This window comes from Poromitra crassiceps (genome assembly GCF_964638095.1).
Source record: "Poromitra crassiceps genome assembly, chromosome: 13".
Classification (NCBI taxonomy): Eukaryota; Metazoa; Chordata; class Actinopteri; order Beryciformes; family Melamphaidae; genus Poromitra; species Poromitra crassiceps.
This window is the reverse complement of record NC_139644.1, coordinates 41,677,376-41,789,875: the sequence shown is the minus strand read 5'-3', so window position 1 is coordinate 41,789,875 and position 112,500 is coordinate 41,677,376. Positions and strand designations below refer to the sequence as shown.

General features: G+C 44.1%; 5 protein-coding genes and 1 pseudogene across 8 annotated transcripts in view; 3 read left to right on the top strand and 3 right to left on the bottom strand.

Moving 5' to 3' along the window:
* The first annotated feature begins 10,945 nt into the window (after positions 1-10,945).
* naa60 (N-alpha-acetyltransferase 60, NatF catalytic subunit) lies at positions 10,946-45,768 on the top strand. Its single transcript, XM_083650250.1, has 7 exons — positions 10,946-11,101; positions 11,863-11,978; positions 13,266-13,395; positions 16,566-16,662; positions 37,624-37,880; positions 41,493-41,645; positions 43,454-45,768. The coding sequence occupies exons 2-6, from the start codon at positions 11,869-11,871 to the stop codon at positions 41,634-41,636; spliced, it is 738 nt and encodes a 245-aa protein (XP_083506376.1). The 5' UTR covers positions 10,946-11,101; positions 11,863-11,868; the 3' UTR covers positions 41,637-41,645; positions 43,454-45,768.
* On the bottom strand, positions 45,509-66,374 carry LOC310788568 (growth hormone secretagogue receptor type 1; the record flags this gene model as incomplete). Its single annotated transcript, XM_083650101.1, has 7 exons — positions 45,509-45,582; positions 58,303-58,414; positions 60,773-60,864; positions 63,226-63,436; positions 63,806-64,057; positions 64,800-64,975; positions 66,293-66,374. The coding sequence occupies 7 exons, from the start codon at positions 66,372-66,374 to the stop codon at positions 45,509-45,511; spliced, it is 999 nt and encodes a 332-aa protein (XP_083506227.1).
* Positions 66,375-67,866: 1,492 nt separating this feature from the next.
* eci1 (enoyl-CoA delta isomerase 1) lies at positions 67,867-80,688 on the top strand. Of its 2 annotated transcripts, none has more exons than XM_083648693.1 (7): positions 67,867-67,950; positions 68,690-68,821; positions 69,318-69,445; positions 75,167-75,313; positions 76,601-76,722; positions 77,446-77,624; positions 79,731-80,688. In XM_083648693.1, the coding sequence occupies exons 1-7, from the start codon at positions 67,902-67,904 to the stop codon at positions 79,895-79,897; spliced, it is 924 nt and encodes a 307-aa protein (XP_083504819.1). In that variant the 5' UTR covers positions 67,867-67,901; the 3' UTR covers positions 79,898-80,688. The 2 variants fall into 2 exon arrangements, with proteins under 2 accessions (XP_083504819.1, XP_083504818.1); XM_083648692.1 differs by having other exon boundaries at positions 67,882-67,950; positions 68,687-68,821.
* A 1,315-nt stretch (positions 80,689-82,003) lies between these two features.
* dnase1 (deoxyribonuclease I) lies at positions 82,004-88,245 on the bottom strand (the record flags this gene model as incomplete). The annotated part of the gene is made up of 8 exons (XM_083650100.1): positions 82,004-82,054; positions 82,695-82,788; positions 83,483-83,637; positions 85,035-85,147; positions 86,416-86,531; positions 87,585-87,671; positions 87,860-87,948; positions 88,105-88,245. 8 exons carry the CDS (start codon positions 88,243-88,245, stop codon positions 82,004-82,006), a joined length of 846 nt encoding a protein of 281 aa, XP_083506226.1.
* A 9,204-nt stretch (positions 88,246-97,449) lies between these two features.
* Positions 97,450-112,500, bottom strand: part of arhgdig (Rho GDP dissociation inhibitor (GDI) gamma) — a gene marked incomplete at its 5' end in the record, with an annotated part of 59,131 nt that continues 44,080 nt past the window's right edge. For both annotated transcript variants that reach the window (XM_083649263.1, XM_083649262.1), the window contains 3 exons: positions 97,450-101,744; positions 103,611-103,674; positions 109,234-109,310. In XM_083649263.1, the coding sequence (XP_083505389.1) occupies positions 101,545-101,744; positions 103,611-103,674; positions 109,234-109,310 (341 nt within the window). In that variant the 3' untranslated portion in view covers positions 97,450-101,544. The remainder of the gene's footprint in view (positions 101,745-103,610; positions 103,675-109,233; positions 109,311-112,500) is intronic.
* LOC310787833 (phosphatidylinositol-binding clathrin assembly protein pseudogene) lies at positions 103,738-106,982 on the top strand (annotated as a pseudogene). Its single transcript has 2 exons — positions 103,738-103,812; positions 105,314-106,982. The product of its transcript is annotated as a phosphatidylinositol-binding clathrin assembly protein pseudogene (transcript).

The following is a 112,500-nucleotide window of genomic DNA, read 5'->3' as shown; positions in this document are numbered from 1 at the left end:
TGGACAAACTGGCTGCAGATCGGCTAGGTAACACACACAAACTGGCTGCAGATCAGCTGGGTAACACACACAAACTGGCTGCAGATCAGCTGGGTAACACACACAAACTGGCTGCAGATCGGCTAGGTAACACACACAAACTGGCTGCAGATCAGCTAGGTAACAAACACACACAAACTGGCTGCAGATCAGCTGGGTAACACACACAAACTGGCTGCAGATCGGCTAGGTAACACACACAAACTGGCTGCAGATCAGCTAGGTAACACACAAACTTGCTGCAGATCAGCTAGGTAACACACACAAACTGGCTGCAGATCAGCTAGGTAACACACACACTGGCTGCAGATCAGCGTAATACACACAGACAAACTGGCTGCAAATCAGCTAGGTAACACACACAAACTGGCTGCAGATCAGCTAGGTAACACACACACTGGCTGCAGATCAGCTAGGTAACACACACACTGGCTGCAGATCAGCTAGGTAACACACACACTGGCTGCAGATCAGCTAGGTAACACACACAAAGACAGAGTGGGGAGGAGAATAGATGGGGACAGGTCACGACAACATAACTCCCTTCTTTCTGTCCAAGTTTTTAATCGCAATATTTGCAGAATATCACGATATTTCCAAAATATTGTGATTTCGCAAATTAAAGCTAGAGTGAAGCTACAGGTATTAAATGAAACTAGAAGATCTACGGCATCCTTTGGTACCAACCATGTCGTGCTAGTGGATTTTTGCCACGGCTGGACCACCCACACACACACACACACACACACACACACACACACACACACACACACACACACACACACACACACACACACACACACACACACACACACACACACACACACACACGTTTCCTTTGCTCTTTGTGTTCCGTTTGTTATTGTTTCCACCAGAGAGCGTTTATCAGAGCGAGACGGCCAAACTGCTCCTGTATCTCTGTGGGGTTTCACTGTCTGCCACACCCCTCTAAGAGACAGCAGGTCCTGAGTCTATTCACAGTCACATGACGTCTCCAGCCCCGGAAGAGAGTTCCCCATTAATTTTCCCCATAGACATTTAAGCCTGGAACCAAGCCAACCCATGACCTACTGAATCGTGAGTGACCATAAAATATTTCACTTGAGCAAAAACAAAAAAACAGTAGAAGATTTGAAAATATTCCCGCTTTTCACCAAACCACGAAACACAACGGTCCCTATTCTCCCACAGGCCTTCGGCGCTAAAACGGGCCTTAAACGCAAAAAAACGTGCCTTGCGCCTGTTTCGGGAAAATATCAATAGGCTTTAGGCTGCCAAATGCGCTTTAGGCCGAATGGGCGTGGCGGAGTCCCTGAATGCGCCAAAGTGGGCGTGTCGGCCTTAAATCTCGGCGTACTGATATCTTGGCACCTGCCTTAAATTTAGCGCTTTGCGCCTTTGAAAACCAGGCCTATTCACTGCGCCAGTGCACTTGTGCCTCTCCCCTGTCACCCTTCTCTGTCTCTCTCTGAAACCAGGCCTATTCAGTGCGCCAGTGCTCTTCTGCCTCTGAGTCACCCTTCTCTCTCTCTCTCTGACTCCCTCGCTCAAACAGACACAACACATAGCAGCACCCAGCTTCCCATAGGAAATAGCAGTTGTAAGTTTACTGCCTGTGAATGTCCACTCCCAGCATGCAATTGGGTCCTCCATTTCGCTACTAAATAGCAACTAAATGAGCCGAAATAGATATAAAAGGTAGATCTAAAATAATGTGTAATGGTAAGACAACCTGCAATTGTCGAACATTTCAATATTGGACCAAATAAAACATGAAATGAAACACCACCCTATGTGAAACATATATGTCCTCTTGAGCCTATATATACCCTGTGTGGATTTAACGTGATTTAGGTAAGTGACAGCGGAACGCGCTTCGGAAGCTTCTACTGTCATCTGCTATACTGTGATGTGCGCTCCAATAACTTCGCCCTACTCCACATTTAGTTTTACAATAAAAACACATTTATGCAATGACTTTACATAATGTAGGGTATATTTATGTGCATCATTCTACCTGCAGCAGGGGAGAGAAAACGATATCTTTCTGGACAAACTTTCACCAATCTAATAGGCTATATTTTTCTAGCTGATGCGTTTAGTACATTATTTTCACTTTGATCTTGCTATAGTGTAGCGTATTTACATGCTTGCAGTATTGAAACTGCAGTTAGATTGGTTTGAGAAGCATAATAATATGGAATAATAGCCTATAATGCAGACAGACAGGCTGGATGAAGGGAGGGGGGGGGGGGGGGCAGAGCGTTTGGCTTTCGTCTGGTTTTGCGGGATCACTGGAATTGGAGCTAAAAAGGCAAGCGTGCGATTCGTTTATTGCACTTATCCAATGAGCATGACGGTGCATAATTTTACGCCTAAAAGGCGTGGTTGTAATGCTTTGGGCTGCATCTAGCGCCAGCACGACGATATCAAGTGCGCCTTTCCACGCCCACTGCTTTGATCTGCGCCTGCCGCTCGGCCTAGAAACTGCGCCGATGCAACGATAGAGCCCCACATGTCTGTCTGGACTAGTGCTGCACGATTTGGGGGAAAGGTGTGATTAGCGATTATGGTGGACAATATTGCGATTTGCGATTGCGATATAATAAACAAAATGGTATCTAGGGATGTGCCGGTATGAGTTTTTGACGGTATGATAACCTTGGACAAAAATACCACGGTTTCACGGTATCACAGACTAAAATACGTGAAATATATTAAAATATATTAAAACGAAATAAATAAAACTATTTGAAATAAATGTATCTTTCAAAAAAAGAAAACATTTTAAGAACAGAATACAGCAGCATATATATTTTTTTTTTATAATAAAATATTGACAAATTATATAGCCGTGTACTCTTCACAACCTCCTGTGATATCAGTCTAGGTTTGAGACATTTGCCTGTCCCAAACATGTGAAAAAGACACACCAGAAAAAAGGAAACTGCAGCACTGTGTTACAGCACATAGAAGATGGCTCAGACTGCAAGTTAGTTACATGTCTGTCCAGTAATACAATGATACACCCCGTTGATTTCTTTTGTAGCGACAGATTAAACTCCATACTTCCGTGACTCTTCTTTCTTTTGAGAGGTGAGGTAACGTGCATCTGCAGACTTTATCGAGGGACCATGAAGGCGTCATGTGACTGGCTAGCTAGGTGCTGCTGCTGACAGCTGCGACAGTGTTTTCTCTACTATCAACCTCATTAATCTCGTTAAATTCCTTATCAACCAAAGTTGGCAACCGTCTCCCAGATGCAGACAAATGATTTCAGCGAGTGTATATCAATCCTTTTCATGGTCTGGGTTTTCAATATAAAACTTGGTGAAATGATTTCTGTGAGTGTATTAGTACTTTTTGAACATTTTCAAAATGTCAACACATTTTAACAAACCGTGATAATACTGATAACCGTGATCATTTTGGTCACTATAATCGTGATATGAAATGTTCATATGGTTCCATGTCTACACCTCTCCCAGGGCCATATCTTATGCCCAAGAAGTGCAAGTGCAGGGCAAAATCTTTGCTAGTTTCTAGCACTCAAAATCTCCCTTTTTTTCTTTTAATTACAACTTGGGTCGCTGAAACACATCCTTTGATGTACTGACCCAGTGCTCATTGAAAGGGGGGGAAAGGGAGATTTTGAGCGCTAGAAACTAGCAACCGTTTTGCTCGTGCACTGGGCTGGGCTCAAGATATGGACCCCAGTCTTACACTTCATATACATATACAGATCATATATATATATACACAGGTCATATATATATATACAGATCATATATATACTGTATACAGGTCATATATATATACAGATCATATATACAGTATATATACAGATCATATATATATACAGATCATATACATATACAGATCATATATATATAGATCATATATATATACAGATCATATATATATACAGATCATATATATACAGATCATATATATATACAGATCATATATATCCAGATCATATATATACAGATCATATATACAGTATATATACAGATCATATACATATACAGATCATATATATCCAGATCATATATATACAGATCATATATATACAGATCATATATACAGTATATATACAGATCATATATATATACAGATCATATATATACAGATCATATATATACAGATCATATATACAGTATATATACAGATCATATACATATACAGATCATATATATCCAGATCATATATATACAGATCATATATATACAGATCATATATATATATACAGATCATATATATATACAGATCATACATATATATATACAGATCATATATATACTGTATACAGGTCATATACAGATCATATATACAGTATATATACAGATCATATATATATACAGATCATATATATATATATACAGATCATATATATATACAGATCATATATATACAGATCATATATACATGTATATACAGATCATATATATATACAGATCATATATATATAGATCATATATATATACAGATCATATATATACAGATCATATATATATATACAGATCATATATATACAGATCATATATATATAGATCATATATACAGATCATATATATACAGATCATATATATATATATGATCTGTATATATATATACAGATCATATATATACAGATCATATATATATATATACAGATCATATATATATATACAGATCATATATATATACAGATCATATATATATAGATCATATATATATACAGATCAAATATATACAGATCATATATATATATACAGATCATATATATATAGATCATATATATATACAGATCATATATATATAGATCATATATATATACAGATCATATATATACAGATCATATATATATATACAGATCATATATATATACAGATCATATACATATAGATCATATATATACAGATCATATATATACAGATCATATATATATATACAGATCATATATATATAGATCATATATATATACAGATCATATATATACAGATCATATATATATATACACAGATCATATACATATACAGATCATATATATATAGATCATATATATATACAGATCATATATATACAGATCATATATATATATACAGATCATATATATATATATATATATACAGATCATATATATATATATACAGATCATATATATATATATATATATACAGATCATATATATATATATATATACAGATCATATATATATATATACAGATCATATATATATATATACAGATCATATATATATATATATATATATATACAGATCATATATATATACAGATCATATATATATACAGATCATATATATACAGTATATACAGATCATATTGCACAACAGCCTGTAACGCCTTCAGAACAAGCTCTATCTCTAAGACACATGGCCCTAAAAGCATGGTGAGAGTGCAGGAAGCTAGCTACTTTATTCATCCCGAGGGAATTTAGACATGACAGACAGACACAAATAAATCAATAACAGCAGTCAACATCACATATAATAACGATGAACACTCAATATAATAATAAATCAATATTATTGTTTCTTTCAGTGGAGTCGTATCGAGGTGTTTCAGTGTTTTGTTTGACAACATCGCACCTAACATTACCATGCCAGTTCAATGCCTTGTAGCCTACATCAATTTGACCCAGTTTACTGTGTTCACTTGACTTAGCACAGCACAGATACATCCTGACAGACCCAGTTTACTGTGTTCACTTGACTTAGCACAGATACATCCTGACAGACCCAGTTTACTGTGTTCACTTGACTTAACACAGATACATCCTGACAGACCCAGTTTACTGTGTTCACTTGACTTAGCACAGATACATCCTGACAGACTCAGTTTACTGTGTTCACTTGACTTAGCACAGATACATCCTGACAGACCCAGTTTACTGTGTTCACTTGACTTAGCACAGATACATCCTGACAGACTCAGTTTACTGTGTTGACTTGACTTAACACAGATACATCCTGACAGACTCAGTTTACTGTGTTGACTTGACTTAGCACAGATACATCCTGACAGACTCAGTTTACTGTGTTCACTTGACTTAACACATGTACATCCTGACAGACTCAGTTTACTGTGTTCACTTGACTTAACACAGATACATCCTGACAGACTCAGTTTACTGTGTTCACTTGACTTAACACAGATACATCCTGACAGACTCAGTTTACTGTGTTCACTTGACTTAACACAGATACATCCTGACAGACCCAGTTTACTGTGTTCACTTGACTTAACACAGATACATCCTGACAGACCCAGTTTACTGTGTTCACTTGACTTAGCACAGATACATCCTGACAGACTCAGTTTACTGTGTTCACTTGACTTAGCACAGATACATCCTGACAGACTCAGTTTACTGTGTTCACTTGACTTAGCACAGATACATCCTGACAGACCCAGTTTACTGTGTTCACTTGACTTAGCACAGATACATCCTGACAGACCCAGTTTACTGTGTTCACTTGACTTAGCACAGCCAGATACATCCTGACAGACCCAGTTTACTGTGTTCACTTGACTTAGCACAGATACATCCTGACAGACTCAGTTTACTGTGTTCACTTGACTTAGCACAGATACATCCTGACAGACTCAGTTTACTGTGTTCACTTGACTTAGCACAGCCAGATACATCCTGACATACAATGTGCTACAAGGTACCATAAACGCTTTTAGAGTGGACGTTAGTTGCGCACGCATCGCGGCATCCAAAACTCTGAGGAACTCAAGCCGAAGCGAGAGAAATCCCCGGAATACAGGAAAAAGACATCTTGTGCCGTATGCGTATAGACGCTGGACATTCCCACTTGGAATATGACGATGTGCGGCTCTGCAACTTTGCGATGTAGTTGGCTCCTAGACCCATCCTGACAGTGAGTACGGGTCAGGAAACCTCACTCCATTGAAAGAGTTATAGCTTATTTGTGTAAGGTAACCTGTCTGTTGCTGGCAAAGCTTTAAAATACGTGGAGGAGGCGTCCGGATCTTCCATATTTCTACGACAGCTGAACCGCTAGTTGTAACTTTCTGCAACAAGTTCGGCTCCGCCCACAAAATACATCATCGCTGTTTACAAACTGTGAAAGGGTCTATACAGTCCTTTACAAATCCAGACTTTTTAATCTCTCTCTCACACACACACACACACACACACACACACACACACACACACACACACACACACACACACACACACACACACACACACACACACACACACACACACACACACACCTTGCCCATCATATCAGATGATGTTTTCTATTTCAACCAACAACAGGCCTGAACCAGCTCAAATCACCCAGGTCTTTCTCCACACCTCTCCTCTGTGCTTCTCTCACACACACACACACACACAGTAAAACTGGGATAACCTTTCAGGCACCACTAGTGATGGTCACTGGACATGTCAGGGACAGTTGAGTGAAACCAGCTCTGTGGCAACACACACACACCAAGCGCACACACACACACACACACACACACACACACACACACACACACACACACACACACACACTTCTGTGAAGAGGTAATTGGATCACACAGCCCGTGTACTCTCTCCCTATCTCTCTGCCTTTGAATTCAATTGGGCTTTATTGGCATGAGAAACATAATGTAGACAAAGCAAGTGCAAAATCGCTCTGTGTGTGTGTGTGTGTGTGTGCAGAAGCGTCATGCCCATTGAAACTGAGGGGGCAGTTGCCCCCTCAGATTTTTTGAAAAAAAGAAATGAAGGGGGAAGTAAAATTCATGCTGTTAGTTATTATAGGTATAGTTTGCATAGCAAGTTAGTTGGCTATATTTGTACTACCATGCAGCTAAAGTTAGCATTGTAATGTTAGCCAGAGCTGTTATGGCAGTGAGCTGTTTTTACCACTACCACCACTGTCACAGGTAAATCCATTTGATGTCTCCAGGTCAAGATGCAGTTTTTTTAAATAATTTGCATTGTGGATACTGGATATAGTCTTTTTATGTGAATAACATTTTGGGTGAAGCAAGATTGAGCTATTTCAAGAAAAGTGGCAGCAGTGTAGAAGCTAGTGTGGAAGTGACTAAGCTAATAACCATAAAAGCACAATCACCGAAATCTCTAAATAAATATACAGTATTTACCGTAATGAGAAAAGGAGCAAAATATTGATGGTTAAAACTTAATCATGATATCACAACACTCTAATCCCAATGATAATTTAAAATGAGATATTATAAATCTGGCCAACATTTTAGAAATAGCTAAATGGACGATTGATAGATAAATCAATCAATCATGAGTGGATTCAGCACACTTTATCTGGGCAGACTGATTGAATCATTGCAGATCTATTCAGACCTTAGCTCGCCACCAAAACTTTTCTGCTGGGGACCTTTGGTCGCTGCCGAATGTTTATCTCTAAATACATATACAGTATTTACCCTAATGAGAAAAGGAGCAAAATATTGATGGTTAAAACCGAATAATGATATCACAACACTCTAATCCCTCTAAACTCTAATAAAAAAATTATAATTTAAAATGAGATCTTCCTCTAAATCTGGCTTCAAATGGCAAACATTTTAGAAATAGCTAAATGGACTGATTCAATCATGAGTGGATTCAGCACACTTTATCTGGGCAGACTGATTGAATCATTGCAGATCTATTCAGACCTTCGGTCGCCACTGACATTTTTTAGCTGGGGACCTTTGGTCGCCACCGAATGTCGCCCCCTCAGAATTTTGGTTTGCATGACGCCCCTGTGTGTGTGTGTGTCTCTCTCTCTCTCTCTCTCTCTCTCTCTCGTCTGACCCCACCTCCTCCTTGGAAATGATGAACGCCAACTTGTGCCCGGAAAACAGTCGGTAATGGAAAGGAAATAGTTACCGGTAGTCTACCTACTTTCCTCAACGCAGGAAGCCAGTCGACTGTAACACTATAACTTAAGCCTGGCCTGTTGTGGTTATGAGCAACCTTTTGACTTGAAAAAAGATATGGACTTAACATGAATAAAACATGATGCCACACAAGTGATGATGACCAGTTAGACAAACGTTCAAACTCATCTGTCCTGTATTATTTGGTATTTCGAATACATTGGAATTGAACTGTATTTTACTGCGGCTCCACAACCTACAAAACAGTGAACAAACAGCTGTGACGTGCTGGCGTTGGCTGTGTGTTGATTTTGTTATTGTGTAACGCTAAATAAAACTTTAAACGTGCGGTGGCTCAAGTAGGCTAGATGGATGGATGGTGTTTGCGTGCAGGCTTTGCAGTGTGCACAGTGCGCACGACACTCACCTTTCCCCCGAAGTTGAAGAGAAAATGTTCCTCTCGAGCCGAACAACAAAGCGGTCAAATACACGCAAATAAAAAACTATCTCTTGTGTCTTTGGGTAGAGTTTGGTTCAGTTGTTCCTCCTCAAGTAGATGTGAGCGGCATTCAGTATCCATTCAGTGTCTGTCTCTCTCACTCGCTCTGAATGGGCGTGACCACGGCTCATTAAGGGATGACGTCACGCGGCGGGGAGGGGGGGGGGCTCCTTTACCGTAACTGACTCTGCGGTGCGCCCTCCCGCCTCGAAGCACATAATTTAATTTTAATTTAATTTAATTTACAAAAGACTCACTCCGCAAAGGGATTTCCCTCACTTTTCAATTCAAATTTGGCTAAAGCACATCATACGTCGTTTTAACGAAGCATCAGCTAAATGACAAAATGTAGGATATAACATTATAGCCTACACAGTGGTAGAAATGGCCAGGTTTTACTCTGGGAACTCTACTTACGCAGGATGATATTTCATTATTAATTTGTAATAATGTATAATAATAATAGCCTAATAATAATAATAGCCTAATAATAATAATAATAATAATAATAATAATAATAATAATAATAATAATAATAATAATAATAATAATAAAATTGTGTTGTCACATGCCTCAGGAAAAACAGATGTCACAATACGTAGGCTATGTATTGTGACACTACACATACAAGGACAAATAGCATGTCATGAAAAAACACTTCAGATCGTAGGCTACATAACAGACATAATAGAATTGTGTTCGGCCACAGCCATTACATGCCATCATCTGAATCTTCCAGGAAGCGTAAACAGAACTCCTGCGGTTGATGTAACAGAGCCAGCTTTTTTAATTAGGTAGTTATGGCTCACTGAATGGGCAAAAATGGCTAATTAGTGGCCAAAGTGCCTCAACACAGGTTCAGCACCATGGAGAGCTCCAGAGCGGAGCAGCACACAGGTGAGTGAGCTGAGTTGTAATCAGCCACTGAAGAGGACTGCTGCATTCCAGTAGAGAGAAAATCAATGAAGGAGCTGTTGAAAGAGAATGGCAGGTTTTATGGGAAAGGGAGACCAAATGAAAACATTACTTTTGCTTGCAGACTCAGGTTAAACAAAAAGTCACTTACAGGTAGGCTATGGTTCCAGGACAGATTGTGTAAAAATGTGCAGACTGAGGCTCGAGCATTGTGGCTTGAATCAGTGTTTGCACATTGTGGGAAAACATCCTAGTGGATTATGTGAGTGTGGATGTCCTGAAAATGTTTTCCTAGAATGTGCCACATATCGGACAGAAAGGGAAACCTTGCTTGTCAGGTCTAGGAGTAGTATCGTTTTCTCTTAAATCTTTCTTTGGCCATAATAAGAACCACCAGCTGATCACAAAAGCAGTTTTACAGTTTTTGCACGAGTCAGATCTGTATCCGAGAATTATGTGAAGTGTTTGAGTTAGACCCTTGTCCTGCGGAGGGCAGTAATACGCTCAGTAGCGTCTACACTGCCGGAAATCGGAAAAGAAGAAGAAGACTGACGTAATTTCCGTAATGTAACTGCTGTCACAATAAACAGGAAGAAAACATCCAGCTGTCAAAGCTTCTGTTAGCCGGGTGTCTAGTAGCACTATAATGAAATGGTTTGTGAGTAGAGAGTAAGCGTGTGTCTTATCATGGTGTGTCCGGAGGAGTGACTGTATCAATCGATACGCAAGGAATATCATTTCCTCGTCGTTCCACTGGTCCGAGTGCTGAAACGAGGTACGCTAGCTTAGCAACAGAACATTAGCTAACGTTAACGCTAGCCACCAGCCAATTAGCTACCATTCATGCTAGCTAGCATAAGCTAAACGTACAGCACTCACAAGCAGCTACTGTACCAAAGCCCTGTATTTTCTCAAGCAAACTGTGTCAGCATTGTTTGTGATTAAAAGTACGTGCTTACACCTACGGATAAGTCGTTGAGCAAAAAACAACAACAGTTAAACAGAAGAGCAAACAATAAAGTTTGTGTTTAAGGTGCAGTTTAAATTGTACAGCGTTAATTGGCGATTTTAATGATTCGATAGATCTGGCTGAATGAACATTTGCATTGTTGTTTATCAACAATGATAAATGTGTGCTCATCGATTAATATAACAGCTTGTTAGCTAGAGAAACACAACAGTTGTAGCTACATAATACATGATGGTGCACTTTCATTTCGTTGTGAAATCATTTTACAGCAATAGGAAACTCACACAGGAGATCACATTCACTTCCCTACATTACTCAGCAAGCATTCATGTGGTAACCTTTATCTACTTTACTACTTGGCTATTACATATTTATGAATGAAGCTGTTGCCATTCAACAGTTAAAATACAAATTTGATCTCCAATTGATTCCTGTGGGTGTGAATGACAGACAGGATCCCTTGACTCATATGTATTTATATAAGAATGACTGATGTGCCCTAAGAGTGTGTAGACACCATCCGTCACTTGATAGAAACCTGTGTGAGCTCTCTGTTGGTTCTGCAGGTGTGAATGACTGACGTGGTGCCTCCCACTGCTCTCAGCGAAGTCCAGCTCCGCCTCCTCTGCCACGATGACATAGAGAGCGTCAAGCTGCTCTGCGGCGATTGGTTCCCAATCGAGTGAGCATCACACCCCCCCCCCCCCCCCCCCTCCACTTCAACTTGCAATTGAATCTTCCTCGTGCCGTTAATGAGGTTCTTCTGGTTCAATCAGCGTGGCTCAAATCATAGAGAGTGCCACCTTTGGGGTTTCCCACTGGGACATAATAAAAATATACGCACTTGGGGATGAAATGGTTATCTCAGTACAATTTGATATGTGATGGCGTTTATCATTTGATACAACTGTGACACAAACAACGTATTGAATGACGGTTCAATGACAAGTTGACAACAAAGTGTGACTGTTTATTGACGAGCCACACATCCGTCTAGCAACGCCATTGGCGTGTGACAATTTAAACAATTTGCAGATGACGTTGAATTTAAATCATATCATTTGGATGGAGAGCGTGAGAAATTGTGATGGCCAAGCCGCCTCATTTGTGATCACCTAATACAGTGCACTCCTCTTTTAGTGATCCCCTTGGGACGGGTCAAATTGATCACTATAAGCGGATGATCATTATAATTGGGATCACCATAAGCGGATTCCACTGTATTGTGATTTTCATTCTTGTCATTCATTTTTCTGCCTCATGATACGCATTGTCACAGATTATATATACCGTAAATTCCGGACTATAAGGCGCACCGGTGTATAAGCCGCACCTTCAAAGTTGACTATTTTTTTCTTATATAAGCCGCACCGGACTATAAGCCGCGGGTGTTTTAATGGTATTTTTTTTTTTTTTTGTGTTTTAATGTTTAATTACCATATGTAATGCTCCCATTTATTAACATTTCAACAAAACAACATAACACAACACCACCTGTGTTGTTATTTACAGTGCACACAGTGTCATACAGTGTCATACAGTGTCATACAGTGTGGTGAAAAGATAGCCTGGGTAAACCCATCCCCCACGTGACCTGCTCTCAGACCTGTTCTCAGCTGGGTTTACCTAGGCTAGTGAAAAGAGGGCAAGAGAGGAAATTAAAACAGAAGTGGATTTATAGTTAGAAAGAGTGCTAAAAAAGAGAGATTTTTTTTTTTTTTTTTTTTTTTGGGGGGAAAAAATCCATAGATAAGCCGCAGGGGCCAAAAAAGCCCAAAAAACGGGAAAAAAGGTGCGGCTTATAGTCCGGAATTTACGTTATATAGAATATATAGAATATCGATATATGGTCCCATCCCTAATATGCAGTGATAGTGCTGCAAGTTTCTTTGGATAAACAGAGTATCTCGATCATCTGTATTAGTGATGGTATACTCCATACACTGACATCTCTGACCTTTGGCTCCAGGTACCCAGACTCATGGTATCTGGACATCACCTCCAACAAGAAGTTCTTCTCCCTGGCTGCCACCTTCAAAGGAGGCATCGTGGGAATGATTGTGGCTGAGATCAAAGGCCGGACCAAAGTACACAAAGAGGTATGTAGACGTTGAGATTGTACCCATGACCGTGTGTGTATGCCAGAAATGCACTCACGCCGCTGGAAAAGGTGAGGCCATTTTGATAGCCATCACTCAATTATTGTCGTAAAGTTGAGAGTTTGTTCAAGGCAGGCTGTGTTTGCCATACTGTATGTCGCTGACTGTGCTTTAGTATAGTCTATCTCTGCTCACTCCGCTATGTGAGAAATGGAAGGAGATGTACAGATTGAAATAGTGTAGGGGAGGAGGATGGAGAGTCGACAGACCGCTAAGTGACTTGTAGACGAGTAGCAAAATATTTTGAAAGGCGATTTTGAAGTGTTTAAGCACAATGCTTAAGCACGTTATACTTCAATACTTGAAGCATAGGCTTTTGGGACATCAAATGTTTCTGTGTATGGGATGGATTGATAACTAAATTGGCATTTTCTATCTGTTAATTCTTTGGAAAATTGTCTGCTTACATTGGGACCTTTTCTTGGAAGAGAACGATGACTAGTAGTAGCACATCTAAAGGCCTGTATTTTGAACAGTGTTGGGGGTAACTCATTACAAAAGTAACATATTACATGTAATATATTACTTTTAGCAGTAACTCAGTAATATAACTTATTACTTATAGGATTTCAGTAATATTATACCAGTTACTTTGTCAAGTAACTCAAGTTACAAATTGAGTTGCATTTTATTCAATCAAAGCACATATTTAAAAAAGATACAATCATTTCCTAATCAAACTGTGTGTTTTTATGCAAATAACGACTATAGATGACAATAACAAAGGAAAAGAATAACATTTAGAATTTTGGATTGTTTACACTGACTTCAAGGCGGTTGAAATTATTTTTTGGGATGGTTCCAGGGCGGCGATGTCATTTTGCTGTTTTGGTAAAAGTAATGCAAAAGTAGTGTAATAAGTAACGAGTTACTCTACACAGAAAGTAATATTGTAAAGTACTGTATTACTTTCAAATGAAAGTAACTAGTAATATGTAGTATATTACATTTTGAAAGTAACTTGCCCAGCACTGATTTTGAATGCTTACCATTTTCAAACCTGCGCCGCATTGGTTAGTTACTGTAGTGGGAACATTGGTTAGTTACTGTAGTGGGAACGAGCCAACTTGAAAAATGGTGTGAAAACTGCAATTTTAGAAACAAATGGCTTGAATGTGGTCAGTGTTGAGAACACCTGGTGGCCTGTGATCACTCAATGATTACCTGCTCCCACTGAGGGAGCTATAGATTGTGATTGTCGTAAGAGGTGTGCGTTCACACCAACCATGTTTGTAGTGGTTTATTCAAACTCTGGAGTGTTTTTTTTTGTGTGCATGTTTTTAGTGTGGGGTTTCTATCTGGAGGAAACCCCAGGGCTCCATCCGAATAGTCACTCCTCCTAACTCCTTTTCCAACCTTTTCCTTGACCTCGCCGGAAGTAAAACACCCAGTGTTCCTCCCCTCCCCCACGTAGGCTACATTAAGCTCCTCCTACTTGCTAACAAATTCATGTTTGGGTCACCAGTGGCGTATTGACCCCCGAGAAGCTTAATAATGTAGCCTACATGGGGCAAAAACAAAACAAACAAACGAAACACTGCGGGCCCTATTCTCCCACAGGCCTTAGGCGCAAAAACTGGCCTTAAACGCAAAAAAACGTGCCTTGCGCCTGCCTCGGGAAGATAGCAACATGGCTTTAGGCCCCGAAATGCGCTTTACGCCAAACAGGCGTGGCGCAGTGCCAGAATAGGCCAGAATAGCCCAGTAAAAATGTCACTTGACCTCACACTAATTGCAACAAAACCAAACTCAACTGATTTTGTATCCTCAATATGTCCTCAATGAAGGAAAAAAAGTGTTAAGGAAATGTATGAAGGGAAATTTTTGAAAATTACCCATGTGATGCTACCAAAAACGTTTTTTTATTTATTTTTTAACATTTTTTTTTTTTTTTTTTTCTCCTTGAAGTGATGAGATTTATGGCACGTAAAAAAAAAAAAAAAAATAGGCTACCATCATATTTAGGTCATTTTCAAAACTTTCCCTTCATACATTTCCTTAACACTTTTTTTCCTTCATTGAGGACATATTGAGGATACAAAATCAGTTGAGTTTGGTTTTGTTGCAATTAGTGTGAGGTTGACCCACATATTTGCGTAAAATGCCTGGACTAGAATGGGCGTTTCGGCCTTAAATACCGGCCTAACGATATCTTCCCCCCTGGCGTTAATTTAGTGCTTTGCGCTTTTGAAAACCAGGCATTATTCAGTGCGCCGCGGATATTCCACGCACAGCTTCTCCTCTGCTGATCTCACACTTTGTCCCCCTCTAGCTCTCTCGCTCCCTCCCTCGTGCGCTCAGACAGGCACCGGTCCGATGAAAAAAAAAGTAGTTATACCGTACGTAGTATAACAACATGACAGTTTTAACAACATGACAGTTTTTATAACATGACAGTTTTGAGCCCATCATTCAGAGGCTGTTCTCTCCCCCTCTCTCTCTCTCTCACACTCCCTGCGCAGCACAAATGGAAAAAAAGCTGTTCTCTCCCCCTCTCTCTCTCTCTCTCTCACTCCTTCAAATCTCCCAGCATGCATTGAGACATACATTTCGAGAATAAATATCAACCAAATCAGCATAAATTGCCTAAAGTGGTAAATAGAAATACTGTTTCTGTTCACACAACATGCAATTCTCGAACATTTCAATATTGGCCAAAATAAAACATAGAAATCCAAACACAACCCTATGTGAAACATATATGTCATCCTGGGGCTATATATATCCCTCGCAGATTTAACGTGATTTAGATGAGTGACAGCGTACCAACAAACTGTTGGTATGATCACAGCCATCTGACACCTCTCTGCCATTACCGAGCTCACTTTATTCCTGTTGGCTTGTACAAAAATAATCTATTGTAAGTTCCTAGAAAACATCATAATGAAGAATGCATAATTGTCTGTCTCTCTCCCTCTCTCTGTCTGACTGGTGTGTCTGTCTGATTATCTGACTATCTGACTGACTGTCTCTCTCTCTGCCTCTGTCTGTCTGTCTGACTATCTGACTGACTGTCTCTCTCTCTGCCTCTGTCTGTCTGTCTGTCTGTCTGTCTGTCTGTCTGTCTGTCTGTCTGTCTGTCTGTCTGTCTGTCTGTCTGGCCGTGTTAGGATGGAGACATCCTGGCCTCCAGTTTCCCTGTGGACACACAGGTAGCCTACATCCTCAGCCTGGGAGTGGTCAAAGACTTCAGGAAACATGGCATAGGTACTGCTCGACACACGCACACACACACACACACACACACACACACACACGCACACGCACACACGCACACACACACACACACTAGGGATGGGCATTTCTAGCAAAAACACTATTCGAAATTCGCTGGCCAAATTCGAATTTAATTCGAATTTCGAAAAAAAAAAAAAAAATGTAAAAAAAGATTTTTTTTTTTTTTTTTTATTTATTTACATTTTTAATTTTTTTTACATTGACATTTTCGAAAATAAAAAACAGTTTTGACAATCATGAGTGGTTGTGGTTCATTAAATATTTAGTAGGCTCAGGTCTGAGTGCCAAAGGGGTGCCAAAGTCACCCCCTCTCCCTCTTCATGGGATTTCATCCGCCATTCATTTTTCCATAAACCTTGCTTAAAATGCTTATAGCGATTTGACTATACTTAGAATCAGGGGAGACAATGCAACATTTCACTCAAAATTTTTTTTTTTTTTTTTTTTTTTTCCTCGAATTTCGAATTTCAATAATAAAAGTCGACCTTGATAATAACAACGATTATTCGAAAATTCGAAATTCGATGCCCATCCCTAACACACACACGCACACACACACACACACACACACACACACACACACACGCACACACGCACACACACACACACACACACACACACACACACACACACACACACACACACACACACACACACACCTTCTGTCATCCTATAACAATGGCTTTCAGGAAGCCTCCACTTGATGTGATGTTGTTGTTCCTCTCTGTGCCTGATGCTATTTTTAACAGACGTTTTCTCTTTGTTTCTTTGTCATTCTTCCCTCTCTTTCTGCTCATGTGGAGACAGTTTGACTCCCTGACCCACTCGTCCATAACTAAATGGACTCTTTTAGTTATGGACTCTCTGATAAGTCTTTTATTGAGAGTATTCTTTGTTATTTTATTGTATGCTGGTACGGACATTCCAAAGTGATTTACAAAAACAAATTGGGAAAGTTTGTTAAGATCTGTGGAAAAAATCACGGGGCAACAGCAGGCCGAGCTGTACCACCTGTACTTGACTAGGCTGAACCTGAAGGTCTGCTCAGACACATCCCCTCCACTGTCAGCAGAGCTTCAGCTACTCCCCTTCTGGTCGGAGGTACACATACCCCAAGATCACAACCAACAGCAAAACATTTATCCCCATGTCAATCATCCAGCTTAATAAGATGTGAGATTCAGGGAATCTGACGTTTTTATTTGTTTTTATTATTAGTAGTACGGTTATTGCTGTTTAATTATGATTATGAGATTGAAAACGTAGCTGGTCATCAGCAATGGGCAGTCATAGATATGCACTTTAAATGTGGCGGGCTGATGATGTTATGATTTGTGTATGTCAGTTGAATGTGTCTGTGTCCTCATGTACTGTGTTGTGCAACACATTGCCTCCTTGGAGGACATTCAAGTTTTCTACTACTAATACTACTACACACACAAAAGAGACAGAGAGGGAGAGAGAGGGGGAGAGACTGAGGGGGAGAGACTGAGGGAGAGAGAGAGAGAGAGAGAGTGGGAGAGACTGCGGGAGAGAGAGAGAGGGGGAGAGAGAGGGGGAGAGACAGAGAGAGAGAGGCAAGGGAGAGAGAGAGGGGGAGAGACTGAGGGAGAGAGAGACTGAGAGAGAGGGAGACATTGCACATGCGCCAATAGGGCAGGCGAGGCCACGCAGCAGCCGAGCTGCGGGCATGTATATACAAGCTGCAGGGCGGGCGAGGCCGCGCAGTAGGCGAGCCTAGGAAACGAGCGTGCGAGATGGCTAGTTTAATAAAAGGCCAATATCAGCCAGCTATATCTGCGAACCTAAATATCGGCCCACCCCTAGTAAATATCTAAATAAGAGCCATTCTTAACCTGCAGAACCAGGCTACTCGAACTGATCCTGAAATCGGATCTGGGGCGAACCTACCCATACACACAGAGCCTTCTGTCCTCTGAACCTACCCATACACACAGAGCCTTCTGTCCTCTGAACCTACCCATACACACAGAGCATTCTGTCCTCTGAACCTACCCATACACACAGAGCATTCTGTCCTCTGAACCTACCCATACACACAGAGCTTTCTGTCCTGTGAACCTACCCATACACACAGAGCTTTCTGTCCTGTGAACCTACCCATACACACAGAGCATTCTGTCCTCTGAACCTACCCATACACACAGAGCATTCTGTCCTCTGAACCTACCCATACACACAGAGCATTCTGTCCTGTGAACCTACCCATACACACAGAGCGGTCTGTCCTCTGAACCTACCCATACACACAGAGCCTTCTGTCCTCTGAACCTACCCATACACACAGAGCTTTCTGTCCTCTGAACCTACCCATACACACAGAGCATTCTGTCCTCTGAACCTACCCATACACACAGAGCATTCTGTCCTCTGAACCTACCCATACACACAGAGCATTCTGTCCTCTGAACCTACCCATACACACAGAGCGGTCTGTCCTCTGAACCTACCCATACACACAGAGCGGTCTGTCCTCTGAACCTACCCATACACACAGAGCAGTCTGTCCTCTGAACCTACCCATACACACAGAGCTTTCTGTCCTCTGAACCTACCCATACACACAGAGCTTTCTGTCCTCTGAACCTACCCATACACACAGAGCTTTCTGTCCTCTGAACCTACCCATACACACAGAGCATTCTGTCCTCTGAACCTACCCATACACACAGAGCGGTCTGTCCTGTGAACCTACCCATACACACAGAGCTTTCTGTCCTGTGAACCTACCCATACACACAGAGCCTTCTGTCCTCTGAACCTACCCATACACACAGAGCGGTCTGTCCTCTGAACCTACCCATACACACAGAGCGGTCTGTCCTCTGAACCTACCCATACACACGTAGCTTTCTGTCCTCTGAACCTACCCATACACACAGAGCTTTCTGTCCTCTGAACCTACCCATACACACAGAGCTGTCTGTCCTCTGAACCTACCCATACACACAGAGCTGTCTGTCCTCTGAACCTACCCATACACACAGAGCTGTCTGTCCTCTGAACCTACCCATACACACATAGCTTTCTGTCCTCTGAACCTACCCATACACACATAGCTTTCTGTCCTCTGAACCTACCCATACACACAGAGCTTTCTGTCCTCTGAACCTACCCATACACACAGAGCTTTCTGTCCTGTGAACCTACCCATACACACAGAGCTTTCTGTCCTCTGAACCTACCCATACACACAGAGCTGTCTGTCCTCTGAACCTACCCATACACACAGAGCTGTCTGTCCTCTGAACCTACCCATACACACAGAGCTTTCTGTCCTCTGAACCTACCCATACACACAGAGCTTTCTGTCCTCTGAACCTACCCATACACACAGAGCTTTCTGTCCTCTGAACCTACCCATACACACAGAGCTTTCTGTCCTGTGAACCTACCCATACACACAGAGCTTTCTGTCCTCTGAACCTACCCATACACACAGAGCTTTCTGTCCTCTGAACCTACCCATACACACAGAGCGGTCTGTCCTGTGAACCTACCCATACACACAGAGCTTTCTGTCCTGTGAACCTACCCATACACACAGAGCCTTCTGTCCTCTGAACCTACCCATACACACAGAGCGGTCTGTCCTCTGAACCTACCCATACACACAGAGCGGTCTGTCCTCTGAACCTACCCATACACACGTAGCTTTCTGTCCTCTGAACCTACCCATACACACAGAGCTTTCTGTCCTCTGAACCTACCCATACACACAGAGCTGTCTGTCCTCTGAACCTACCCATACACACAGAGCTGTCTGTCCTCTGAACCTACCCATACACACAGAGCTGTCTGTCCTCTGAACCTACCCATACACACATAGCTTTCTGTCCTCTGAACCTACCCATACACACATAGCTTTCTGTCCTCTGAACCTACCCATACACACAGAGCTTTCTGTCCTCTGAACCTACCCATACACACAGAGCTTTCTGTCCTGTGAACCTACCCATACACACAGAGCTTTCTGTCCTCTGAACCTACCCATACACACAGAGCTGTCTGTCCTCTGAACCTACCCATACACACAGAGCTGTCTGTCCTCTGAACCTACCCATACACACAGAGCTTTCTGTCCTCTGAACCTACCCATACACACAGAGCTTTCTGTCCTCTGAACCTACCCATACACACAGAGCTTTCTGTCCTCTGAACCTACCCATACACACAGAGCTTTCTGTCCTGTGAACCTACCCATACACACAGAGCTTTCTGTCCTCTGAACCTACCCATACACACAGAGCTTTCTGTCCTCTGAACCTACCCATACACACAGAGCTTTCTGTCCTCTGAACCTACCCATACACACAGAGCTGTCTGTCCTCTGAACCTACCCATACACACAGAGCTGTCTGTCCTCTGAACCTACCCATACACACAGAGCTGTCTGTCCTCTGAACCTACCCATACACACTAGGGCTGTCACTTTTCATTCGAAATTCGAATGCAACTTCGAATGTGGGGGAGGGGGTTCGTTTTCGAAATGTAATTTGAATGTTCAAATTTTATTTTTATTTTTTATTATTATTACCGTAAATTCCGGACTATAAGCCGCGGCTTTTTTCCCGTTTTTTGGGCTTTTTTGGCCCCTGCGGCTTATATAACGGTGCGGCTTATCTATGGATTTTTTCAGCAAACGGCCACTCGGGAACCTCCAAAATCTATGGATGTTGGTATGAGGCAGAACGAGAGCAAGACAGACATTACGAGAGCGAGACCCTGATTGGATGATGTTGCAAAAAATGTGCCTCGCGACCTGATTGGAGCACTGTGCCACTACGCTCTCTCAGCCACTACGGTAAAACACCCTCCCTCGCTCCGGGGGGAAAATGGCAGGGATTGAGCCTGAAAGACAGTCTGAATGAAATTGAATGTAACATTCCCAATTCTATGTATTACATTCTAAAAAACTAACGGCAACATTTTGGAAGGCTAAGCCACACAACTAGCTCGTTGTAATCTAACATCATGCTTCAAAAGATGGCTGTGTTACGACGATGGCGGCGAGAAGAAGGAAAGAAGGAAATCGAGCAGCAGCACGTAACCTTGGCATCAGGGTGTTGACACAGAGAGCAGACGGCCGAGGTGCCGTTCAGATCCGACTGAAGGCTCAAGTTTGCCAGTGGATCCTGACAGCGTGGAGGAGTGTCAAAACATCCACGATCACCAACGGTTCCGAAAGGCTGGACTGCTGCGTGATGAAGAGGAGGACGCCGCCACAGCTGAGGGCCTTCAGAGGCTGTTCGATTCCGACAGTGACGAAGAGGAGTTCGTTGGTTTTGAGAGCGACAACGAAGGAGAGAGGAGAGTGGCTGACGAAGCCACCCTGAGCCTGTTCGTTTCCGACACTGAAGATGAGGACTTTGGTGGTTTTAGTACGCAGGAAGAAGACGAAGATGAGGATTAATGACTTGACTTTTCTGGTTACAGCCGTGTACTGCACCTTAGCCTAAAAGATGAAGACGAGGATTAATGACTTTTCTGGTAGGCTGATTACCGTATATTTTAAGCAGCCGTGTTACTGCAACTTTAGGCTTACGCGCTTACTGTCGTGTTACAGGCACTTTATTTTGCACTTTAAAAAAAACACATTTAATTTAGCCATTGATATTGCCTCGTCAAGCGCTGTAAGCTTTGTTTTTTGTTATGGTACTACTGTAGGCTATAATGTAGATCAGTGGTTTTCAACCTTTTTCATGCCAAGGACCCCTAAATTTACACAGCACAGTACATGTTCTGTAGCTACTATTGCACTAAATGGTAACACTTGAATACGTTATGCAAATATGCAACTTGTTTTGTTGAAATGTTAATAAATGGGAGCTTCCCCAAACAGCCATCTCTTTCCCGACAATCCCCTCTGTGCACGAACCGTTTCATATGGTAATTAAACATCAAAACACCCGCGGCTTATAGTCCGGTGCGGCTTATATATGTAAAAAACAGTCAACTCTGCAGGTGCGGCTTATACACCGGTGCGCCTTATAGTCCGGAATTTACGGTATTATTATTATTATTTTTTATTTTTTTTATGAACCAAAATTAACCAACTGCTGCTTGCTGGTAATGTTAATCCCATGTCAGAAAAAGTCTCCAGATTTGTCGCGTTAGTCTCTTCTGAGAAAGATTGTCTCCAGGGACTGCCGATCTACTATGAATCACCTCATTCAATGGAAAGGAATTGCTTCAAAATGTCCCCATTCGATGGGGTGGAGTTGTACAATCTCTACAACCCAGTTTCTCTGGGTTGTAGAGATTACTTGCAAAACCCCATTCAATGGACAGCTCTACAACCCAGTTTCTCTGGGTTGTAGAGATTACTTGCAAAACCCCATTCAATGGACAGCTCTACAACCCAGTTTCTCTGGGTTGTAGAGATTACTTGCAAAACCCCATTCAATGGATAAACCTGGGGTCTCCGAGGCCTGGGTGGGCCGCAGGACCCTGTGGAGGTCCTGGGGTCGCTTCGGGGGGTCTGCGGGCCGAACGGAAGGTCTGGGGGCCGAATGGAGGGTTCGAGACCCTCGGGGGTCGTCTCTGGAGACCCCTCCAAGCCTCTCCCATGCCCCATGCCTAATCCTAACCCAGACCCTAACCTCTCCCACCCCCATGCCTAAACCTAACCTCTCCCACCCCCATACCTAAACCTAACCTCTCCCACCCCTAACCCTGAACCTAACCTCTCCCACCCCCCATGCCTAACCCTAACCCTAACCCTAACCCACCCCCCATGCCTAAACCTAACCTCTCCCACCCCCATGCCTAAACCTAACCTCTCCCACCCCTAACCCTAACCCACCCCCCATGCCTAAACCTAACCTCTCCCACCCCTAACCCTAAACCTAACCTCTCCCACCCCCATGCCTAAACCTAACCTCTCCCACCCCCATGCCTAAACCTAACCTCTCCCACCCCTAACCCTAACCTCTCCCATCCCCCATGCCTAAACCTAAGGACACAGGGGTCCAAGCAGACCCTCCCCATGCCTGCAGAGGTGGGCAGGGTGGTTGAGAGAAGAGCCAATGGAGAATCCTATCCATTAAATGAGGTTTTGCAAGTAATCTGTACAACCCCTGAATCCTACCCATTAAATGGGGTTTTGCAAGTAATCTCTACAACCCCAGGGAAACTGGGTTGTAGAGATTGTACAACTCCTCTCCATTCGATGGGGGCATTTGAATGCAATTCCTTTCCATTGAATGAGGTGATTCATAGTAGATCGGGTGCAAAAGTTGTCTCGAGTTGGATGCAGCCAAGTTTGTGAGGCAGTGTTGTGACTGTGAGCGTCCAAGCTAACACGTCGGGCTGATGCCCGGTGGCCTGCAGTGGGTTGCACCAGCTGTGCGTAAGTTGAAACGTAAGCTAGTTTGAATGTAAAGTCTCACTAAGTCCGAGTTTACGCACTACTAAAAATATTTGGGTTGCACCAAGTGAAATAGTTACAACGTAGGCATAAGTTAGAACTTAAAATTTACACCTACGTCTTACTAGGTGTAAAGTCCTCCGTAAAATAGCAGTTGGCACGGATTGCAACTTGGCACCGTGGCGCATCGTTGTTTTGCGTCCGCAACGCGCTCTCCGTGATAAATTACACCCTTTGATATTTATGACTCACGCTTTTGTTTCCCACAAGCTGCAGCACTGCATACAAATTAAAATAACCGCAACAATTTAGTGAGGCAGGATGGTGGTATAGCCTACAATACTGATGAAGAGCTCACAGATAAACGTTAACAGTAATATGAACCTAAACGAACGTTACTCAATAACGTTCTCATTTGATTAGTGTTGATGAAATATGAAAGCACTAATTTGCGGTGGGCAACATGTCCTGTTTCACTCCACTTAAACAACCGTAAATAAACACCGTTTCCACCGTGCTTTTCACTGATTGGTCACAGATACTGTACACGTCATTGTCTGCGACACTATTTTGGTTAGTATGGACTTTAGGGTCTACTAGTTAAGATGTACCTTACGTCTCCGTGGTGCAACCAAACAAAGACACAACTTTAGTGTCAAACTAACTACCGTAAATTCCGGACTATAAGACGCACCGGTGTATAAGCCGCGGGACCAAAATTGACTATTTTTTTCTTCTATAAGCCGCACCGGTCTATAAGCCGCGGGTGTTTTGATGTTTAATTACCATATGAAAGGGTTCGTGCACAGAGAGGAATGTCGGGAAAGCGATGGCTGTTTGGGGAAGCTCCCATTTATTAACATTTCAACAAAACAAAACAAAAGTCAGGTCACTAATCCCCAGACAAAATCACACAACAATAGGCTATATGTGCAGCAAACCTGTAACCAGAGAAGTCAAGTCACTAATGCTCGTCTTCCTCTTCTTCCTGCGTACTGAAACCACCAAAGTCCTTATCTTCAGTGTCGGAAACGAACAGGTTCAGGGTGGCTTCGTCAACCACTCTCCTCTCTCCTTCATTGTCACTCAAAACCAACGAACTCCTCTTCATCTATAGCTGTGTTTCCATTACAGTTTTTCGCAAAAGAATTGCGATATTTGACAATGTACAATTGCGACTTGTAGGCGTTTCCATTGAAGTTGCGTTTGAGTGATTCCCCGTTGCAGCAGCTGCCACAGTGATTACGCACGGGGATCTGCCCCATATCCCGTCCCCTGCATGCTCAAATCCAACCAATGGTCAATGGAAATCCCAACATGAAGTTACAATGCATATAAACGAGCCTGATTATCAATTCAAAAGAAAATGAGTCGCAAAATGTTGCTGGCTGCGTGAATGCAGTCAGCGCGACAGGCAGAGGAAAAAAGGTAGCCTAATAATAGCCTACAACTGGTCCGATTTAGAGATGGAGGGGGGAAAAGGCTGATTTGGTTCTATAATTGCACCTGAAACGTGTGCAATGTATTAGCCTACTCACAGTCACTGTATTCACTTCAGACAGCACCACCGCACCAGTGTGTGCTTTTCATCCTCTCATCTCGCCGCTGTGCCAAATGCGCGCACACAGGCAGCCTGCTGTCACCATGGACCGATTTCTGCCATTAAACATTATCTAATTTGCCCGGCTACGCTTTTGCACAACACTCGTCTTTCTGCTAGGTAGCGTTGCTTCAAAGTTTTCCACTTGCTGCGGAGGTTTTGACACGGCTATCGAACCTTACTTACCAAACTTATTTTCCGCTCCTTTTCCAAGGGATAATATGGGTCACATGACGTGCAAATGCGAAAAATGTGTTTCCATTACACTTTTGCGATAAACTGCTATATCGACACGTCTGAAAAACCACCTCATGATCATCTACTGCTCGTTCTCATGCTGTCGAGAACGAGCAAAGCTTTTTTTTGGTGAAAGAATCCTCCAGGGCGCTTCTTGTTAACAGTCCGAGTGAGTGGCAGGTCGAACGTCAAAGGCACTTCATCCATATTTATGATCTGCTCCGGTTCGATGGAATATTCCTTGATCTTCCTTTGTGTGAATTCGCCGAAGTTTGTGATTTTCTCCTGGTAGTCGGGGGAGGGAGTTGATGGGCTTGTGGCCGTTTGCTTACCGTAATTACCATATGTAAGTGGTCACGCACAGAGGGGATTGTTGGGAAAGAGATGGCTGTTTGAGGAAGCTCCCATTTACCGTATTACCGTAACATTTCAACAAAACAACATAACACAACACCACCGTTGTTTATTTTTACAGTGCACACAGTGTCCGCGGTGTGGTGAAAAGAGGGCAAGAGAAGAAATTAAAACAGAAGTGGATTTATAGTTAGAAAGAGTGCTAAAAAAGAGAGATTTTTTTTTTTTTTTTTTTTTTTTTCTGAAAAAATCCATAGATAAGACGCACCGTTATATAAGCCGCAGGGGCCAAAAAACGGGAAAAAAGCCGCGGCTTATAGTCCGGAATTTACGGTAGTTTGAACGTAGCAGTTAGTGTGGACTTTACACCCTAACTTAAGACAGAACTTACGTTCAGCTGGTGCAACAGGCTGGACTGAAAAAAAAAAAAAAAAAATTAATTAACCAAAAAACTTCGAATATATTCGAACGAATTTCGGGCAATTAAAGTTCGTTCGAATTTTATTTTGGGAAAAAGTGACAGCCCTAATACACACAGAGCTTTCTGTCCTCTGAACCTACCCATACACACAGAGCTGTCTGTCCTCTGAACCTACCCATACACACAGAGCCTTCTGTCCTCTGAACCTACCCATACACACAGAGCTTTCTGTCCTCTGAACCTACCCATACACACAGAGCTTTCTGTCCTGTGAACCTACCCATACACACAGAGCCTTCTGTCCTCTGAACCTACCCATACACACAGAGCCTTCTGTCCTCTGAACCTACCCATACACACAGAGCTTTCTGTCCTGTGAACCTACCCATACACACAGAGCTGTCTGTCCTCTGAACCTACCCATACACACAGAGCCTTCTGTCCTCTGAACCTACCCATACACACAGAGCTTTCTGTCCTCTGAACCTACCCATACACACAGAGCTGTCTGTCCTCTGAACCTACCCATACACACAGAGCTTTCTGTCCTCTGAACCTACCCATACACACAGAGCTTTCTGTCCTCTGAACCTACCCATACACACAGAGCTTTCTGTCCTCTGAACCTACCCATACACACAGAGCTGTCTGTCCTCTGAACCTACCCATACACACAGAGCTGTCTGTCCTCTGAACCTACCCATACACACAGAGCTGTCTGTCCTCTGAACCTACCCATACACACTAGGGCTGTCACTTTTCATTCGAAATTCGAATGCAACTTCGAATGTGGGGGAGGGGGTTCGTTTTCGAAATGTAATTTGAATGTTCAAATTTTATTTTTATTTTTTATTATTATTACCGTAAATTCCGGACTATAAGCCGCGGCTTTTTTCCCGTTTTTTGGGCTTTTTTGGCCCCTGCGGCTTATATAACGGTGCGGCTTATCTATGGATTTTTTCAGCAAACGGCCACTCGGGAACCTCCAAAATCTATGGATGTTGGTATGAGGCAGAACGAGAGCAAGACAGACATTACGAGAGCGAGACCCTGATTGGATGATGTTGCAAAAAATGTGCCTCGCGACCTGATTGGAGCACTGTGCCACTACGCTCTCTCAGCCACTACGGTAAAACACCCTCCCTCGCTCCGGGGGGAAAATGGCAGGGATTGAGCCTGAAAGACAGTCTGAATGAAATTGAATGTAACATTCCCAATTCTATGTATTACATTCTAAAAAACTAACGGCAACATTTTGGAAGGCTAAGCCACACAATTAGCTCGTTGTAATCTAACATCATGCTTCAAAAGATGGCTGTGTTACGACGATGGCGGCGAGAAGAAGAAGGAAAGAAGGAAATCGAGCAGCAGCACGTAACCTTGGCATCAGGGTGTTGACACAGAGAGCAGACGGCCGAGGTGCCGTTCAGATCCGACTGAAGGCTCAAGTTTGCCAGTGGATCCTGACAGCGTGGAGGAGTGTCAAAACATCCACGATCACCAACGGTTCCGAAAGGCTGGACTGCTGCGTGATGAAGAGGAGGACGCCGCCACAGCTGAGGGCCTTCAGAGGCTGTTCGATTCCGACAGTGACGAAGAGGAGTTCGTTGGTTTTGAGAGCGACAACGAAGGAGAGAGGAGAGTGGCTGACGAAGCCACCCTGAGCCTGTTCGTTTCCGACACTGAAGATGAGGACTTTGGTGGTTTTAGTACGCAGGAAGAAGACGAAGATGAGGATTAATGACTTGACTTTTCTGGTTACAGCCGTGTACTGCACCTTAGCCTAAAAGATGAAGACGAGGATTAATGACTTTTCTGGTAGGCTGATTACCGTATATTTTAAGCAGCCGTGTTACTGCAACTTTAGGCTTACGCGCTTACTGTCGTGTTACAGGCACTTTATTTTGCACTTTAAAAAAAACACATTTAATTTAGCCATTGATATTGCCTCGTCAAGCGCTGTAAGCTTTGTTTTTTGTTATGGTACTACTGTAGGCTATAATGTAGATCAGTGGTTTTCAACCTTTTTCATGCCAAGGACCCCTAAATTTACACAGCACAGTACATGTTCTGTAGCTACTATTGCACTAAATGGTAACACTTGAATACGTTATGCAAATATGCAACTTGTTTTGTTGAAATGTTAATAAATGGGAGCTTCCCCAAACAGCCATCTCTTTCCCGACAATCCCCTCTGTGCACGAACCGTTTCATATGGTAATTAAACATCAAAACACCCGCGGCTTATAGTCCGGTGCGGCTTATATATGTAAAAAACAGTCAACTCTGCAGGTGCGGCTTATACACCGGTGCGCCTTATAGTCCGGAATTTACGGTATTATTATTTTTTTTTATTATTTTTTTTATGAACCAAAATTAACCAACTGCTGCTTGCTGGTAATGTTAATCCCATGTCAGAAAAAGTCTCCAGATTTGTCGCGTTAGTCTCTTCTGAGAAAGATTGTCTCCAGGGACTGCCGATCTACTATGAATCACCTCATTCAATGGAAAGGAATTGCTTCAAAATGTCCCCATTCGATGGGGTGGAGTTGTACAATCTCTACAACCCAGTTTCTCTGGGTTGTAGAGATTACTTGCAAAACCCCATTCAATGGACAGCTCTACAACCCAGTTTCTCTGGGTTGTAGAGATTACTTGCAAAACCCCATTCAATGGACAGCTCTACAACCCAGTTTCTCTGGGTTGTAGAGATTACTTGCAAAACCCCATTCAATGGATAAACCTGGGGTCTCCGAGGCCTGGGTGGGCCGCAGGACCCTGTGGAGGTCCTGGGGTCGCTTCGGGGGGTCTGCGGGCCGAACGGAAGGTCTGGGGGCCGAATGGAGGGTTCGAGACCCTCGGGGGTCGTCTCTGGAGACCCCTCCAAGCCTCTCCCATGCCCCATGCCTAATCCTAACCCAGACCCTAACCTCTCCCACCCCCATGCCTAAACCTAACCTCTCCCACCCCCATACCTAAACCTAACCTCTCCCACCCCTAACCCTGAACCTAACCTCTCCCACCCCCCATGCCTAACCCTAACCCTAACCCACCCCCCATGCCTAAACCTAACCTCTCCCACCCCCATGCCTAAACCTAACCTCTCCCACCCCTAACCCTAACCCACCCCCCATGCCTAAACCTAACCTCTCCCACCCCTAACCCTAAACCTAACCTCTCCCACCCCCCATGCCTAAACCTAACCTCTCCCACCCCCATGCCTAAACCTAACCTCTCCCACCCCTAACCCTAACCTCTCCCATCCCCCATGCCTAAACCTAAGGACACAGGGGTCCAAGCAGACCCTCCCCATGCCTGCAGAGGTGGGCAGGGTGGTTGAGAGAAGAGCCAATGGAGAATCCTATCCATTAAATGAGGTTTTGCAAGTAATCTGTACAACCCCTGAATCCTACCCATTAAATGGGGTTTTGCAAGTAATCTCTACAACCCCAGGGAAACTGGGTTGTAGAGATTGTACAACTCCTCTCCATTCGATGGGGGCATTTGAAAGAAATTCCTTTCCATTGAATGAGGTGATTCATAGTAGATCGGGTGCAAAAGTTGTCTCGAGTTGGATGCAGCCAAGTTTGTGAGGCAGTGTTGTGACTGTGAGCGTCCAAGCTAACACGTCGGGCTGATGCCCGGTGGCCTGCAGTGGGTTGCACCAGCTGTGCGTAAGTTGAAACGTAAGCTAGTTTGAACGTAAAGTCTCACTAAGTCCGAGTTTACGCACTACTAAAAATATTTGGGTTGCACCAAGTGAAATAGTTACAACGTAGGCATAAGTTAGAACTTAAAATTTACACCTACGTCTTACTAGGTGTAAAGTCCTCCGTAAAATAGCAGTTGGCACGGATTGCAACTTGGCACCGTGGCGCATCGTTGTTTTGCGTCCGCAACGCGCTCTCCGTGATAAATTACACCCTTTGATATTTATGACTCACGCTTTTGTTTCCCACAAGCTGCAGCACTGCATACAAATTAAAATAACCGCAACAATTTAGTGAGGCAGGATGGTGGTATAGCCTACAATACTGATGAAGAGCTCACAGATAAACGTTAACAGTAATATGAACCTAAACGAACGTTACTCAATAACGTTCTCATTTGATTAGTGTTGATGAAATATGAAAGCACTAATTTGCGGTGGGCAACATGTCCTGTTTCACTCCACTTAAACAACCGTAAATAAACACCGTTTCCACCGTGCTTTTCACTGATTGGTCACAGATACTGTACACGTCATTGTCTGCGACACTATTTTGGTTAGTATGGACTTTAGGGTCTACTAGTTAAGATGTACCTTACGTCTCCGTGGTGCAACCAAACAAAGACACAACTTTAGTGTCAAACTAACTAGTTTGAACGTAGCAGTTAGTGTGGACTTTACACCCTAACTTAAGACAGAACTTACGTTCAGCTGGTGCAACAGGCTGGACTGAAAAAAAAAAAAAAAAATTTAATTAACCAAAAAACTTCGAATATATTCGAACGAATTTCGGGCAATTAAAGTTCGTTCGAATTTTATTTTGGGAAAAAGTGACAGCCCTAATACACACAGAGCTTTCTGTCCTCTGAACCTACCCATACACACAGAGCTGTCTGTCCTCTGAACCTACCCATACACACAGAGCCTTCTGTCCTCTGAACCTACCCATACACACAGAGCTTTCTGTCCTCTGAACCTACCCATACACACAGAGCTTTCTGTCCTGTGAACCTACCCATACACACAGAGCCTTCTGTCCTCTGAACCTACCCATACACACAGAGCCTTCTGTCCTCTGAACCTACCCATACACACAGAGCTTTCTGTCCTGTGAACCTACCCATACACACAGAGCTGTCTGTCCTCTGAACCTACCCATACACACAGAGCCTTCTGTCCTCTGAACCTACCCATACACACAGAGCTTTCTGTCCTCTGAACCTACCCATACACACAGAGCTGTCTGTCCTCTGAACCTACCCATACACACAGAGCTTTCTGTCCTCTGAACCTACCCATACACACAGAGCTTTCTGTCCTCTGAACCTACCCATACACACAGAGCTTTCTGTCCTCTGAACCTACCCATACACACAGAGCTGTCTGTCCTCTGAACCTACCCATACACACAGAGCTGTCTGTCCTCTGAACCTACCCATACACACAGAGCTGTCTGTCCTCTGAACCTACCCATACACACTAGGGCTGTCACTTTTCATTCGAAATTCGAATGCAACTTCGAATGTGGGGGAGGGGGTTCGTTTTCGAAATGTAATTTGAATGTTCAAATTTTATTTTTATTTTTTATTATTATTACCGTAAATTCCGGACTATAAGCCGCGGCTTTTTTCCCGTTTTTTGGGCTTTTTTGGCCCCTGCGGCTTATATAACGGTGCGGCTTATCTATGGATTTTTTCAGCAAACGGCCACTCGGGAACCTCCAAAATCTATGGATGTTGGTATGAGGCAGAACGAGAGCAAGACAGACATTACGAGAGCGAGACCCTGATTGGATGATGTTGCAAAAAATGTGCCTCGCGACCTGATTGGAGCACTGTGCCACTACGCTCTCTCAGCCACTACGGTAAAACACCCTCCCTCGCTCCGGGCGGAAAATGGCAGGGATTGAGCCTGAAAGACAGTCTGAATGAAATTGAATGTAACATTCCCAATTCTATGTATTACATTCTAAAAAACTAACGGCAACATTTTGGAAGGCTAAGCCACACAATTAGCTCGTTGTAATCTAACATCATGCTTCAAAAGATGGCTGTGTTACGACGATGGCGGCGAGAAGAAGAAGGAAAGAAGGAAATCGAGCAGCAGCACGTAACCTTGGCATCAGGGTGTTGACACAGAGAGCAGACGGCCGAGGTGCCGTTCAGATCCGACTGAAGGCTCAAGTTTGCCAGTGGATCCTGACAGCGTGGAGGAGTGTCAAAACATCCACGATCACCAACGGTTCCGAAAGGCTGGACTGCTGCGTGATGAAGAGGAGGACGCCGCCACAGCTGAGGGCCTTCAGAGGCTGTTCGATTCCGACAGTGACGAAGAGGAGTTCGTTGGTTTTGAGAGCGACAACGAAGGAGAGAGGAGAGTGGCTGACGAAGCCACCCTGAGCCTGTTCGTTTCCGACACTGAAGATGAGGACTTTGGTGGTTTTAGTACGCAGGAAGAAGACGAAGATGAGGATTAATGACTTGACTTTTCTGGTTACAGCCGTGTACTGCACCTTAGCCTAAAAGATGAAGACGAGGATTAATGACTTTTCTGGTAGGCTGATTACCGTATATTTTAAGCAGCCGTGTTACTGCAACTTTAGGCTTACGCGCTTACTGTCGTGTTACAGGCACTTTATTTTGCACTTTAAAAAAAACACATTTAATTTAGCCATTGATATTGCCTCGTCAAGCGCTGTAAGCTTTGTTTTTTGTTATGGTACTACTGTAGGCTATAATGTAGATCAGTGGTTTTCAACCTTTTTCATGCCAAGGACCCCTAAATTTACACAGCACAGTACATGTTCTGTAGCTACTATTGCACTAAATGGTAACACTTGAATACGTTATGCAAATATGCAACTTGTTTTGTTGAAATGTTAATAAATGGGAGCTTCCCCAAACAGCCATCTCTTTCCCGACAATCCCCTCTGTGCACGAACCGTTTCATATGGTAATTAAACATCAAAACACCCGCGGCTTATAGTCCGGTGCGGCTTATATATGTAAAAAACAGTCAACTCTGCAGGTGCGGCTTATACACCGGTGCGCCTTATAGTCCGGAATTTACGGTATTATTATTTTTTATTTTTATTTTTTTTATGAACCAAAATTAACCAACTGCTGCTTGCTGGTAATGTTAATCCCATGTCAGAAAAAGTCTCCAGATTTGTCGCGTTAGTCTCTTCTGAGAAAGATTGTCTCCAGGGACTGCCGATCTACTATGAATCACCTCATTCAATGGAAAGGAATTGCTTCAAAATGTCCCCATTCGATGGGGTGGAGTTGTACAATCTCTACAACCCAGTTTCTCTGGGTTGTAGAGATTACTTGCAAAACCCCATTCAATGGACAGCTCTACAACCCAGTTTCTCTGGGTTGTAGAGATTACTTGCAAAACCCCATTCAATGGACAGCTCTACAACCCAGTTTCTCTGGGTTGTAGAGATTACTTGCAAAACCCCATTCAATGGATAAACCTGGGGTCTCCGAGGCCTGGGTGGGCCGCAGGACCCTGTGGAGGTCCTGGGGTCGCTTCGGGGGGTCTGCGGGCCGAACGGAAGGTCTGGGGGCCGAATGGAGGGTTCGAGACCCTCGGGGGTCGTCTCTGGAGACCCCTCCAAGCCTCTCCCATGCCCCATGCCTAATCCTAACCCAGACCCTAACCTCTCCCACCCCCATGCCTAAACCTAACCTCTCCCACCCCCATACCTAAACCTAACCTCTCCCACCCCTAACCCTGAACCTAACCTCTCCCACCCCCCATGCCTAACCCTAACCCTAACCCACCCCCCATGCCTAAACCTAACCTCTCCCACCCCCATGCCTAAACCTAACCTCTCCCACCCCTAACCCTAACCCACCCCCCATGCCTAAACCTAACCTCTCCCACCCCTAACCCTAAACCTAACCTCTCCCACCCCCCATGCCTAAACCTAACCTCTCCCACCCCCATGCCTAAACCTAACCTCTCCCACCCCTAACCCTAACCTCTCCCATCCCCCATGCCTAAACCTAAGGACACAGGGGTCCAAGCAGACCCTCCCCATGCCTGCAGAGGTGGGCAGGGTGGTTGAGAGAAGAGCCAATGGAGAATCCTATCCATTAAATGAGGTTTTGCAAGTAATCTGTACAACCCCTGAATCCTACCCATTAAATGGGGTTTTGCAAGTAATCTCTACAACCCCAGGGAAACTGGGTTGTAGAGATTGTACAACTCCTCTCCATTCGATGGGGGCATTTGAATGCAATTCCTTTCCATTGAATTGGATGCAGCCAAGTTTGTGAGGCAGTGTTGTGACTGTGAGCGTCCAAGCTAACACGTCGGGCTGATGCCCGGTGGCCTGCAGTGGGTTGCACCAGCTGTGCGTAAGTTGAAACGTAAGCTAGTTTGAACGTAAAGTCTCACTAAGTCCGAGTTTACGCACTACTAAAAATATTTGGGTTGCACCAAGTGAAATAGTTACAACGTAGGCATAAGTTAGAACTTAAAATTTACACCTACGTCTTACTAGGTGTAAAGTCCTCCGTAAAATAGCAGTTGGCACGGATTGCAACTTGGCACCGTGGCGCATCGTTGTTTTGCGTCCGCAACGCGCTCTCCGTGATAAATTACACCCTTTGATATTTATGACTCACGCTTTTGTTTCCCACAAGCTGCAGCACTGCATACAAATTAAAATAACCGCAACAATTTAGTGAGGCAGGATGGTGGTATAGCCTACAATACTGATGAAGAGCTCACAGATAAACGTTAACAGTAATATGAACCTAAACGAACGTTACTCAATAACGTTCTCATTTGATTAGTGTTGATGAAATATGAAAGCACTAATTTGCGGTGGGCAACATGTCCTGTTTCACTCCACTTAAACAACCGTAAATAAACACCGTTTCCACCGTGCTTTTCACTGATTGGTCACAGATACTGTACACGTCATTGTCTGCGACACTATTTTGGTTAGTATGGACTTTAGGGTCTACTAGTTAAGATGTACCTTACGTCTCCGTGGTGCAACCAAACAAAGACACAACTTTAGTGTCAAACTAACTAGTTTGAACGTAGCAGTTAGTGTGGACTTTACACCCTAACTTAAGACAGAACTTACGTTCAGCTGGTGCAACAGGCTGGACTGAAAAAAAAAAAAAAAAATTTAATTAACCAAAAAACTTCGAATATATTCGAACGAATTTCGGGCAATTAAAGTTCGTTCGAATTTTATTTTGGGAAAAAGTGACAGCCCTAATACACACAGAGCTTTCTGTCCTCTGAACCTACCCATACACACAGAGCTGTCTGTCCTCTGAACCTACCCATACACACAGAGCCTTCTGTCCTCTGAACCTACCCATACACACAGAGCTTTCTGTCCTCTGAACCTACCCATACACACAGAGCTTTCTGTCCTGTGAACCTACCCATACACACAGAGCCTTCTGTCCTCTGAACCTACCCATACACACAGAGCCTTCTGTCCTCTGAACCTACCCATACACACAGAGCTTTCTGTCCTGTGAACCTACCCATACACACAGAGCTGTCTGTCCTCTGAACCTACCCATACACACAGAGCCTTCTGTCCTCTGAACCTACCCATACACACAGAGCTTTCTGTCCTCTGAACCTACCCATACACACAGAGCTGTCTGTCCTCTGAACCTACCCATACACACAGAGCTTTCTGTCCTCTGAACCTACCCATACACACAGAGCTTTCTGTCCTCTGAACCTACCCATACACACAGAGCTTTCTGTCCTCTGAACCTACCCATACACACAGAGCCTTCTGTCCTCTGAACCTACCCATACACACAGAGCTGTCTGTCCTCTGAACCTACCCATACACACAGAGCCTTCTGTCCTCTGAACCTACCCATACACACAGAGCTGTCTGTCCTCTGAACCTACCCATACACACAGAGCTGTCTGTCCTCTGAACCTACCCATACACACAGAGCTGTCTGTCCTCTGAACCTACCCATGCACACAGAGCCTTCTGTCCTCTGCATTCATTTCATTCGTGATTCTACACGTTTCCTGAAAGCTTATGGATATGGATGAAACGGAGCAGGGGCACACACACACACTCACACATTTGACTCTCTACTGCCCACTAGTGGATGTATTGCTTAACATGATACCAACGTGAAAGACGTATGGAAGTATGTGGGCAGTGACAGTTACACGGAGACATTTATTTTTGGATGAAAATGGAGAAGGGGTAGGAGGAGTGACATTGAAGAGCAGCGCGCTTTTCCTCCAAATGCTCCGCCCAAAAAACACTAGCCGCCAAGAGCGCCTCAACGCCAGGTGAGGTTCTTGAGAGAGGAGCGCTCCTAGTGCGTTCCTTACCACAGAGAATGAAAGGTGCTCGCTTCTCAAATACACCCATCCTTTGTACACTACACAGCCCCTAAGGCTACGTTCACAGACAGCACCCAAGCCTTGCCTACGCCTTTGCCTTTTCTGTCAATGAGGCTGTGTACACAGGGCGCCTCAACGTGAACCTTGCGTGTACCCACGCCTCGCCTGAGCTGCGCCGGTTTTATCGTTTAGGCCTGAGTTCTATTTTCAAGCCGACTAGGCGCGTGAAGGCAGACTTTTTCTGTCAAGACATGAAGGAAGATCGCGACAATATCCGTGGGAAATGGCAAAGTCAACTGAATTTCCAAATAAAGTGGTGTTACTACAACAGTGTTGAGCAGAGAGAGAGAGATTGACGGGAGAGAGATTGACGGGTGGCTATCACGTGGGGCTTTCTCCTCCCGTCGGTAAACAAATCTTCAGGAGAGAGAATAGCGACCGAAGAAGCAAGATGGACTGATGAATGAAAAGTTAATCCACTTAGTACAACAGCATCCAGTTCTCTATGACAACAGTGACCCAAGAAGGAGACCTGGTTATACATATCCAGCATCAATAGCACATTAAATATATCAGATTTGTTTTACCTACCCATGATAATTCGGGACCACACGTGACAAAAAAAAAAACACTCGGGAGAGAGGAGAGGCGCTTGTGACTCGGCTCAGGTGAACGTGGAATAGGCGTCCAGTGTGATCGCAAAAGCGTGTGATAGGTTCACGCCCAGCTCAAGGTATGTAGGCGTAGGCGTGGGTTGAGGCAAGGCGAGGCGTAGGTGCTCTGTGTGAACTTAGGCTAAGGCTGTCTACCCGCTCACATTCTCTCACTAACTCTCCTCTCTCCACCCCACTGCCTAGGCTCTCTACTGCTGGACAGTTTGAAAGAGCACATCTCAACCACAGCCCAGGACCACTGTAAGGCCATCTACCTGCACGTCCTCACCACCAACAACACTGCCATCTACTTCTACCAGAACAGAGACTTCAGGCAGCACCACTACCTGCCCTACTACTACTCCATACGAGGTGTCCTCAAAGACGGATTCACATACGTGCTCTACATCAATGGCGGCCATCCGCCCTGGACCATATTATATCCTTTTGGGAGAAGGGGGGTAAGAAAACTAGGAAGGAGCAAGCTCGCTAGCAGCAAGCTACGCAAGCTCATGGAGGTATGACAGCTGTAAACAAAGGATGTCATTGGTCAAACGTATTTTCCCCCCGTGTTTTGTGTTAAAATAAGTGTTAAATGGCTCTATATTCTGACACCAATCACTGAGATAGAGTGCTTGGTCAGTGTTTTGAAAACCCCCAACCCCCCGCTGTCCTCTATCTCTCTCCTGTAGTCCTGCAGGCAGGGCGGACGTATCTCCGCAACCGTAACTCTTAGAGACTCAGGGATGGTGGCGTTGGATTCGGGGTGGAAAAATACCTATAGCTCTTAACAGGCATCGCAATCCAACCTTCCGTTTGCCAGAAAATGACAACTTTTCTCTGATTGGCGCCGACTTCAAACTATCAGAGAAAAGTTTAAATTTTCTGCGAAACGGAAGGTCAGATTACGATGCCTATAAAGAGCTATATGTATTTTTCCACCCCCAATCCAACGCTGCCATACGGTTGCAGAGATACGTCTGCCCTGCATGCAGGACTACATGAGAGAGATAGAGGACAGCGGGGGGTTTCAAGTCACTGACCAAACACTCTATTTCAGTGATTGCTGTCAGAATATAGAGCCATTTAACACTTATTTGAACACAAAAACATCGCTGAATGCAGCTTTAAAAGGGGGGGGGGGAGACGTGTAATCTGTTATTGATTTTTCTAAATGCATAATATGAATTAGTATCTGGTTATCCGTGTACACGGTGACACCCCTAATATGGGTCATTCTACCGAATTTGTTCAAAGTCAAGAGTTATTAAGTCAGGGTTATTAAGATTACTGCTTGATTACTGCTTAAGATTTGGATACTTTAAATGCTTTTTATGCCTCCGCCGGCGATAGCCAGGCCGGAGGCATTATGGATCCGGGTTGTCCGTCCGTACGGCCGTACGTCCGTCCGTCCGTCCGTCCGTCCGTACGATGTTTGTTAACGCGATATCTGAGGAACGCCTGGGCGGAATTTCATCAAATTTGCCTCAAACATCGACTTAGACTCAAGGATGATCGGATTAGATTTTGGTGGTCAAAGGTCAAAGGTCAAGGTCACTGTGACCTCTCCAACGCCATTTTCAAGCTTGTTAACGCGATATCTCAGGAATGCCTTGACGGAATTTAATCAAACTTGTCTCAAACATCGACTTGGACTCAAGGATGAACTGATTAGATTTTGGTGGTCAAAGGTCAAAGGTCAAGGTCACTGTGACCTCTCGAATGCCATTTTCATGCTTGTTAACGCGATATCTCAGGAATGCCTTGACGGAATTTAATCAAACTTGTCTCAAACATCGACTTGGACTCAAGGATGAACTGATTAAATTTTGCTGGTCAAAGGTCAAAGGTCATGGTCACTGTGACCTCTCAAACGCCATTTTCCAGCTTGTTAACGCGATATCTCACGAATGCCTTGACGGACTTTCATCAAATTTGCCTCAAACATCGCCTTAGACTCGAGGATGATCTGATTAGATTTTGGTGGTCAAAGGTCAAAGGTCAAGGTGAGCTCTCGAACGCCATTTTCAAGCTTGTTAACGCGATATCTCAGGAATGCCTTGACAGAATTTAATCAAACTTGTCTCAAACACCGACTTGGACTCAAGGATGAACTGATTACATTTTGGTGGTCAAAGTTCAAGGTCGCTGTGACCTCTCACACACTCAATTTCCAAGCTCTGTAACGCAACATCACAGGAGCGCCTTGACGGAATCTCTTCCAATTTGCCTCAAATGGCGATTTGGACCCCAGAATGAACTAATGGCGGAGGCATAAGTCCGCGTTGCGGTCGTTCTAGTTCAATTTGTTTTCTGTTTGTGGGACAGCAGCAGTTTGCACCAATTTGGTAGAATGGCCCATATAGTACTTTGCTCCTCAGACCACTTGCCTGTGGACAGTTCACACACAGCAATCGAGCGCCGAGCCAACGCCCATTTGGCTGTTCTCTGATTTGGCTGTTCTCTGATTTGCCTGTTCTCTGATTTGCCTGTTCTCTGATTTGCCTGTTCTCTGATTTGCCTGTTCTCTGATTTTCTCTGATTTGCCTGTTCTCTGATTTGCCTGTTATCTGGGGGGGCTTTTGTTGTCAGCAGAGGGCTATCATCGTGTATCAGAGGGCTATCATCGTGTATCAGAGGGCTATCATCGTGTATCAGAGGGCTATCATCGTGTATCAGAGGGCTATCATCGTGTATCAGAGGGCTATCATCGTGTATCAGAGGGCTATCATCGTGTATCAGAGGGCTATCATCGTGTATCAGAGGGCTATCATCGTGTATCAGAGGGCTATCATCGTGTATCAGAGGGCTATCATCGTGTATCAGAGGGCTATCATCGTGTATCAGAGGGCTATCATCGTGTATCAGAGGGCTATCATCGTGTATCAGAGGGCTATCATCGTGTATCAGAGGGCTATCATCGTGTATCAGAGGGCTATCATCGTGTATCAGAGGGCTATCATCGTGTATCAGAGGGCTATCATCGTGTATCAGAGGGCTATCATCGTGTATCAGAGGGCTATCATCGTGTATCAGAGGGCTATCATCGTGTATCAGAGGGCTATCATCGTGTATCAGAGGGCTATCATCGTGTATCAGAGGGCTATCATCGTGTATCAGAGGGCTATCATCGTGTATCAGAGGGCTATCATCGTGTATCAGAGGGCTATCATCGTGTATCAGAGGGCTATCATCGTGTATCAGAGGGCTATCATCGTGTATCAGAGGGCTATCATCGTGTATCAGAGGGCTATCATCGTGTATCAGAGGGCTATCATCGTGTATCAGAGGGCTATCATCGTGTATCAGAGGGCTATCATCGTGTATCAGAGGGCTATCATCGTGTATCAGAGGGCTATCATCGTGTATCAGAGGGCTATCATCGTGTATCAGAGGGCTATCATCGTGTATCAGAGGGCTATCATCGTGTATCAGAGGGCTATCATCGTGTATCAGAGGGCTATCATCGTGTATCAGAGGGCTATCATCGTGTATCAGAGGGCTATCATCGTGTATCAGAGGGCTATCATCGTGTATCAGAGGGCTATCATCGTGTATCAGAGGGCTATCATCGTGTATCAGAGGGCTATCATCGTGTATCAGAGGGCTATCATCGTGTATCAGAGGGCTATCATCGTGTATCAGAGGGCTATCATCGTGTATCAGAGGGCTATCATCGTGTATCAGAGGGCTATCATCGTGTATCAGAGGGCTATCATCGTGTATCAGAGGGCTATCATCGTGTATCAGAGGGCTATCATCGTGTATCAGAGGGCTATCATCGTGTATCAGAGGGCTATCATCGTGTATCAGAGGGCTATCATCGTGTATCAGAGGGCTATCATCGTGTATCAGAGGGCTATCATCGTGTATCAGAGGGCTATCATCGTGTATCAGAGGGCTATCATCGTGTATCAGAGGGCTATCATCGTGTATCAGAGGGCTATCATCGTGTATCTCGGCATAAGACGTCAGGTCTAAGTGTGTTTGTGTCCATGTGTGTACATGTGTGTGTGTCTTCTCTGTGTCTGTTGCGTTTTACCTTAATTCCCCCTCCCACTGACTATATCCAGCACATTGGGTCGGCGCTGGCCAGCCTGAGCCCATGCTCCATCCCCCAGCGGCTGTACAGGCAGGCCCAGTCGCTGCTGCGCTCTCTGCTGCCCTGGTCCAACATCGCCTCCAAGACCGGCATACAGTACAGCAGAACAATGTGACACAGCACGGTAGGTGCCTGTGTGTGTGTGTGCGTGCGTGTGTGTGCGTGTGTGTGTGTGCGTGTGCGTGCATGTGCGTGCATGTGTGCTATTAGGGTTGGAACTTAGCACAGTCCTAGCCTGGGTAAACCCAGCCTTCAACGTGACGTCACAGGCTATGCCTGTAGCGTAAGTTTCTTCCTGACAGATAGCACATAGAGGTCACGTGGAGGCTGGGTTTACCCAGGCTAGCACAGACCACCAGCTAAAGCCTGTGAATTTGATCAACCGTCCTACTGTACTACGCGCCACAGTGGCCGGTTACATCCTGAATCTCGAGTCTCTCGGCCAATCGGTGTTACGTTCTTGAGTCTCTCGACCAATCAGAGTTAGGTTCGGGCCACTCAGGTTACAGACCTATACCAGAGCAATCTAGTGAGAGAGTGGCATCAGCGGAGGTCCAAAATGCGCGAGTCAGTAGCCAATGAAGAGCCAGGAAGGGGACTCGCGCTACTTTTGAATGCTAAGATAAAGCTACAGTTTGAATCTTTAAACGTCTGACCCTTTCGGAGTACATCACAAACTGTCCATTTTGCTGCAACTCGACAGCACTGCTTAATCCAGAACCTTAGGTCGTTTTCACACATATTTGGGTCGAGCCAGGCGCTGCCGCAGCAGTGAAAAGTATACAATGTTTCAATTTTCAACTAGAGCGGCTTCGTTTCACATGTGCTTTTTATCACCGCGCCCAGGCCGTCGTTCTACAGAGTGGAGCGTCATGTATCCATGCCAACCAGACGGAAGTAAGTTAAGTTATTAAGTTAAGTTAAGTTAAGTTAAGTTAAGTTAAGTTATCCTTTATTTATCCCCTTGGGGAAATTCATCGTCTGCATTTGACCCATCCTCTACTAGGAACCTTCCTAGAACTAGGAGCAGTAGACGCGTATAGCGTAATTCCACCCGGAAAGGAAGCCCGGGCTGTAAACAGAACTGAACGATTGATTGAAAAGTTTATTTCTATAGGGACAGATACATAAACATAGAGCATTCACAGTCTTTGTTATATATCCTGACATTTATAGCCTGAGCTAGTTTGCAATATTTGTCCCTAGATGGAGAATGGAGAATGAACAACGCCGTTTGCTCTTGGTACTGCTTTTTGCATTTTACATCGTTTGTCTCTTTCAATATCGGGAAAGTGTTGAATTTGAAAACGAGGCACGGCTGCGTCTGGAAAACAATGTTTTCATGTACTGGAGGCGGCGGATGCGAATCTCCAGACAAAGCAGGACAAGGCGCAGATTGATTCTGTTGAACCGTGAAGCCCTCACCATACGCAGATATTATCGGCGAACAGCCAGGTAAGTTGTAAACATTAACGTTTGTAACGCTAGGCTTGCTATGCCCTTGGTGGTAATTTGGCCAATAACTGTTTATGCAATGTTTGTGAACGCCGAATTGACGTTAACATTAGAAATACAGCATTAGAACGAGCTGAAGTCGGCGCGCGTTCACACATCACTCGCGCCGTATTTAGGGTAGGATTAGGGCGACGCAAGCCGCTCCGAAACCACCCTCTCCAGCCGGACTGAGAGCGAGTGAGTTACGTCGACCACGAGTTCGAGTGGCATGTTCACACTGACCCCAGTCGCGCCGTGTTTGGCCCCAAAACTCAGTTAAGTCGACCTAAACGTTCCAGTGTGAAAACGACCTTACTTCCGGGAAGTCTTGAGAGTAAAAAACACTGGAGTGAATGGAGATGTCGCAACTCTTCTATATACACGGCTCTGACCTATATTCTCACTCACTCACTCTCTCTCTCTCTCTCTCTGTTTCAGGAGTGCAGTCATATGTTTCTCATCAGTCTTCCCCTGTACGTACCAGGATACTCACACACTCACATTCTCTCTTGCACACACACACATGCGCGCGCACACACAACGCGCGCACACACACACACACACACACACACACACACTGGGAACCCGATAGAGACTAAAGGTTCGAGCCCCGCCTATCTTCCTGTGTACCGATGACCTGTCCAGCGCTGTCACAGAGACTATGTACAGTATACTGTTTGTACATGACGTATATTAAGATAATATATACATTGTTTGTATGTATGTGTATTCTATGCTGTTAGTAGGCCAGGGTTCAAATATGCCCCCCTCCTCTTGCCCCTCCTCTTGCCCCCTCGTAGCTATAGACTGGATCGTCCAGATTGAATCCAGCTTCAGAGTCAATTCCAGTTTGTAACACAGCAATTCAGGAACGAGTTCATTAAACTGGACTGAGAATCGAGTACTCGAGTAGCCTAGTACTGTAGAATAAAGTATACACAGGGAACACCTAGAAGCAGTGTAGATAGGCTATATATTCAATATCAACAGCCATTTCCAAATGGGAAGGAACCAATAATCTGAATTTAAATTGCCAAAAGTGCAAAGAAAATGACTGGAAAGTGTCTTGAGGACATTTAGTGCAGAGACATATGGAGTGTGGGTCCCTCACGCAGGACATTTAGTGCAGAGACATATGGAGTGTGGGTCCCTCACACAGGACATTTAGTGCAGAGACATATGGAGTGTGGGTCCCTCACGCAGGACATTTAGTGCAGAGACATATGGAGTGTGGGTCCCTCACACAGGACATTTAGTGCAGAGACATATGGAGTGTGGGTCCCTCACGCAGGACATTTAGTGCAGAGACATATGGAGTGTGGGTCCCTCACACAGGACATTTAGTGCAGAGACATATGAAGTGTGGGTCCCTCACACAGGACATTTAGTGCAGAGACATATGGAGTGTGGGTCCCTCACGCGGGACATTTAGTGCAGAGACATATGGAGTGTGGGTCCCTCACACGGGACATTTAGTGCAGAGACATATGGAGTGTGGGTCCCTAATGCAGGACATTTAGTGCAGAGACATATGGAGTGTGGGTCCCTCACACGGGACATTTAGTGCAGAGACATATGGAGTGTGGGTCCCTAATGCAGGACATTTAGTGCAGAGACATATGGAGTGTGGGTCCCTCACGCAGGACATTTAGTGCAGAGACATATGGAGTGTGGGTCCCTCACGCAGGACATTTAGTGCAGAGACATATGGAATGTGGGTCCTCACACGGGACAAAGCCAGCAGGACCTACATGTACAAACGTGTTGTGGAAACTCTGAGCAAAATGGCCTTTCTACATTGTGTCCAAATGTCGCCCATGTGTGGTTCATCTAAGAGCCAGAGAGAGAAGTGGTTTGAGTCCTGATTCAGAGGCGTTTTAACGGCTGTGATGTTGCTGCTAATGTCCAGAAGTATCCTTCACTTTGTGCAGGTTCTTACATCACATATGTCTGCCTGTTTGTCACAGAGAAGAGAGGAGAGCTAGTAAGGTCTCCAACACCAGAGTCATACTCCTGTGTGTGTGTGTGTGTGTGTGTGTGTGTACAGGAAAGCGAGTGTGTGTGTGTGTGTGTGTGTGTGTGTGTGTGTGTGTGTGTACAGGGTCGGAAATTAACGCCCGCCAAGTGCCAAACGCTGGTCAAATGAGTGTTCACCTGTCACACTGGCCGGTCAAATCTTCATACAGTAACTTTGTAATGCCTCCGTTATATTGACTTCTGTTTATCATGGGAACAAGGTGGCAAAAAGTTCATTTCGGGCACTGTATACACTAAACGTGTTACGTGTGTGTGTGTGTGTGTGTGTGTGTGTGTGTGTTGGTGCTTCCCCTGAAGCATGTGATCATTTCATTCATAAACTCATGCCATGCTTTCCTCAGAACATTGCAAAGGCTTCCGTCGTGTCCTTTACCACGGAAAAACCTCACGGTGTCACACGGGTACATTGACAGCACCAGTGTCCCGCTGAAAGCACGCATCTCCAAACAGCACATGTTACACCTGGACAGTTTTCAGACTGAGAGCCTGTGAGCAGGGGCTCTGCTCGGTCCCAAGACCGCGGGCGTTTTCTGCACACGGCGAAAACAATGTCAGATGTGAATTACAAAAAAACAAACACAAAAGTTTATTTGCAAAAACAGATATCTCCGTTTGTAACTTTGATCCTCTTTTTATTATATATTTATGGATATTTATGAATTCATGTTGTAATGATTTCTCCTTTCTTTTTTATAAATCATAAATAAAACATTTGCAACTGATCATGTTCACATTCATTCATAAATCATTTGGCACTCCAGGGAGTATCAAAGAGGTGGTGTTTATTCATTTTAGGAATGGCATTTATCTGTGTTTTGCAAATGAACTCTTCAAGTGTTCAAATTGGAGAAGCAGGGTTTTTGCAGGGACATTGCAAAGGATACTTGTTTCTTTTTTTTCTTCTTTTTCTAAAGCACTTGAGATCAAAAGACTTGAGAGATCAAATCCTAGCTTGTGACCAGGAGGGGGCAGTGCGGGCCGGGGGGGAGTCCTGTGGGAGTCATGAATGTAGCAGCGATGCAGGCCGCTCCCTCCACACACACACACCTCATCATGGGCTTTGTGTTGTCACACTGCACTGAGTTTGCACTGTGGAGCTTCATTTATGGCACTCGACATTTTTGACAAGTGTCTCTCGAAACAGAAATAAGAAATTTTTAACATTCATACTTGGGTGAGACGTTTCCGTCGTCTCCACGGTAACAGGAGCCCACCCCCCCCCTCCACCCCCCCTGCAGCAGCGTCTCTCGTCTCCGCTCGCCTCCACTGACTCCGAGAAGGGACGCTTTAACCCATTGATACCTGATGCAGCATTTGTGTGTATATCCCTCATTTGTGTGTGTATCCCTTTAAGACGGTCTCAAAGGGATACACACACAAATGCTGCATCAGGTATCAATGGGTTAACGGCTTCCTCTGAGTCCACATCACTGTCAGAACATCTTGCCCGACTGCTAAGTGAAAAGATAACCACAGGTCCCCGTATCTGACATCTCCCCGCCTCGGTTTGGACAGACAAGGGCCTCCTCTCCTCTTTTCAGCGAATCGCTCTGCTCCTCCAGACCTCCACTCCGCCCACACCGAGCCCTGACTCCACCCACACCGAGCCCTGATTCCGCCCTGACTCCGCCCACAGCGAGCCCTGTCTGTTTTCCCCAGGGGAGGAAGCTGCTGGGTGGGCAGCGTGTGTACTTTTTACAACACAGTTTAGGCGAAACCACGCCCCCGCCCGTACGCCAATGATAATTATAATATGACACTTTAATCACACAGATATATATCACTTTATGCGTATAATATGACATTATTTAAGTAGCAAAACAGATATTAACACATTGAGTGCCAAGGACGTCTGTGGACGTCCTAAAAAAAAGTAACGAGGAGTGCCAAGGACGTCTGTGGACGTCCTAAAATCATAATTCATATTATTCCATAATTCTGCTGTTTAAGGTCGTACCTAGCCAGTGAGCATGAATCCCTTCAAGGGATCACACGGCGCCACCTTAAACATCGTCACAGGAGCTGCTCCACCCACCTCAGATCCTTTACTTTGTACAGGAGACAGCGGAGAAAGCCGTGATGAAAGTGGAAACCGATGCATGCTTTCTGCCAGAGCCGTATATATTGCTCTGTCTACAGCGAGAGTGGGCTCGGCTGCATCCGCGCTCACAACTGAGCTCTTATGCTTCTATCTATCTCCACACGATTTCCTAGAAAGCCAGCATCCGAAGCCGAACGGGCCAAGCCTTTTCGTTCAGTCGCGTTTGCCAGCGCGCATCATTTCCTTGATGGGCGCTGGGATCTGTCCGGGGCAAAAACGGAGTCGAGAAAGCAAACTCTGTGCGTGTGGGAGGAGCCCGCAGCTCAGAGGTGGAGAGGGGGGGGGGGGGGGGGGGGGGGGGGGGAGAGGGGTGTGTGGCTGCACAGAAACCACACCACACGCCACCACATCAGAAAACACCAGCCAGAGTCAGTGAATGTGCTCGAAATTAGAGTGCAAAAGGTATTCATAAAAGGGACTATATCTTGGAAAGTAAAAAAAAACGACAGAAAACCCTTGAAAGTGCACTTTTTTGAGAGGCTGTAATTTCATAATGGAACTGTCTAGAAACAAAATTTCTTCTTTGGAAGAAGCAGGAGTGTTCAATGTTTCATTAAAGTCCAGCCCCGTTAATATAGCCATAATAGAAAAAATTCTATAGCTGTTTTCAACTGAATGGAAGTGAATCTGGCACAGGCTCCAGACAATTTTACTGAAGCGCTGTGGCACTCAATGTGTTAACATGTTTTCTTTGGGGGGGCTTTTAAAATAAATCATCTGTAGTAGTAGTATATTCTGAGCTGCAGTGATTTAACGTTAACTATGAAAGCAATGCACTTACAACTTTTAAATGGTGATGATGATCTGAGAAAAATAACAAAGTCAATAAGACCATAACATGATGCTGCATTTTGCCACAATCGACTGTAGCAACGCACCACAAAATAACGTGGCGGCCATTTTGACCGTGTATTTCGGAGTGGACGCTGGTTTAACCGCAGTCGGATAGCATGCAGTCTGCAGTAGAAGGGCGTAAAAAAACCGATATGTAAATGGTTCATCACAAAAAGGCGAACAAATCACCAAGTTACAATTGGGCGTGAAGTTTTCTGAAGGTTTAATCTTGCGGTTAGGGCAAAGATTTGGTTAATAAATAACTTTTTAGGTGAGGGTTTTGCTAGCTTGCTAAGCTAGCAGAGCGCCGCTGCGCTTCTTCCGGTCGCGGGTGTGGTTTCCCCTAAACTGAGTTGTAAAAAGTATACACGCAGCCGGGCAGGCAGGTTGTCAGACACCGCTCCACGGACAGAACTCTCTCTCTAGCCAATCAGTGTGTGAGCAGCGTGATCCAAATATGACGGTGTCCGCAACTTAACAAAATCCTCCAGGTGCGCGACACCGAAGAAGAGTGGAGAGAGACTTTTTTCTGTCTCGAAAGACGTCGTATCTGTCGAGAGACTGTTTCAAAAGTGTCGAGAGACGAAGCATAAATTGGGCTTCAGTACACCGCCTATCTGTGTCTTATTAGGCTGCACACAAAGCTATTTAGTGGGGGCATTTCTCAATATTTAAAGTAGCAGGGGGAATCGAACCTGTGACCTTTTTTGTGTAATGGGAATGTCACTCATCATATATACACACCATGGAAGTTCAGGAGCAGTCGGCCTCCGATGTTTAGCGGCCCTCGAGATCCACTGACACCAGAATTACTTCTCAAGAATGACGAGAAACAGAATGCAAATGAATGTATCTACTTTGTGGTATATCGACTGTTTTAGTAGATTTGGTAGAACTTTTAGACTAGATTTTCATATTGAAGAAATGAATATGGTTCCCCCCCACAAGTATCGCTGGTTGACAATTGATGAACTCCTGTAGAGTTCTGTGCACTACAAAAGATAGATCATGTTTCACTGTGCGTTGAGAAACCAGGCCCTGATCTAACCTGGGTAGTATTTCTTGACCAGAGCCAAAGCTTAGCAAAGCTAATTTGACCTGTTATGTCAGCTGTTTGCAATGAAAAGCTCATACTGGGTTCGGTTGAGATACTTTTGGTCCTGTTTTTCAGCATTTAGTACTGCAGAATTATCTTCATAATTCCTCTTTAGGAAAGGAGTGACCGTGCAGCAAGTATGTCAAGTGGAACTTCCCATAGCAGCCCAAAACAAACAGGGATGTAAGTAGTGTAAATAAAACAGATTAGATTATTAGATTCTATGTACTCTTTGTCAATGGGACGATGAATAGATGCTTTTTATTATCCATGTTTTTGATTTGACTTTGAGTTGATTTCTCTGGTTTAACATACTGTTGTTGTTGTTGTTTTGTTTTTTTATGCGCTGTTCTCTTTTTAAAAGATGGCTTTACCAGTAATCAACCCACTTTGTATCATTAATGATCTTGGTAATATCAGCACATGGGGGCAGTGTTTTACCTTCTCTCAGTTTTCCACACGGAGATCTCCCATTTCCTCCTCTGGCAAAGTGAGCGCTCCGTTCTGACGCGTTTTACGTCACAACGGAGCTGTGGAAGTTCTGCTGGAGACGTGGAATCTGCTCCGAGGGCGGCTGTTATTGTTTATTTTAATTTTTGAAGTATAGCATTGAGAGCCTTAACGAGCCTTAATTACTTGCAGCTGGCGGGGGCGGAGTTTCTGCAGACAGGAGCAGGAGCATTTTTCTCCGTGAGGTAAACAGAGAGAGAAGTTAAAGCTGTCCATGTGCTTATATTACCGAGATTATATATGATACAAAGTGGGTGGATTACCGGTAAAGCCATCCTTTAAATGTGTGGTGACACGAAAGCTCATTTGTATGTTGGTTTCTTTTCATAATTATGGAAGAGGATCTGGGCCACATGTAAAATAAATATATAATTTAAATTAAGAATAAAGTCAGAATTCTGAGATTTAGGGATGCACGATTGGGCACATCATTGGTATCAGCCGATACAGTCTTTAAAATCAACATTTCTGCCCATATGATAGGCCGATAAAATGACGGTTGAATTATGCCCAAATGCTGACTGTCTCAGGGAGAGCATCTTCTAAGCCTGTTGAAGTAGGATGAACTTTACAGTTTTGTTTGAAAGAAAATGTGACATAAATATGGTATGTTTTCAAGCTAAGTTGAAGTAGTTTTCTTATTTTGCTCAGTGAATGTTTACATTTTGAAAAGCACTGTATTCATGTCTGCATCTGCCCATCATGATAAGAGTATAGGCATAATAATGTGCTCATTCCACTACAGGAGATACTTCATGTTCTAGGAAAAAAGGTGGGGGAAAATGTGCATAATATATCTGTATGTGCCGAAAGAGTTGGAAAATATCTGCATCTTGAATATCTGGAAGAAGAAAAAATAATATTGTGCATCCCTAATAATTGTTAATCTCAGAACTAAAAAAATTAATGTTTCACACGTGGCCCTGATCCTCCTATGCACACAATACTATCAGAATCTGGTTCATATGATTCATCTTTTACTGTAAGGGAATGTTTGTTTTAAGATGACTGATTTGTACACTCCATCGCAGACATTTCAAAATTGTGTTCCGATTAAATTTGGAGAGGATGTTCTTTACTTTATTTTATTTCTTACAGAGCTCATCCTAGTTAGAACAAATGTGAACACTACGTTTTTACTGCTTAATTAATGCCACAGATCGCAGATCATCATGAATGCGTTTCCTACTGATAGCCACTCATCGATTTCAGAGCATGGATTATGGATTATTTGATAAACGTGTATGCGGTGATCTCCAAAGGCATGGCTTCTTAAAGGGCCAGCTCACTCTAAAATCCAAAACGCATTATTTGTCCTCTCACCTGTAGTGCTTTTTATCCATCTACTACCATCTATCCATCGTTTGTGTTAGTTGCCTGAGTTTTGGAGATATTGGCCATATAGATGTCTGCCTTCTCTCCAATACAATGGAACTTGATGGCACTCGGCTTGTGGCGCTCAAAGCGCTGAAAAAATAGATTTGAAAAACTCAACAGCAATGTCTCTTTCTAGAAATCATGACCGGGCTACCCAGGATAATCCACAGACCTGTGAGAAGTTTCATCTAGGATTTTTTTTTCTCCCCCTGATCAAACTACACTCACTAGCTGCTACTGTAGCTGCAGTTATTTTCAGAATTCTGCATTTATTCTCAGAATCCTGATTTAAAGTTATAATCTCAAACATTTTCATAAAAAGTCACTATCTGATTGTGAGCCCATTGACACTGTTTGGATCTCACCTGCAATTACCACTCATCGCCATAGGTGTCACCCAAGAGAACAAAACTGAAATCCTAGAGATTATCACTTTCACTTTAAAGGGTTAGATTCAAGATTCAAGATTTTTATTGTCACTCCATGGTACAAGTATCACGTGTGAAATTCTTGTGCTGTGGACTCCGTTTACAACATAGTACAAATATAACAGGGCATATGAGTGCAAAAACAACAAGAGACACAACAAGCAATAAGGCAGTATAGTGATAAGACAAGTCAGAGACAGTGGCATATTCACTGCACATAGGTGCACATGTCATGTGCATACTTTAGACGTGCTTAAACATTTTAAATTCGACGTATTTGACATACAGGTGCAAATAGCATATACCTTATTAAACATACAATTAAACATTAGACATACGTAATGGTAGCAGCTACAGTACGGTACAGTACGGCTACTACACTATTTGTGTATGTTAAGGAGTCTCGTGGCCTGCGGGAAGAAACTGTTCCTCAAGCGATTTGTGCGTGCTCTTGGAACCCTGTATCTCCTCCCTGAGGGTAATGGTTTGTGTCTTTGATGATCGTCAGGGACCTCCTGAGGCACCGCTGGTTATACAGTTCATGCAGTTCTGGCAACTCACGTCCTGTTACGTGCTGGGCCGCGCGTCTCACTCTCCGTAGCGCCCTGCGGTCCATGGTGGTACAGTTCCCGTACCAGGTGGTGAGTGAAGGTGGTGAAGATTGTGGGGTCTTATGAGGTACTTGCATACAGTCAGTGTTCTGGGTAAAGCACTCTGGACCCATCGCGCACCGTGTTCGGAGATCCAGCACTTTCGATGCATCAAGCTCAGAGCCGTTTCCCTGTAGCTGTGGGGGTCAGCTACTAAAACCTAACTTAGCCATCTAAAAGAACGCCCACCTAAACAAATCGATATCAGTGAACATGGTGGTGTATTTATTTTTTATTTTTTCATTTTTGGGAAATTTCAGGCGACCCTAAGGTTGGGAACCACTGATCTAGATGGATAAATTGCAGTTACAGGTGAGAGAAAAATATGTATTTTTAGTTGTTCCTTTAAACTGCATCAGAACACAAAATGAGCCGTGGGTGCAAATCTGGGCATGATGGAAAAAAAGCAGCCTATTTAAATGAGCGCATGGCTGTACCACTGACAACTTTCCCTTTGGGCTTAAGTTTTAAACAATTTAAGGAGTTATCTGATGATTATTGTTAGGGATGGGAATCGTTAATGTTTTATTGATATTGATACAATTGTTGAGACTGCTTAGCCATCCATGTTTTTATGGCTCCCACTATTGATATTCTTCTATTACTGCATTTATTTTTGTAAAGACGAGATGACGACGAATTCTTAACTGAACTGGTATTGCTTTTATAAAGAAAATAAATAATATATAGTGCTTTGCACGATCAGACATCCTAGAAAGCAACCAATTGAATGAGAAATGAAGCGAACAAGGGCGTGAGGCAGTTCAATTCTTCTTCGTTTAGTTTAATGGCGGCAATTCAATTGAATTAAAACAAATTATTAGGCGGTTGATGTGTGTCTGTGCACCAGCGATATGAAATGACATGACTCTTGTCTTGAGAAATAATGTTACGGTATAGGACCCGCTAGTCTCAATAGCAGTATTGATAAGCTCGGGAACTTATTGATTTTCGCTCAGAACTTTTGTGAGCAGTTTCATGTAGGGACTATTTTCTTTTGCAGTCTCATGTAGGAACTAGCTAGCAGCTAGCGGGTGTAGTTCGGTCAAAAGAAAATAGTTCCTCCATGAAACTGCTCATAACAAGGTCTGTGGATTATCTTGAGTAACGGAGTCATGATTTCTGGAAAGAGACAATGCTGTTGAGTTTTTCAAATGTATTTCTTTGGCACTTTGAGCACCACAAGCCGAGTGCCATCCAGTTCCATTGTGTTGGAGAGAAAGCAGAAACTCTGCGGCTGATATCTCCAAAACTCAGGCAAATAACACAAAACGATATAGATGGTTAAATAGACAGGTGAGAGGGAATATATGTATTTTGGATTTTAGGGTGAGCTGTTCCTTTAACTCAAAACACAAGCCTGGTTTACTCCAATGTTTACAAACGATACAAATGTAAAACGTTTATGGTTTTCAAGTACATCTAACACCTATTTTTAGCTCTTACAAACATATTCCTTGTATCGAGACCTCTGTCAGAACTAAAAGATACTTTAAAATGTTTAAAAAAAAAAAAAAAAACTTTTGAAGGGGCCCTAAAAGAAATTGCATATGCCTTTAAGTTTCTCCTCTCAGGTGTCCTGTAATACAAAGTCAATATGTTGTACTTATAGTAGAATTCCAGGGTTTTACTAAATGTGATGTTGCAAAGGGGTCATGTGTGTACAGCACATTACATTGAGTTGACAATGAAACAGTTCCCATTTCTTACAATTGACCCATTTCACAGCAACCCTTTTGAGGTGGCGAAAGCAGGAAGTAAAGCAGCTGTATGCTATGTTTCCTGCTTTACCACCTCAAAAGGTTGCTGTAAAATGAGCCTATAGAACTCAAATAAAGAAAAAAAGTGTGATGTCGCCCTCTGCTGACCATGTGAAGAGGTGCGTAACATTAAGCAAACACTGACTGGCACATTAAGATTGTGTGTTGTCCTTATAAGTAAGCAAACATCAACCCTGTCTATAGCTGTCCTCTCCTAGCCCATTCATACTTCTGACTTTCACATACTTTGAATTGTTTTTATTTATTATTGTTGATTTTTAAATGCATAACAATAGCGGTTCATTTCTTTAAGAATCATCCTTTGATTTTCTATGAGAAAACTTGATTGTTCACATGCTTGATTATGTCCCCCCCCCCCCCCCCCCCCACCCCAACATGTTTGTGTTGAAGGTAGAAGAAAATAAACAATTTTTTTTTAAATAGTGTGTGTGAGAATCTCAATGTGAGTACCCTGGATAAATAGATAATCTCTTAGTGCCTGAAAAGTTGACATTTTGAAGATACGAGGTTTTCATCCAACAGCATTGAAGAAGTGCAGATACTGTCAAGAGGAATGTCAAAGGAATGCATTTCTTTATTTCCAAAACATTTGGAAAAGCCCAGAAATCATAGAGGTAGCACATTGTTTCCTCTCAATGTAAAAAAAGAACCTGGTGATGTCATAACCGTGATCCTCAAGCAGTGGTATAAATTCATACACAGGACAAGATGTTACTATCCCTTGTGCCAAAATCCGAGGAAAAACACATTTAGAAGCACAATCCAGAATAAAACAACTAACAAACTAATAAACAAGACACAAATCACCAGTTACATACCCTAGCCAACAGCAGTATGAAGCATGTCATTGGAGTTAATACTTAAGTACAATAATATTTAGTATTTTTGAGTATCTGTACTTTACTTGAGTATAATATAAATATGGATGCTTATTAAGCACTACTAGTCCTGTTAATTAAGGCGCGTTTATTAAGGCTTACTAAGCCTAAATTAACTAAGCATTAATTAACCCTTAATTAATTAACTTAATTATTGTAAAGTGTTACCAGTAAGGGTATTTAATTGTATGATGTTGTATCTTATCATCTACTGTATATTAAACAATACTATAAAGAGATGCAATATTGATCCCAAAGAAGGTATGTGTCATATAGCAGCATAACAAAAAATACACCAAACATACTGTATGCATCCTCCATTTATAGCAGTGGCTTTTTCCAAAGGCCACAGTGTAACAGTCATAGCTGGAACTACACAATACACCACAAATAGGCCATTACATTTTTACATACATTGTTAGCAAGCCAGTATGTCAGGAGATACACTGTAAAGTCTCTTGATCAGGAATATCCATCAAAATATTAGTCATAATTACTAATACACAATGTGATATTGTTTTATGTCATTATTTAGTGTAAGACATTAAAAGCATCCACCTATAGCTTTTGTTGTGAGAGAAATCTATATTTACCTTTATCTTATGAATAATTACCAAGTTTAAAGCAGGACTAACCCCCACCCCCAGATTTCTGGCAAAACGGTATTCTACTTGATTTGAAAATTCTGCAGACAAGATGGCCGCCTATTAGTCCCTTGTACCCTGGCAGAATTTCTAGCCCATAAACTAACTAATAACTTGGCCAATAAGTATGTAACATACAAAATAAAACAAACAGTAATGTCTTCATTTGATGTAGAATGCAGAGGACATGTAACTGGTTTGTTAAACTCGCATTCCAGGAATATTGTATTTATCGCACTGCTCCTAAGTTTAACGTAGGTGGGGCGTGCTTCAGAGAGCCTGGTTTCCCAGAACCCACTCGCTTAGCGCCAGAACACATTCAATTTGGGGGCGGAACGGACACGGACAGAGACGGTATGGCCCGCCTCCCAATCCATTTTCTTTTTTTTGTATGACAGGCAGTATTTTCAGTGTATCAGAGCTGGAGTACAACACGTTATAAATATAGTCATGTTATAAACAACTAACCAACACTGATGATCCGTATGGAAACTGTGTTACTCGAAATGGTTAAAAGTTATATCAATTTGGTCATTCAGTGGCGTTTTACTGCGTTAGCCACTAGCATACCACAGTAGTGATTACCCATAATGCATTACGTTATCCCAGCACCCGAACGGCTCGTGCTTCATTTAATGCATAAAATAAAGCTGATAATATACAATTGATTCACATTGTAGTACAGCGCACGCAAATACCACCGTGACGTAACGATGTACCAAATCGTCAATTACTTTGAGCCCCCCCCCCCCCCCCCCTATTATCAGTTTGGTCTCAAATGTGGAGATTTTGACCAGAATTCTTCACACACCACCCCAAAAGCCATATTGGTTAAAAAAAAGTGTTTTGGAGGTTAGTCCCAACACAATGTCGCAGGTTCGCACCCCTGTGTTACCTCCGGCTTGGTCGGGCGTCCATACAGGCACGATTGGCTGTGTCTGCAGGTGGAAAGCCGGATTAAGGGCATGTGTCCTGGTCGCTGCACTAGCGCCTCCTCTGGTTGGTCAGAGTGCCTGTTCAGGGCGGAAGTGAACTGGTGGGAATAGCGTGATCCGTCCACGTGCTACGTCCTGCCGGTGAAGCTCCCTGCTGTCAGGTGAAAAGAAGCGGCTGGCAACTGCACATGTGTCAGAGGAAGCATGTTGCTAGTCTACAGCTCTCTCCCCACATCGGCAGAGGGGTTGGAGCAGCGACCGGGGCAGCAGGGGAAAATTTCCCAACTACAATTGTGGAGAAAATCAGAAAGAAAAAAATAATAATAAAAAACTCCATAACTCTTAGCAAAAGTTATAACTTTATTTAAATTAATAATTAATAAATGTATTCACAACCCCTCTAAAGCCCCGCTCAGTGTTTGGCTCTCAACAGGAAGTCATGTCAAGGGCACTGATACTGCAGTTACAGCGCCCCCTATGCCCTGGGGGGACAATCCTCCATCTTGCATTCACACCAAAAGTCTTTCTTGACCCTGTAAACACATATCACTCTTAGGGTTTTAAATCAGCTCTCTCTGGCCATTTACACCTGGCACTAACATGTGTTTTCTGTGATCAGATTGGAATCGGATAGTGATTGACCACATTAACCTGATTACATTTACACCTGGTGTTAATATGTGTCTCTAGTGTCCACATTGTGATCGGATAAGGCAAGCTCCATAGCATAGAGCAGCAGATAAACAGCGGTGACTGTTGTTGTATATGTGGATTGAGAGGACGCATTGCATTTACACTAAGCTTGTGTTCAATGTGGTCACGATGCATCCCTGTGACCACCTCCGGAGGTGGTCAGATCGCAATCTGTCGTGTCTTGGGGGTGTTTACACCTGTACTTTCAAGTGGTGAAGCACTATCCGATTGCAATCTGAAGCACTATCCGATTGCAATCTGATCACAGAAAACGCATGTTAGTGCCAGGTGTAAATGGCCTAGTTTCAGTTATGGCTAAAACAAATAATCTATGGTGAAAATCCCACATGTGGATCACCACTAAAATCAAATCAATTGTTCCTCAGCCCAAGGCTAATCTGTTCGCCAAACTTCTTGGAAATCCATTGGGAAGTTTTTGAGAATGCAGACAGACAAACTGTCAGACGGTCAAAAACATATAACCTCCCTGCCAGGGGTAACATAACCTCATCTGTGCATCAAATAAAGACATTTATCTCAATTTCTGACACATCAGGACATATAATGGAATACATATCACATTAACACACACATCAGCCCATATTAAACTACATGAATCAAAATGATAGCCCTACTGCGTGTGTGTGTGTGTGTGTGTGTGTGTGTGTGTGTGTGTGTGTGTGTGTGTGTGAGTGTGTGTGTGTGTGTGTGTGTGTGTGTGAGAGAGAGAGAGATAGAGAGAGAGGGCATCTACACGTGCAGAGAGTCTGTACCAAGTTGGTAGAGACATTGGTACAACCAACATTGTTACACGCAAAATATCAAGATATGCAAAAAGGATGAGAGTTCAAATATTGCATGTTTTTGTGTTAAAATCTGTGAGAAAAAAAAAACATTTTTTTTTTTTTTTTTTCAAATTCATGTTATTTGATCTGTGATAAAAGAGTCACACACAAAAAAGGGGCGAGGGAAAATCGTGTCCATGTACACAAATCTATAGATTACAATTTTGTGACAAGCCTCTTTCACAAACTGCTGTGAGACCCAGTTGGTATCATGTCTATGTTAATCACAGCTTTCCATGTATATCTCTGTGTATTCATGTATGTGTTTGCACTGTGTGTATCCATCCGTGTGGGTTTTACCTTCACAATGTGATAGTGGAGACCTGAGGCGTGAGCGGACGCAGGCGGTTAGAGTGTGTGTGAGAGTGTGTGTGAGACTGTGTGTGAGAGTGTGTGTGAGACTGTGTGTGAGACTGTGTGTGAGACTGTGTGTGAGACTGTGTGTGAGACTGTGTGTGAGACTGTGTGCTTATGAGACTGTGCACGGCATGTCTGTATCTGGCAGACATCAGGTTGTATAGCAGAGGGTTGACAGCAGCGCTGAGGTAGAACAGGACAGAAGACACCAGGTTAAAATACTGAGACAGATAGTATAAAATATGGGCGCGTGTGTTAGCGTGTGTATCGTCGGCATACGTGTCCTGTGTGTTAGAGCGCGTGGGCATGTCGTTTTGTGCGTTAACATGTGTACCCGTGTGCGTGCTAACACGTGTGTTTCCCTGCGTGTGCTTTCCTGTGTTAACATGTGTAATGGTTTGAGTGCTTGTGTCGGCATAGTGGTGCAACACATGGAGGTCTACATCTTGGCTTACTTGTGTGTTAGCATCACGCGTGTTAGCATCACGTGTGTTAGCATCATGTGTGTTAGCATCACGCGTGTTAGCATCATGTGTGTTAGCATCACGCGTGTTAGCATCACTGTGTGCTTTTGTATCCGTGTCAATGCTTGGATCCAGAGGAGTGTGTGTGCTTTGATCAGTGTGTATGCATTTCCCACTGGTGTGTGATATAACACTGGAATACGAGTGTGTTCCCGTGTGTGTGTCCAGATCGACCTGGTGTGTTGGTGTGGTGTGGTGATGTGTGTGTGCAACAGAGTGTGCGTCCATGTTGGTGTGTGTCTCACTAAGTGTTTCTGCTTCTGCACGGGTGTGCATCTCTTCCGTGTGTGTGTCTGTATCAGTGTATGTGTTGTTTTTGATTTGGGCGCCTGTCCCAGCTTCAGAGAGTGTTTTATCTCCGTCTGTGCTGGAGTGTGTATCACCCTTGTCTGCGTGAGTGTGTGTTTCAGCTTCAGAGAGTGTTTTATCTCCGTCTGTGCTGGAGTGTGTATCACTCTTGTCTGTGTGAGTGTGTGTTTCAGCTTCAGAGAGTGTTTTATCTCCGTCTGTGCTGGAGTGTGTATCACTCTTGTCTGCGTGAGTGTGTGTTTCAGCTTCAGAGAGTGTTTTATCTCCGTCTGTGCTGGAGTGTGTATCACTCTTGTCTGCATGAGCGTCTGTTTCAAAGTCAGAGAGTGTGCGGTTGTCTATGTGTGTGTCAGAGAGTGTGTCGTTGTCTATGTGTGTGTCAGAGAGTGTGTCGTTGTCTATGTGTGTGTCAGAGAGTGTGTCGTTGTCTATGTGTGTGTCAGAGAGTGTGTGGTTGTCTATGTGTGTGTCAGAGAGTGTGTCGTTGTCTCTGTGTGTGTCAGAGAGTGTGTGGTTGTCTATGTGTGGGTCAGAGAGTGTGTTGTTGTCTCTGTGTGTGTCAGAGAGTGTGTGGTTGTCTATGTGTGTGTCAGAGAGTGTGTCGTTGTCTATGTGTGTGTCAGAGAGTGTGTCGTTGTCTATGTGTGTGTCAGAGAGTGTGTGGTTGTCTACGTGTGTGTCAGAGAGTGTGTGGTTGTCTATGTGTGTGTCAGAGAGTGTGTGGTTGTCTACGTGTGTGTCAGAGAGTGTGTCGTTGTCTATGTGTGTGTCAGAGAGTGTGTGGTTGTCTACGTGTGTGTCAGAGAGTGTGTCGTTGTCTCTGTGTGTGTCAGAGAGTGTGTGGTTGTCTATGTGTGTGTCAGAGAGTGTGTGGTTGTGTATGTGTGTGTCAGAGAGTGTGTCGTTGTCTCTGTGTGTGTCAGAGAGTGTGTGGTTGTCTATGTGTGTGTCAGAGAGTGTGTGGTTGTCTATGTGTGTGTCAGAGAGTGTGTGGTTGTCTATGTGTGTGTCAGAGAGTGTGTGGTTGTCTATGTGTGTGTCAGAGAGTGTGTCGTTGTCTATGTGTGTGTCAGAGAGTGTGTCGTTGTCTATGTGTGTGTCAGAGAGTGTGTGGTTGTCTATGTGTGTGTCAGAGAGTGTGTCGTTGTCTATGTGTGTGTCAGAGAGTGTGTCGTTGTCTATGTGTGTGTCAGAGAGTGTGTGGTTGTCTATGTGTGTGTCAGAGAGTGTGTGGTTGTCTATGTGTGTGTCAGAGAGTGTGTGGTTGTCTATGTGTGTGTCAGAGAGTGTGTCGTTGTCTACGTGTGTGTCAGAGAGTGTGTGGTTGTCTATGTGTGTGTCAGAGAGTGTGTCGTTGTCTACGTGTGTGTCAGAGAGTGTGTGGTTGTCTATGTGTGTGTCAGAGAGTGTGTGGTTGTCTATGTGTGTGTCAGAGAGTGTGTGGTTGTCTATGTGTGTGTCAGAGAGTGTGTCGTTGTCTATGTGTGTGTCAGAGAGTGTGTGGTTGTCTATGTGTGTGTCAGAGAGTGTGTGGTTGTCTATGTGTGTGTCAGAGAGTGTGTGGTTGTCTATGTGTGTGTCAGAGAGTGTGTGGTTGTCTATGTGTGTGTCAGAGAGTGTGTGGTTGTCTATGTGTGTGTCAGAGAGTGTGTGGTTGTCTATGTGTGTGTCAGAGAGTGTGTGGTTGTCTATGTGTGTGTGGTTGTCTATGTGTGTGTCAGAGAGTGTGTGGTTGTCTACGTGTGTGTTGGTGTCTACGTAGACGACATCCTGTCCATCGATGAAGACGAAGATTGTCCGACCGACGTGGAACGGCAGCCAGCACAGGACAAACACCAAGACTATCACTCCTGGAAGTACAACAGAAAGCACAGGACAGAAGAGGGAAAGACTGCTTTACAATCACAAGATCTCAACCCAGTCTTTTAAAGCCCTATAGGGCTGAACAGTCACGTGCAACACAGTCTCACAGAAAATTGTATAATAGCAACGTTTTGGAGCAACGTTGCTATGTTACAATTTCGGCTCGAAAATTGTAAAATGGTAACGTTCTGAGATCTTAGGGTTAGGGTAGGGGGAGGGGTTAGAAACAGAAAATCTCCGTAAACCACGCCCAAACCACGCCTCACCGCTATAGACACATACGTTACCATTTTACAATTTCTGAGCCGAAATTGTAAAATAGCAACGTTGCTCCACAAACGTTGCTATTTTACAATTTTTGGGGAGATCGGGTTGTCACGTGACGTCTCTTGCACCGGAAGTGAGTTTCCCATTCATTTCCTCCATAGACATTTAGAAAAATCCATATCCACCTTATTTCTAGCTGCCATGATGCCTGATGGGTGCTTCTTCCGCTTCCGGTGTAATAGACTGTTTTACAGTCTCTATGGTTTTAACTTGACAAAAAAAACGTCTATGAGGATTTTACAGCAGAGCCATTCCGCTCGACAGCCGTGTCGTTCGGGTGCTGGGATGGGAGCGTACCTATGTTCCCCGGGTCCTATATTCCCCGGGTCCTATGTTCCCCGTTTTTGTGGGACCGGGGAACATAAAACCCTTCCTAACCTCCCCCAGACCCTAACCCAAAACCTAACCTCTCCCACCCCTCACGCCTAAACCTAAGGTCGGCATTGCGGGTGGTCGGCATAGCGGATAGACACCCCAAATGTTACGGAGAGTGTTAAAAACGGGGAACATAGGACCCGGGGAACATAGGACCCGGGGAACATAGGGATGACCCCGCTGGGATAACGTAATGCATTGTGGGTAGTCGGCTACTGTGGCTAATGCTAGCGGCTAGCGTAATAGTTACTTTACATGGCAGTAAAACGCCACTGAATGACCAAATTGATTTAACTTTTAACCATTTCGAGAAACACTGTTTCCATACGGACCCCCAGCGTTGTTTATAACGTGACTATATTTATAACTTTTATAACGTCCTCCAGTGTCCGGTTTATAATTCGGGTCTGCAGCCGAGTATAACAAAGGAAATTGCAAGCTGCAACAATAAGTCACGTTAAACCGGACCTTGTACCCACAATTATTTTTTACAGTGGGGCATTCAAAAATAAGGTGGATATAACGAGGTTTAAGGCTGGAGCCAAGCCGACCCGTGAGCTACTGAATCATGAATGCCCATCAAACATTTCACTTCAGCGTGATTGTGCCAGCACCCTGCGGGGTAGCTTCAGCACCCTGCGGGGTAGCTTCAGCGTGGTTGTGGCAGCACCCTGCGGGGTAGCTTCAGCGTGGTTGTGCCAGCACCCTGCGGGGTAGCTTCAGCACCCTGCGGGGTAGCTTCAGCGTGGTTGTGCCAGCACCCTGCGGGGTAGCTTCAGCGTGGTTGTGCCAGCACCCTGCGGGGTAGCTTCAGCACCCTGCGGGGTAGCTTCAGCGTGGTTGTGCCAGCACCCTGCGGGGTAGCTTCAGCGTGGTTGTGCCAGCACCCTGCGGGGTAGCTTCAGCGTGGTTGTGCCAGCACCCTGCGGGGTAGCTTCAGCACCCTGCGGGGTAGCTTCAGCACCCTGGGGGGTAGCTTCAGCATGATTGTGCCAGCACCCTGCGGGGTAGCTTCAGCACCCTGCGGGGTAGCTTCAGCGTGGTTGTGCCAGCACCCTGCGGGGTAGCTTCAGCACCCTGCGGGGTAGCTTCAGCGTGGTTGTGCCAGCACCCTGCGGGGTAGCTTCAGCACCCTGCTGGGTAGCTTCAGCGTGCCACTATCGCTGTGTGAATGGGTGAACGTGCATTGTAAAGTGCTTTGGATAAAAGCACTATATGAATGCAGTCCATTTACATTTACCCTATTCGCACAGGACTAGTATTACCTCGCGACCTCTACTAAATTGTAATAATTGCGGAGGCTGCAAAGAAATTACCATATTTCACCAAACACAGAGGTCATGTGATAATATTAGTCCTGTGTGAATAATAATAATAAATAATAATTGTAGTTTTGGACTTGATATATAGGGCTTCCTTTATGCAGACAGACTGAAGGCAGTGCTCTGTCCGGCCAAAACAAAGCTACATAAGCTCTTCGACATTAGCGTCCGAGCTCTTTTATCCAAAGCGATTAGTGGACGAGCCACTCTACCTCGTGAGCTACAGCCACCCGGGCTTAAGGTGCTGTGCACATTTTACACAATTGCGTGTGTGTGTGTGTGTGTGTGTGTGTGTGTGTGAGTGTGTGTGTGTGTGTTTCTTACCCAACATTCTGACAGTGTGACGGTGCGACTGGTCTCTGCGGCTGCTCTGTGGGCGGAGCCAGAGAGTTCGCCCAATCAGGCTGTACACCACTCCCAGGATGCCGAGCGGCACCAGGAAGTATAGGTTGGAGAGGATCATCATGGCCGTCAGTAGGCCGGAGGAGGCGGCGTAGGAGGTGCAGCGACACTCTTTCAGATCGCCTCCTTCCTGCTCTCTCCCTCGCCATTCCTCCGTTTCCTCCTCCTCCTCCTCTCCTCCTCCCTCTTCTTCTTTCTTTTCATTTCGCCCCTCCTCTCCTTTAACTTCCATCTTTACTTCTCCTCCTCCCTCATCCGCCTTTTCCTGAACTTGTATTTCAGCGTCCATTTCTCCTCTTGGTTTCCGCTCTTCTGTTTCACCTCCTCTCCCTTTTCCCTCTTCCAGCTCACCCAGCTCCTTCTCCACTCTTCCATCCCACCCCGTCATCTCTTCTCCTCCCCACTTGACTCCCTCTATCCCTCCTTCCATAAAAGACATTTCCCCACTTCCCCCTCCACTTCCACCTATCCATCCCCCCATTCCCAACTCCTCTCCTCCCACTTCCTCAACACCAACCATGACCAACACCGGCGCCGCACTGACGATCGCCCCCAGCCAGAGGCAGCCAATGAGAGCCTTGGTTCTGTGCCGCGTGACCAGGGTCTTGGCCGCGAGTGGCCAGCAGACGGCCAGGTACCTCTCCAGGGAGAGGAAGGTGATGTGGAGGATGGTGGAGAAGGTACAGCACTCTGAGAGGAACATGGTCAGCTTACAGAGAAGCTCTCCCAGAGGCCAGGGCCTGGGCCGCCACAGCTGCAGGTGGACGGATAGAAAGAGAGAGAAACAGACTTTCTTGAGGTTTGTGAGGTCGATTGAAGGTTTCATCAACTTTACACATTTGGAAGCCTTCTCTAGGCTAACGTTAGCAATTGTGCTATAGCGATATAGCCTAGCTAGCAAGCAATCTTTGGCAATTTCAGGGGCTTATGAATGTAAATACCAGAGGAAACTGAATGCCGTAGGACTATAGTTATCAAGGAATATTCATGTCTTTTAAAGTTGTACTTGTAGTTGTGGTTCATTTTTGGCTTTATTGTATGAAATGTATTCTGTTCACGTATGAATCTGCTCTGTTTAGCCATGTTTGAAAGATAAATTATTATGTCACAACTCAGCTAATTCGTGCAGCAGCTACAATCTCTCCAACTTCACTTCATCATCAGACATCATAAAGTGAATGTGTCATTTCCTTGTCGGAAATGTGTTCAGACTGTAAATACAACACTCGAATGGAGGGTAATACCAATGAGTGAATGAATGAGTGACTGACTGACTCTGTGTGTGTGTGTGTGTGTGTGTGTGTGTGTGTGCGTGCGTGTCTGTGTGTGTGTGTGTGTGTGTGTGTGTGTGCGTGCGTGTCTGTGTGTGTGTGTGTGTGTGTGTGTGTGTGTGTGCGTGTGCGTGTGTGTGTGTGTGTGTGTGTGTGTGTGTGTGTGCGCGTGCGTGTCTGTGTGTGTGTGTGTGTGTGTGTGTGTGTGTGTGTCTGTGTGTGTACCTTATACATATCCAGAGGCACCAGCAGCAATATGAGGAGATCACTAACAGCCATACTGCTCAGGTAGAGGTAGGTGGAGCTTCTCATGTGGGGGCGGAGCCAAACCACCAGGATCGTTAGCATATTTCCCAGAATGCCGAGCAGCATCAGCAGACCGCACACCACAGTCACACACACTAGAAATGGGAATATTGCCATATTGTTTTATCAGTAGCACCTCTTTATTCTCAAGTTGAATCTCATCACTTCCCGTGCTCAGAGAGTGTCTGTAGTAGGGTATTGGTACTCGATACCTTTAAGCCAGGCAATCATCCTTTGGTTCATTTTTTTTTTACCTCTGGGGGCACTGTTTCAATACCTGAATAAGCAGAACTCAACTCACCCCTTTATTTTTGATTTACCGAGCGCTCGTGCTATTACAGTATTAGGAGCGCTATCCGGATTTCTTCGACATATTTTCAGGCAAATCAAAAATCTGTCTTGAGAGATTACCTTCATGGTAACCGAAATAACCCAGGACCAAGTATCAAAACTTCTCAAACGATACTATACTGATGATGATGATGATGATGATGATGATGATGATGATGATGATGATGATGATGATGATCTCAGCCAAACATGTCTGAGCATGTTTCTGTGAGGTGATGTAAGGGCCCCACGCAAGACCGAGCCCCCTCTCAAAACACCCCAATCCAAAACAGAATTATTTCTCTAGGCCTTTTTTTTATTATCCATTTCTGCCAAATTACATGTATGGAAAATTCAGCAATATTCCATGTTTTACAGTTGATCCCATTTTTATTACAAAATTCAGCGATTCCGTCTGCGTTTTCTGCATTGCGGAAATGATAGGGCCCTACTTTCAATGGCACACCTCATCCTTGGCAGGTCAGGTGACGTATATAGACTGCTCACCCCGCCCATAGAACCATGCATTTCATCCCTTTTTTTATACACAGATCTAGAAAAAAATGCTATTCGTATGGTTTTGCCCAGAGCCAGCCAATCACATAACTGTTCAATTTATTGCAATGTTTGATTGAACTACAACCGCAGAAGCTACAGCCCGTACAGTCTGTGGTGGTGAAGTTGAGTGTGGTGTATGTGACAGGTGACGAGATGCCACCAAAACCTTCAAAAAGGAATCAAAGGAAGTACTCTGCTATCGGTATCACTTTAGGGTAGCCTACTGGTATTGGTTAGCCTGGGTAAACCCAGCCTTCAACGTGACGTCACAGGCTATGCCTGTAGCGTAAGTTTCTCCGTGACTGATAGCACATAGAGGTCACGTGGCGAGGCTGGGTTTACCCAGGCTAGGTGTTGGTATCATGGTACTGGTAGCCTATTGTCATTTTTTAAACAATATCCAGCCCTATCCATACCCAAGTAAGGCCTATAGTTGCCACTTGCCATTGCCATGGCTTTTTACTTACCTAATTCGACCAATCTAAACACAGAATCCTCCAACTGGCAATCTAATTGGTTCGAACAGTCCTCGAGGAAGTGCGATGCCTGGCCACAATCCTCGTCTTCACAACCACTGCCCATGTCAACCATCTCCATTAGATCCATGGTGAAAGTGGGGTGGGATCGGGTAGAAAGTGAGAGGGGTGGGGGGTGGCAGCGGGGGGCGGGGCTATGTGTCCGGCTGCTGTCCCCCAGGTAACCGGGCCTATAGAGGTGTGACGCACACGGATGGATTTCCTATGAGGTTCGATCCCAGCTGGAACGGGATGGTCAGGACCGCCTGGTGGCACCAGCAAAACAGCAAAAAAAACAAAAAAAAAAAACACAATTAATATAACACCTATACCGCCATATCAGCCCTATGTGTGCAGATTAAACTCTGAATAATTTGTCACTAAAACATCTTATCATAATGTGTACTTTGCATTCATGAAATCAGTTTACAGTGAAACTTTCATCAGAACCAGCAACAATGGAAACATCACCATGCCATGATCCCTCTGCAAAACAGTGCATACTCCATTGGAGACGAATGCACACACGTCACACACACGCACACACACACACACACACGCACGCAAGGCACGCACGCACGCACACACACACACCTGAATTGTGTGTGTACTTTAACATAAGGTAAAACAGTATACTCACAAGAGCTGTATGCCTGCTATAGCCTACGTCTTCCTCCTGTGGACACACTGTCTCTCACACCTCTGTCACACACCCTCCTCCCTCTCTCTGTGTTGCTCATCCTTCTCTCCTTGTCCTTTGCTTTGCTTTCTCTCTCTCTCTCTCTCTCTCTCTCTCTCTCTCTCTCTCTCTAATTCAATTCAATTCAAAGGGCTTTATTGGCATGATAAGGTGCATCTTACATTGCCAAAGCATACATTAGCAACACACAGCAATTACAAAGAAACAAAAACCGAAAACAAGACATTTTGTTACCCAGTAACATAAATTACAAAATCTGAAGATATTAAAAAATAATAATAATAATGGAATGTGATAAGATAGAATAGAATAGAAGACTATTGTTGACCAGAATCTATTCAGAATAATAACAAAACAGTAATAAACAGGGAATTAAACGGTGATAGTGCAAATAGTGAGCATTACAGTAGGCTATATTAACAAAAAATTCATAGAATCTGTAAATAACCGTTATTTTGAATCTCTTTCTCTCTCTCTCTCTCTCTCTCTCTCTCACACACACACACACACACACACACACACACACACACACACACACACACACACACACACACACACATCCTTCCCTCCCTCCCACTCTCACAGCCCTGTTGTTCAGTGTTGTGCAGAGCAGACCCAGTGTTGAGGTATGGTAGGGCTGAGACCAGTGACGCCTGTGCCCGCTGTAAAGCATGGTAAGATGTATGGTCTTTTTTCATTTACTTTTCTGTTTTACAAACGCTAAAGGAAAAAGCAAGTCCAGCAAAACGGAAAATGACCAAATGACTATAGCGTTAACTGCATTGTGAAACTACTAGAATTCAGTAGGTGGCGGTAATGCACTATAAACTGTTTGCCACCGCCATAAAACTCTACACGCCTCCCGACTGTCAGCACCCCCGGAACCGGAAGTGGTTGTCGCTAACTTGACAGGACAAGATGGCATTGAGAAATGTATTGAGGAACTCGGCAAAGTGCGGCTTCTCAGGTACGTCTGCAGGCGCGGTCAGCGTGTCGGCACTTTGGGGGTACTGTTGTAGGTGGGCCTGGTCATATGCATCGACTTTAAAGGTCGGCTTTAAGTTCCTTAAAAATAAGAGCTACTAGCCAGCCGGGCTAGCTGTGCTACCTGAGTTAGCCCACTAGCCCCAGCCTGCAGAAACTGGAGCAAAGGTCACAGTCTGAACCTCTTATGAACTGAAGAGCTGGTGGGCTTTGTTGTTCAGTCGTTGTATTGTGATCCTGCAATTCGTATTGGTATCTTGCTGATGTCATTGTTTTGATTTATTAAAGGTCAATAATAACATGAGTTTCTTTCACACCCACTACATGCAGATTGTTTTGCTTCATCCTGACAGATGAGAGATCCCTGCTAAATAACCTTAGTGTGTATTGTTACATTAATTTGTATCCACACAGTTACAACAACAGACACACAACTAACATGAGTTCAGTCAATCATTACGGTCAGACGATTTGACTGTAGTTTAGAAAGTTGCAAGAATTGCAATTTGTAAAAAAATTACAATACTTTTCTATTACTATTTACTATTATTATAATCTACTGTTTAGACGTGATGAACAGAGCTCATATTATTTGTTTATTTTCTTTGTATATAGTGATTTTTAGTAGAACTTCACAGACGGGATACTTATAATAACCTAATGTCTGTGTGCGCGTTTGCGCATGCGTGCGTCTGTGTGCATGCGCGCGTGTGTGCCAGCAGGTCTGCAGTGGTCTCAGCTGTCCTCCAGCGGTCATGGTCATGGCAGAGTGTGTGTGTCTCCCTTCCTCCTCTCTCAGCGCAGGAGCAACTCCACCTCATCTAAGATCAAAGTGGATTTTGACAGCAGCACAGGTAAGTCCCCCCCCCACCTAATTTCAATTTGGTGGAATGAGCACATTATTATGCCTATACTCTTATCATGATGGCACACTGGCAGATGCAGACATGAATACAATGCATTTCAAAATGTACACATTCACTGGGTAATATAAGAAAAGTACTTCAACTTAGGTTATGTAAAACATGACATATTTTTAGTTTTCTTTCAAACAAAACTGTAAGATTCGTCCTACAACAGGCTTGTAACATACTCTCCCTGGGTTATGGTTAGTGTAATTCTACATCCTATAAAGTGAACAGTTTTGTTAGTTTATTCCCTTCTTTCAGTTCAAACTCGCTGGTCTTTATGGGAATGCAAGTAGAGAGCAGTTTTCACATCATAAAAAGTGTCTGTCTGTCTGTCTGTGTGTCTGTCTGTCTGTCTGTCTGTCTGTGTGTCTGTGTGTGTGTCTGTCTGTTTGTCTGTGTGTGTGTCTGTCTGTCTGTCTGTCTGTGTGTCTGTGTGTAGGTGTAGCGGTGATGCGCATGCAGAGTCCTCCAGTCAACAGTCTGAGTTTAGACTTCCTCACAGAGTTCAACATCAGCCTGGAGAAGCTGGAGATGGACAAGAGCTGCCGAGGCGTCATCATCACCTCGGTACAGTGTGACCTCACCTCACAGCACATAGTCTATATACAAGAAGGTTAGGACATTACACCACATAGCCTACATACAAGAAGGTTAGGACATTACAGCACATAGCCTACATACAAGAAGGTTAGGACATCACAGCACATAGCCTACATACAAGAAGGTTAGGACATCACAGCACATAGCCTACATACAAGAAGGTTAGGACATTACAGCACATAGCCTACATACAAGAAGGTTAGGACATCACAGCACATAGCCTACATACAAGAAGGTTAGGACATTACAGCACATAGCCTACATACAAGAAGGTTAGGACATCACAGCACATAGTCTACATACAAGAGGGTTAGGACATTACAGCACATAGTCTACATACAAGAGGGTTAGGACATTACAGCACATAGCCTACATACAAGAAGGTTAGGACATCACAGCACATAGCCTACATACAAGAAGGTTAGGACATTACAGCACATAGCCTACATACAAGAAGGTTAGGACATTACAGCACATAGCCTACATACAAGAGGGTTAGGACATTACAGCACATAGCCTACATACAAGAAGGTTAGGACATTACAGCACATAGCCTACATACAAGAAGGTTAGGACATTACAGCACATAGCCTACATACAAGAAGGTTAGGACATTACAGCACATAGCCTACATACAAGAAGGTTAGGACATTACAGCACATAGCCTACATACAAGAAGGTTAGGACATTACAGCACATAGCCTACATACAAGAGGGTTAGGACATTACAGCACATAGCCTACATACAAGAAGGTTAGGACATTACAGCACATAGCCTACATACAAGAGGGTTAGGACATTACAGCACATAGCCTACATACAAGAGGGTTAGGACATTACAGCACATAGTCTACATACAAGAGTGTTAGGACATTACAGCACATAGCCTACATACAAGAAGGTTAGGACATTACAGCACATAGTCTACATACAAGAGGGTTAGGACATCACAGCACATAGCCTACATACAAGAGGGTTAGGACATTACAGCACATAGCCTACATACAAGAAGGTTAGGACATTACAGCACATAGTCTACATACAAGAAGGTTAGGACATTACAGCACATAGTCTACATACAAGAGGGTTAGGACATTACAGCACATAGCCTACATACAAGAAGGTTAGGACATTACAGCACATAGTCTACATACAAGAGGGTTAGGACATTACAGCACATAGCCTACATACAAGAAGGTTAGGACATTACAGCACATAGTCTACATACAAGAGGGTTAGGACATTACAGCACATAGTCTACATACAAGAGGGTTAGGACATTACAGCACATAGCCTACATACAAGAAGGTTAGGACATTACAGCACATAGTCTACATACAAGAGGGTTAGGACATTACAGCACATAGCCTACATACAAGAAGGTTAGGACATTACAGCACATAGTCTACATACAAGAAGGTTAGGACATTACAGCACATAGTCTACATACAAGAGGGTTAGGACATTACAGCACATAGTCTACATACAAGAAGGTTAGGACATTACAGCACATAGTCTACATACAAGAGGGTTAGGACATTACAGCACATAGCCTACATACAAGAAGGTTAGGACATTACAGCACATAGTCTACATACAAGAGGGTTAGGACATTACAGCACATAGTCTACATACAAGAAGGTTAGGACATTACAGCACATAGTCTACATACAAGAAGGTTAGGACATTACAGCACATAGTCTACATACAAGAGGGTTAGGACATTACAGCACATAGTCTACATACAAGAGGGTTAGGACATTACAGCACATAGTCTACATACAAGAGGGTTAGGACATTACAGCACATAGTCTACATACAAGAAGGTTAGGACATTACAGCACATAGTCTACATACAAGAAGGTTAGGACATTACAGCACATAGCCTACATACAAGAAGGTTAGGACATTACAGCACATAGTCTACATACAAGAGGGTTAGGACATTACAGCACATAGTCTACATACAAGAAGGTTAGGACATTACAGCACATAGTCTACATACAAGAGGGTTAGGACATTACAGCACATAGCCTACATACAAGAAGGTTAGGACATTACAGCACATAGTCTACATACAAGAGGGTTAGGACATTACAGCACATAGCCTACATACAAGAGGGTTAGGACATTACAGCACATAGTCTACATACAAGAAGGTTAGGACATTACAGCACATAGTCTACATACAAGAAGGTTAGGACATTACAGCACATAGCCTACATACAAGAAGGTTAGGACATTACAGCACATAGTCTACATACAAGAGGGTTAGGACATTACAGCACATAGTCTACATACAAGAAGGTTAGGACATTACAGCACATAGTCTACATACAAGAGGGTTAGGACATTACAGCACATAGTCTACATACAAGAAGGTTAGGACATTACAGCACATAGTCTACATACAAGAGGGTTAGGACATTACAGCACATAGCCTACATACAAGAGGGTTAGGACATTACAGCACATAGCCTACATACAAGAAGGTTAGGACATTACAGCACATAGTCTACATACAAGAGTGTTAGGACATTACAGCACATAGTCTACATACAAGAAGGTTAGGACATTACAGCACATAGTCTACATACAAGAGGGTTAGGACATTACAGCACATAGTCTACATACAAGAGGGTTAGGACATTACAGCACATAGTCTACATACAAGAGGGTTAGGACATTACAGCACATAGTCTACATACAAGAGGGTTAGGACATTACAGCACATAGTCTACATACAAGAAGGTTAGGACATTACAGCACATAGTCTACATACAAGAGGGTTAGGACATTACAGCACATAGTCTACATACAAGAGGGTTAGGACATTACAGCACATAGCCTACATACAAGAAGGTTAGGACATTACAGCACATAGCCTACATACAAGAAGGTTAGGACATTACAGCACATAGTCTACATACAAGAGGGTTAGGACATTACAGCACATAGTCTACATACAAGAGGGTTAGGACATTACAGCACATAGTCTACATACAAGAGGGTTAGGACATTACAGCACATAGTCTACATACAAGAGGGTTAGGACATTACAGCACATAGCCTACATACAAGAAGGTTAGGACATTACAGCACATAGCCTACATACAAGAGGGTTAGGACATTACAGCACATAGTCTACATACAAGAAGGTTAGGACATTACAGCACATAGTCTACATACAAGAAGGTTAGGACATTACAGCACATAGTCTACATACAAGAAGGTTAGGACATTACAGCACATAGCCTACATACAAGAGGGTTAGGACATTACAGCACATAGTCTACATACAAGAGGGTTAGGACATTACAGCACATAGTCTACATACAAGAAGGTTAGGACATTACAGCACATAGTCTACATACAAGAAGGTTAGGACATTACAGCACATAGCCTACATACAAGAGGGTTAGGACATTACAGCACATAGTCTACATACAAGAAGGTTAGGACATTACAGCACATAGCCTACATACAAGAGGGTTAGGACATTACAGCCCATAGTCTACATACAAGAAGGTTAGGACATTACAGCACATAGTCTACATACAAGAAGGTTAGGACATTACAGCACATAGTCTACATACAAGAGGGTTAGGACATTACAGCACATAGCCTACATACAAGAGGGTTAGGACATTACAGCACATAGCCTACATACAAGAGGGTTATAGTCTACATACAAGAGGGTTAGGACATTACAGCACATAGTCTACATACAAGAAGGTTAGGACATTACAGCACATAGTCTACATACAAGAAGGTTAGGACATTACAGCACATAGTCTACATACAAGAGGGTTAGGACATTACAGCACATAGCCTACATACAAGAAGGTTAGGACATTACAGCACATAGTCTACATACAAGAAGGTTAGGACATTACAGCACATAGCCTACATACAAGAGTGTTAGGACATTACAGCACATAGTCTACATACAAGAAGGTTAGGACATTACAGCACATAGCCTACATACAAGAGGGTTAGGACATTACAGCACATAGCCTACATACAAGAAGGTTAGGACATTACAGCACATAGTCTACATACAAGAGGGTTAGGACATTACAGCACATAGCCTACATACAAGAGGGTTAGGACATTACAGCACATAGCCTACATACAAGAGGGTTAGGACATTACAGCACATAGTCTACATACAAGAGGGTTAGGACATTACAGCACATAGCCTACATACAAGAGGGTTAGGACATTACAGCACATAGTCTACATACAAGAAGGTTAGGACATTACAGCACATAGTCTACATACAAGAGGGTTAGGACATTACAGCACATAGCCTACATACAAGAAGGTTAGGACATTACAGCACATAGTCTACATACAAGAGGGTTAGGACATTACAGCACATAGCCTACATACAAGAGGGTTAGGACATTACAGCACATAGCCTACATACAAGAAGGTTAGGACATTACAGCACATAGCCTACATACAAGAAGGTTAGGACATTACAGCACATAGTCTACATACAAGAAGGTTAGGACATTACAGCACATAGTCTACATACAAGAGGGTTAGGACATTACAGCACATAGTCTACATACAAGAGGGTTAGGACATTACAGCACATAGTCTACATACAAGAGGGTTAGGACATTACAGCACATAGTCTACATACAAGAGGGTTAGGACATTACAGCACATAGTCTACATACAAGAGGGTTAGGACATTACAGCAGGGGGCGGCTTTAGCTCAGGAGGTAGAGTGGGTCGGCCAATGACGCAAGGGTTGGCGGTTCGATCCCCGCTCCCTCCCAGCTGCTGTCGCTGTGTCCTTGGGCAAGACACTTAACCCTCCTTGCTCCCGATGGTGTGTAGGCACCCTGCGTGGCAGCCTGCCGCCATCGGTGTATGAATGGGTGAATGTAGACTATCTACTGATTGTAAAGCGCTTTGGATAAAAGCGCTATATAAATGCAGGCCATTTACCATTTACCATTTACAGCACATAGCCTACATACAAGAAGGTTAGGACATTACACCACATAGTCTACATACAAGAGGGTTAGGACATTACAGCACATGCATACATACATACATACATACATTACATACATACAGTACATACATGCATACATACATACAGTACATACATACATACAATACATACATGCATGCATGCATGCATGCATACATACATACATACATACATGCATGCATACATGCATACATACATACATACATACAATACATACATACATGCATGCATGCATGCATACATACATACATACTACATAACATTTTTGTTAAATTGTTGGAATCAATTTTGCAGACTATTTGCCTGGTGGAACATGTGACATGTGAATTGTTTTGTGTATTTTGTGTGTAGTTTTTATGATTTTCTTTTCTCCCTTTCAAAAAGAGAGATCTCTATCTCAATGAAATTATCAGATTAAATAAAAGATAAATGGGTAAAACATATTTTAATAGCCAGTGAATATGTGACAAATTAATTAAAGAATACAGAGGAATTTTACAATTGAACTTCCATCTGTGCAGCGATGCAAAACAATTTACACAATTTACACATTTTACAACATTGAAAACAAACGGCCTAACGTGTGTGTGTGTGTGTGTGTGTGTGTGTGTGTGTGTGTGTGTGTGTGTGTGTGTCCGTGTGCGCGTGCGCGCATGTGTGTTGCTTCTGTCCAGACCCTGCCCAAGGTGTTCTCAGCAGGACTGGACATCATGGAGATGTACGGGAAGAGTCCAGAGAGCTGTGGAGTCTTCTGGAAGGCCATTCAGGAGATGTGGCTCAAACTCTATGGCTCCAACATGGTCATTATAGCAGCAATCAATGTAAGTGACGACCAGGGTCAGAAATTAACAGGGACTGTGACCAAAATCATAACAAAACACATAAGAAAAACAAAAAATTATAAAATAAAAAATTATGGTTTGGGATAAGGTTGTCAAAAGTATCGATAGTATAGAGAAATTTGCATCTCATTTGCAACAGGTATCGATACTTGTTGGTACCGTTTGAAAAGGATACATTACTCATTTGCAGCAGTATCGATACCAGCAGTGCTTTCTCTTAATGAAAATTCAAACCTACCACAGATTTTTCCCTCCTTATCATTGGTGGGTATCTGTTGCTTCAAAAAGCTCAAAGTGTTGTGATAGGCTGATGACTAGAGCAGGAGTAATCTGCTGTTTTGTGATAGGCTGATGACTAGAGCAGGAGTAATCTGCTGTGTTGTGATAGGCTGATGACTAGAGCAGGAGTCATCTGCTGTGTTGTGATAGGCTGATGACTAGAGCAGGGGTAATCTGCTGTGTTGTGATAGGCTGGTGACTAGAGCAGGAGTAATCTGCTGTGTTGTGATAGGCTGATGACTAGAGCAGGGGTAATCTGCTGTGTAAGGTCAAAGATGTTCATTAGCTTTATCTGGCCTAGGTCATGGAGAAGCGTGCGTCTGTCCGTCCATCTTTATTTTTATGCCCCTCCCCCGGTATCGAAAATGGTATCGAGTATTGATATATATCGAGTATTGGTATCGAGTATTGATATTTTCCTGAGTATCACTATTGAAGTTTGAAGTGAGACATTCTAGTATTGTGACAACCCTAGTTTGGGACAGTGGGAGGAAAACTGTGTCATGCTCTGGTGCCAGTTTCCAGCAGTGGGAAAGAAGTGTGGGATGTGCGATATGTTATGATTTAAAATAAAAGAAATCTAAGTGAGGCAAAGTGATTATTGATTTAATATGCAATACAAATGCATGTAGTAAACGGCAACTTTTTCAGATAAATGTCGCTTTTCGTACGCTAATCTATTGTCTACTACTGCTCTGCTGTAAGGTAGTGTAGTTGTTTGTCCTGCTATGTCTTCCCGAGGAAAAATCTGGTGACATGTACAGGAAGTGATACGTTTGTTTTGAATGAGCAGAAGAAGAACTGGGTAGTTAGCATGAGCAGTGATAGCCACCATGGCTGAACAGACAAAGAAAAGAGCGCCACCTACAGAAATTCAAACTGGATCAACAGAAAATCCAAGGAAAAAGACAAATAACATCAATCTCATGGATCTCATCACTTAACACAGTTTTGTCTCCCCCCATCCTCCACCTCTCCCTCCCACAGGGCTCCAGTCCTGCAGGGGGGTGTCTGATGTCTCTGACTTGTGACTACAGGATCATGGCTGAAAACCCTCGCTACAGCATCGGCCTGAACGAGACACAGCTGGGCATCGTAGCGCCTTTTTGGTGCGGAATGATGACGATTATGAATGATGACGCACATAACATTAATGCTGCTCACCACAGAATCTGTCATTGACTCGGTATATAGGATGCATGAAGGGAATAGATTTATATATATAATAGAACTTAAATATCTGACTAAACCCAGACACCCCCTTGTGTCATCTGGGTTAGTGTAGACGTAAAAGCATTCGCCTAACACCATGGAGACCCGGGTTCAATCCCCAGCAGCGGTGCTCCCAGCTTGGTCAGACCTTCTTACAGACACGATTGGCCGTGTCTGCTGGTGGGAAGCCAGATTAAGGGTATGTGTCCTGTTCGCTGTACTAGCGCCTCCTCTGGTCGGTCGGGACGCCTGTTCGGGCCGGGGGTGGGGGGGAGGGGGTAGAGTCATCCTCCAATGCGCTACAGAGGTGGGGAATTAATAATATATATTATATATTATATAATAATATATTATATTATATATATATAATAATATAATTAATACAGGGGGGAATTGGCCGAGTTCAATTGGTGAGAAAGTGGGAGAAAAATCAGAATAGATACTTAAATAAAAATAAAAGTCCATTCAAATTTAGAACAATAATTATCCAAAAAGATTTACATTTTTCTGTAAACGGTCTTGTGTTCCCAATACAACGATAACTATACATCCAAAACAATAATCATAACTGTATACAGGTATTTAGTTGGATCTAAGAGTGTGTGCTGTGCTGTGTGCAGGTTCAAGGACACCATGGTCAACACAGTGGGACACCGGACCACAGAGATGGCCCTGGAGCTGGGCCTGCTCTACAGCGCACCAGATGCCCTGAAGATCGGCCTGGTGGACCGGCTGGTCCCCGAGGACCAGGTCCTCACCACAGCCACCGAGACCATGGCCAAGTGGCTGCTCATTCCAGGTAAGGGATAGTAGCACAGTCAGAACTAGGGACGGCCATTTTGATTTATTTTTCCTTCTGACCAACAGCCAACCCGATCATTAGATTAAAATGTATTTAGAATGCATTCCCCCTGCTGGTGAAGTTCCAGATTCAAATGTATTTAGAATGCATTCCCCCTGCTGGTTAAATTCCAGATTAAAATGTATTTAGAATGCATTCCCTGGCTGGTGAAGTTCCAGATTAAAATGTATTTAGAATGCATTCCCTGGCTGGTGAAGTTCCAGATTAAAATGTACCGTAAATTCCGGACTATAAGCCGCGGCTTTTTCCCCGTTTTTTGGCCTTTTTTGCCCCCTGCGGCTTATATAACGGTGCGTCTTATCTATGGATTTTTTCCAAAAAAAAAAAAAAATCTCTCTTTTTTAGCACTCTTTCTAACTATAAATCCACTTCTGTTTTAATTTCCTCTCTTGCCCTCTTTTAACAACATAACATAACATAACATAACACAACACAGGTAAGCAGAAAGAAAAAGATGAAGCAATCACGCCATGAATGAGGAAATGACTCACCTGCTGGAGGCTGGAGATACACGCTTGGGCTAAACTTTTACTCCGTGAAACACTATCGATTAAGTCCGACATCGCTCAGAGGTTTTGAGCAGCTTGAAAACAAGTTTGAAAACGTGCAGAAGTCCATCCACTCACTCACTAAAGAAACTAAGGCAACCGTGAACAGAGTTTATAATGCGGAAAAGCGCATCCGCGCACTGGAGGACAAAAACAACACAGTGAGTCCGAAAATGGATAAAATGCAAAATCGAAACCCTGCACACGCAGGTTGATGACTTAATCAGCAGGAGTAAAAGAAATAACATTCGCCTGATCAATGTAAAAGAGGAGCTGAGATTGGTGACATGGACGCTTTCGTGGCAAAATCCTGTGTTACATCCTGGACCTGAAGGAAGGCGAGAAACCACCAGAGGTGGACAGGGCACACCGGGCGCCTCGGCCACGTCCAGACCCCGGCCTGCCACCGAGGGCCATCTTCATCTGCCTACTCCGCTGGCCCGACCGTCAACTCATCCTCCAGGCTGCGGGGAAGAAGCCCCTCACCTGGGAGGGTACGCGCTTTTTCGTCCGGCAGGACCTCTCCGCGTTGGTGCAACAGAAACGCGCAACATACAACAGCATCATCGAGTCAATGGATATCGCTTTGGCGTACTGTACCCAGCGAGACTCGTCATAACCAGACCGGACTATCTTTAGCACTCTTTCTAACTATAAATCCACTTCTGTTTTAATTTCCTCTCTTGCCCTCTTTTCACCACACCGCGGACACTGTGTGCCCAGCGGCGGAACAAGAGCTCAAAGTGAAACTGCCGAATATCTTTTGAGTTGGACTGGTCAATAGTACTGTGAGTAACTAAAATAAAAAAATAAAAAACGGAATTCTCTCTTCTTTAGCACTCTTTCTAACTATAAATCCACTTCTGTTTTAATTTCCTCTCTTGCCCTCTTTTCACCACACCGCGGACACTGTGTGCACTGTAAAAAAAAACAAAAAATACCACAATGTGTGATTTTGTCTGGGGATTAGTGACCTGACTTTTGTTTTGTTGAAATGTTAATAAATGGGAGCTTCCCCAAACAGCCATCTCTTTCCCGACAATCCCCTCTGTGCACGAAGCCTTACATATGGTAATTAAACATCAAAACACCCGCGGCTTATAGACCGGTGCGGCTTATAGAAGAAAAAAATAGTCACCTTTGAAGGTGCGGCTTATAGACCGGTGCGTCTTATAGTCCGGAATTTACGGTATTTAGAATGCATTCCCTGGCTGGTGAAGTTCCAGATTAAAATGTATTTAGAATGCATTCCCTGGCTGGTGAAGTTCCAGATTAAAATGTATTTAGAATGCATTCCCTGGCTGGTGAAGTTCCAGATTAAAATGTATTTAGAATGCATTCCCCCAGCTGGTTAAATTCCAGTTTATACTACCTACAGTAATGATTGAAAATCAGCCACGCCTTCCTTTAAATTGATGCTGAGGGCCATCTAGAAGCACTTTAAGGGCCACTGGAGTCTCCTCGGACTAACCGTTGGTCTCCTCACTTTTTCCAGACCACGCCAGGCAGATCACCAAGTCCATGATGAGGAAGCCGACCATCGACAAGCTGATATCCAACAGAGAAGCCGACATCCACAACTTTGTCACCTTCATCACCAAAGACTCCATCCAGAAGTCGCTAGGCATGTACATGGAGATGCTGAAGAAGAGAAAGGCCTAGAAGAGACACGGAAACTAACCAATGACTGCCGTCCTCTTGAGTTGAGCAATTCTCATTGGCTTCTTCCAAGTTCATGATTGACACATAATAACATTCAGGAAGTGCCTTGGAGTAGAAATGCTGATCTGGGATCATTAATGAGATTGCTCTCATCCACATCACGCCTTTCCGTAAATGCTAAACTGGTCCAATGTCAGCATTCCTATTGTAAAATGCTTCATGAAAAGTCACGTTCGGTTTAAAGAGCATGGTGCAGGTTGAAGACCACTTTGCATTAATATGTGGGACTGGTATGGAGCAATAGGATTCTCTCCACCCCCGCCCACACACACACATAGCTGCATCTAGACTGTTTTTTGTAACGCAGCTGGCACGTGCTCAATAAGAAGTCATCTGGACGTATAACACTCGTGATGTCACTCAGCCAGCCTGGCTGCTCTACTGATCTGCTGTTATGATCTGTTCTCAGCAGGCTATGCCTGTTTAGCCTGCTGAACAGCCAGCCTGCAGTACAGCAGCCAGGTTGGGTGTTATCTGCCCAAATGGCTTTTTGTTGAGCGTGTGCATTGGGGGCATGTTTAAATTAGTTTGTTTTTGTTTTTTGGGGTAATTTCATGGGAATCTTGAGCCGAAAATGTATATATATATATTTGTTTTACTGCACCACACTCTTTAAAGAGCCATGTGATGACTGTCATGGACTTACCACTCTCTATGAAGGTTATGTCGTTTTCTGCTATTTCCCCGTTTTGTTTAGTTTAGTTTTTGCAGATAAACATCTGTGAACAACACCTCCGTTTGTATTATTGTGTTGTTCTATCGAACATGTTTTCTGAAGGAGGTTTTTGACATTTATGAGGGAGATGCGTACGAGTATATCAGAGGTTCTTCAATATTTTCATCCTGAAACTAGCCCCCCCCCCCCCCCGTGTCCTCAATTGTGCCAATTACCCCTGCTGTCCTGACCGTTGCTCCGCCCCCAGGGGTGTAGTGGTAAATACAGAGGTGGGTAAACTATCCGAGGTGAGTAGTTTACCCACCTCGTTTTCCCTCATTGATTTATATAGGTGATCTGAAAATAGGTGAGTAAACTATCTGTCTCATTTCAAAAGGTGGGTAAACTGCGTTTACTCGCGTTTACCCTCCACTACGCCCCCTCTGCCCATCTGTTGTAGACCAGCACATGCTTGCTCCGATACATGTGCAGTCGCCAGCCGCTTCTTTTCACTTGACAGCGAGGAGTTTCACTGGCAGGACGTAGCGCGTGGGAGGATCACACTATTCCCCCTGTTACCATCCCCTCGAACAGGCTCCCCGACTGACCAGAGGAGGCGCTAGTCCAGCTTCCCACCGGCAGACACGGCCAATTGTGTCTGTAGGAACGTCTGACCAAGCTGGAGGTACCAACCCTGGTCTCTGTGGTGGTAGGCGAGTGCTTTTACCTCTATATTACCCAGAAGCCCCCTACTACAATTTTCAAATCATAGAAGGCACAATATTTGTTAAAGGTGTGTTAAAATATAATTTTAAAATTTAAAATTTTGATCTGATTCTGATTCTGAAATGAAATCTTGTCATGCTTGCAGAGATGTCCTGGCCTACACATCATATTCTACAGACTTAAGATAACATCTTTGTTTGTACATGTATATCTCCGCAAAAATCAAACCATAATAATGTGAATGTTTTCATTGAAAATTAGTCATAATGGAGAAATTGTCATTCCCTCTGATCGCAAATCATATCGCAAAGGCAACATCAGTCAAAATAATGCAATTTCTTTTTCAAAATTGTGCAGTCCTACCTGAAACAAAGATGGGAAATCGCAAACCACACTTATGAAAATATATTGCTATTGTGGTGATGATGTAGGAACCTGCAAACCCATCCTCGCTCGTGTCGTATAAGTAACCCAGCAATAACAATATGACTCCCTGTTCATGTTGTTCTGAATTTAAATAATGCAAGGACTTCATTTGACTGACTTTTATTGTAGTTGTGGAATTCGTGATTTGGTTTAAGATCAGTGAGTGATTCCACACTGAATCCAACAGTGGTTGAGATTCAGATGGAGGGCTTGCTGATTGGTTGTGGGCATCATGTGACTCAGGCAGTCAGCTTCACCTCCACAGGGTAATGGTCGCTCACAGCCAGTGCCTGCAGAGCGAGGAAGAGGCAACTGTCACATGCACACTATGGCACACTATGGCATGACTTTTGATTTATTTCATTTATTTTTTGATCCCATTTAAACCTGTTTTCTCCCCAATTGTACTTGGCCAATTCCATGTTAGGGTGTCCCGGTCGGCCAATAGGCCCTTATCACAGCAACCGTTTTGAGGTGGTGAAGCAGGAAGTAAAGCGGGTATAACCGATAACATTAACGAGGGCCCTGGCACTGGAACACCTAAATGGAATGGAACCATCATTAATGGTATTAGTTACACCTGCTTTACCACCTCAAAATGGTTGCTGTTGAAAAAGGGTCTACTGTGTTTGTATGAACGCCCGACCAAGCCGGAGGTAACGCAAGGGTTCGAACCTGCGATCCTCGTGTTGGTTGGTAGGCAGGCAGGGAATCTACCGCTGCACTACCCGGACGCCCCGTGACTTAACCCATTGATACCTGATGCAGCATTTGTGTGTGTATCCCTTTAAGACGGTTCGCGCTCTTAAAGGGATACACACACAAATGAGGGATATACACGCAAATGCTGCGTCAGGTATCAATGGGTTAATAGTTGAGTTGAATTGAGATTGGTGTTCAGTGTGATTGTAGAGAGCGACTTGGTCTTACCAGACTGTGGCTGAGATGCAGGTCCGTCATGTAGTTGTAGACCTGGGCAGTGGCACGCTCCACTCCCCTCATCATGTCAGCCGTGGCCACAAGCCTACAAGTAGAGCAAGACGATGGGCTCAAGAGTGTTATTGTGCAGAGGTGTGACCGAGTCAACCTTCAAGTCACGAGTCTCACTCCAGTCTAAATGTAGAACGCCACGTCAAATAAGAACAAATCAAGAATCCGCTATCAATTTCATATCTTAAAGGAAACCAATATATATTTAGGACTTTTCAATGCAATATGGTTCTCAATGGATAGTTCAGATTATTTTGATATGGGTTGTATGAGGTACTTAACGATACTGCAGTAGATTGCGGTCTTTATGTATCTAGGACTTTGTAATGCAGTATGGTTTTAATGGGATACAAATAAGTTTGTAATAGCATCATGAGTTTCTATAATCAGTTTCAACTTCAATAAATTCAGTCGTCACATACAAATCCTGAAAACAGTATTTAATGAGTTGAATGCCAAGTCACCGGGGGGTTCAGGTTGAGTCTCAAGTCTCAACCAATTCAACTTGTGATTCAAGTCTGATTGAGTCAAAGCCATGTGCCTAGAATGAGTCCCCACCTCTGGTTGTAGCCTGTATGTATGTGGTGTGTGTTACCTGTCGTAGGCTGGTTGTAGCCTGTATGTATGTGGTGTGTTACCTGTCGTAGGCTGGTTGTAGCCTGTATGTATGTGGTGTGTGTTACCTGTCGTAGGCTGGTTGTAGCCTGTATGTATGTGGTGTGTGTTACCTGTCGTAGGCGCAGTCGGTGTGTGACACGGTGGTGTCGGCCTCGTCGCTGATCAGCCAGTGGAAGGTCTTGTCGGTGAAGAGGCGGATCTTGTCCCAGTCGGAGCCCGACACATAGCTGCAGCCTGTGTTGAAGTCTCCCAGCAACACAATGTCCTACAGGCAGAGCAGGGTAAGAACATGTCCTACAGGCAGAGCAGGGTAAGAACATGTCCTACAGGCAGAGCAGGGTAAGAATATGTCCTACAGGCAGAGCTGGGTAAGGACATGTCCTACAGGCAGAGCAGGGTAAGAACATGTCCTACAGGCAGAGCAGGGTAATGACATGTCCTACAGGCAGAGCAGGGTAAGGACATGTCCTACAGGCAGAGCAGGGTAAGGACATGTCCTACAGGCAGAGCAGGGTAATGACATGTCCTACAGGCAGAGCAGGGTAAGAACATGTCCTACACGCAAAGCAGGGTAAGAACATGTCCTACAGGCAGAGCAGGGTAAGGACATGTCCTACAGGCAGAGCAGAGTAAGAACATGTCCTACAGGCAGAGCAGGGTAAGGACATGTCCTACAGGCAGAGCAGGGTAAGAACGTGTCCTAAAGGCAGAGCAGGGTAAGGACATGTCCTACAGGCAGAGTAAGGACATGTCCTACAGGCAGAGCAGGGTAAGAACATGTCCTACAGGCAGAGCAGGGTAAGAACATGTCCTACAGGCAGAGCTGGGTAAGGACATGTCCTACAGGCAGAGCAGGGTAATGACATGTCCTACAGGCAGAGCAGGGTAAGGACATGTCCTACAGGCAGAGCAGGGTAAGAACATGTCCTACAGGCAGAGCAGGGTAAGAACATGTCCTACAGGCAGAGCAGCGTAAGGACATGTCCTACAGGCAGAGCAGCGTAAGAACAGTGACTTTAATCATATACCAAATAGTGCTGGTTGAGCAGAGAGTGTCTAGGCTATAGACAGTTTCAACTTGACAACATAAACATTCTAAATGACCCCTAGCTAACTTCCTGTTGCAGTGTTGTATACAGTCTATTCGTGCGTTCATGTGCTTCTTGGATACATCTTATTTACCATATACGAGTTGTGAGCACATGAACAATGTCATATTTACGTGTGGGAATTTCGGAAATTTCGATGCTACACGAGTTTCCGACGTTGTGACGTTGCGTAAGGATTCGGGACTACAAGAATGGTGGAAAGTATGGCACCAATTGACTGTAAAAGGTTTTATATCTAGTTATTCTGTTCATAGTAGCTATCATTTATTTTGAGTAGCTGCACATTATGGCCGATGTAGCTACCATAATGACCCACTACTTGCTTTTAATAAGAAAACACCAGCCACGAGAAAACAAGCATCCATGTTTGTTGCTCTTTCCGACCAAGAGCACTTGAGCGGTGTCCTGTCGTAACTACCACGTCACCACTGGTAAATACGTTCTATCCGAGGAGCACATGAATGCACCATAAGATGCTGACAGGAAATAAGCTACAGTAGGTTTCAAACTGTTCGCTCGCTAACACAATTCCATGAAAACCGTCTGTATTCACATTGGTGTTCCAGCGGGCGCGCACATCAGTCACCACATCATACAGAGCGTTCACCTCCTCCACAGCCGAGTCTGGAGAGGTGTGCTGGGGGATCAGCACAAAGTTCTTCACCGCTGGGGAAACGAGGGAGGAGAGGAGAGAGGGAACCTTCTTAGGCTCACATAATACTTAGTGTGTGTTCACACTTGGTCCCTTTCAGCCCTCCCAAGTGAACTCACTCAACTCAGACCTCTAGTCAGCATTTCTTTGCACATTATGTGAACGTTCCAACAGAACTCCGCCCCCTCTGAAGTGAACCAGACTCAGACCTCCTCTTCACCTGTGCAGTGGTGAACACAAAGCGTATCCAGCTTCACTTATCTCATTTTTGGCTCTTTGCTCGTAGCAATTTTGTATTGAGGTCTACTCTTATCACTACAGTATGTGCCTATTTGCTGTTCACTGATAGGCCTAATGAAGTATATGGCAACACTGTGTTGCTAACAGAACGCTTCACATGTTTTTAACTCTATGTTTTGCTAGTATGATGTTGATGAGTAGAGCTCTTTCTCAGCACAATCCATGCTGTTCCTCATAGTAGCTGTGGAAAGTTGGCCAAATACGAATGCAAGGTCAATGGGGTCACGCTCCTGTCTGTACAAGCTGTCTGAAGCTCCACAGTCACACACACACACACACACACACACACACACACACACACACACACACACACACACACACACACACACACACACACACACACAGTCACACACACACAGTCACACAAAGCACATTTCAGTGAGCTACAGACAGGAGCGTGACACCTTGCATTCGTATTTGGCCAACTTTCCACAGCTACTATGAGGAACAGCATGGACTGTGCTGAGAAAGAACTCTTCACAATCAACATAATCATTGGTACTGTAAGTAGCAAATATGGCTTGGCTTGAAAAATGGCGAACTATTTATTTGTTATTTTTAATTTACCTTTATTTTTTTACCAGGTAGTCACTTGAGAGCAGTGATCTCTTTTTCGAGCAAGACCTGGCCAAAATGGCAGCATTTAAAAAAACAAGATAACAGACACAAACACAGACAGGAACAATCCCTTTAAACCTACCTATGTTGGTTGACATTTCACATTAGCCTACAATTGAGCAATAAAGTATGTTACAACAACAAGGTTTTGAAAGATGTGCGTTTCTTTTATCCAATACAATGTACAGTAGTACAAGACAAGTAAACAGCCATCTTGTTCCAAGTGAAAACTACCCTGACTGACTACCCGGGGCCCCAATGCGGGGAGGGGCCCAAAATGTCAAAAGATGCATGAGAGACATGGATCAAGAGAGGAAGGGGGCCCACAGAGACTTATGTATATGTGCTACACCCCTGAGCCTACCAGTGTATTTGGAGGAGAACATGACCACGAAGGGCTCTCTGTTGAAGGTGTCTGTTCCACAGGACTCACAGCCATCGTCATACGTGTAGTTCTTAGCCACTGACACCGTCTGCTCTCTGCACAGGAAAGAGAAACGCAAGAGGGGCCATATGGATAGGAAGGTGCTAGAGAGTCGGGATTAAGGGGGGTAGGTGGAGTGGCTAGGGACATATGGGGGGTGTTTGGAGGGTGTAGGGGGGGTGGCTAGAAGCATATGGGGGGTGTAGGGGGAGTGGCTAGGGGCATATGGGGGGTGTTTGGAGGGTGTAGGGGGAGTGGCTAGAAGCATATGGGGGGTGTAGGGGGAGTGGCTAGGGGCATATGGGGGGTGTTTGGAGGGTGTAGGGGGAGTGGCTAGAAGCATATGGGGGGTGTAGGGGGAGTGGCTAGGGGCATATGGGGGGTGTTTGGAGGGTGTAGGGGGAGTGGCTAGAAGCATATGGGGGTGTAGGGGGAGTGGCTAGGGGCATATGGGGGGTGTTTGGAGGGTGTAGGGGGAGTGGCTAGAAGCATATGGGGGGTGTAGGGGGAGTGGCTAGGGGCATATGGGGGGTGTAGGGGGAGTGGCTAGGGACATATGGGGGGTGTTTGGAGGGTGTAGGGGGAGTGGCTAGAAGCATATGGGGGGTGTAGGGGGAGTGGCTAGGGACATATGGGGGGTGTTTGGAGGGTGTAGGGGGAGTGGCTAGAAGCATATGGGGGGTGTAGGGGGAGTGGCTAGGGACATATGGGGGGTGTTTGGAGGGTGTATGGGGAGTGGCTAGAAGCATATGGGGGGTGTAGGGGGAGTGGCTAGGGACATATGGGGGGTGTTTGGAGGGTGTAGGGGGAGTGGCTAGAAGTATATGGGGGGTGTAGGGGGAGTGGCTAGGGGCATATGGGGGGTGTTTGGAGGGTGTAGGGTGAGTGGCTAGGGGGATATGGGGGGTGTTTGGAGGGTGTATGGGGATTTGGGGCGGGGCTGTAGGGGGAGTGGCTAGGGGGATATGGGGGGTGTTTTGGGGGGGTGTACGGGGAGTGGCTAGGGGGATATGGGGGGTGTAGGGGGGAAGAGATATCTCTCTGTGTGTACCTGTAGAGGAAGATATATCTCTGTGTACCTGTAGAGGAAGATATATCTCTGTGTGTACCTGTAGAGGAAGAGATATCTCTCTTTATAGGTGCTGCGGCCCAGAGGCTCACTGACGATGTGGCGGTACCTGAACTCAGGAGAACCTCTGAGGAGACACACACACACACACACACACACACAATCATATAAGTAATAATAACTATTATTATCGATCGTGAACATACAATGATAGTGTGAACATCCCCACTTTCTCCAAACATCCCTGAAGAAACCCACTTTCCACTTAGTTGTGTGTAGATGTTTTTGTGCGTTTTAAAAGGTATGTAGTCTAACTTGTTCACATGCTCCATGAGTTTGTTGGTCGCTGACAGATCGTTGTCTCTGACCTCCTGGATCAGAATGATGTCATAGCGATGGACAATCTGCGACAGACCAAAACAACACAACATTTCATTGACTCTCTATAGGCCGACATTGCAGGAAAGAAAGAAGAGTAGAGGGTGTAAAATAAAGACAGTGTATCTAGACCGTGCTGATAGTAGGGGGGTGTAAAATAAAGAGTATCAGTGTATCCAGACCCTGCTGATGAGCTCCATCAGGGTGGTGTTGGAGGCCTTCTTGTCCCCAAAGGACTTGATGTTGAAGGCTCCTAGCCGCAGACAGCCGGCCAGCTGCAGCAGAGCCACACACAGGCCCAACGCACAGAGCAGCACACGCATCCTGGGAGGTCACCAGGAGGTCACAGGTCAGGCTCAGGACATTTTGTACAAAGGTGAAAACATAGGATACTACAGAAAAGTCACCGTTCCAAAAGCATGTTTTTTATTTTTGTCTCGACTTTGAAATCCAAATCATAGTGTGATGTCATTAGTAAGTCTAGGGCAGGGGTGCCCAATACGTCGATCGCGATCGACCGGTCGATCGCGAAGGTAGTGTGGTCGATCGCATGGCATTGAGGAAGAAACATTTTTTTTTTTTTTTTTTTTTTTTTTTTTACTGTTTTTCCACTGTTTCCACTGTTTTTCCACTGTTTTTCCATTGTTTCCACTGTTTTTCCACTGTTTTTCCACTGTTCCACTGTTTTCCACTGTATACTCAGTGTATATATATATAAATAAATATGCTTGGTAGCTCACTTTGACTTGGTCATTTTAAAAGTAGCTCGCAAGCTGAAAAAGTGTGGGCACCCCTGGTCTAGGGGGATGCACAGTGATATCAGTATGTCATCGGTATCGGCCGATAAAGCCTTTTTATAAATGAAATATCGGCCCGAAACGGACATTTCTGACGATATGACAGGCTGATCAAATCACTTACATTCACATGGTCACATGGACAGAGGTTACATGATTTATTGGTGAAATAGGTCATATTGTCCATGGTTGTGGTGTCCGGACTGTCTCAAGCCTGTACTTAAGTACTGTAGGATGAATCTTAGATTTGTATTACTTGATAAGTATTTTTCTTATTTTGCTCAGTGAATGTGTACATTTTGAAATGCATTGTATTCATTTCTGTATCTGCCAGTGGGCTTTCACGATAAAAACAGGTATACTGTGTTAATTCCACTACAGGTGGATACCAATTGTCAGCATATCAGATATCGCCAAAAATCCAATATGGTGCGTCTCGAGGTGAAAACACATGCTGTTGATTGTTGGGGGCTAGCGGTAGATATAACCTTGTGTTGATGGGGGCTAGGTGTAGATATAACCTTGGGGAAAATGCCAAAAAAGATCTGGCACAAATATGATCATCTGTATATGACTCCAAAAAGCGTTATCTCAGGCTGACTGTGGGAGCGAGAGAGGGAGACAACAGCTGCACCCTGGACACGGGACGCAAAACGCTACTTTAAGTCCACTACAGCTGGTGGCTTTATCTGAAGTGTGGCTGTCTGGGAGAACTTGCTGTACTTAACATGACCTTTTTTTCACAGAGGCACCATCAAACATTCTGCAGCGAGGGAATTTCAGCTATTATGCTGCTGGCCTACTTCCACTGTCCTGTGGGAGCGGCTGTCAAATGGATTCTCAGACAAGGCCTAGGAAAATATGGACCCTTAAACCAGCAGCTTCACATTCACCGTCTTTTGATGAGGAGAATCTGGCAGCTTCACTTGTTACTTCTGCCGTTAGAATAGGTTAAACATGTGATTTATTCTACAACTTTTTCCATAGGTTTTGCTTTACAGTCAGTTACTTAATATGAAGTATTGGTAACTCTTTATATTAAGGCACACATATTCTCCATTTAGTTGCTTATTTGCATGTATATTAGTAGCATATTGGCTGCTAATTAGTCATTATAAAGCACTTATTAATGCCTTATTCTGCATGGCCATATTCTACAACTACTAGGCCATTAACTTAAGAGTTGTATTAATAAGTAAGGAAGTTGTTGTACATGAACGACAGTCTTTAATATGCTTAGCTCAGTATGGGCCTTATAAGGTGGTAGTACCACTAAAGCATATTAAGACTGTAATTCATGTAGAACACTATCAATAAACAGTCATTATGCCTAGTAGTTATATATTATAGAATATGGCCATGCAGAATAAGGCATTAATAAGTGCTTTATAATGACTATTAAACAGCCAATATGCTACTAATATACATGCTAATGAGCAACTAGTTAATGGTGAATATGTCTAACTTAATATAAAGTGTTGCCGATTTCTCCCACAACTTTTGCTGCAAGTTCTGTTTTACAGTCAGCTACTGAAAGTATTGAGTGACTTGGATTTAAAGAGACAGGACTTTGAATACAAAGAGACAAACCCAGTCACTTATACTGGCATACAGCTGCTTTGAGGATCTTAATTCTGAATAAATAAATAAACAAACAAACAAACAAACAAATAAAAACACATTTTATACCTCCAAATTTGCCAACGTCATCTCAAATATTCAACTTAACTGTACTCGTCATCACCCATAATGTAAGTTAGGGCAAACCCTATTGCTGCCGTGTTGATGTGCTCGGCTTACCTTACCTTGTGTTTGCGTGTTTGTGTTTGTCCTCGTTTGGTGACACAGGTTGTTTGGAGAGCACAGAGGCTTGGCTGCATGCGTGAGTCCCTGTGTGCTCCACCAGACACCCTTTTATTTACCTGTCAGGCCATGTGACTGGAGCTGAGGGGAGAGGAGGGGAGGAGAGGGGAGGAGAGGAGAGGGGAGGGGAGGGGAGGGGAGGAGAGGAGAGGGGAGGAGAGGAGGAGAGAGGGGAGGGGAGGGGAGGAGAGGGGAGGAGAGGAGAGGGGAGGGGAGGGGAGGAGAGGAGAGGAGAGGGGAGGAGAGGGGAGGAGAGGAGAGGAGGAGAGAGGGGAGGGGAGGGGAGGGGAGGAGAGGAGAGGGGAGGGGAGGGGAGGAGAGGAGAGGGGAGGAGAGGAGGAGAGAGGGGAGGGGAGGGGAGGAGAGGAGAGGGGAGGGGAGGAGAGGAGAGGGGAGGAGAGGAGAGAGGGGAGGGGAGGGGAGGGGAGGAGAGAGCAGAGGAGGTGATCTGAGGTGAAGTTTTGTCATTGTAATAGTTGTGTATGCTGTAATCAGGGGCGTCCTTGACAAAGACACCAGCACATGCTCCCTCTGATACATGTGCAGTCGCCAGCCGCTTCTTTTCACCTGACAGCGAGGGGGTTTCACCGGCAGGACGTAGCGCGTGACACAATCACGCTATTAATAAACCGCACAAGTTATAATATCATTACACGCGCAAAGAAAGTGCTGCCTTTGCGTGCGTAATTTTATTATAACTTGTGTGGCTTACGCGCACCCCTAAAATACAATGACAGTAATTAACCATCAACACATAACTGAGGCCCACACCACAGCTGCTATTAAACATTGGATTTGTTTGACTTCTATTTCTTTCTGAGGAAAGTGTTGGGCTCCTCTTTGATGAATTAATCTGCGGTTCCTATTTCATGAGCCGTTCTTGTGAAAGTTTGATACAGCAATAGGTTCAGTCTCGCTTTCCCAATTTGTGGAGCAGACTGCATCATCATGCCAGTTGAACCACAGGAGAAGTTTGTCCATCATATACTGTAACACACGGGGAGGTTGCCAGCACAACTGGAGAGAAAAGCAGTCAGCTTTGACTTCAGTTGTTCTGTACTGAAGTCAATGCTGACTGCTTTCCTCTTTTGGGATTTCTTGGGATTTTTGGGGATTTGGGATTTCTTTTGGGTTTGATGCTTTTCTATGTTGTATTTTGCACATTTGTTACAATGCATTTGAAAATAAAAACAAAATGTTCGAAAAAACACACCACACATGCATGTCAGCAAGTACACACATGCAATTGGAGGCACCGTGAAATTAGTCCTCTGCGTTTGACCCATCTTCCCATCCTGGCTCGTCCTCCTCTATGGTCAGACCACGATGACGACAGTTTTCATTTTTGGGTGAACTGTTCCTTTAAGACGCAGGAGGCCTGAAAGTGACCTTTGTGACCTGCAGATTGTTACAGAGACACCAGGCAAGTTTCAGTCGTTTGGTGATTTCAGAGACAGGCACCAAGCAAGTTTCAGTCGTTTGGTGATTTCAGAGACAGACACCAGGCAAGTTTCAGTCGTTTGGTGATTTCTGAGACAGACACCAGGCAAGTTTCAGTCGTTTCGTGATTTCAGAGACAGACACCAGGCAAGTTTCAGTCGTTTCGTGATTTCAGAGACAGACACCAGGCAAGTTTCAGTCGTTTGGTGATTTCAGAGACAGACACCAGGCAAGTTTCAGTCGTTTGGTGATTTCTGAGACAGACACCAGGCAAGTTTCAGTCGTTTCGTGATTTCAGAGACAGACACCAGGCAAGTTTCAGTCGTTTGGTGATTTCAGAGACGGACGGACACCAGGCAAGTTTCAGTCGTTTGGTGATTTCAGAGACAAACACCAGGCAAGTTTCAGTCGCTTGGTGATTTCAGAGACAGACACCAGGCAAGTTTCAGTCGTTTGGTGATTTCAGAGACAGACACCAGGCAAGTTTCAGTCGTTTGGTGATTTCTGAGACAGACACCAGGCAAGTTTCAGTCGTTTGGTGATTTCAGAGATAGACACCAGGTAAGTTTCAGTCGTTTCGTGATTTCAGAGACGGACACCAGGCAAGTTTCAGTCGTTTGGTGATTTCAGAGATAGACACCAGGTAAGTTTCAGTCGTTTCGTGATTTCAGAGACGGACACCAGGCAAGTTTCAGTCGTTTGGTGATTTCAGAGACGGACACCAGGCAAGTTTCAGTCGTTTCGTGATTTCAGAGACGGACACCAGGCAAGTTTCAGTCGTTTGGTGATTTCAGAGACAAACACCAGGCAAGTTTCAGTCGTTTGGTGATTTCAGAGACAGACACCAGGCAAGTTTCAGTCGTTTGGTGATTTCAGAGACAGACACCAGGCAAGTTTCAGTCGTTTGGTGATTTCAGAGACGGACACCAGGCAAGTTTCAGTCGTTTGGTGATTTCAGAGACAGACACCAGGCAAGTTTCAGTCGTTTGGTGATTTCAGAGACAGACACCAGGCAAGTTTCAGTCGTTTCGTGATTTCAGAGACAGACACCAGGCAAGTTTCAGTCGTTTGGTGATTTCAGAGACAGACACCAGGCAAGTTTCAGTCGTTTGGTGATTTCTGCCAACATGCTTTTCAAGTCTCTCCTCCCCCCATTGCCTTTCAGGACGTTGATTATACAACTTGAAAAGTAGCTAGGCAGTTGCACTGGTGGAAATTGTATTTTCTTTTTAATAAGAAATGTGTCTGTTTTGTTGGACTAGGTCAACCACACAGGCAGATTCACCGTGAATGTATGCATCGCTTTCAATTGGCCAGTTCGCACTGTGTCTAACGTTAGCCGTTAATAGCCAATTTCATATTTTCTTTTCGGGGTGGGGGCATAAAAGGCCTTGCCCCCAATTGTAATTTAAACACCACCAGGGTTTCATCTATTGCCTTCTATACTCTTTGTTAAAGTTTAGAAACACAACCAGCTGCTGTACAACAGCCCAAGAGCTGATGACCTCCAGTATGGCCTCTAGAGGGCAGTACATCACCTGAGAGCCCTCTATAAGATGCAAGCTGCATGAGGTGAGAGGGACATTAGTTGGCATTATTACTGAATGAAGCTATTAGCTGAATAATAAACTCTAATATGTGTAATAATCAATAAGGAACTAAATTAGATGATTTAACGAGTTGTATTTTTAAATGTGAGTAATGTTTAACCTGATCACCGTCAGTCTACACTACAGCCAACAAAGTATAACGACACACCAGTGGCTATTTTTAACTGAGCTGTTAGCAATGAGAAGACTCCAGATGGCATAAATATGTGATAAAGAGAGTTGAAGTGAGGGCATGTTTGACTTCAGTGATGGCATTTTCCTTTCATGCGTAGGAAAAAACGACACTTACAAAATGATCGCTGGCATGAAAGTCAAACAAACTAAAGGGTGATATTAAAAAAGTGATGGAAAAGGTTTTGAGGATAGCATCTTATCCACTTCACTGAGTTTGGCTGTAAAATGCCGTAACAAGTTGACAACTCAGTCTGATATCAGTCTGATATCAGTCTAACTCAGTCTGATATCAGTATGATATCAGTCTGAGGACAGAACATTAAATCAACAAACAAAATAATATTGTGGATGCCGAGGTGCCCTGAAAAACAGGCTAATAATACTGCAAATGTATTTGTACTGCATGCAATAATGAATACATGACACATGTACTGTAATTAGATGGTGGACTGGGCTGGAAACATATTTATCCACGCCTTCTAAAAGGTTCACAGGAAAAGCTAAGAGCATTTTGGACAGGAGAGCAGATCAAATCCTCTGAGATGTTTGCTGGCTGCTGATTTGAGTGATTTTCTCCTGCTGTTGCAGGCAAATGTTACATTCCTCTGTTTTGTCTTCATAGTTCATTTGATCTACTAATACACGTATACATATTACATACACATTTCACAATTATGTGGTGGGTGAAGGGGCGAATCATTGCTCCATCCGACATACAGCAATTTGTTTTAAACTTGTCTCAGCATCAATGTACACTCAGGCAACACTGCCCACCTGTGGTCAACTGAAGACATGTTTCTGTGTGCTCCAGATTCTTCGTTACTTGTGATATATGAAGTTTTAACGTAGGTTCAGACAGGACGATCTTGATCTTCACCGGTTCCACAGTCACTGCACTTCTCCTGCTTGCTCACCTGGTAACCTGTCAGCTTCCTGGTGATAATTGAATAATCAGTGGTTGCCTCCTAGTTTCCCATAAGCCAATAGCATAGCAACACATCACCTCATACACCTTTGCTCACCTGCACTTCTAGCCTATCACATTGTGGCACTCCCCTTAGGCAGCCTATCACATGGTTGCTGTGTGCATAAATATGCTTTTCTGTGTCTCATTCAGTCTCTCTAAACCCTGCTGGTTGACGCACACCCACCACCTCCCCGTCTCCGCCAAGTTTCCTTGATCCATCAGTCATCAAGAGGTTTCACCAGCACCAGTATCCTGACTCCACAGGGGGTGTAAATGGCTGTGCGGTTCGAGCTGACCCAGCTCGATCTCGATATCTCCCTGTGGTGTCAAGCTCCAAAGACTAACTAACTTTCTCATCATAATATTCTGTAAAGATCATTCATCATCATTATAATAAAATCATTGTTTATTCATCAAGTCTCCTGATTGAACCTCCTGTTCTGAGAAGCACCGACCTCCCTCTGTGGGGGAGCTGAAGCCCAAGAAATATCCTTCTTCATGTTTCTAATTGTCAGCTGAGGTAAACGTGAAGTGGTTAAATCACAACATTGTGCGTGAATAAAATAACATAAAGCTGCAAACCGTGGCCTCAGATATTAAACATATTGGCCATGGCCACCATTCTCTTAAAGACCAAATATGAACACCTATCCACCTTATTTTTGAGTGGCCCACTGTAAAAAAAAAATTGTGGGTACAAGGTCCGGTTTAACGTGACTTATTGTTGCAGCTTGCCATTTCCTTTCTTATACTCGGCTTCAGACCCGAATTATAAAGCGGAAACTGGAGTACGTTATAAAAGTAATAAATATAGTCACTGTATAAACAACTAATCAACGCTGGGGGTCCGTATGGAAACAGTGTTACTCAAAATGGTTAAAAGTTAAATCAATTTGGTCATTCAGTGGTGTTTTACAGCCATGTAAAGTAACTATTACGCTAGCTGCTAGCATTAGCCACAGTAGCCGACTACCCACAATGCATTACGTTTTCCCAGCACCCGAAGCGATTTTTTTTCCGGATGATGGCGAAGGCTGGAGGCACCCTCTCTGCCTGTGATTGGCCTAGCGTCAAACATTCATCCAATCACATTCGCTTGGCTATCCTGCGTCTCTTTCTACAGTCTGTGGTCAGACAGACAGCAGTTTCGCTTGCTAGCATGCATTTAATGATTGTTTTGCACCTGCTGCTCACGTTTGAGATACTTCTGGTTCGCCTGGAAAGAAGGTGGGAGCAGCCGAGTACAGTCAGCCAATAAGAGGCAGAGAGGGGCGGGTCATGTCTTCGCCTAGCCTTTGCCATCATGGGAAAAGAAATATCGCGCACCCGAACGTCATGGCTGTAGAGCAGAATGGCTCTGCTGTAAAATCCTCATAGACGTTTTTTTTGTCAAGTTAAAACAGACGTTTTTTTTGTCAAGTTAAAACAGTCTATTACACCGGAAGCGGAAGACGCACCCATCAGGCATCATGGCAGCTAGAAATAAGGTAGTCTCTTAAAACAGACGAGTTGGCTTCCGCAATTTTCAAATGCTTCCGCCATACCGTCTGTAATACGTGGGGGAGAAGCATGCACCAACCGGAATGGGAAGCAGAAAGGCGGGTCTTCCGCTCATTAGTCCAGTCAGAATCCAATATGCCGCATTCGCGGAACTCGGGGCTTCTGCACAATAAGCTCGGTAACGTTAGCAACTTACCTCATCACTTTCGTTTAACTCTGGTTCCTCCAAGCCGCGGATACATCGTTTACGTCTATCAGGGTCTTCTTTCACCGGTTTCATGGGCGTAGCTTCCATGGTAATTCTGTATATCTAAAGCACTGCTAGCATTAGCAACCTGCATCGGTTTAAGTTTCCGGGGGCAACATATTTTTCGTGGACACACGTGTCGTGATTGGTCAGATTCCGTCAAACTTCCTTCCAGTCTGAAGGTTTTTTTCCCAACTTCCTTGTGCATGTTCTGGGGGTGTAACGTACAGACTGTTTAACTGCATTCGCCGGATGTAGATGAGACAGTCTGTTTTAAGAGACTAGAAATAAGGTGGATAATCATGTCTTGAATATGAACTAATTAAGGACCTATCATTCTCAACATTTAGTTGTCCAGTGAAGGTTTTCTGATGCGCTCTTTCCCAGCAACACTCCGCTTTTGGCCAGTGGGCGTTGAAAGTCAATCAGTTGTAAGTTGGCCCGTGACCTACTTTTCAACTTTCATGCAACTCCATTCATAATTTTTGGAGATATCCTGCAGACAATCAGACAGACCAGCAGGGAGGCAGTCGCCATGTTTTGTCCATGTTTACTGTTAGTTTGACTTCAAAACACTAGCCCAGAAGAAATAAAAGCCCAGAAGCTTTCAAATAAAAGCACAGAACCTTCAAAATAAAAGCACAAAACCTTCATAATAAAAGCCCATAACCTTCAAAATAAAAGGCCATACACCTTCAAAATTAAAGCCCAAAACACATACAAACCTTCCAAAACACAGCCACATATAGGCCCGGTTGTTGTGTGTGTTGTCCCGGGCCGGAGTCCCAACAAACTGCGATTTTTCATAACCTGGTGCTGGGTCCGATGGGCTTAGTGTAGTTGTCATGCATAGTTAGCTATTGATGGGTCATAGCAAGCATTCTGCTTTTGATTCTTGGTGCAGTAAAAATTCACAGCCAATACCTTACTGTTTGTTGGAATAACCTTTATTAAAAGATACAGGATGCTGGACTAGATTTCACACAGATATTTTCAGATGCAGCACTTCCTCATTATAGGCTGTGGGCTTCCCAGACACAGATAGCTGCACAGTGAACTGTGCCTTTAAAAAATATCCCTGTAAATATCTGCAGTATCATCTTTTTTTTCCTTTTTTTTTTTTACATCACAGTCAATGTTACAATAAAGTTGTAAAAAAGGAAGAGAGAATCTTGATATACCATGCAACACTCAACAAGCTAACATTCATGGAAGTTATTCTTAGATCACAACCATTTTATTTTCATTTCAATGTTCAACATCATGTTCAGCAACAATTACAATATCATATTCAAAGACTTTACACAATAATGACATTTTATTTTTTAATTTGGATTGGACAGATCCCTTTATATATATTTCTCTGACAGGCATCATTCAGCTTCCCGTCGTACGATATTTTGGTAAAAAGGTTGAACGTAGAATTGGATTCACATCGCCTGTCCTTGGTGTACTGGAGAGGTTTAGAAAGGGGGCGTCAATGTATCAAATCCTATTAGAATGCACATGCATCTCCTTCTATAATACACATCGTCTTACAGTCAGTCTTTCATTGGTTTGCGTTTCCAAAGACGTGCTGCCATGTTGGATGAAGTCATCACCAAATCATAGTTCTTATGAGAAAAGGTCATTCTGAATGTGTGTCTTTTCATCTCTGCATTACCACAGTGTGAAAAGGCAAGATTTGGATTTGTAGTATTGGCTTGGGAGTCATTTTGCTACTAAAACGAGTTAAACGCTCTTACTTCCTGAACGTGTTTCCCTGTGTGCGTAATGAGGAGAAACGATTCTATTGTTTGTGTGGTGGAAGTGTTTACTGTGGTAAAACAGTAGAACTGAATCAAAGGCTATGGGATTGGGACAGAACTTCACAATAAATCATGACAAACTGTGATCATATAAAATAACCTCTTCCATAATAGAACACCTAATCCATCAAAAGCATAATCAATCTATATGCTATCAAATACAGAAGAGATGACATGAATGATTCTCTGAAAGCGGTACTTTAGTAGTTCAGTAACTAAAAAGAAAATACATACAGTAGGCCTATATTAAATACATGTCCGATATGTCAAAATTGATGTTCTTTGACATCTGGGCTTAAAACCGCAAGGGAGAAAGCGACAGGGAGGGTGGAGAAGTCCTGGGATAGAAGTTAAAGCAAAGAAAATATCCATTTATCTCACTCAAATGTATTTTTCTTGCATCTTCTACACATTCTAGTTTTAAACGTTAGATTTGATACTGAGAGTCACCTTCTCTGCTCTGCCTCTGACCCTTAACAACCCTGCACTAAATATCCAATACCTGTCCTTCCCAGGAAATAGGCTGAATTATAAATGTGGAAGAAGTTGAGACAATCAATTGTGGATCGATTGTGAATGGACTATGCAAAAGGCAGCCAACTCTATATCAGGAGGATGAATATACTCGTAATGTTTTGTCCACTAAGGAATACTGAAGCAGTGACATTCCTGAGGACAATTCCATTCACTGGTTCTATAAAACAGACTGTCACTGCCTACCAACTGTATGTGGTGCCGGTTGGACTATAGACTGTCAATCTCACTGGGAATAAACATTCCTCTTGATACAAATCAACTGTGATAGAGTACCGCAGGGGATGATGTATATTTGTAGGCGTACCCAGAAGTTCCTTCACTTCCTGGTTCCTAAAAGTGAATGGGATTTTTGTATGGGAATTTCAGTTAAATCCATGAAATAAGGTCTGTTACCAAAAGTTCATGAAACCAAAAGTTCATGAAACAGCGAACTTCGTGTTCAGCAAGAGGATCTTCACAGATGAGGACCACTTTTATGACTTTTGAAGCATTTTCTGAAAATTCTGTTAAAAAAGAAAACTCATTTTTGCTTCAAAGGTCAAATCATTTGTGAAGATTATCCTGCTGAACACAAGCATTTAACTGAAATCCCCATACAGAAATCCCATTGACTTTTACACATAGGAAGGAGGACTCATTCCTGCGGTACATAGACATTCATCTTGATACAAATCAACTATGAAGTTTCCACATCGGATAGATTTGGCTGCTATTAAAGAGCGTGGTGCAGGTTAAAAAATATATATACAGTTTGGGTTCAAGATTCTTATGAAAATACCCCCAAAAGACAAAAACAAAATTAAAACATGCCCCCAGGGCAAAAATATGGAGAAAAAGGTGGCATTATAATGCACATGCTAAAAAATGTAAATAAAAAATAAAAAGCCATCTGGGCAGATACTGTAGCTCCTGTGACGTCAATCGGGCTACTGTACTTATACTGTAATAATAATTATAATAAACAGTCAACAGTCACAGCAGAAAACTTTCCAAAACACCACACACGTACGATAATTATCATATTTGTACGATAATTGACCTCCCCACCAACGATCATTTTGACCCTCTGCTACGATAATTCAACACTGCGCAGAACGCATTTCGGCACTGAAGGAGCAGGACAAAAATCAGCTACGCCATCATCAAAAAACAAAAAAAAACAAAAAAAAATTGGGGATGGGGGCGTGGGCCCGGGGCGGGCCCACCCTCTGCCCCGGTGTACGCTCCGCTACTGTCTCAGGCGGATAAGAAACGCTTGGCGTACGGAGGTAATGATCCGAGGGAACGCCACGTGTTATGTTCCATTTGCGGGTTTTCAGGTGAGCGTGCCAACTGCTTTATAAAAACCAGTCTAGATGCAGCTATGTGTGTGTGGGGGGAAAATAACAAAAAACAAGACAGAATCCGATTGCTACATAAAAGTCCCACATATTAATGATAATTGATAATTGATTGGATTTATATAGCGCCTTTCTAGATACTCAAAGCGCTTCACATATCAGGGGAGGGAGGGGGAGGGAACTCAACTCATCCACCACCGATGCGTAGCACCCACCTGGGTGATGCAAAGTGGTCTCTAACCTGCACCATGCTCTTTAAACTGGTTCAGTGTTCTACAGACACAGCCTGGTTGCTTACAGTTGCATTTCCATTCAGTACACTGAGTGATGTCATATCAGGTCTTCAGAGGTGAGACCAAGTCAACTGTGCTCGTGTCCCAAGTCAGTCTCAAGTCAGGTCCATGTCATTAACATCAAGTCCCGTGTTGAAATGGAGATGACCAAGTCAGGTCCAAGTCATTAATGTCAAGTCTCAAGTTGAAATGTAGAACACCAAGTCATTTACACAAACACAAGATTGTTTTGTCAAGACTTTAGAAACCTTTTCAAGTCATCAAAAGTACAAGTCAACTCAAGTCTTCTATTCATGCATAAGTCAAGTCTCAAGCAAGTCAAACTGCAATGCAAGTCTGACTCGATTCCAAGTCATGTGACGAGTCTCCACCTCATGTCGATCTGTGCCACTGTCCCATGCCAGTGTGCTGTGCAGTTTACTTAACCATAATTGTAAACACAGGTCATTGGAGAACCATGCTTTATTTAGTTCTAGTTCCAATTCATCTCTCCCTGTAGAAGTGTGCCTCAACTAACTTCTACCATCATTACTGCCGGTGCTGCTGACCGTTTGCTGCTGTCGTGTAGGTAAGAATCAATGAGGGGCAGAATCAGGAGGAAGAGAGGAAGGGAGGGAGAAAGAGGGAAGAGGAGGGAGAGAGAGAAGGTTCTGCTCATCCCAAAACTTCTTGATGCCACCATCCCAGGCAAGGAGGACGGTTGGAATATAGGATAGAATGCTATGAGAGTAGAAGAATGCATTGCAGGGACCAAGAGAGAAGTCCCAGTTGCTCTTGCTAGTGAGTTTCCCTTCCCAACACTCGTGGGTTTAAGTGACACAGAGGGGAAGGGGGGGAAAAGAGGGGAAAAGGAGGACAAGGCAGAAGAGGAGAGGAGAGAGAGACAAGCTGCGTCGCGTCTCTCTCCTCTAACAGAGGAGCTGGAACAAAGGTGGACGAGGGGAAGTGAAGGACGGACAGAGACGAGGTGAATCAGAGGGAGGGATGAGAGGGGAGAAGAGAGCAGTGCTCTCTCTCTCTCTCTCTCTCTCTCTCTCTCTCTCTCTCTAGTCGCTCCAGTCCTTCTTGATGTTGAGGTTCCACTCCCAGCTCAAGTGCTCCGCCTTGTCGTCGTCGGTGAAGCGGGACTTGATGTTGTAGGTGCCGCGGACCAGCATGCCTTTGGGCGTCTCTTCCACAGGGGTCATAAACTCGTGCTCCGCCACCCGCGGGCCGTAGCTGCCCACCATGTGCACTGCCTTGTTCACTGTGGGGAAGACACAAAATGGACACTCAGTTGCATGCACAATAACACTGGAAATCAAACTAATATTCACCTTATTCTTTGCCCACACATGGACGCTTCCGCATTACGTCATTTCGTAATAGTATTTCCGTTTTGACTTGCCAAAAACCCCGCAGGCAAAATGGCCGCGCACACTCCCCTCCTAAAGTGGCAAAATTACTCCCCCATAAACTAACATATCTTGGCCAATACGTATGTAACATACAAAATAAAACAACCCGTAATATCTTAATTTTATGTAGAATGCAGAGGACATGTAACTGTTTAGTTAAACTTGCATTCCAGGAATATTGTGCTCTAAAGATGACGTTAGTGGAGTCGAGGCTGTTGCGTCCTGAAACGCACATAGGTTACGCCAACCTATTCGAAATAACGCATCCGAGATAGAAACGTTATGAATATAGCCACGTTATAAACAACAAACTAATGCTGGTGATCCGTATGGAAACAGTGTTACGCGAAATGGTTAAAAGTTATATCAATTTGGTCATTCAGTGGCATTTTACTGCCATATAACATAACTAACTAGCGGCTAATATTAGCCACAGAAGGCAACTAGCGCTGAACCGGAAGAACAAATACGTTTGCGTTGAACGCGGAAGAGAGAAAAAGTGGGCGTGGTGAATAAGGTGAATAATGGGGCGGTGTCCCAGCGGTGTAGTCCCCACAATCCATCTATTGAGCATGCTCAGAACTCTGCCCTTAAAGAAATATATGAGATTGTAATTGCTCGAGTGACATCACCGGTGACATCATCGCTGATGACATCACTCACTGATGACATGAGGAGACCGGAGTCTCCTAACCCTATCTGCAGAGTTAGATTTTTTTGCATGTGTGACAGGAGAATAGCCTGGTAAACCATCACGTCACGTCAACTCACATTCTGTTTCGTTCGGCCTCCAGCAGGGGGCGGACGTTTTCACAAATTACAAAGTCAATGGGCCAATCAGGGAGCCCTTGTAGTTGACATCATAACCGGACAATCAGGGATGCCGCTGGCAAATCGGTACTGACGGCTCTGTCGCTCCCAAAGCAATGAGCGTTAATGTCAGTGTTGGGCGAGTTTACAATCATAAGTCATAAGTGCCGTTATTGCAGAAATAGATCCAATAACAACAATTAAACAAGAACAAGAGTATAGTACTAGAGTACCAGCTGAGTTTCTTGGCGGAAAAGACTCGATCCGATGTTGATTGGCTGAAAGACTGGATTTGATGACGCTAATTGGCTGGAGTTGTCTGTCAATGCAAGTACTCCCGCCCACTGAAAAGACTGGGGGCAAACTGGAGGCCAGACGGAATCACAGAACCAAAGAGAACGTGAGTTCATGTGATCCAGATGGTTTACCAGGATAGCTGCAAAACCAAACAAATGTTTCATTCTGGCATCTGGTCCGAACCAAGGAACCGGACTTATCGGGTATGAACACGACCTAAGTGTATGTGTGGGGAAACTGTGGTCAGAAAGGACAACCATGTACCTTGTCTCGTCAAGATACTAAACACCAGGATTAATTGTTATTTGTTGTTCTTTATGTGTGAGAACCTGATTTCAGTTGTAGAGAAACTGTAGCTGCCCACAATGAAAAATACATACCTGTAATACTGCACAAAATACAATGGACACACACTTATACGCTGGAAAGGGCGGTAGTAGCCTACTGCTACACTACTGTAAGGGGGGTATGACACAGTTAGCATGTAAAGTGCTGTCCCATACACACACACGCACACACAAACATAATAAATAAATAAACGCAACATCTCTACACCTGGGCAATATAGTCTGTTATTTTATCTTTACCAGGTATATAGCTGAACTTACCTTTCATTCCTTTCCTGCTGCTCACATGAATGTACCTCAGACCAGCAACAATGTCTCTGTTGACCTGCAGACACACACATTCCACATGGCATTTGAACAGAGAGGATGCCGTGGTCTTTACAGTCACATGCCTCCCAGCCTTCCATCAGATCCTGGCCCCAACTGTTTCTCCTGTGTCCCAAATATTGTTTTAAGGCTCAAGGTAGTAGTAATCAATCCCAGAGCTAAAAGGATATCATTATTCTGGGTTTCAATGTCACATGATGATGGCCCAGAGGTTTTTCCACCATGACAAAAATAGAATGAACACTTGTCATTTTTTGGCTTTGGAAATGGAAACATATATAAAGATCTAATGGCTCATTTCCACCACATATAACAGCACAGTACAGCTCCACTCTATCTGGTATTACTCGGCTCTACTTGATAGAGACTCTGTTTCCATAGCAAGTTTACTTGCCTCCGCCCACACCTGGTCGATAGCGACCGCATATCTGCCCTCCGCCCATAGCCGAAGTAGGCTATAAGTATAACGTTAAATTGAAATCAATACACGGAACTTTTAAACTGATTATGAAATACTGGTGCCTCTAAATGACCTACAGTGTACATGGGCAAATGTGACAATCGGCTAGGAGAATGGATATCACTTTGTTGTTACTCAAACTCACATGCATGCACTGCGCGGGGACGGGAGAGGCGCTACAAGGAGAACCCCAGCGGCAGCTCAACAGGCAAGACCGCGGCTTCGCCTGCGGCCTAGCGGAGGCAACTACAAAGGGCTTCCCGAGGAGCGCATGTTAAAGCTGAGCAAGGAGATCGATTTTATTTCACCAGCGCCAAAGGCAGCAACACAAAAGACTGATGGAAATAACATAAGAGAAGAGAAGGTAAGCTAACTAAACTGGTATCCAGCATTGACAGTAGATGCCTACAGTAAACACGATTCTGCCTGACCAATCAGTCGTCTGCAGTGTTTTCACGTCACCATATAGTACCGGGTCCACAGCCCTAGAACCTCAACAGAGCACGGACCAAAAGCAGCACGACTCAACCCCGATCAACCCGGGTTGTCCACGTTTTTGATCGGTGGAATGAGACAAAAAAGCGTGACGAGCTGTGCGGGGCCGCGTTGATACCAGCGGTGGAATTGGGCCATAAATGGCTCTCGGCCTTCAAAAATTATATATTATATATATTGCGCATACTGTAGGTTTTGGCTGTTTTCTGAGTGTTTTTTTATAGACTAGTCGCCATTAAAATTTCCGTTTAAATGTCTGGAAAATTAGTCGCCACCATAGTCACAATCATTGATGATGTCACTCATTTGATTTATGACATCCCTGATGATGTCACAATTGATTTATGACACTTCTTCTTCTAATGGCTTTCCGGCAGACTGGATGCCTTGCGGGCACATTGCTGCCTCTCACAGTTGGATGGTCTCACTCTAGACCTGCTTCTTCTTCTTTCAAGTTTCTGGTGTTTCTCACACCTCAATCTTGGCTGTTGCGCCTCGTCTCTTGCTCCTCCTCCGCTCCTCATCCCCTCCGGAGCAACGCACCTTCATCTTCGTGAAGGGCTCCTCTGTTATTAGAGATTTCAGTGATGACATCACTGATAACATCACAGTTGCTCGAGTGACATCACCGGTGACATCATAATTGCTCGAGTGACATCACTGGCGACATCTCTGATGACAGAGCATTAAGGCCAGGGTAACTGCAGCCCAGCACAGTGTCAGCCATGTCGAGAGCAGTATTCAAGGCCACTACTCACGAAATAATGGCCCCGAAAAAGAAACACTTGGATTATTTGATCCGTTGCACCAAGGAGATTAACGTGAGCATTCCCCAAATGGCCGACTCGCTGTTTGAGAGGGCCACCAACACCAGCTGGGTGGTGGTCTTCAAGTCACTCATCACCACACACCACCTCATGGTCTATGGCAATGAGCGTTTTGTCCAGTACTTGGCTACAAGGAATACCCTATTTAACCTCAGTAAATTCTTGGATAAAAGTGTTTCACAAGGTTACTACATGTCCACATTTATCCGGAGGTATAGTCGATACCTGAATGAGAAAGCTGTTTCGTACAGACAGGTTGCCTTTGACTTCACTAAAGTTAAGCGAGGAGCGGATGGTGTGATGAGGACCATGAAGATAGAGAACCTGCTGAAGACTATCCCCATTATTCAGAACCAGATGGACGCCCTTCTCAATTTCACTAAAGCAGTCGGTGCCAATGAGCTGGCTAACGTAGTCATGGATGCCGCCTTCGTGCTCCTCTTCAAAGATGCCATCAGGCTCTTTGCTGCTTATAATGAAGGCATCATCAACCTGCTGGAGAAATACTTTGACGTAAAGAAGACGCAGTGTAAAGAAGGCCTGGACATTTACAAGAAGTACCTCACCCGAATCACCCAACTATCAGAGTTCCTCAAAGTAGCAGAGCAGGTGGGGATTGATCGAGGAGACCTCCCAGACCTTTGTGCGGCTCCCAGTAGCATTCTGGAAGCTCTGGAGCAGCACTTGGCCTCCTTAGAGGGAAAGAAAGTCAAGGACACAACCGCAGACAGCACTATGCCAAACACAAGCACAGGGACATCTTCCACTAAAGTGGACGAGTGGGAGCAGTGGCTCAAGCAGCTCCCCAACAGGCCCTCCACAGATGCATGGCCCGTCTCCACCGCCAGTGGCACCATCGGCACAGCATCAGCCATCAACATCTTCTCCACACCCATCTGCTCCAATGGTGCTCTGAAGACGGAGAGGGAGCCGTTTGACCTCCAGTCGACTTTCCAGCCCTCCATGCAGTCCAGCTCCACAGGCCTCGCTGTGGCAACAGCCTGGGCAGGATACTCCATGCCACAGGCCCCGCCGCCCCAGCAGTCAGTGGGCGAACTCCAGGTGGACTTTGAGTCCTATTTTGGAGCCGCAGACAACAGCAGCTTAAATTCTGAAATGACCGGGGGCATTCTGAAACCCACTCTGGCCGGCACCAACCAACCGTCCAATCAGCAGCCAGAGAAGCTGGTGTCCTATGACCTTGATTCCACCCTGGCTGACCTTGTGGGGAACCTTGGCATTGGAAGCAACGTTCTGGTGAAAAATGACATCCAGTGGAGCCAGCCTGGTGAGAAGAAGATGACCGGTGGAACCAACTGGCAGCCCAAGGCAACGCCAAGCACGACCTGGAACCCTGTTTCCATGTCCTCCTCAGTCATGGCCTTCCCTGTGACCGCGCCCACAGGCATGATTGGATATGGCATGCCTCCACAGATAGGAGGCGCTGTGGGCATGATGAACCCACCCACTATGATGTACACCCAGCCTGTGACGAGGCCACCTGACCCCTTTGACATACTTTGACCACTGCTGTAGGCTACCATGCCCCACTGGACACTGTCTGACACTGCACTGTTCTTATACGTTCTTTTTTTAATACTTTATTCACCTTATAATTTGCCCATATCAGGACGCTTCTGCTGCATAACGTCATTTTGTAATCGTTATTCCGTTTTAGACCCGGAAGTAGATTACTCCTACCTTTATCATTTTTAGACTTGCCAAAAAGCTGTTTTCAATCATAAAAACCATGTTTTCAATCATAAAAACCAAACGTTTTAATACTTTTTTGGATGAGAACGTAACATATATTCCAATTATGTGACCAGTTTATTAACGCCTTTTTGGACATTTTTAACGAGCAGTGAGGAGCTGGTTGTGACCGGTCAGACTAGCTAGTATTTGTCAACCCCTACTGGCAGTGAGAAAACACTGTCGACGTGCTTTTGTAACTAACATTATGCCGACCGGGTACAGCCATCGGCTCCTCGCAGCAGTAACGCTATGAGCATGTAACTGAAGTTGGCCACACTCGCCGCAGTGTAGCTGCTGAATGTTGCCAAACTTCATTCATAGTTTACAGAACCGCGTATGACGTGGTTCGGGGTCTTAAAGGTCACACAAATGCTGCATCAGGTATCAATGGGATAACACAAGTAATGTTTCATTATGCTTGTTTGGGACAAATACATATCCGACGTAGTCACAGATGTATGATGTAGTCACAGATGTATGAGGAAGCATAGCTTAAAACTCATCCATTTTGGTATCAGGGGTTGTAGATGTCACCCTGCATTATGTGCATATACATGGTGACTCTTCAGTGGACTGATGATGTCATAGACATTGTGACATTGTCAGTGATGTCATAGACATTCTGACATCATTAGCGATGTCCGTCGAGAAATTGTGATATCATTGAGTGGTGTTGCTTGCTCATCGCTCTCTCTCAGTCACTTAACTCCCTGATCTGATCAGTTGCTTATCTGTTCAATCCCTTGCCTATCCCTTCATCTCTCTCCACCCCTCCATTGATCGGACTCTCCCTCCCTCCCTCGTTAACCTCGTTAACTTAAAGTGCATCTCAAGTGGATCTTGTCTGAATCGATCCCCCCACCTGATCCCTACTGTAGACACATAGGGATGGGAATCGAGAACCGATTCCAGTTGAGAACTGGTTGAAAATGCCTCCGAGTATCAATTCCTCTTATCGTTGCTGGCATGTTTTGCGCATTGCAAAAACCGCATGACATCAAGCTCTGTGTCTGTCTTTTTTTAATATGAGAAAAGCACTGCATGGTGCGCTTTTTGTGAGGAGAAACAAAAAACTGACCATGAAAACATCATCTGACGCTAGCTTAGCAGCTGCTAGCTCGTTTGTTGTTGCTATGGGAAATGGCAGGGTCACCGCCATCGCGATTAGTTGGAGGGCGCTAGCGGTTGGGGAACAAACGCAATGTGTGAATGCAGCTCTGAGGGTGGAAACACCAGCAATGTTGAAAGGTGTAATATCCCTTTAAGAACAGGAGCATTGTAATTTATTTTAACATGTTCAAATGTTATTAGGCAGACATTATTCAGATTCAGGAGATAATTAACTAGAACAGGGACCATTTTGGAAATAAGTGTCCACACTTTTACATGTTTATCCCTTGGATTTTGTTGTCTTTTATATATCCATGATTAAATCAACCAATTAATCAATCAAACAGCTGCTTTGACAATGAAAACCTGTGTAGGCCTACTGCTTTTCCACACAGAAAACTGATCAGGAATCAATAAGGGAACAGATAAAGGATCGGACCAATAAGCAGAATCGATAATGACATTGGTATCAATAAAACCTCATCAATTCCCATCCCTACATAAACATAGCCTATATCCCTTCATATTTAATTTGGAATACCAGCATTTGACATTTTAATATTATTATTCAAGCAACCACATACACGAATATGTTAAATCTCTTTCTGAATAATATGACAGTAAAGTGTGTAAATGGACATTGTTTCTGTTTAATCTACCTACAGTATGATTACATCCATCACAGCGTCTTACAAAACTTTGTTAAATGTGCACAAAATTTCAAACCGTTTAGGCGTTGTGGACAGGAATTATGTGAAATTACGCATTTTCACTTAAAGGTTGGCTAACGGTTACATCTACTTGGTTAAGGTCAGGGAAAGGCTTTGCTCATGGTTAAGAAAAAAAATCTAAACTTTACTCAGTATTAGCATTTTAAAATGTTGCACTATTTCATGAAATTTCCTCTCACCTTGAAGTGAATCTTGACTCTGTAGTTCACTCCTTCCTTTAGGGAGAAGCTCTCCTTCTTCAGAGCCACCAGGTCTCCTGCGGAAACGCAAAGGAGAATGTCACATACGGCTTCACCTGCCACGGTTATGACTATGCATGATGACAGTCATCCCAAACAAATCCCCTATGTGTGTATGGGCAACATGTGGCAATGCCAGGCAGGCCATATTGCCTTCAGGAGGTATTATATATATATATTATATATATATATATAATATGGGGAATGAGAAAATAAATCAGAAATAAGTATAGGAATAAAAGGATCGCAAAAGAAAAAGAAATGTTGGAGAAATTGCTCAAAATCTTGTTTATCACTTTAATATACTATTTAGTTAAATGTTTGCAGATAGCCCTTCTTCTTCTTCTTCTTCTTCTTCTTCTTCTTCTTCTTCTTCTTCTTCTTCTTCTTCTTCTTCTTCTTCTAATTATTATTATTATTTTTAATAATAATAATAATCTACACTATGACAGTAGCGCTAGTAATAAGAAATAATAATAATAAAACACAAAAACTCTTTGAAATGCTCTCCCTCAGCAAGAGACTGAGGTCTGTCAAGAAACTCTCAAACGGGGGGCATGGTGGTGCAGTGGTAAGCGCTGTCGCCTCACAGCTAGAAGGTCCTGGGTTCGATTCCCACCTGGGACGCTGTGAGCGCTGAAGGAATGCGTGTCCGTCCGCATGTCCTCGAGTGCCCACCGCCCGGGTGGGGTCGTCAAAAGGGCCTTTCTGTGTGGAGTTTGCATGTTCTCCCCGTGCCCCCTGGGGGTTTCCTTCATATAGGAACCCCCTTCACCTAAATATGCAATATCCTGGTCGCTGAAGTGGTTCCTCCTCTGGTCGTTAGGGGCGCCTGTTCGGAGGGAGGGGAACTGGTTGGAATAGCGTGATCCTCCCACGTGCTATGTCCTACCGGTGAAGCTTCCCCTGTCAGGTGAAAAGAAGCGGCTGGCTAACTGCCCATGTCTCGGAGGAAGCATGGAGCCAGTTGCTGCTCTCCCCAGATCAGCAGAGGGTGGAGCAGCAACCAGGATAAATACATTAAAATTAGCACTAACGGGGATAAAAATGGGATAAAAAGAATCTGGAAAAAACAACAAAAAGAAAACTCAAACTCAAACTCAAACTCAAACTCAAACTCTCGCCACAAGAACAGCTTCTTCCCAACTGCCATCGGCCTCATCAACAAAGCCCGGAAAGCCCCTCTACTAAGTACTCTAATACACACACACACACACACACACACACACACACACATACACACACACACACACACACACACACACACACACACACACACACACACACACACACACACACACACAGGTGTACAATGCGTCACACAGCCCACATACTTACACACGTTGGTTATTTAGTGTTACTTAACCCCGACTGGCTTCCTGGTACAATAAAATGGCCTTTGTGGTGCTGTGGGGTTGAATGGGTTCACATTGATAGGAGACTATCAACTAACTACTATTATTCCTTCTCAAAACGACTTCCTAATATTACATGTTACTTATTCCTTCTCAAACGACTTTCTACAAAGTGCTACTCTAGTCCATCAAAGGTCTTAGCTGTCATTGATTGTGTTGCATAGCTGTTTTCTGTACTGTTGACAAAATGTGATATTGTAAGTGGCTTTGGACAAATGACATAATGTAGCCTAATGTAATGTGAAAAAGAGAGAGAGAGAAGGAGCATCACAGCACAGCAATCACAGCATAATCACTTGATATCATCAGCTCTGAGTGCCTTCTAATGGACACAGAGAGGGAGAGAGAGAGGAAGAGGGGGGGGGGAGATAGAGAATCAGGGTGAACGGCTGCAGACAGGTGTGTGTCGATTGGGGGAGAGAGAGGATGGAAAAGAGAGGTGGAGAGAGAGGATGGGAGAGAGAGGATGGGCGAGAGAGGATGGGAGAGAGAGGATGGGCGAGAGAGGATGGGAGAGAGAGGATGGGAGAGAGAGGATGGAAGAGAGAGGATGGGAGAGAGAGGATGGGCGAGAGAGGATGGGAGAGAGAGGATGGAAGAGAGAGGATGGGAGAGAGAGGATGGGAGAGAGAGGATGGAAGAGAGAGGATGGGCGAGAGAGGATGGGCGAGAGAGGATGGGCGAGAGAGGATGGGAGAGAGAGGATGGGAGAGAGAGGATGGAAGAGAGAGGATGGGAGAGAGAGGATGGGCGAGAGAGGATGGGAGAGAGAGGATGGGAGAGAGAGGATGGGAGAGAGAGGATGGGAGAGAGAGGATGGGAGAGAGAGGATGGAAGAGAGAGGATGGGAGAGAGAGGATGGGAGAGAGAGGATGGGAGAGAGAGGATGGGAGAGAGAGGATGGGCGAGAGAGGATGGGAGAGAGAGGATGGGAGAGAGAGAATGGAAGAGAGAGGATGGGAGAGAGAGGATGGGCGAGAGAGGATGGGAGAGAGAGGATGGAAGAGAGAGGATGGGAGAGAGAGGATGGGCGAGAGAGGATGGGAGAGAGAGGATGGAAGAGAGAGGATGGGAGAGAGAGGATGGGAGAGAGAGGATGGAAGAGAGAGGATGGGCGAGAGAGGATGGGAGAGAGAGGATGGGAGAGAGAGGATGGAAGATAAAGGATGGGAGAGAGAGGATGGAAGATAAAGGATGGGAGAGAGAGGATGGAAGAGAGAGGATGGAAGAGAGAGGATGGGCGAGAGAGGATGGGCGAGAGAGGATGGGAGAGAGAGGATGGGAGAGAGAGGATGGAAGAGAGAGGATGGGAGAGAGAGGATGGGAGAGAGAGGATGGGAGAGAGAGGATGGGAGAGAGAGACAGTCCTGATTTCAAGATGGGTGTCTAACACTATGGAACACTAAAATGTCCCGGTTGTCCCGGTTCTCAACATTCACTACTATTGCTGACAAAAATGTGTTATTGTAAGTCTTGAGGTGTGGAGACAGACAGAGTCAAACCTCATGCTGTCCTGGTGTGGAGACACACAGAGTCAAACCTCCTGCTGTCCTGGTGTGGAGACAGACAGAGAGTCAGAAAGGTGAGATGGAGAGTTCGGCCCCTCTGTCCACCCGCTCTCTCTCTCTCTCTCTCTCTCTCTCTCATTCTCTCTCTCTCTCTCTCTCTCTCTCACTCTCTCACTCTCTCTCTATCAAACACGTAAAGGCCAGTCATCATTTTGCACAGCATACTGCTGCTAACAGGCTATACAGTATAATGAGCTCTCTAATGCATTCAGCCACCGATGGAA

Coding starts and splice junctions, on each gene's coding strand:
- naa60 (XM_083650250.1), top strand. CDS start 11,869: ATGACTGACGTGGTGCCTCCCACTGCTCTCAGCGAAGTCCAGCTCCGC. Junction 16,663..37,623: donor CTTCAGGAAACATGGCATAG/GTACTGCTCGAC, acceptor CCCACTGCCTAG/GCTCTCTACTGCTGGACAGT. Junction 37,881..41,492: donor ATCCTTTTGGGAGAAGGGGG/GTAAGAAAACTA, acceptor GACTATATCCAG/CACATTGGGTCGGCGCTGGC.
- eci1 (XM_083648692.1), top strand. CDS start 67,902: ATGGCATTGAGAAATGTATTGAGGAACTCGGCAAAGTGCGGCTTCTCA. Junction 67,951..68,686: donor GGCAAAGTGCGGCTTCTCAG/GTACGTCTGCAG, acceptor CGTGTGTGCCAG/CAGGTCTGCAGTGGTCTCAG. Junction 69,446..75,166: donor GAGGCGTCATCATCACCTCG/GTACAGTGTGAC, acceptor GCTTCTGTCCAG/ACCCTGCCCAAGGTGTTCTC.